The sequence below is a fragment of the Gasterosteus aculeatus genome, chromosome 17, assembly GCF_964276395.1.
Source record: "Gasterosteus aculeatus chromosome 17, fGasAcu3.hap1.1, whole genome shotgun sequence".
In the NCBI taxonomy this organism is placed as follows: domain Eukaryota; kingdom Metazoa; phylum Chordata; class Actinopteri; order Perciformes; family Gasterosteidae; genus Gasterosteus; species Gasterosteus aculeatus.
This window is the reverse complement of record NC_135705.1, coordinates 15,927,305-16,045,321: the sequence shown is the minus strand read 5'-3', so window position 1 is coordinate 16,045,321 and position 118,017 is coordinate 15,927,305. Positions and strand designations below refer to the sequence as shown.

Genomic DNA, 118,017 nt, shown 5'->3' with positions numbered 1-118,017 from the left:
TAGATATATTCAGTACGCATGTTATTTACTGTATAGCCTGAAAAGGGAATTTGAAACAAATAAATGTATAAAAATAAATTGTCCATAAAGTTTGATGGAGTGAAAACAACCTGAATCAAACATATGAAGCTATGGTCGCAGCATAGTCAGATCATCATAGAGACATATTTCTTATAATATCAATACTTACATTTTCATTTTAACACAAATATGATATTAACTATTGTAATGGCAAATTAACCCTAATTACTCATTTCAGTAATAAAAAAATAGCATTAAACATTGTTTTTAGATATGTGACCGAGGTTAACACTCACTTGTGTTGCCATCCTATAACCGAGAGCCCTGATATTCTTGGGTTTCGCCTCTCCCTCGTGATCCCGTTGAGTGAGTGTGCTCAGGTGAGTGTGTTCTTTTCCAGTGACACCACTAGGTTATTAATGGGCTCCTGTCAGCCAGGCTGCACCTCCTATTAGGGCAGAGCAGGCGAGGGGCCACCACCTCTTTATTCAGCCCAAACCCAATGATGTCTGGGCTGAGTGCGCCCAGTTTGAGGCTCGGTGCCCTTCATCCATCTTGTTGAAGAGAGTCTCTCAGGGATCCCATTGGATGTGAGCCACAGCTGGATCTGGACTGGGCTGCTGCCTCTTCTTTCTTAATCTGTATTGGGCCCAAGGAAGGCAGTAGCATCACTTACGCACAGCTTCACGCACTGTTATTGTCTTGATAAAATTCACGAGATAGACAAGATTTCCTTGTTGCGCTTCTTCTGTTTAATAGATGTCATTCAGTCGTGTGTTAATCCATGGAGCATATACAATGGTCGTTGAACATGACGCTGTCTCTGTGCTGGTGCTTTTAAATTACAGCCCATCCCTAAGGAAGTGCCTCAGTCCATTCAATATAACGCATTAATTCTATGCCATACCTGAGATTGATTTTTCTGTTGTTGTCCAGAAGTTTGCAGCGTCCAGAGTCCTGTCTGTTCCATCATGCAAAGCCATTCATCACCTTGTCACACTACGTCCTTGGTTGATTTTTGTCAGCCGTGCTCCAAATGCTCTATTTATGTAAGTCGAAGGCTTGTTCGCAAACCTTAAGGTGGCAATAACAATTTAACAACAGTTTCTTAACAACAGTTTCTTAACCAGACTGGACCATCATCAACTTTTCAACGAGCGTCTTACTTCTGAGAGACTTTTGTCGGCTTGAATGAAAGTTGGGTAAACCACGTAAATGATGTCTTCTGCACTGATGAAACTCTTTTACCTTTTAACTCCGTCAAGAAGCTTGCCAGCATGTGTTCCTATACTTGAACCAATTACATGTCAAGGAGTGAAGCTTTCAATTTGAGGCCAAGAAGAAAATAAATAGTCCACACCAACGCAGTCTGGGCCTTTTTCATGAAAGCCCACAGAGCCGTAGGTGAAGTTGTTGCAAAAGCTGCGGCTGTGTGAGAGTCAGTTACCCCTGTTTAAGGTTAATGAGAAGCACCCGGAGTCTGGGCAGATTTGCAGGGAGCACCATTGATCTTGACCCACTCCAGGTATGATATCAGACATAAAAGGGAGGAGACGAGAGGGGAACTTATTCACTGTCAGCCATAAGTCAGCAAAGGACAATTCTAGCCCGCGGGCTGTCTTTGAAAAACTGAAGGGCAAAAGCGCGGCGGATTAAGCGGCGATGTGGGGAGGGGAGGGAAATGTAAGCCGCCAAAAGGGTTATTGTAATAACACAGAAGCCGGCATCTATCGGCTCCCCTCTCTGTCAGAGGCATGTGTGTTAGATGACAGCCAGAATGAACTCGGGGGCAAAAGGTTACGGGACTTGAAACAGGTGAAAGGGTATTCAGAGTTGCACCTGAAGTTTTTAGACACCTTTTTTCTGCTTGTGTCTGTGTGTGTGTGTGTGTGTGTGTGTGTGTGTGTGTGTGTGTGTGTTAAGGTAGACGGAGCAGATTGCTTACATTTGAATTGTTTAAAGTGAATTTTTATTATCCTCCTTTTCAGGGCCCAGTTGCTCCTTTCGGACACCACCACGGACCCCACCTTTTGTCTTTACGGCCCCCCCCCCCCCCCCCCTCCTCCTCAGTAGCAACTTGAGAAAGCACCATCTGTAATGGTCATTAATCGTGAGCTGAGAGGAACACACATCTTGATTCCGACACGGTGATGTTATTCATGAGACAGCGTGGTCGAGCGGCGCGCTTAACTTCAGCCACAACACAACTCCTGCTCATTAGCCGGCCTAACATTTGCATCGTTTGGACACCGTAACAGCAGGGGCAGGAGGGGACGCCACTAAGCGCCTTTCACACGACTCTTTGTTTTTACTCTCAGCACGAGAGGCTACATGAGTCTGTGACAGGGAGGCGAAAGGGAGGGTGGGAGTGAAGCTCCCAAAACGAGAGAAGTAACAGGAGGAGAGGAAGGAGGAGAACGGGACGGAGAGGGGAGGAGAGAGGGGGGGGGGGGTAAAGGAGAAGAGAAAGGTTAGAGAGTAAGAGTAGAATAAAAGAACATTCATTATAAATTCACTGAATCGACAAGCTGTCAGGCCGCAATGGCCGGAGTAACATATAAAAGCCTCCGCTTGCACCATCGACTCCTACGTCACACACCGAACCCGTCTCTCACTTTCTCACCTTTGTGTGTGTCCATATCACCTGTTATTCTTCTCCGCGCTTCCTGCCCTGCGGAATTGACCCCCTTAGAGAAAGCCTTGACATCATCCCCATCTTCCCCGTAGCTCGGCCCCCCCTCTGCCCTCTTTCATCCCCTGCCTGGGCCGACCTGTGAAATATGAGCTGCCTGTAGCATATTGATCCGGCCTAAAGATAGATGGATCACGGACAAGGCAAAGCACTCCCCGTGCCCGCTCCTCTGTAGCAGCACTGTCGATGGCTTCACCGGTACGTATCGATCGCAGCGATCAATTTCAGCACAATGCACCCTGATGGATTCTGTGCCCCGCGTTGCCGTCGTCTCCGCGAGGGCAGGTGAGCTCAGCGAAGGGCTGTCACATGAGATGAACTGCGTCGGCGTCGGATCGGTCAGGACATGTGTAATCACCCCTGTGTTATAGCTGTCCAGAGGCCACAATAGAGGCATCAGCTGACAGAACCTCTTTAGCTGGAGGCGATGCTTTAAATGTTGTATGTTCATAGGTTAAACGTGGATTTCATTTAGACAATTCTGGTCTTATTTATTGCAGAGAATAGTAATAATCAAGTAAGGACCAATATCTTATGCTCATCGGTCGGATTTAGCCTTCCCATAACATTAATTAGTACAGTAAAGTTACATTAACAAGTTAAGCCGCATTGTTTCAACTTAACTGAACATTCTGGTCATCTACAACTCTCTCCATAGCAAACGGTTTTGCTAAATGTGTAGTGCACGTGCATAAGTTCAGCCTCGAAACAACAACACAGAGCAGCCCTGTCAGTGTGACCAGAAGGTCAGTCACTCAGACAAACAAATCCAAAAAGGAGCAGACGGAGAATCCAGCGTCAGAAGCAGAGACAGGGTCAGAACGGGCAGGTCGGATGGGCGTGAAGACCAGGTGGGGCGACAAGGGATTACAGGACCTGAAATGTTCAGGAGAGTAAGAAAAACTGGCAGAGAGGATCAATAATAATGTAAAATGTAGTCACAATCCAACTAGTAAAACTAGAGGCAGGAAAGCAAACTGATCACAAAGAGCGAGAGAGATATCGATTCATCATCAAGGTGTGGCTGACTTCCTCCCCGCACTGGTATCCACTGACTGGCCTTTTGCTACTTTGGTTCTTGGTCACAGATGGCACTTGCATTTGTCACGGCCTGAGTGCTGGGTCTAACAAGGAGAAGGTGAGCGCATCCAAAAAACAATACTCCTCAAAGAGCTGCAAAATGAACCATGGGAGCTTGGTCTGCAGCATCCTGCACCCTCTGATAAATCACTTCGCCACGTACCTTTCATTTGTTTGCACTTTCTATTTCAAAACAAACTGTTCTCGTTTATCCATTACACGCATCCAAAATGTGATGGTCTGACGGGGAAGAATGTCATGAGTGACAATAACACAACGGCCTTTAAAGGACAGAAAAAGCGTGAAAACTAAAAACTTCCTTTGACTTTGTTCAGCATGAAAAACATTTTTGTGTAACCTCACATACACACACACACACACACACACACTCGTCGGTTCGTTGACTCTCCTGGTGTCTGCAGTGACGGATGTCCTGGCCGAGCCTGATTGCCGTCTAGTGGCTGACAAACAGCCCTGTGCAACAGCATTATCAAATGCTTGACTTTGTCTCTTTTAAGACTCTCTGTCTCCCGCACGAACACTTGGCACACACCGTCTTTCCTGTTTTGGCCTGTTGTGACTCCATGATGTCAATTAAAGCAACTTGGAATCAAAATAAGCTCAGTCAGGGTCACGTCACCGACACGCTCTTAGCCTGTTTGGGACTGTCATCTACTGGTAGGAACAGTCCTTGATGTGTCAAACTAGAAGGCAACGCACAGTTTGGACACGTTGTTGGAAGTGGCAACATTAAACATTAAATATGGTCAAAAGCCAAACATCCCTGATCTTTATTCTTATAAAACAGGTGAAAGTCTATTAGTACAGTCGGTCAGAACCGTAGATGTACTTTGGTTTTATCCCATTGAGTATCACCGTGGTACGTTGCAAATAAACTCCAAAATTGTTTTCCCTTTTAAAAAAACACAATTCAGTTTACATTACTATTATTCTGCTCTGCGTTATTGCCACTTCCGCTGCCCTCAACAAGAGTTTGGTTATTACCTCAATTTAGTTTGTATTCTGCAACCTTCCAGATGCAGAAATAGGCAACGCCTGCCTCTCAACCAACCGTCTTGATGATACCCATCTATTTATTTTCAAAGTTCCACTAGCATCCCTCGGAGTGAGCGGCTCAGTCAATATCCACCTGCCGCGTGGGCCTGAGAGCTCACAGTTGATGTGTGGCCTGCCGATCGCCCGGGCTGTGCTAAAGGCCTCTGCTGCATCGGGACCAGATGTGAAACAAGTAGATTTCATCTTTGCTGGCAGTCATTCCCATCAGGCGACTGCAGATGGATCAATAAGAGACAGAATGACACGTCTTGGAGGGGGCTTTTGTGGCAAAAGCATGCGCAGATCTATCATTTTTTTGTGGATCAATTCAGTACATGCACATCAAATGGGAGCGGAGGACGGGACTGGTGTGTGTGTGTGTCTGTGTGTGCCGAGGGGGGGCATCTCTATCACCTCGGCTGTAGGTCAAAGAAGATGGAGGAGCTGCATTACGGTGAAATATGCACAAACATGCTCGGCAATTCAGTCTGCCTGTGGAGCCTAATAGAAATATGGATCTGCTATCGCATGCCCCCCGTCACAGTGACATTTGATTCATCCATTCACGAGCTAGTGCATCGCTGTGGATGAGACACACTGTGTCACACTGTGCGACACTTTGTGCCGCTTTTAGTCACAGGGGAGCTCTGGGAGAGATTGTTCCTGTGAATAAGGGAAAATGTATTTCATGTTAGGAGACCTATTACCTGAGAGCCACAGGGGAGAGGACACTGTGGACATTAGTATGGGGCCTCATCTTCAAGTTACAAAACTTTGTGAGGGTCTGGAAATTAGTGTCATCCAAACTGTGATAGTGATCAACTCCGCAAACTGTCACAGACCACAATTATGATTCAGTAACATAGATGTTACATCAGACTGTCCTCTGCTGGCAAAATGCTGACCTTTCAAACAGCAAAGAGCAAACAAGGGGGGAGAAGCTAACCTTTAGATTTGAATAACATCTGGACAGTTTGAGCTTCATTTAACTGCAGTGTTAGAGTGCCACCTAGTGGCCAAATGAGCCACTGACACTGTGGCGCGTGCTGCACCAGTTTTAATCTCTCGGAAACGCATAGCAGCCCAAATTGTGGGAAGTAATTGAATGATGGACAGGTCACCAATTTATCAGTTGACAAGCACCAAATATTGTTTCTTTCCATCTTCAACCCTCAAGAACGCTTCCTTCCATCAAACCACCAGCAGGAAGAAGGTCTTTTGGGACCAATGTACTTGATTGCGTGAGAGTAACCTATTAACATGCTAATTTTGCAATTCATCTTTTCTATAATTGCCTCCATCAATATAAAACCGAGACAGTGTGGCCTTCGCTTGTAGGACACCGTTTTGGACGTTTTAAATGGCTGCTATATTTTGATTTATAGTGAATGGCAAAAGGTAGGTGGCATGCAAAATAGCACAAAGCAGGCTGTCTTTGTTCTTTGGGGGGGAACGTCAACCTACGCCTCCCTTTTATTTTTTTTAACGATGACTGGCTTTCACCATACGAACCATACTTGACCCGTCCAGGAGTTAACTGGTGACCCACTGGGGATGTCAGTAAGGCAGAGAGGTCTGGCTGTCCCCCGTTTTACCTGAACAGGGACCAGGTGTTTTTTCTATAAGCATCGACTGGTTTCAGTATACTGCATGTGCCACTTTTTTTTAATTCATCCATCAACATTCCTGCGGCACTTGAACAGAGTAAACCTTGTTAAATAGCGACGTATTTTGATTACTGCTTCCTGTTTCCTAGTCGAGTCACTTAAGAGTGAAATAAAGCAGTCGCTTTATTGAGATTTAACTAAGTCATTAATCTCATGTAACTAGTATTATCAAAGCTTAATGCTTTTGCTAAATCATCTTGCAACTTCTCCTGTTCTAATGCAGTCCCAGACAACTTTTTGCAATGTTCTTTATTATATTTTTCTGTGGGGGTTGGAAGACACGGTATAATGGATCAAATAAAGTGGAAAAGCGCCCACCAGACTTTTTATATTTCCTCAGTAGTTATGGATGGCATTTAATTTATTTTTCTGTTCTAAAAAGCAACAGCAATCAAACGGATCATATTTATTATTTCTGGAGCCAGATCTTGGAATCCCTGTTGCTGGAAATCCTAAATATCATTTTTCAAATGATCTTTGAACTCTGCTACAGAAGAAACAAAACAACATGATCAAAATCACTCTCTCCCCGAAGACGAGCGAGCACCAGTACAACCTCTAGGATGTAGAGCATCAGGACCTTCACGGTACCTTCCAACCCAGATTTGCCAGAGGTTGGAAATCTTCAGCGTGCAGAGCATGCGCTTTTTTTTGGGGGGGGGGGGGTGGGGGGGAGGGTATTTCAGTGATTGATTGAGTTCACGTGTGTGTTTCTGTGTGAATTGCTCACAATTTTAAATGCATTACGAGTTGGGGAAACATGCTTCCTGTCACACCTGTATGTCTAGTTGCGTCTTTGTCCTGTCTCCACGTTTGTTTTCGTAACTTCCTGTTTTATTTTGAAGATTAACTCTCCTCTCGTTTCAGGTTCCTTTCCCTTCCTGATGTGTCACCAGTGTGATTGTCCTCCCTGATTGCTGATTGTGTTCCCTCCTCCCCCCATGTGTTCTTATAGCCTGCATCTCCCTTTGTCTCGTGCCAGTGTGTTGTCCTACGTCGTCGTACCAGCCAGTGTCCAAGACCCATGGCCATAGTTACTCTAGTCTCGTGACCATAGTTTACCGTGCCATAGTTAGTCTAGTCTCGTGACCATAGTTTACCGTGCCATAGTTAGTCTAGTCTCGTGACCATAGTTTACCGTGCCATAGTTAGTCTAGTCTCGTGACCATAGTTTACTGTGCCATAGTTAGTCTAGTCTCGTGACCATAGTTTACTGTGCCATAGTTAGTCTAGTCTCGTGACCATAGTTTACTGTGCCATAGTTAGTCTAGTCTCGTGACCATAGTTTACCGTGCCATAGTTACTCTAGTCTCGTGACCATAGTTTACCGTGCCATAGTTAGTCTAGTCTCGTGACCATAGTTTACCGTGCCATAGTTAGTCTAGTCTCGTGACCATAGTTTACCGTGCCATAGTTACTCTAGTCTCGTGACCATAGTTTACCGTGCCATAGTTAGTCTAGTCTCGTGACCATAGTTTACCGTGCCATAGTTACTCTAGTCTCGTAACCATAGTTTACCATGCCATAGTTAGTCTAGTCTCGTGACCATAGTTTACTGTGCCATAGTTAGTCTAGTCTCGTGACCATAGTTTACTGTGCCATAGTTAGTCTAGTCTAGTGACCATAGTTTACCGTGCCATAGTTAGTCTAGTCTCGTGACCATAGTTTACCGTGCCATAGTTAGTCTAGTCTCGTGACCATAGTTTACCGTGCCATAGTTAGTCTAGTCTCGTGACCATAGTTTACTGTGCCATAGTTAGTCTAGTCTCGTGACCATAGTTTACTGTGCCATAGTTAGTCTAGTCTCGTGACCATAGTTTACCGTGCCATAGTTAGTCTAGTCTCGTGACCATAGTTTACCGTGCCATAGTTACTCTAGTCTCGTAACCATAGTTTACCATGCCATAGTTAGTCTAGTCTCGTGACCATAGTTTACTGTGCCATAGTTAGTCTAGTCTCGTGACCATAGTTTACTGTGCCATAGTTAGTCTAGTCTCGTGACCATAGTTTACTGTGCCATAGTTAGTCTAGTCTCGTGACCATAGTTTACTGTGCCATAGTTAGTCTAGTCTCGTGACCATAGTTTACCGTGCCATAGTTACTCTAGTCTCGTGACCATAGTTTACCGTGCCATAGTTAGTCTAGTCTCGTGACCATAGTTTACCGTGCCATAGTTAGTCTAGTCTCGTGACCATAGTTTACCGTGCCATAGTTACTCTAGTCTCGTGACCATAGTTTACCGTGCCATAGTTAGTCTAGTCTCGTGACCATAGTTTACCGTGCCATAGTTACTCTAGTCTCGTAACCATAGTTTACCATGCCATAGTTAGTCTAGTCTCGTGACCATAGTTTACTGTGCCATAGTTAGTCTAGTCTCGTGACCATAGTTTACTGTGCCATAGTTAGTCTAGTCTAGTGACCATAGTTTACCGTGCCATAGTTAGTCTAGTCTAGTGACCATAGTTTACCGTGCCATAGTTAGTCTAGTCTAGTGACCATAGTTTACCGTGCCATAGTTAGTCTAGTCTAGTGACCATAGTTTACTGTGCCATAGTTAGTTTAGTCTTGTGACCATAGTTTACCGTGCCATAGTTAGTCTAGTCTAGTGACCATAGTTTACTGTGCCATAGTTAGTCTAGTCTCGTGACCGTAGTTTACCGTGCCATAGTTAGTTTAGTCTCATGATCATAGTTTTCACCTCGTTCGAGTGATTTTTCGTTGTTGCTCTTTTGTCCGGCGTCAAGTCTCAGTGAGGTTAACTTAAGTAGCCTTGTTCCCTCCCTTGGAGTGACTTTATGTCTTGGACCTATTTGTTCTCTGTGCGAATAAAACGGTCATCGTATACACCTACTCTGCGTCTGAGTCCTACTTCCCGTCCGGTTCTGACACTTCCATCATTTTAGTATCATTAGTATGCGTGTAATGTTAAATAATAGATCTGTTGCGTAATTAAGCATGATGATGGGGCTTCATGCCATACGTTCAAGATCATTTAAGTATTTAATTGTTTGCAATCACCTCCTTTCCTCAATCTTTACCGGCGATCAATTTTAGGAAGCCAGCTAATATCCATTAATTTCTGCTCTACAAGCACAATCCACTGAAAACCCACTGACTACTAAATGATGTTTTAAATCATCAGAGTGGCTCGTTGGGGGATATTTAGTACCAGAGAGTGATCATGCCGACTGTCTCGTTGTAAGTCCACTCCTTCTATTGGTTATGACAGCACTCGGCTGTCTTTTACTTGCACCAATTGTGAAAAAACACAAATTGAGAAGGATTTTGTTCTTTAGTTCTCGCTCTCCCATTACCCATCAGGTGGCCCCTCAGGTTTATCTCATGACCCTTTGGAGAGACCTGGCCTGGAATACTAAACTGTATATACAAAAGCTCCATTACTGGCATACAGGGGAATGCACTTGACATATTGATGCATCAACTCCAAATGTGTTGATGACGCTTTCATTTGTAATGGAGAATAATTCATCTTTTGTATTGTTGTATTTTTTGTAAATGATCCTCTCAACACAGCACAAACCGGCCAAACTGCCGATGATGGAGTGAAAAGATGTGACAGTCTATTCTGTGTTCCTGTCATTGACTCCCAAAGTGAAACCATGGAACCGGGTCAAGAACTTGAATGAAAGCTTCATGTGATTAAATGTCGCTAATATTATGAACTCAACTGAGCAAAGGCGCCTTGTTTCCAAGCATTACAAATTAGAGTTAATAGCTTGGACTGTAAACATTATTACAATCCACCGGCATCTCCAACGTCATGTTTTCCCACTGAGGGAATGTGTCTTTCTATCCTAATTGCTCTGCTCAACTTTTCTCATCTTAGAAAACTGCTGCCCCCTAATTTACCCACTGGCAATGTTCATCGACGCCGCCCGCCTGCTGGAAATGACTCATATGATGTGTTCAATGATTACTGAATTTTGAATCTGAACACAAGGGGCTATAAATATATTACGAAAACTGATGGCAGTGTAATCATGCTTGGCAATAACAAAAAATGACATCACGTCATTTGGTAAAATAACAATGAACGTTTTCTGACGAAAAGGGCTCAAAAACGAAGAAGTGTTTTCAGTATTTCGATGTGCCACATTGCAATAACTCAAATGACCAGCAGAGGAGGCACATGTCATTCTGTTTCAATGTAAAAACAGAGGGATACCTGTTCTTCCTCAGGCCATTGATTTGAATGAAAAGATATTTCTTAACGGCTGCTGCAGGAGCAGAAATAGTAAGGCTGAATCGCTCCTCAGCCGAGCAATTTCTTTATTCCGTGCTCGTAGCTAATGGAGTCAGGTAATGGCTGCTCCATTCTTTTCATCGCAGTTCCACGTTGTTTAATTAGATCAAAAGCCAATAGATGAGTCTTGACTTTCGAATGAGCTTCTGAAAGGGTTAGAGGTGGAGAGATCTCTATCCACACTGATAATAAAGTTGGCGAGAGTCTGCAATTCATCAGGGATTCTGTACAAGACTGAAGGGTTTGCTCTCAGACAGCAAGTGCTTTCTGGCTCATATACAAATGCATACATGACAAAAGCACATATAGTATCACTGCAGACGCATTTTCCTGCAGCAAAAGCGCGTCTTGTTGTGGAATATTTTATTGTAACTGTTTCATTGTTTCAATGTTTGTCTGATAAAAACAGTCTTTATGAATGATCAAAGTTGTAAAAGTCAATTTATTGCTTGCATGCAGGAGGTCAAGTACACGAGCATGTATTATAGCGCTCTGTGGAGATGAGGTTTTCCAAGCAGTAAAAGTACTGAGCTTTTATACACACACACATGAAGGTCAACCCTAGTGGCAGGTGGCCGGCAGCGACTACGAAGACTAACCACTAGACCACCAGTTCAAGATGGGGGGGCAGACTGTTTCCTTTTTCCGAACATACACAGCAGCAAACAGAAACTTCAACACAGACAATTATCATTCTTTTGGCATACGGCTATGTTATGACATATCTTACAGTCTCATTGCGCGTAAGGCCACAAACTTTCCGCTGGAAGTGTTTTCCATTCCTTTAAAATGTATCTAGATATCTACACACAGAGAAACTTTTGCTTGTGGGGACTGAATATCACCACATAACGCTGTAGCTATTTAATGTGTCTCTTTCTCTGTTCACCTCCCATCTCTGCCAAGGGTCTAATCCTCTGTAACTAATAGGCTGGATATAAGGATTATTTTTACCTGCCCAGAGACACAGAACAAGAAAGACAGTAGGGGAGAGATGAATGGATATGTGGGAAGCATTTCCATGACAGAGCGGCCACCATACTGCTCCTGAGCTTGGCAGCCAAACTAAAGCCTGAAAGTCACCATGCTTCTGTGTCGCACTCAATCACATAAATTCACACCTTTTTTCTGCATATAAATGAATACATTTAGGGACATAATTCAGTTTATTCTGGGATTAATAAGATCTTTGAGCCACTTTCCTCACAGGCTTTCTCTTTGGTGGAAAGTATCCTATATATATAGGCTTTATTCCACATCTCATTTCAGCAAAGAAGGTCTTGCAGTTTCATATAGCAGTCATTGTAGGAAATACATTTGAAATAACATCAGGACTTTGTTTCACATTTAACAGTTGACCCAAAAAGGAGCACCTAAGTCAGACTCTAAACACCACTCACTCCCCGGCGGTCCCGGGCCCCCACACTTAAGCCCCCCCCCCACACCGGACTAAACCCCTTCAACCCGCCTTTGAAGAGCACCGCGCCCCAGGTAATATATTTTAAAAAGTCCAGCCGGTTAATGCTATGGAGCTATGGACCGACATTGGGTTATTTTACATGGGCCGAGACTGCGGTGTGCGGGTCGGTAAAACTGGGCCGGCCTGGCAGATCCATTTCCTGCCAGGCACCCTGGATGCACATCCGCAGGCGTTTCGACTGGGCCTCCTCCACAAGCCGGGAGCACAAGCCTTTGCCTGGCTGAGGCCTCATGTCCCACCCCTGCCCTGGCCCAAAGATATTACATTACATTACATTACATTACAGGTCATTTAGCAGACGCTTTTATCCAAAGCGACTTACATTACACTTTAAACCCGTGGCTTTTTCACATTTTTGCCCGGGGAGCAATTAGGGGTTAGGTGTCTTGCTCAGGGACACTTCGACATGGAACATGGGGCAGCCTGGAATCGTACCACCAACCTTGTGCTTCCCAGCACACCTTCTCTAACCCCTGCGCCACGACGACCCGGGATATAAAGGGTTTTAGTACAGTAGAATATATTCCTAACTTTACTTTTACTTTATTAGTCCCAGTTACGTCCCTCCCTCCCTGCCATTGGCGGAGATGTGACAGCTCTCCGTAACCCAGTCATATAATCCAGTGGCGTTTTTGCGCAGTTCATGCTTAATCTTCCAGGGCAACACTGAGCTTTGCAGTGCTGCTTTAGTTAAAAGAAGGATTTTACTCTTTCCCCGCCTCCTTCTCTTTATCTCTCTCTCTCTCCCCCGCTTTCGCACTCTACGCTTTGTAGATATTATGATGAACGAGGCATTATCAGGGAACAGAGGTAAAGTAGATTAAAGTGACATCTAAAGCAGGAAAATGACCCTTCTCATCTACAGAGGCTGCGCTGAGTGATGAGCACAGATGAGTCACGGGTCAGAGAACATGACTCCAGCGAAAATCTTTTGTCATACAATGCTGGAGCCACTCGGGGAGTTAAGCTACGACTTGCCTCAGATGTATTTAAAAAGTAGTTTTTAATGACTTATGAATGATGCACGAGCTGCCTTTCTAATGGACAAAACGGTGCATCAATATGATCTCACGCCTATGACAGCTACAGATTATTTCTCTCTTTCTTACTTCAATGTCTCTCCCACCTTTTTCTATTCCTGCATTTCTACATAAAGCCAATTCTAAAACAATTTAGACGCAAAACAGGCGGCAGTGCACCCCGGTGGTTAGGTCAACAGTGAAGTATAAATAGGAATACAGTATACCGCCAACGCCACCGCTAACATGCAGAGCAGGTTCAATGTGTGTTAAAGTGCTAACATTAGCTAATTAGCACTACGACTGAAGCTCATTTTCAATTTCAATAGTTTTGCGGTATCTTAATTTAATCCACACATTTATATTTTGACTTGATTACAATGATGGACAAAAAGTCAGAGAATCACCAAAATGTTCCACGCCTTTAAAATCATTACAGGAACTTAGAGTGAAAATACATTTACACTCAAGTTGCCTCTTTTGGCAAATACTGCAGATGTGAATAGTGGAACAGGCCCTAATGCTCACATCACAATAAATATTTGGAGGGATGCGGTGATGGATGGGTCATCCGCGGTGTACACCATAAAAGCCACTAATGGTGGAGGACTGCCAGAGTGTAGCACCAAAGTAAAATGAGTGCAGCCGCAGTTATTACTGTTAAGTTCACCGTGTCAACCCTAACTCTACTGTTCAGCGAGGCCACCAGGCGCATCTGCCAGCCGTGAATAGAAATGGTGGCTCATAACAGTTTAGGACAAACAACACATCCTCATCCAGGTCTTCCTCTTTAAATAACAACCGTGTTATAACACAGGGGTCCTGACTTTTCTATCCAACTCCTAAAAATCAATATTGACATGGAGCACATGCGCTGTGGGCACGGATTTAATATGTGGAGTGCAGTAAACTATAATTCACCCTCATCACATTCACACACTCAGACACACACACAAGTCACGATGGTGGTAACTGGCAAATACTCACATTTAGGCCAAATAAATGACTGGCAGATAGTATAGTTCACAGACAGCCAGGCCGTGATGTCCATTTGTTTAAATATAAATATATATATTCAATGTATTTTATTTAAAAGGCATATTATGAAAGTTTTCTTAGTTGTTTTAGTCCATACATTCTACAGTTGGCCATGTATCAGCAAGATGATATTCAAGAAGGACCATGGTATATATATATCCAGAAAAGGTATTTCTATATTGTAAAGTACATGTATTTGTTTTGTTACATTTTCTGGCACCAGTATTTTTGAATGTTACTTTAATACATTTATTTGAGAGGTATTTTTTGTATCAAATTACACTTTGCTTTGTATTTTTTCCCATCTCTGCCTATTGGTCAGGTCAAAGTGGCCACACACCTGAGGTTATGCATGGCGCGTGGACCCGACTATTCCTAGTGCTTGAATGCTCCCCAGGGCGAGTCTTGCCCAGAAGACCAGTGGGCCAAGTTATTGTGTAAATGTTGAGTTAATTCACAGTATATGGGAAAACAGTGACCTGCTGTTAGGCAGTGGGTAGGATTCATCATACTGGGACCATGAATATGTGAAATTGTTCGTGAGCTATTTCCATCGCAAGTTACTTGCTTTACCCCGACCATCCGTTATGTAGTTTTCCTTTTAACGAGAGGTTCCAACAACTCAAGGTTACCTCCCACGGGGTCAGAAGCTCCGTACTATTTAATAGCTTATTTCTGGTTAATGTATTTTTCATAGGATAGTTAGAAATGCAGTGTTAGCGTTGTTTGGTTTAATGGTGCTCCGTAGATGAATGTGAAGATTTTCATAATTTATGACTCTTGAGGGTTATGTTGTGTTTTAAGTACTTTACTATACTGTTATATTAATGTTGATTGTCAAACAATTGGAGGGAACCGCAATGAAGTGAACACAATATTAAACATGCTTGTTCATATAAGCAGCTGATAAAAGGATGAGGATTGTTGTATGTTTTCCTCTTAAAGTGCACTTACTATTTCCTGTCCCATCCAGACAAAAGTACTCTTTGTGGCTTCTACCAAGACACAAAGAGTACTTTCACATTTATTTTCATGTCTGTAGAAGCTCATCTGCTGTTACGTAGGTGAGAGACCCGGCCCATCTGATTGCATCAGGCAGTGTATTCATCCCCGCTTTCTTAGCCCGTCTTTACTGTATTGTCTATATATTTGTTCCATTACAAAAATCATTCAACTTTATAGCCTTTTTTTTTCTTTTTACTATTTTCTAACTCGCCAATCATCTCTTTACCACAGGCAGAAGAAGCAAGAATAGGTGGTATTGCAATGATGATTATACGTTTTGGATATTCAGGGCCAAACAAACAAGCGCGCACACACACACACACACACACACACACACACACACACACACACACACACACACACACACACACACACAGCATCATTAGCAGAATCTTAACCGAGAGAGGAGGTTAACAACATTGCAAACCTCCAGACTAGCCTGAAATGAAGGAATTCTGTCAGGCAACATCACAGGTACCAATCTTGGCGGGCTGACATTATTAAATTATTATTTCAGTCAAAACCATCACTTTGAGTCAAAATAACTCCTTTTGTTTCCCCCAGATTGCTTAACTAAAATATTACATGTTGATACAATACATTATGTTTTTCAGGAGTGGCTTTTAATCAGATCTATATTTCAATAGTTTGAATGAAAACACAAAATTACATCAGCCTTTAATTTTGGAAAACCAAAAGCTCTTACATTTAAAAGGTACAACCAATGTAGCCCCCCCAGCCCTGAGCACTACGCACGCGCCTGGTATTGCTGCATTCGCGTGCTCTTTGTAGACTCCGGATTTCCGGAAATCAAACATTAAAAAGTCAACTCAACTTAAAACTCATTCCCATGCTGATACTGTACATTAAGCGCGATCTAGGTAGTTATTCTAATGTTTAAAGACAAGAGACAATGTAATGCCATGGCTACTGGGCGGAGAGAAATGATTAGGCAATTTAAGACATGCATTAGCAGATTTCAATGACACTTTTACTTCAAATTAGATTGTAATTGATAGAGGTATATATTATGTGTATATACACATAGTAGCTTTAGTTGTATCTGATGAGACATGATGAATAAGTAGGGTATATACCATACTCTCAGTCTTACACTGGACTTATTACACTTGGAATTTAGTCTAGTGATAAAAGGATAATTACTTAACAATTCATCATAAAAACATAATGCAAATGGCTACATTTTTTAAACGCAAGGTACTGACAATGTCCACCTCCACTTGTATATTATACACACGACATTTCAATATTTTTTATATAAAGAGAACCAGTCGTGTGACCCGAGGTGGAACATTCCGACAGCACCTGAATGCAGCACGAACACCAACACATTCCCATTGCCACAGAGGAGCAGACTGGGAATGAGACTCCGCTAAGTGCGCCCTACCTGGTCGAACGAGTCGTGCACGCTGTCAACCACAGAAGAGGAGGAAACACCCTTTAAAGTGAGTTTTTAAACAACCGAGAGGATCTACCGAGTGAGTCTACGGAGCCGACGCGCGCGTTGAAGGACCTCGATTAAAAAATATGGATTAAACTGCAGGGATGTTCAGGAAACGATGAAAACAATATCGACACAGCGAGGAGTGACACCAGGGCCGAAGGGAATGGCTTGATTTGTCACACCGGGAGCGAGCGCGGTGCGACGTTACTGTGCTCATGTTTCTGTGGAAGAGAAAGAAAGTTTGCTGCGCTTCACCCGCACACGGGTCCACTTCCTGAGAAGGCATCGCTGCTGTGACTTATTTCTCATCCCGGTTTGCCGAGCCCGCCAGTTTCGGGAGGTGTTTGGCTCTCTGGCTGTCCAAAATGTCCAACCCCGCGCTGAAGAAGAACCACTGGACCTCCAGAGTGAGCGAGTGCTCCGTCGCCAAAGACGCCCGCGGCGAGCTGAGCGTGCCGCTGCGCGGCGGCGCGGAGAACGGGGAGTTCGCCCACATCGGACCCGTGAACGAGGCGCTCGTGGTTTTCAAAAGTGGGAAAATATATGAAGGAGAGCTGCTGCTGGAAGTCGAGAAGCTCCCCATTTCGGGATTACCGCTGTACGACGTGCAGACCGTGATAAAGAACTGCAAAGGTCCCGTCAGGTTAAAAACCGTCCGGCAAGGTGAGTGAGAGACGTCACGCGCAGAACTCCGCTGGAACTTCTGCTCTTTTAGTGTTGTTTTGGTTTACTTAAAAGTTTAAGGGGGCTGAAATTATTTGTTTAGCCAGGACGGTTATTGGAACTGAAGGGAGCGCTCGTGAATTCGGCTCAACTAAAGTAGTCAATTAAGCGAGAACTTGCATCAAAAGAGGGACAAAAGTTGGCGTTCGGGGGAGGAGTTCTGTGTAATCTTGGATTCAGTAATATGTCAAAATAAGATGTTCCAGACGAAATATTGGCGGGGGGGGGGGGGGGGAAGTCATGTACAACTGACAGCTTTTTGAATGAAGTTTGGCTTTTTCTTCTCTGTATTCTGGAGAAACAACCTCGCTGGTCCAGGGAGATGGAAACCACACGGGCTCCCAAACGCTGTTTATTCATCTTCCCCTTTTTGCAAACCCTTGGAAATGACTCCAATGTTAGGAAACGTCATAACGCGGAGGTAAAAACAAGCAGATGCTCAGCAGGCTGAGCTGGCCTGCTGTCTGTTGTGGTTTTGGCGTCTGTTGATGGAAGCGAATGGACTGGCGACGCTTCTCAATAGAAACTTCCCCCAAAAATGTGGAACATAAGTTAAGTAGGAGCGATGCGATCGTGAGGCTTGTGTAGCTGGTCTGTCTTGCTCATGGGCAGCTTGACTCGGCCGGTTTGACCCTGAGCCTCTCTGACGGGCCGCCGAAAGGCCGCTGGGGGCCACGCGGACCAAAAGAGCAGCAACTCTTCAAGGACAATTTCACACGTTTAGAACCTGTGAATTCAGCTGGCGGCAATAACGTCAGCGTCTGCTCAGAAGCGGCTTATTTTAAGGCTCAGTATGGAAGTGAGCGTCCCGGTACGGCCCTATTAGGGCCCCGCTCACAGGTCAGGTGTTTTCACTTAACCACTAATTACGCCTCTACGAGCGCTGGTGACCATGTGATGTCGCAGGTGAACTTAACGAAAGCGCTTTATTCCAGCGTCCCAGGGAGGCGCCACAGCAGAGGCCGTTTGCATTGTATAAAGTGACGCTCGCGGCCACTTTGTTAGCTTTTAAACGACTTTCTATTGTTTTGATGATAAGGGCCGTGCGGCATCATCGGCCTGACAAGTTTGACAAAACCAACAGGTCCGGTAGGGTTGGTGTCGATCACTCGTGCCGTAACTCCCACACGCAGTCTTGACTCTAGAGACGACGTCATGCAGAAGGAGTGATGATCCCAGCGCTGGACGTGAGCGACTCCGGACGTCCCGGATGCCGGTGATTCGGTTCGGATTCCTGGCGGTTCACTATCGTGGTCGCTCTGCCGTTCAACCTTCTAACAGGCCTCTGGCTGCAGGACAGTAAACCGAACGTGTAGTGGGGAGCAGTTTGGCCAGTTGACATCTGGAGGTGTTTGTAAAATCTCGAGTGAGTTCAGAATATTGAAATTCCCCGTTTTGTAACATCAGCGCCCCCGGTCCGTTCTGTGCTTTGATGACTGTAGACAATAGAAGGAAACTCTCGTTCTCACTTTGGACCAATCAGAAGTCCGTGCTTCCCCCCCTCCTTTTCCAGGACCCATCTGGGGATGTCGTGGGTCACCGCCTTTACACCGTCACATGATCAGAACCCATTTTCAAGTATTTTAATAATTCACGCTGTCTGGGAATTTCCCCTCCCTGATCAGTTTTAATTGAGAAAATATGCTCGGCAACAAGGGCCATCTGTAAAGTCTAAGTGACCTAATTCTACCCGGCGCTTGTGCCATTTTTCTCACTTTAATCGAGTGCGATGTGTGGAGACGTTGCTCCAGCATGTTGGCTCACTTCAGCCAAGTCGCTGCTGCTGACTGCCAACCATATAAAGACTTGTTAAAAAAGCGTTCGGTCGGGACCTTCAGCGCTCCGTTCAGACCTATCAGCGTGCACACACACACACACACAGGGACACTTCCAGTCTGAGTAGATAAAATGCTCCAACCAGTTCTGCTGCAGAGATTGCATTGTTTCCTTTGGGTGTCGGTCTGAAAAAGTGTGTAGGACTCACACACTCATTCACTGCAGGACACACACTGTGTGCACTGCTGCCGAGTCCAAGCCGTGAGAAACTCACTTCAGTGTGTATTGATCGGGCAGAAGCTGTCGGAAAATGTCATTATGTGCATACAAAGACAGGCATGCGCTCTCACTGTGTTGTTACAATGGCAGCTAGAGTCCGATAACGTTTGCAAACAAAGTAACGCAATGATAAAAACTTGTCAATCGGATAAACACCTACGTTAAAGGATAATCCCTTCAGGAAGAGGACCTAGTGTACTCCACATATGCACAACTATTACTGTGTAGTACTATGGATAACGCAACAACACACCTGCTTTTAAAACACACAATCACAACAGTGACTGTTCCTCGTACGTGGCTAACTGAGTTAGCCGGATCATTTTCAGGATGAGATGACGTAGATCACGCTTTTCGGTTCCCCGAAGCAGGTTTGTCTAAATCACCATAGCAACACATTGGAAAAACTTGAACCTGCACCGGAGCAGGTTCATCTGAGCTGCTGGATTAGTTCATCACTCCCCCGGAGAAAAGGGCAGCTCTCTTCCTCATTGATGAAGGAGCGACATCAGTTAGATTAACGTTTTATATTGAGAGACTTCTCCGAGATCACAAAGACCCGTTTAGCTGCGATGACGTCCTGTACGAGCGCTACAGATGCTCAGGACAAGGAATCATTTATTTACAAGATTTCCCCGTTACGTTACGTGATGAACACCACACGCTGCAGCCGAACATCCACTGTCCCACGGACTGTCTGTCTGAATGAGCAACGTAAAATATGTATAATATATTAAATTCATCTGACAGAAATGATTCAAATTAACATATTATCTCCTCATATGTGTTCATAATCATTTCCTGCTCGTCGGCGGAGAAAAAAGTCGCTCTTCCTTAAAGTTTGTTTGCCGTTATACTGTTAAAAAATCCTGGTTTCGGTGATCGACTCTAACGTAAGACTATTATCCTGGTGATTGACATCTGGTTCAAACTAACGAAACTAAGGATCCCTCTTCGAGGAACCGAGATAGCCTCGTGTCAATCATCTCGGTAATTTGAGCTGGATTATTTGATCGACTTAGTCGAACCACGTACGAGGAACGGGGCCCAGGCCTTAGTGCACGTGTTGCTGAAGTGCGGGTCGCTCTGGTAAAATGATTAAAAGAGCTGCATGTCATCAGGGAGATGGTGTGATCGAGGCCTCACTTGCTATAAATTTACAGAAGAAAATATTCTCCCTTCTCATAATTGCGGTGCAAGCTGCTAAACGAAGCTTCTCAAATTTACAACACGTGTCACTGTGTTAACTCTGAGGTGTGTGTGTGTGTGTGTGTGTGTGTGTGAGAGAGTTTGTTTCTGGCAGGCATTTCATTTCATATGGAAGTGTTTGCATTTCCTTTCTATCAACAGGATGTGAGACGCCACTCCTCACCCCGACCGTTCCTCCACCTTTGTGTCTCCTGACAGCGGTGGAGGGACGTCCCTTCCTCCCCAATAGCTTCAGGAAAGGTCTTTGGCTTCAATTTCAGGGTGTGTTCTGTATCCCTACACACGCGTGTGAGAACAAGAGATAAGCATCCTGCCTACTCTGCCCTGACCCTGTGTCGGTGCCCACTGCCCAGGTTCTGCATTTAGATAACGGTGGAGAAACGATCCGTTAACAACTTAATAGACCCTGGAACACGTTTGTGTCTAAAGACGTACACATGCAAACGTGTGTGTGTGTGTGTGTGTGTGTGTGTGCGCGCGCAGTCTTTATTCTTCTTGTTTGCTGAAGAATGGCGTTTCCTTTTTGTAAATGGCTCCAGTGTAGGTTGACGTATTGAGTGTGAATGGCAATCGGTCACACTTGGCGCTTGCAGTTACACACTCTGTCAGAAGAAGAGAGAGGCCAACTAATTTACAATAGTGGGTTTAGTGTGGCGGGGAGGGGGCGTTCAGCGAGGCCGTCTCATTTCCTTTTTGAAGACCGCTCTTATGCGCTGTCCTCAGATTGTGAACGTGCACAGCAGAGGAGTGAGCGTTCCTCAGGAATGCCTCGAGATTCGGACACGGTTGACAAAAAGTTCCCGAAGATGGTCTGGAACACCAGGACGGACCAAAGAGAAACGGTTTGTTCGAGCTTTCAACAGCATCATCATGAATAGCGTCCTTTGCTACGGTCTGCACTGGAAATCAAAGCCACGCTGAGCCTCCTTACGAGTGTCGGCGCACACAGGGAAATGAAAGCTCTGAGCTTAATATCGGCCTGCGTTGGTTCAGCACCTACGGTAACCGTCATCCCACCAATGAGTGGGATGAGTTGACAAGTCCGCTCCAAAGGCCGTTGCTTATTTCCACACTGTCAATCCTGCTGCTTGGTTTGCATAATCCCTCCTCTGATGCTCCGCGTTAGCGAAATTAGTCTCCAATCTCAGAGCAGGTGGACATCAAAGTTTTTCTTTCATGAAGCAGTAAGCATTGAGATTCTGATGACGCGTGTGTCAGGTGCTTAAAAATGGACCTCGCTGTAAATTAATCGTATTGCTTAGAAGATCATTTTGTTCAGGATCCAGCCTGGTAGTGTTCATTAAAAGTTTTTTCTCCATGTTTTCCTTCAATCCAGTATTGCTTTGCCCCGTAAATGTGAAAAATCCAATCTAGCATGACCCTGAATTACGAGCCGGTGGTCCCGCCCACCTTTTTCTGGTCCTTTAGTGGTTTCATGTGTTTGTTCACATCCTCGTTTCCGCTTGTTATGTTGAAGCCTTGTTAATCTGTTCAAATGGCACCAATCCAGCATCTTGGTGTGTCTTGGAGTGACTCCATTTTTATGAATTTGTGAAATGGGCGTTTTCAAGCTGTAACGTTGCCGTTAATGCATAATTACTGCTGTTCAGTCTCTCTGCCAGCCTTTGCTTTGCTTTTAGTCTTTACAGCGTAACCGGCAGTAATATGAGACTAGTAGCAAGTGGATGTGGCCGAGGGAAATGCCTGTAGCCTCTGGAAAGTTGTCTGCGTTTGTATTTTGTAAAACTCGGTAGGGATTTTATTCCTGCACAACAAAAACGTAGGAAAGTGCTTGTTCATTTTTTGACATTCCACTTCACACACATGATCGTGAAAAGACACTTGAAAGCAGAGTTCCTTTGTTGTCGTGAAAGCAAACCGCGTGGTTATCTTTCTAGCCGCGGTCGCAACCAGAAAATCCATCACTTATCTCTCAGACTCCTTGAGATGTGAAGGCCTTTCTTCCCCAGTCTGCTTCCTCCCTTTCTTTACTTTTAATTACGTTCTAGTTGAGGCCTTAGTGTCTGTTTACACTAATCCCATTAATGTAAAGTCTTTGGGAAGCTTACCCACGCGCACACGCAGACCAAACACGGGACTATCTACAGTCCAGCTCTCATTAAGAGGATTTAGACACCAGTTTGTCCACAGCAGTGAGCACACACACTTAAACACACGCACACACTGGCATGTGCACACGCGCACACGGGTCTTCCCACAGTGGCACACAACACTGCTCCATCCATTTCGTCTGCTCCCTTTTACCTCTCAAGTCTTCGTCTATTCTCTCCTCACCCATTGTCGCGTGAGTGAGGTCATTGTGACGGCTCTAATTAAGCCCCCCGCCCCCTCCGACCACCACCCTGTCCTAATGAAAAGAATCATTCCAACCGGTTGTGGATGACTGTGTGTGTGTGTGTGTGTGTGTGTGTGTGTGTGTGTGTGTGTGTGTGTGTGTGTGTGTGTGTGTGTGTGTGTGTGTGTGTGTGTGTGTGTGTGTGTGTGTGTGTGTGTGTGTGTGTGTGTGTGTGTGTGTGTGTGTGTGTGTGTGTGTGTGTGTGGGTGGGTGGCAGTCACTGTGACTGAAGGGAGTGCTGGATTACGGGGAAATCAATTAGCAGTGAAGGACTGTGAGATACCAGATGTCTTCAGGTTTTGCCCAGAAGCGTTTAGTAATTAAAGCATATTTTTGTACGCTGTGATGTCATTAAAAGGTACCATGTACGCATGTGAACCTCCTGCGTGTCATCGGCCTCCCGCCGCTTAGCAGCAAGCGACATGCGTCCTACCGCTACTCGATATTGCTGCGTCGACCTGCGCGGCTCCTCGAGAAAACTTTGCAGTTGCTGCGTCCCATGTGTCCCCCAAAGCTGGGCGCTCACCGCATGACTCCGTCGCCACGCGTCCCCTCGCCACGCGGCCCCTCGCCACGCGGCCCCTCGCCACGCGGCCCCTCGCCACGCGGCCCCTCGCCGCTCACTTCAAAGGCTGTCGTCTCCAGCAGCGTCACGCCGCCTCAATTTAACGGTGCTCAAGCTAAACCATTAGCCGCTCGTTGGGGACCACACACACACACACACACACACACAAAGCCTTCTTAGGGGCTGTATTCAAGGGGTGTATTCATTTTTCATGTTCGTGTACAACGTTCCTCTGAGCGCCTCAGTGTGCAGCGTAAAGGTTAAAATGCACACGTATGGAAAAACTACAACACAGAAACATTTGGCGCCTGGCGTGTGCTCAGCTTCGTTACAGCAGCACGGCGAGGACGGAGTCTAATTAGCAAAAGAGGACTCGGTTTAATGAAGAGGTCACTGGCGTCCACCTTTTCAGCCTCACGGTTGCCATCGTTGCCAAGTGACGTCTTTTTACGGGTCAGCTCGGCCGCCTCGCTGTACGTCCAACACGGCGCATTCTGTGCACCAACTTGAACACAAGGCCAGAAGCTGGTGTAAACACTGCTTCACTGGGTTCATTTCATTCATTGCCCCAAGTTTCTTTTTATCAAAGCTGGAAATGTGCCCGACGATGGATCTGACGTTCTGTTACTGCAGTTTACTTTATATGTAAATTTTCCACATGATTATGATAATCCTCCTGCCTTAAGAAGAAGATATTGTACATCTTCACCTTGACTCTTTGACATTGATTTGATCCCACTTTCCATTTGAACTCACTACAAAAGCACCTGCTGTAAAGTCAGATGAAAGCTGAACCTCCATTGGGAAGAACTACTACTGTAGGTCACGTACCAGAATGACGTATGTCAGACCAAACATTTTACAATCTGCATTCTCTGTCTTGTCAGGATTGTGTTGTACTCAATAACTGCTTTCTCATCTGTTGAGGTTTTGCCGCTGTATCCCTCTGAAATGTATTTGTCTATTTTCTCTCCATCTCTAATCTTGTATACACACTTGTTGACACGCCATGAAATTATGGACTTAAACTGCTTCCCTGCAGTGAACAAATGTGACGAGGCTTGGCTGTATTCACGTTTTAATATTTTAAGCTGGAACGCACATTTCTCATAAAAATGCTGAACAAATTCTCAAGCCACTCTTTGTAGTTGTAATTAAAGTAAAGCAGCCACCTTCCAAATACTGACACCGGAGCAGTTGTGTGGGGTTTCGGTAAACAAGCCTGTGTCAAATTCCTGCATGTTCATGGCGGCGGAGCACTGGCCTGTGGACGAGGTGACAAGCCTCATATTTCCATCCAGGAGGATCTAGTCGTGTCTCTGACGGGCGCTCTGCAGCTCGCTGGCGTGACGGAGGCTTTGATGAGGTTAACCACACACAGGCTCTCATGTGGCACCATGTGATTCACTCGTCTTCTTTCTCCTGTTGTCGAGCTGTGTGTGTTGTCACTTTGTCGTGCCACAGTACTATCATACTGCTTCAGATTGTCTCCCTCTCACACACACACAGTCATTTAGAGTTAAATGCATAATCCACGGCCTTCAGATAAATCAGTAAGCTTAAGTTGCATGCAGGCACGCCGACGCACACACAGCGCTGTTCCCTCTCACTGTGAACTGTTCAGGAACGCTCTGTTTGCGTAGCTGGAGCGGGCCTGGATTAGCATGTTAGTGTCGCAGGTGTCTGCTGTGTTTCACTGACAGTTATATCGACTTATGACTCTGCTGCCACACCTTCCTCTAAACTCTCCTCTGGAGGACAGACCCTCCGGAGAGAACAATTGAAAATTTCCAGAAAACCTTGTGGAAAAGGTGATTAGTACAAAACAATTCCATATACATATTTTTGTGTTTGAAGTAAGCACAAAGCGGTTCTCTACAGAGAGAGTCAACCATTTTCTTAAATTTCGTCTGCGCAAATAGGCAGAAGATTGCTGTCGAACGCAGACGTCCCTCAAAGACCTCGGGCTCCTGCTGGGCTCCAGAGCTCATAAATTAGACAAGAAATCTAATTTCCCTGTGGGGCTCGTATGATCCAAGTGCACACAGACACACAGTTTCTTTTCAGGGCTGCTTGATTTCTATTCTTCATGATGTAAATGGGCTGAAAAGGGACACTGGGAAGTGGACTGTGGCCTAGTTGCCTGCTGAGTCACAGTGGACGAGTAGCACTCTAACGGTTTTATCTCCTCTCAGCTGGAGCTACTGTTGTTTAGTGTAAAGCTGTGTAGGTCCCTACACTTCACACTGTTAAACATTGTTATCACAGAAAGCAGCTGGAGGACTGGAATGGGTACGGCTGTAATAATCCTTCAGCGTTACTGAGCCCGGCGTTTCTTGTCTCCTCTCGTAGGGGCTTTTTTTGGTTACTCTGCTTTTCTCTCGATCCATTTTGACTTCCCTGACTCTCCGTTGCTCCCACTCTAAATCCTGTTGGCGCTTTGTCCACCGAGCTCTTTGTTCTGGTAGATGTGGGGAGGTGCTCCAGATGTTTCCTGCTTTGTAAGGTTGTGTTCAGGACATGACATATTCTGTAAGGGAGGCGAACCAGACAATGTTTTATTTATTTCGTTTTTTTATTATTGGTTTATTTGGTACAAGACAGTGGACATCCATAAAAACATTTCAGTAACGCATTAGTGCCAAAAGGCTATTTTAGTTTATCTGTATTCCCAAGAGGCAGATGTTTAAATCAAATGCGGATTGATAAAACCCGTCAACTGATGACTCCGCCAGTCCCAAAGACTTCCAAGCGTTTCTTTGTCTGGAAATAAAACGACTGAGATGATTCGGTTGCATTAATATTCAAGTCTGACCTCCCCTTCTCTCCCGTTAAGACACCATGAGTTTCATCGGTCGATGGCTGCCTCATCTTCTCAGAGCATTTAAGGTTGTCTTTGTGATTATTTCTCCCTGCGTTGCCACGGTGAAAAGATCAATGTAAGATATAACTTTATTGATATATTTCCTGTAAATTGTGTCCGGCATCATGCAAACTCAAACTGATTTTGAATTTGTGAGGATATTACTGATATTGTTATACGGGAGTTTAAAAAAAATTCAACTGATGATTACTCAGTGATTTAAAGAAACTATTTTGGCAGTGTTTCTCAATCACAGATCTTTCTCTGACATCAGCCATTAAATTATCAAGGATAATTTATAAACATAGCTTGGTATATGATCCTTTTTTATAACCGCTATTTTAAATCAAGGTTGTTCTTTTTTCTCAGTAACTCGCCAGATCAGACATGATACACATGGCTTTAATTTAACTGACTTACACTGTTTGATGTCTTCTTTCCCAATACCCATAAAGTATGAAGGCCCATAAATCTACATAGAAATTCAAGATGAAAGACCCTTAAAGTGATCTAGTTAGTGTTCCTTCCATGGCTATATTCTAAACCAAAACTGCTGAGCTTGTATTGTGCATGCAATTTATGGTGCCAATTTGGCAAGTATGGGCTACAAAATCCAGGGGTTGGGCTGTAGTCAACACCTAACTAACTCTATGGCAAGCTGGTATTTGCTCTTCAAATACATTATACTTGCCCCGTACTGTGAACCACGTTACATTGCAGCATGAAGACCCCACCCATGCTGCCAGTAAGTCTGTGTTTACGAGCTCCACGCGGCCCCGGCCGGGTCATTGTCCTTCCGGTAGGAATGGCTGGAATCCCAGCGAGCTCGTCGGGGCTGTTTGTCCAGCAGTTCTCTGCTGTGCTGTCAGAGAGCGGCGCAGTAACACGGCGGGCGGCGGGGCGAGCATTCTTTGTCGCTCGCGGCTCAGAGACACACCCGCTGATCCAGTCGGACCGGTCGGGGTGAAACTACGGCCTATTGCTGCGCTGCACCTGTCAGCAGGTGCGCTGGGCGGAGCGTCCCGAGGGCGGATGTAGACGAGGGATCAGAGGCTGCGTTACAGGTCCCCCCCCCTCCTCCACACAGGCGAATTCACCCGGAGCCAGTGGAAACCTCTGTGGAGTCCTCATTTGATTTCTTTGATTTCATTTCGATTTCTGAGTCCTCAGTGAAAGAGAATGATTCGCTCTCCTCTGTTCGCTCTCAAGCCTCATCAAGTGTAAACGTGATGTCTGAGGGGATTTGGTGTCAGGTGACCTTTTGGTTGTCACAGCAACGGGGTCCTAAATCCCAAAGCGCCAGTCATCTCCAGAGGCTTGGCTGGTTACAAAATAAAATACACACACACACAGCGGTGAGGAGAGAGGAGCCGCTTTTAGTCTCATGATGTTGCAGCCAGATGACTGTTTATCTGTCCTCAGACGGACGGACCACATTCCTGGTGTCAGACTGAGAGGTACAAAAGCATTGTGCTGCACATCTGTTTGGAGTTGAGCCAGTCATTGAAGGGCAGGACACTTGTATCTCAGTCATGTTCTACAACTTATTTAATTGAATAAAGATATATCTAGGCGATATATTAGAGGTTTAATCCACAGTTTCAGAATGTTACCTTTGATATTATAAAGAATCTATGACTACAATGAATTGTTATTTACTGCCCTTCCATTCAATACAGGGGTCGTAGTAATAGAATACAGCCTTTTTAGTCATTCTGATTGCCCTGATTCTGGTTAGTTGTGAATAGGAAGACGTGGTTTTCGTCAGAGCTCTGCTGCACCTTTGCCCTTACAGATAAGATACAGGCTGGCTGCTCCTCATTCCCAGCTTCTACTAATCCACGGCCCGCAGCACAGACGAGGTCATGGGATTAGCTTGTCAAAGTAACTGATGAAGGCCTGCTTCAGTCATTATACACGTGGGAATATTGCTTAGGTGTAGCACTAAAGTGTAATTGCTACTGACGATATTACACATGTACATTTTGAATGTATGTGCACATTGCAAATTAGCCATGAGTGGACCGTAGAGAGTGGCACAGCAGCAGGGAGGTAAGGGAAAGTGGCATTAATGCTTCACAGGAATATTGCTGTTGGGAAAGTAGTTCCATTTGAATGCAGTTAAAAAAATTATGTCACAGCTTTGCTCCGCATTGTAAAAAGAGAGCAGAGAAAAAAAAAACCTTGCTTTGTTCAGAGTATCCAGACTCTTGACCGCAGGCCGTGTTTGTTTGTGTGTGCTCGTGTGCGTGTGTGTGTGTGTGGTCTAAATACAGCGCTTTACTCTTGCCCAAATCATTGTGTGCCACAAGGCACAAACAAGGTCACAATGTGACTTTATGTTGTTGTTCTAAAGATAGACCGGCTCTACATTGTCACTATTTTCCAAGGGCGATTTGAATCTTTGTTGGATATGAGTAAGCTACGGATTTACATTCCGCCCCTGTCGAGATGCCGAGAACCCGAGGCAATATTCTTTTTATTAGCACATCTGACTTTTTATGAATTTTTATTTTACGTCTGCTGATTTGACCGGTGGAACTATTGAAGATAGTGTTTCTAGACGGTCATGGTCCGTAGAGCTGGTGACCTCTGCAAGATAGAAATGTCACCAACTTGTGATTAGGAGCTTCCATGGCGTGCGCATAAAGGTGGTGCATCAAGCACACGAAGGAGGGTGGGGGGACGACCCCCATCCAAACTGTGAGCCTGGCTTAACTCTTAACTCTTTTTGGCGGCTACAAGGCGAAAGCACACATCAACCCATCTGCCTGACACAACGATGAATTAGAGCAGACACAGGAGCAGCCTGGATCACTGTGTGTGTATTCATCTGGTTCGTTGCTCTCTGCCCTGCTAACCGGCAGCTGTACAGGGAGACAGTTCTGGTGGTAAAGCGAGCGGCACCACAGTGTTCCACGGAACCATCGCTCTGCGCGCAGTGGGATGAAAGGCAGCCAGAGGACGACGTGGGTCCGATGGCGTCGTAGCATGTGGATGTCGGATACCAGAAGTTCTCTGAAGCTTGTTTTATTTTATTTTGAAATGTGATTCCTTCCTAGATATGTGGAGCTTTAACAGATGGAGAAATGTACTCTTGATGTGTTGCATTTGATGAGCTGTGCACCTGGCAAATACATCTTTCTCCAGCTGTTAAAGTAAATTTGACCCTCTTTATTAATATGTATTTTTTTTATGCCATTAAGTGGAAAAAGTTATGGGGTCAGAAGATCTGGGCCGGTGTGGTTGGCTCGACACAGACTCGAAGGTGCACCAGGAATCCAATTCCATCACACGAGTCGACCCGGTCGAATACCAACTGTTGCTCGCCTGCTTCAATCCTGTTCAGCTTAAGAACCCCCCCAGCCCCTATGGGTGCCTGGCTTTCTTTGCCTTCCCACACTTCACAGTGGCTGTGTTGACACTTCTGGGATGCTGCCGTCACGTCTTTCTGACACACAGCAGGTGAATGAGGACAAGGTCAGCGGCCGTGGACGGGTTGATATTGGCACTGGGGAGGTCGGGGAGGAGCTTTGAGGTGGTGATGGGTCTTTACTGTCTCAAATTAATGGAATATTTAACTATGGAAAAAAAACAGAAACCTAAATGATGTCTTGTATGTTTTTGATTGTTTTTAACTGGGGTAAGACAATTATGTATCTTTTGAAAATTTACAGCGGAGTTGTTCAGTGTTTGAGAAATTCAGGGAGGCAGAGCTGTGACTATAAAATCCCTCACAAAATTTGTCATACGGATTATATTTGACAGCAGCAACATAGAGCCGGATGGGGTGGTTTGTGTCTGTGTGTGTGTGTGTGTGTGTGTGTGTGTGTGTGTGTGTGTGTGTGTGTGTGTGTGTGTGTGTGTGTGTGTGTCCAACATTGCGGGGTGAATCATTAAGCTGTCGGGATCCTCCAACAGAAGGCAACAGATATTACCTCCATATTTCATGTCAGGGGGAATGGACGTGCCCCACCACTCCCGCTGCCTAACCGCCCAAAGTGGACCGTGCCAATAATGAGCGGCCACAAATCACTCTCGTTTCCGGTTTCGGGGAGAGGTGTGTTGTTGCATTCTTTCCCTCCCAAATTCCACCATGGCTGTCAATCGGCTGGAGGCTTTGTGGGGGGGTGGCAGTATGCTAATGATGGATAGGAGGAGTGCAAGTGGGTGAGTGATTGTGTGTGTGTGCACTTCTGGTGTTTGTGTAATTCCATCCATGCAGGTGTGCAGAAGTCGTATGAGGTTTGAACTTAGTGAAAGTCTGTTTTTTGTATTTTCTTGCAGTACCTACAACGAATGTTAAAACTGTTGCCCTCAATTGCATTGAAAGCTGTACGCTTAGTTAATGTGAAAGATTTAGCTCTTTGTCTACGGCGCTTTGTTGCCTGTACGGAGGACAGTGAGATTCTGTCTCTCTCGCTCTCTCTCATCCCCCAAATGGTTGTTTTATCTTTATTTACATGTAGATTTGAAAGAACATTCTTTGTCTGCACCCATTGCCATAGAGACCACGCATTTCTTACCCATTGATTCTTTCATACGATGAGGTCTAATTATTTATTTTGAGCCTAACCGTGTGCCCAGATTCCCTCGATCTCTCGCAACTCGTCCTGAAGCTCAACTCTTCTCCCCCAACACTTTGTCACACTGACATCTAGGAGTAAGGAAACATCAAATGGTGATGCCACACTTACTCGATATAGCAGACGGTTAGAAAAAAACAACTCTGCGCGCGCACACACACACACACACACACACTCATGCTTAATTGTTTAACTTTACAGTGAGAGCCTGGCAGACTGAGCACCGTGACTGGCACAGTCCTGCGTAAAGCCCCTCAGGCAGCAGGCTAATGTAAACTCTGTGCTCTGTTGCCCCTGTTTTAATCACAACCATATGCCTCGCATTCCTCCACCGCCCCCAACCCGCCGCCCGGACCCCGGTTCTGCCCGCAGTCAGCCAGTAATACGACAGGGACTCTGTTAGCGGGCCACTCTGCTGGAAACACCAAATATCAGCCGACTGAGTTCATTTGCCACCTGAGGAGGCTGTCGCGCGAATGTCAACATGTGTACCAAGTCGTATTGTTTACTGTTCAGATATTCCTACGGACGGATCGAAATGTTGAATTAAGTCCGTAGGATCCGTAGGAGTGATCATCCATGCAAAATGATCGAGAATCATTGTGTTTATTCAGCAATAATGCTATTCTAGCTGACACAAGGAGCAGCCCAACCGGATATGCTCTGAGGAATATTCAGTAATTGAAACAGCCAGAGCGTGACCAGAAAGGCTGTTCCTTCGGTCATGTCACGTGATTTAAAAACTCTTTGTGGCTAAATACCGAGCCTCATTTTCTGGGATTCCCACTTCTTTCCAAACATGGCTGTGTAATAACACGCCCACTTGGCTGTTATGCACTTGGTGGATTGAGAGCTCCTGAGGCTAAGCCCTGTTGTTGCTCTGTAATGCGCCTCATTCATAGGTGGTGTATTGCTGTGTGACGGATGGGCGGATTAATGGCTGCTCCACCGGGCTCCATCTCACCGCTTAATTAGAGAGGGCGGTTATGGGAGGACACAACACGCCACCAATGCGGCAGGCAGATGGCGGCTTTGTGTGTGTTTGTCTCATCTGACACTTTTCTATGCATAATCTTTCTCTCCTTTATCTACCTCGGTTTGTTCCTATTGGTCCTCTCCTGTTACCAGTTCACTTGAGCTCAATTGTTGTTGCCCGGTTTAAAGTTGTGTTTTCTCAAACAACTTGAATGTTGCCTGACCTAAATGAGGTTGGGCCGTACTATACTGTGTGTTGTAATTTCAAAAGCTTCCAGTTGAGTCCAGATCGGTGAGTGAAACTGAGTAGGTGAAGAAGCGTGTGTGTCTGCGCGCGCAGAGAGACACACTCCCTGAATGCTACGAATGCGGCGGGACCTGCTCCGTTGGCCTGTGGGTGGTCTGATGTCATCATTCTTTCATGCGGCCAGTTTCGGCCTCCGTGCTGCACGGACCCACATCGGTTTCAACCTCCACGTGTACAATTTCCAAATGTGCGTATTCTTTGAGCTTTCATCACATCAAGTCTTGGGGCACATGGAGAGCAACTCAAGGCCTCCTTATTCCCCTCCCTCCGGAAAAATAGCCGTCCAAAAAAATAAAAAATCACTGTCCAAACAACAGATGTGTGCTCAGATCTCAGCCCACCACCATTTTGAAAGGAATGGTATGTTCCCGACCCTCTGACACAACGTAACAAAGCGACGTCTTGAAAGAACGCTGTTGGTGTTCATGTTGTGAAGTATCAGCTCTCCTCTACATGTCGGCGTGCTGAGGGACACTTTTGTCACAAACGCTCACGGCTCCCCGCTGGAGCACCGGGACAGATAAGCACGTGTGTCCTCGTACGCGCAGCAAGTGTCCCGTATCGGTTCAGTCACAATAAACTTGCTGACGAGGCAGACTGATGTTCCCACGGCGCACAGAAACCGTTTGTCTTTCTCCGGACGAGATCGCTTGGAGGTAAGATCCTTCTTTTATCTCTTTTTCCAGGAGAACTGCAGTTTTTAATAGCTGGCTTAAGGTCGAGCATGTTTGTCACTGGCTGCTTATGATGCTTGACGTCGCGCAAGCACAACTCTGCAAAAATAAATCTTTCCACTTAACGATTATTACACAAATCAAGACGTAACGTTTCAGAAATACAGGCCTGCAGTACTGTATCCTTTATGAGGGCTTTATTTCTGAACTTGATGCAATTGTTGAGGTGTGCTATGAGAGTGCTGAAAAGTAGAGAAATGATTGCTTCACGCACCAACGTCTGTGGCAAGAGTGATGATTTATTTTCTAATGTAAGCCGGCTCAGCTCGTCGTTTGAATTTAGTTTGACATAGTGGCCAATCGCTGGGAGCACAAGCTACAGATCCGTCACGTCATACCAAGGGGGGATTTTCCTTGTGGGACATCTGTTTATCAGCAGCTATTTAGATGTGTTGATGTAAATCAAATGCAGTCTGAACTTTAATACATATAATCTAAAACATTAGGTCCTAAAAGTTGTAATTTGCGCTCAATTGAAGTTATTTCCCATGTCCCAGGTTTTTTTCATCATGCTCCACTGAGCAACGTTCATAAGAATATTTCCCTGCTCTCTTTTAGTGCCCGAGTTGTTTAACGCTAAATTGTTACCTAGGAAGTTAGAACAGTTGGAGCGCGCTTCTTTCTGCCTGCGCTTCACTGTGCTGCGGCTGCTTTGTCGCGGTGTGACCAGCACGTGGTCCTCGAGTGTGTAGTCAGTGGAGCAGAGGAGGAGATAAGAGTCATTGTAACATTCCAATTCACAATTTCAGAGATGTCATTCTCCAGTCTTCTGAGCTGCAGTGAATTGGGCCATAAACACTTCTGGGTAAACATAAAAAATCCACGGCGACTTCGTCCTTTTGCCGTGCGGCGGCTTATTATTCCAGCTGTGCTTTAGCTGCAGTGCTGGCAGCAGCTCTGGGCCTTTGGTCAGGCTGAGGTCAGGACGAGGTCACCACCACCATGTACGGAGCCGCCGTACGATGATACAGTAATTGGTCCCACTCTTAGCTTGATGGTGACGTGATTACTTCAGGAGCTCAAATGGGGGCTGATGTAATGCAGAAAGAGATGAGGTCATTACAGACGTTGATTGTTTGCAATGTGGATCAACTTGAAGTTAATGCTTCCCACGGAGGGCAATTGGATGCATCCAATGATGACATGAGGAGCTCTGGATCGCACGCGCACAGCAAACCCTTTAGGAATGGATGTACATTTATATTCAGTGACCAGCCCAAACTTAGTGCACATTTTGTTTATTCAACTCTACGGAGTCAGTGTTGCTGCCGCATGTGGAATACTTCCCATGGGTGTAATTACAAAACCACTAAGAACCACGGTTCAGAATGGGAGTATGTAACTTCCACACATTTTAAGGTGATCATTTTAAGGTCAGTGAGTTTCATGGGTTTGTTTCCAATGTGTGGTATTTGGATTGCTGCTAAATAGGAACGGTAGCAGAATGAACCACTCTTCCAAAATGTAATTAGCGGGGTTGAGAACAGAAATGTCATAGCTATTGATCAGAGAGAGCGAGAGAGAGCCCCCCCCCCGTGTTTAACGGCTAATTAAAGGGCCTCATTAGGAGGGCACGGGGCTGATGTCTGCAGGGCAGAGGCGCTCCGGCCACAGTCGACTCGTTTGTGGAATGCGAGGGATTCGCGTAGAGGCGGATGAGCACGTCAGCAGCTGGCGCCGAGAACTATGAGGTCAGCAGCAGGTTAACTTCTGGGCACACAAACGCACTGCCAGAGAGCTTTTTGAATCTTACAGGTTTCAATGGGAGATCAGCGGTCTCCAGTTTGGACTTCCTTGAGATTGGCAGACAGGGAAGCCGCTTGTCACGAGGACCGTTGCCTGGTTATTTGTTTATAACTCGTTATCTCTATATACCGTTAGGAGTTTAGCTACTTACTTGGAAAATAGTGATGGAAGAATTTGAAGTAAATAGCTTTCGATTCTATGCATCTGTCCACTTTCCATCTTTTATTTATTATCATGCTGTGGTGGCAGAAAACGGACAAAATCACAAGGCTGTGTTTAATGGGTCACCAAAGTAGCACTATGCTGCCATGACGCTTTGACACGTGATTAGTTAACTGCCAGCCGTCTTATGAGCAATTGTGTTTTTCTGTGCTTTCCTCTTTCTTTTCTCTGCCACTCATTCTCCTGTTTGTGCTTCATGAACGCGTCTGGAGTGAGAAATGTTGCAATGTAGCACTCACCCTCCATTGATTTTCCAACTTTGAACTTCACAAATCTGTTTCCTCCCACCATGGAGGGCTGAAATCAAAGATAACGTTGTTACCTGCCCAGCTCTCAGACTTTGTCAGCGGCTCGTTAAAAGCTCTTCAGCTTTTAACCAGTTACCATTTATCTCTTCAGAGTGTTCCAGGAAACGTGAGGTGTTTGGTAACACCGATGCCCTAAAGCTTGCAACAATGGCAGTTTGGTTCTGTGCTCCAGAGATGCAACTTACATTTTTACAGTGGTGTGAACTCAGTCAGTCCATCTGCTCCGTTGCATAATAATGGAGGTTATCAGGAGACCGATTCCTCCGGCACCGACCGTATAGTGGAGAGCTTCATCACCGTCGTCGTCATTATTGTGTCCTTAATTGCAAACGGCGGCCGCGTTCGCCTCTGTAGACCTCTTTGAGCGCTCCAAATATATAGTAGGGTGTAATAACACAGACCGTGAGATAAGAATACTAATAGTAAATTATCTAACGCTTTTTCAAAGTTCTTGAATTGAATAAGTTAACACTGTCCGTAAAATAAAAAGGAGTTTGCTAGGGCACGATAACATATTTGTTGGAGATGTTGTGTAGTTATTTCAATGGAGCAGACCGATGGAGAAAGATGATTCAGCACGTATCGGCCCCTCTGTTCCTTCAGAACATCACAGCCAGCGTCAGTTTAAGCAGGAGCCGAATAAAGTTTGGAATGGCTCCAACTGGCTGTAACCACAGCTCAGAAGGGCCAACGGACGCTTTTCATTGGTCAAGCATTGACGAGGCTCCATAAGGAGATGGATGGAAGTCTTTAGTTTAAATGCCATTAGACACGGTCCACTCGCATGCATTCTCTCAGAGTGAACGACGGGACCCCTCCTTCTCCCAACCCTCTTATTCAATACCCACCTTCAAAGCCCCCCCAGCCTGACATCCTAACCGCTCTCCTCATACATCTTGATTAGTCATTGATTTTTTTTCCACACTGCACATCTGTTGGGTCTAGCATCACTTTACGTTCTCTGATACACTCTTTACCTCACCGAAGCCCCGCAGCTACATTGTTAGCATTGATCTGCTAGCCAAGTATGAGGCTGATAGCCTTGTATGGTTTGCACTGAGTGATGAGGCGCATAAAAACCTGTGGAGTGCCGTTTTCTTTGCAGTAGAGCACTGATGGACAACGCAGAACCCCGGGTTTATATTTCCTTAGATGTCATTTAAAGTACCACATCAGTTGTTCATGCTGGGAGCACTTAAGAAAAATGATGGACTGTATTTAGTTTAGATTGAATTCATGTTTTTCTTAACTTTTGGCCCGTGGTGGATGAAAATGTGATTTCAATTATTAAAGAAACACTATACAAAAAGCCGGCGATTCAAATTATGAACACATGCTCCAACCTTTCAGGATGAAGTAAAAACCCTCCTTAACTCTCTTTTACGTCTCCTATTCAGCTCCATTCATTTGTTGTTAAACCATTCCCCTACATTAGAGCCATTTATCACAGTGACTAAGCTTGTAGTTTAGAGTAAGGGATCAGTGTGCAGTGCTGTATATTAACAGTGGTTCCTTTACCCAGAATCCCTCAAAGTTCCTCAGCATGTGTTCCAAATATAAACGTCAACCGTTGAGCTGTTTTTTGGGGGTTTTTTTTGTCTTTCCCTAAAACCTGGAGCTGTGAATGACATCATCTTGGACCTGCACTCACCTGGGCGAAGCCTTGTGGTGGCAACTAGAACACAATCAAAGCAAACAAACATAACAAACTGAAAGTAATGTATTTACTACTCTCAGGGATTCGCACCAGAACAGGGCTGCGTTGGAGTGAACTTGTTGTTTAAGGTAGAGGTGAGGCAGTGAAATCAGAGTTGGAGTGACTGATCAATGGCGCTCTACCAAACTGCCTCCATTCCAACGAATGAGAGGGCTCCACTCTTCTGACAATAAACCGTATCCCGATGTTTTACTGGACCCTGAATCCGTTTTTTCTACTAACGTGCCAGATCGGCCACAAGTAGGTCGGGCAGACGATTTGACCTTCTGAACAGTTTGTGTTTTGCTCCCTCCTCCCAACAACACAACCATCCTGCCTCCCTTATTTTCAAAAGGGAAAACCAGGAGAGGTTTTGGAGGATGGAAGGAGGCACGAGCAGGGCGCTTCGCTGAGGTCTAATGAATCACTCGCCATGATCCTCTCGCAGTCCCACAAACCAAAGAGTTAGTGAGCTGCTGCTGCTGCCAGACCAAGTAGCTGCCAGTTCAAGAATTAATCTACGTCATTACAGACACGTTACAAGGTTACAGCTCAGTGGTCATCGAATGGCCAAATTGGTTTTTAATGGCGGTTGAGTCAGTGTTTGAGCAATTAAACATGAATTTGCTGGTACCTGTGATGAGTCATCTTTAGCCGTTAATTTGACTGCAGAGGGGCCGACTGGGCATTGACTCATTCCCCTCTTCATCCCGTGTTTGAGTGAAACGAAGTCGAACAAATATTCCTTCCCCTAATCCGCAAATTATGTGCAAGGAATCACCGCCTCATACTCCACACACTTTTCACCACAGATTGTTACCGGTAGGAAGTGTTGAAACACATGTTGCTGAAGTTGCTAAGCAAAGCTACCCGGCGGCCTCGGATGACCGTCTGACCATCGTTGGTAGGGCGCAGACATTCGTTCCATTGTTTGGTGAGCTGTTTCTAGATCAGCAGCATTACGTACAGACTCCCCTGCAGGGTGAGTAGGAATGGTGACGTAGTTTTGGGAGGGGGGGGGGGGTTGAAGTCCACTAATTGTCAGTGCACGGCTCTCACTCGCTTGGTCTCCGCCGGTCTGCGTGAACTTGCCTCTGAGTGCTTCTCTCCTCAGTCGTCTGGAATTCACACTTTATCATGCACGCTGCACAAATGAGCTGCAGAAGGAGTGATCTACACACAAACACACACCCACCCACCCCGGGGGAGTCGAACCCAAAACATTAAGTTTATGCGCTCCCTCTCAGTGTTTGCTTTTCCTGCATTTATGTCATCAGGCACAATTTCCCCTCCAAATCCCCTGCACGCTTCCACCGTTTAGTGCGGCTATTGACTTCTGCTCTGGTTAGCCGTAATGGCGGATTGCATGCTGGGAAATGATGGAGTCTGTGTGTCTCACTAAAAACAACTGGTTCGAACTATTGTGATTGTTAGGGAGGTTGATTATGTTGCCGGCCCCTACAGAAAGGTTCATTCAGTTTTATGTCCACGGTTTGAAATCTAGCGCTTTTTGTTTTTGATAATTATTTGACAAGGGTTTTAAGGAACGGTGGTCTTAAGTATTTAAAACAAAGCTGGAAGCCCAGTATGTGACCATCGTATGGTGTGTTGTTGGTGTTTCTTACCTGCTAACCATCTGTGTCCCGGTCCAGAAACCGGTTGAAACACAGGAAGGCACACTGGTAAATCACTGCTAAGCTCATGGATTCTAAAAATAATAAAAATAAAATCAGTTGGAGTTATTTATTTAAAATCGTATTCGTCAATGCTTACGTTATTGGCCGTATACTTGATGCTTTACGCGTTAAGCTCTTCTTCGTTGGTCATGGGAGCGCGGGAAGAATCCTTCTGTCCTTTCTGCTGCCTGCTGCCTCACCCCTCATGCACTCTGCTTCACCTCCCATCACTCACAAAGCCATCTCCTCCACTAGGGCTCTGGTGGATTCAGGGGTCGGCCACACCTCGCTGCATCCGCCCCTTCCAGCGAGCTGTCACCGAGTTATTTGCATATAAATGGACAACTAATTCTCTCGCTCTTAATTGTACTCGATCGAAAGATTTCTACACCAAAGGAGAAAAAGAAAAATGTCTTTTGCAGGACTCTACATTTGACAAATCATTTGTTTTCAATATGTAAAGTAATTTGTAAAGGGTGAGTGTGCGTCTGCATCTGATAGAGCTTATGATGTGATTGCAGTGATGGAGGGAGTCCAGGCAGGCCGTCCTAGTTTCCAGCACCTCCCACCCCCCAGATCCCAGATGAATCTGTCTTTTCCTTCCCCCACCCTCTCCGGACAGTTTCCACTCTGGTCCTCTTATCTGTGCTCCGTCCATTAAAGGCAGCAGGAGGGGGCAAAGGGCAAATGTAGGCTGGTAAAGGAGAAGAAACCCAACACATGGAACTCTCCTCTCCTCCTTCCCTTTTTTTCCTGACATTCTCCACCCCCCCCCCCCCCTCTCCTCCCTAACTCATATCGTTTCTACATTCCTTCTCCTCTTGTTTGTTCCTCACCCAATATCCTCGAGGTCATCATACAAACTATTTTGGTTTTGTTCCCTGTAAACAGTGTTTTGGTGTACTCCACCATGTTACTACAGTGGCCGTCATACTTTCGGATGACTTTTTCCTTCTGGTCATTGAGGTTAATCCCAAACATTAAATCAAGTAAAGCCCTTTAAACTCATTTATAATTGATGCATAGCTGCAAGCAAAGATCAGCTAGATTCGTATGCAGAAGTTTGGCCATTACTTTCATTTCTAAATTGTTTGGATCAGGAACTTCTTTGTCATAATACTTCATGGAGAAAGTGATATTTTAGCAGTGAAATAAGTTTTATTTTAAAAACAAAAAATAGGCCATATGTATCGTAACAGATTGGGACTGGTGCATACATTTGGGCACCCCAACAGAAACATCACATTAATATCCATCCATCCATCCATTTTCAACCGCTTATCCGGGGTCGGGTCGTGGGGGCAACAGCTCCAGCAGGGGACCCCAAACTTCCCTTTCCCGGGCCACACCTTTCAGCTCTGACTGGGGGATCCCAAGGCGTTCCCAGGCCAGTGCAGAGATATAATCTCTCCACCTAGTCCTGGGTCTGTCCCGGGATCTCTTCCCAGCTGGCCGTGCCTGGAACACCTCCCTAGGTAGGCGCCCAGGGGGCATCCTCACCAGATGCCCAAACCACCTCAACTGGCTCCTTTCGACGCAAAGGAGCAGCGGCGCTACTCTGAGCTCCTCACGAATGGCTGAGCTTCTCACCCTATCGCTAAGGGAGACGCCAGCCACTCTCTTGAGGAAACCCATTTCGGCCACTTGTACCCGTGACCTAGATCTTTCGGTCATGACCCATCTTTCATGACCATAGGTGAGCGTAGGAACGAAGATTGACTGGTAGATCGAGAGCTTTGCCTTCCGGCTCAGCTCTCTTTTCGCCACAACGGTGCGGTAAAGCGAGTGCAATACCGCCCCCGCTGCTCCGATTCTCCGGCCAAACTCACACTCCATCTTCCCCTCACTCGTGAACAAGACCCCGAGGTACTTGAACTCCCTCACTTGGGGTAAGGACACATTCCCTACCTGGAGTAGGCAATCCATCGGTTTCCTGCTGAGAAATAATGATAATAATGTTGCAAAAATAACAGCCTCTAGTCGCTTCAGATAGCCTCTGATGAGTCTAGATCCTGGGTGAAAATATTTTTGACCATTCTTTACATTACATCTCCAGCTCAGTGATGTGTGATGGGCGCCCATCACACGTCCGGCTTCAAGTCATCCCGTAGATGTTCAGCCTCAGGGGACTGGGATGGCCATTCCAGAACATTGTATTCAACTTCGCTGTAACTCCAGCTCTGTTATCATGAAGATTATTGTCAGGAATATGCTTTTACTGAGTTGAAACAATGCAAACCCTGAACTTTAACTAGATTCACAGTTCCTGCACTATCCACGCAGCCCCACTGCATGATGGACCCCCGAACACATTTGACTGTGGGCAGCAAGTGTTTTTCTGGCAGGGCTGTTTTTTTGTGGTTGAGCCGTGCAGGGTGACCCCATCTGCTGTGAGAGACCTTGCAGGTCTCTGGAGTTTGTCTGCGCGTTGTACTTGATCATTCTGACCATTTTTTGCTTTTGCCTCTTTTTTTTTTTGGCCTGCCACTTCTGGCTTTAACGAGAACTGTGCTTGCTGCCTCCCATTTCTTAATAACATTCCTCTCGGTTCTATAGTCTCTGGTAATGTGCAATTCAGTTGCTAGGAAACACCTGTGCCATATAGTGTTAGCAAGACGCTACGTTAGAATCACAAGCAGGACCATAACATGGAAATCTAAACGTGTCAGAGAGGACAATATATGAATCTCTATTAAGTCGGATGTTCTTTTTGGGGGGAATTTGATTAATCTTTCTTACATCTTGTTAAACTGCATTTGAGTCAAGTGTCAGGTTGAATGGCAAATCTCTACATTTTCATTTGGTGATGGGTAGACCCTCAACAGCCGGTGCGCCTGCTTTACCTTGTTGTCACCGAGAGGGAGAACGGGACGCAGGCGCTGCGTAAAAGGCTGACCGCTCACTCCGCCGCGGCCCTGTCAGCCTGCAGCTGGAGCTGACACCGGCGCCGCTGTCTCCCTTTCACACACACACTGTAAACACAGCGTTCCACACAACTTCTCATTACCACATTTTTAGCTGAATTTGCAAGACAGAAAAACTGAGGCAGAAACTGAGTGTGTGTGTGTGTGTGTGTGTGTGTGTGTGTGTGTGTGTGTGTGTGTGTGTGTGTGTGTGTGTGTGTGTGTGTGTGTGTGTGTGTGTGCGTGTGCGTGTTTGAGAGAGGCCGGTGTTTTTCCTGTGATCTGATCGTCGTAGCGCCTTGTGGGTGGAGGGGCAATAACTTCTGACCCGAGTAGGTGGAAGAATGCCATGAAACCTTTTCCTTGGTCTTAGTGCGTCCGTATAATCATGCGGTCCACTTCCACTTAGTGGCTGAAGTTAGTTGGTTCAAAGGTTTCTGTGACCTTCACGCGACCTGATTTTGATGCTGCGTCTTATTGAGGAGCTTCGTGAGCGGGAGGACGGGCCTCGTGTCTGACAGCCGACCGTCTCAAAAATTGACCTCCGAGTTCCCGGTTGTCTTTTCCCGTCTCTCTTCTCCCCCTCGCTGTCTATTTGATTAATCCTCTAGATGAGCCCATCGGTGTCCCCCTCCCTCCCTCCGCCCCCCCCCCCCGCCACACACACACTCCTAAGGTCTACTCCTTTTTCTCGCTCATCCCTCTCGAAGTCAGCATCATTATCTGGGCTTCACCTGCACCCACAGTTGCCAGAGGATTGGTGCTCCGCCTTCCGAGACGAAAAAAAGGCCAGCTTGCCCCAGCTTTTGAAAAATATGAAGCATCAACAAGCATTCACTCACAAACAGTCATTACCGTTGTCATCAACAAGACTGCAACTTTCGCACCAGATGTTTCCGATGTTTCTCCCCCGTTCAGGCTTTTTCTTTCTCGGTGGGTTGGATTTGTGAGAGGTGTCAGCTATCTGTTGTGCAGCTAAGAACAACTCCACCAAAAAGAAGTCTTTGTAACAACTGTCACTTTTTGCGGCGCCGTTTGTCAATCAAGCCACGCCCACGTCCTGTGGGCGGGGAGCCCTTTTGTTGGTTCCTGCTTCCTTTGTGGAATCATCTTTCTGTCGACCTTCTCCAATAGTTACTCCACCATGGTCCGTGGGTGGGGGGGCGGTCAGATACTTAGACACCTCGCTTTTTTTTCTGGATGCTAATAAACGCAACGTAACTATTACTTTAGTTCAGACAAAGGTGCACCACCTCTGCTACAAAACAAAAATCGGAAGTATATCGGAAATTTTAAAATAATTACCATAATACCATCATGTCATGTCAGACTTTTACATTTCAAGTGTGATGCACCAACTCGGTGCAACTTAACACTTCTACGCCGTTTTTTCCACCGTTCCCATGTGACTTTGTCCACACGTGTGCACGTCCCAGTGTGTGCTGCTGTGTTTAATTAGAGCTGGTGGGTATTTCAGTTCAGCACTGCTGTTTTTCCACTTCCCCGTTTGCCCATCTGAGGCAAACACGTGCGTGAGCCTCAGCAGCTTCAGCTCTGTGTAATGTTGGCTCTGCGTCCGCCTCTCGCACATTTCTAACATCAACACTATGCGCCCACAGGTCGTCTCTCGCATGTTAGCGGTCGTAGTTGATGTCTCGTCTGGGAGAGCAATTATCAGATGCCAGGTGTCTGAGTCAGCACATCAGTCTGTAGTGTTGTGGGTGCAGAGGAGATCAATACGCCGCATAACCGATCTTAGTTTTGCGTTTTTTACCTCCGGTTGAAATTGTTTATTTTCTCTGTGAAGCTTTTAACACTACATCACAAGTCCTACCATGAGGTTTAATGGGTGGCTTTAGAAAATGTACCTGGCAATAAGTCAACATTTGTCCATCAAACAATGCCGCTCCGATCATTCTCCGCTGTGCTTTGTTTTCATTTGTAACCAGCCGATGTGAAGATGCCGACATGCTAACCTAAGATGGTGAACAAGGGTGAAGATTACATCTCTGAAGCGTCTGCATATCAACTTTTAAATCATGTTTTCATTTAGCTTAAAGCGCTGTTAAAGCTCACATGTCCCACAGCCATAATTCTAAACATCTTTCCCTCTTTCTTTGCCTCTCTTCCTTGGTCCTGTTTTATCTGATGTTGCTTGATGATGACTCTTCCTCCATCACCCCATCAGGTAAGACAAATACTGCCTTTCGCTTGGTTTTTTGGCACACATAATATGAATATGATGACGCACACATTGTTAAGCGTGTTGTTTTACAGCAAAGCACACTTCCTCTCACCCGCCTGCCATGACGGGAATAAAAATGTGGGATTTCCATCATCCCACAAACTTTAGACAAAAGAGGAGAGCGGGTCATGTAGATGAGGAATGAGGCAGATATTTCCGCACTGCTGTCTGTTCAGTGGGGGTTTAGAATAATATTTAAAGAGTGGGAGACTGTGTGTGCGTAGCAGACGCCTGATGATGATGATGATAGCAGTAGTCATTCAGTGAGGTCGACAGGTGGAGAGACTCCTGCATAACGCCCATATAAAGTCACAAAGGCTCAAGTCGGATGGAATTTTTTTCTTTTGAAAAGGTAAAAGTGACGCAAAAAGGGAAAAAATCTATTTCCCAATACCCCCCAACTACGTTCAGTGTAAATTAATCTGAATCAAGTGAAGGCTGAGAAACCATGTGACTGATATCCACCGTCTATAAATATGTTGTTGTTTCGGGTGACTGGAGGTTCTGCGTGTGTGTATGTATGTGTCTATGCATGAACACTGCCTGGCAGAAGGATTCACCCCCTTGGACTTTTCTACATTGTGTCCTGGTATAGATTCAAAATCACTTCATTGGTATTTTATGTAATGTACCAAAACAAAATAGTCCAGTTGGGTTTCAAAACCTGTAAAACGGAAAGAGCAACCAATTGCCTTCACAAAGTCACATAATTAGTAAATAAGGCCCAAAGGTCTGCAATTTTATCTCAGTATAAATACATCTGTTCTGTGAATGTGTTGGAGAACATTACTGAACAAGGAGCCTTGGGAAGATCGGGGAGTCCGAGAAGTCTATATGAATTCCAGTTTATAACCGAACGTAATGGGGGAAAGTCCAAGAGGAGGGAGGGGGGTCAATACCTATGCAAAGCACTGTATGTATGAATATCAGTGTGGGGGTGCGTGTGTGTGAGGAGGCCGTTTCCGTCCGCTCAGCACATTTACATCCCTGACCCGAAACCCTCTCGCACCCCCCCCACCCCTCCTCTCCTCCTCTTTCCCCTTCCGCCGCTTTTGCTCGTCGCTCCTCTCTTGGCGTTGTCCTCCCTGTTTCCCCTCGGCCCTCTTTGTGCCCTCATCTTCCCAAATCCATTTGTGCCCTGAGACAGTTAGATAGATTTAAAAAAGGAAAGAAAGGAAACGGCAGGCTGAGATATCATTACTCCAACTCCAAAAATGATGGCACCTGTGTAATGTAGGCTTTCTCTTACAATCCAAAATACCCCCGGATGACCTCATCAGGGAGTGTTTCCACAGGCTAAGTAGCAACATCCCGTGATGAGTAACAAAAAGCTAGACTTGTATAGAGCAGTCAACATCCCAATCTTAGCTGGAGATCTTTTTTTTTTTTTTTTTTTTACAAAGAACAACCATAATTTGTCCGCTCCAACTGAGCTCTCCTGCCTTTGAAACATCCACCAGCTTTTCCTCTCGCAAGGCACAAAGTAATATAAATAATAATAATAACTAACCCGGGCTGGCGCTTGTGAAAGCTGCAGCTGAAACCTGCAGCTGAAACCTTGAACTCCATTTTCCTTCCGGCGCTTGACGTTCATCAAATGAGCAAAATTCTTCAGCGTTCTTCTTGCGGTCGAATTGTGGAGGCTGCAGACGCGTCGTCTGTGTTCCCGCCTCTCACTCACGCAAACTGAACTGGCCGTGTGACGTGACTCAGGAGCTGAGAGGTCGGTGGAGGGAGAGACGGACGCAGACGCACCGCAGACTTGACCTCCATTATCGCCTGCTAGCGCTCCACACACACACGCACATGCACAGCCGTGTGGTCGGCGGCATTTATTCACCTTGTGTTTATCCCTTTGTGGTGTCAGTGTGTGGTTATTTTTCCACAACTATAGGCCCAAGACCCGAGGGCAAGATGCATGCTGGTTTGAGGGGGAAATAAAAAGGGTCGATTCAACTTACAAAAGTGTTCTGTTCATGACTACATAAACATCATCCATCATTTGCTTCAGTTACCAACAGTGACACACTTTGCTGCTAAAAGGGCATGGATGTATAATATGAAAACCCTAAAGGACCAAAGTAGGAAATGCTTTCACTATTTTTACTTTGTTGTTTTTAGAATCTGTAATATTGACGGATAAAAAGGAAACTCACCCTCACCAAAATTAAGTGAATAAATAAATAAAAATAGATCAACCATTTATTTACATGCTGTGCAATTTAAAAACAAATGTCATTTTCTACACATTGTCACTATCAAAACCAAAACATTTCGTTCATTGTGTGTAGCTCCTCCACATCTGTTATGAAGACCAGTATGAAATTAACTTTTAACATTTTCTCATGCACGATGGCAGATGGCGTGTGAACAACTTAAGTCATGCCTGTAGGTTGTTACATCAATGATGATCTTGCTAAGCTAATGTAGCATTTACCTCGGTCTTCCACACAAAATGACTCGCACACAAAGCTGTTCTCATGGTTCACTGGACGCCATCGTGTTAGGACGCCACAACTCATGTTTGAACATCCGTGTGCTTCAGTTCACAAGCTAGAAACACACACACACACACACACACACAGCACTCGGCACAATGCAGCCTCTTGGTCATGTGCACTCGCAAGGCATGGATGCAAAGACAGCAGATGCATGTCCTCTGTATACTGACACTGAAGCTGTTCCCAAGCTCGTCGTGTGTGTGTTTCTGGGTGATTTGGGTCCATGCAGCATGTTAATAGGCCAAAAGCATCTTATAGTGCATTATAGAGCATTTGTTATGTTATTGATGAAGAAGTAAATCTCTCCTTTACAAGAAGTACACCATTCCCTGCTGGTTGCAAGGTAGCACTACAGCTGTAGCCATAGTGTGTGCGTGTGCGTGCGTGTGTGTGTGTGTGTTTAGGCCTGCCTCTGTGTCTGGCCTGGAGTCAGCTGTTAGGGGATGCAGCGCTGGATGAGTGCTGCCTGATGCTGACCCAGAAACAACTGTAGACGTAACCAGCAGTGACTGCTGCCCCATTAGCCCACAACCCTGAAACACACAGCTTTGAATGGAGGTGTGTGTGTACACTCATACGCATGTTTTTGCTTTGTATTTTCTCAATTTTTCACTAGTTTCTTCTCTGTGTCAACGGCAGAAAATGTTGTTTGTGAAAGATGCTGCTCCTGATTGGGGATTGAAAGTGTCATCTTACTTCCCTTACCTTCCGATGACGATTATGGACGAAGCCGGAAATGATGCGTGCATTTTTCATTTTGTTTTCATGTCCTGTCAGACATGATGGATAGAGTTTCCTCTACTTCTGTTCGTGCTCCATTGTACTGTGCTCCCATCCTGCATCTAAAATTAGATCACCGAGCAGATGTGGTGCGTTTGAGTGTCCCTTTTGTAAGCGCGCGTTGTCGAACGTATTCATCCGCATCAACGCGGATGCATGGCTGTAGTGGTGCATCCACACAGCATGTTGAACGCGTCTTGAGTCAGCAGTGGAACGGGGTGACGGGGGCAGGAAAGTGGGTCGGTTATGCCCTCACTCTGCAGGACGGAGACGCACAGACGGAAGGATGGACTGAAGAAGATGACAGCAGCTCAAGGGGTGTGGATGAGAGAAGGAAATACGTGTTTTGAGAATGCAAGGGGTGTGTGTGTGTATGTGTGTGTGTGTGTGTGTGTGTGGAGGGGGGGGGGTTACTATGAAATTACATAAGACAGGTAGAGGCAATGAAAATGAGGACGGCATAAAATAGTCTGCTTCTGGCTGAGATCAGTGCTGATTAGTTACCAATATCTGTAAGAAAATAAATAAGTAACAATAGTATTGATAATGCAATCTTTAGATGAACCGATAAGTTGAGAAAAACATTTTGGGATGGTGACTAATTGAATATTGGTGGGATTTGCACTGCTGCTCCGACAAATGCAGGACATAATAAAACAATATTTTGAGCTCTGAATAATTCTTAAAAATTGACAAATTCATTGAGCAGGCTTGTAGTGCTGGGAAGTTTCTTTTCCTCCGTGTAGCCATTTTGTTTCTTTGCTGCATGATCTGTGCTCCGATCACAGCACTGCTAATCAGCTTTAGCATACAGGAACACGTTTCCACACCCACAGGACAACAACCGCTCTCCCACTCCGGCCTCCGCTGAACCCTCCAGTATTCACTGAAACGTAAACACACGTAGGGGGAGAGCATGCTGTCCCTCACTCTTAATGAGTGACATCTGCCCTCTAGTGGCAGAATTAACGAGCTCACCCCCCACACACACACACACTTCCATGAAGCCTCCCATCTCGTCCTCCCACCTCTCCCTTTAATTGGTCACTCCCTACCTCTTTGGTCTCTATTTGTCATCCTCACCTCTGTCCCCCTGACAGGCCGTCTTCATCTCCCCTGCCCTTAGTTTCTGTGTCTTTTCCTCCCGTTGTGTCTGTGCCTCCATCGCAGCGCTCCGTCTCCCGGCTGTGACCAGCGGTCGGTCTGTCAGCACAGCGTTCCCCCACAGTGGGAGTGGGGGTGACGTAGCAGGCGGCCTCTGATTACACCCCAGCAGTTGCCGATTTATCTTGACAAGAAGGAGAAGGGGTTGGGGGGGGTAGGGGGGCCAGGAGGTATTATGATGTGGCATCTCTCAGCTCTCTTGAGGTGTTTACTTTAGTCACACGCTGCTGTAGTAACCCGTAGCTGCTGTCCTTTATTTATTTATGTTAGTGTGGCGTCTTCTCTCGAGATTGCTTTTAATCTGAATACATTTGAGCTTTTAAATGTGATGTTTGATCCTTGAGTGCCTGTAGTTGTCTGCATTTTGGCATTGAGGATATGGAACTTGAATAGTTTGTCTTTAGCACACGCTTTTATCCAAAGTAACTTAAAATAAGTGCATTCGACCAAGAGGGTAGAGACCCCAGAACAACAAGAATCAAGAGAGAACAGACTATTCAAGAAAGCCAAATGACACAAACGTTTTAGTTTGCGTTGGAAGCGTTATAGTCTTAAATGTATCATAAGGTTTACCAACTTCACACATGCATGTCAGCTATAATTGTTATCAAGATATGTCCCTTATGTCGACTTTGTTGTTTTTTTTAGTGCGGGCCTAAGTTACCCTTAGTGGTGTTTAAATGATACCGTACATAAATACATTTCATTTCAAGTAGATAAATACCCTATTTTCCTATTGGATTCGATGCTTTAATTAAATTCAGAGGAGCCCTGCTTGTATTGATGGTATATTTCCGATGCTTGATCCTTTTGCTGACGCGTGCCTCTTGGGTTGTGTTTGAAGAGCACTTTGCTAAACGACTGTTGAAGTGTGTGAAGGTTTAATCTCGGGGCGTCTCCTAATCACTGTCTAAATGTCTTCCCTTTGAACACACACACACACACACACACTGAGGCCTTTGCTGTCACATTTGTCACTCACTGCAAACCTATTAGTTTCTGATCATATCAACCTTCTCTCCCTCCCTCAAAATCTGTTCCCTCTCAGTTGTACCTTTTCTTGTCATCCTCTGCTGTTTTTATTTGCCCCGCCTCCCGTCTGTGTAGAAGTGCTGATGCCCCCTACGCATATGTCACGTGAGACTTACGCTCCCATTGGTCTCAAAAATGGCACCCGTCAATGAGGAGAAATACTTATCAGTGGTGTAATACTTATTTAAAGACCGTAATATTCTCACATATTACATTCATTTGCAATGCCTTTTAGTTTGTTTTATTAGATATACACAAACATGTACCGTATAGGCTGATACGAGAAGTGAATGTAGAGTAATCTACAGTTGTAATGTGTGGATTTTCTGAGTGTCATTTGAAGAGGTTTGCACGTTCCACATTTGAGCAAAAAAGCATATTTGTCCTGTTACCTGTGGTTTTATTTATCAGTCCAGATGGATTTTGGTGTCCACCGTAGGGACATCAGTTGTATCTCCAGTATAACGGGACTAGATGAGATATGATGCATACGATAAGGTTTGTGGATGATTTTGAGTTACAGGCACATTTTCATAACTATGCCGCTCACACAAAAACAATCTAGATTGATAAATAGCACCAAAGGAGGAGAACTGTCCCTTAAGTGTGTTATGCAGTGATGGGCTCCCACTGGTCTGCTCTTTGTATAGATTTACTGTTGAAATCCTGTGTTAGTGGATGATGGATCCTCTCGTTCACAAGTTTATCATCAGAAGAATATTAAATAGCGCGGAGATCTTCTAGTATTCTGTTCAGCAGCCGCAAATCATAATGCGGCTGATGTGTTGTGGTTATTTATAGTGGCGGAGTCCTTAGTTAGCGGATGCTGATGTTTGCCAAATTAGATAGGCGCTCGAGTTGTGCGAATAATGGATAAATATCTGCACACATATGGATATACACACACACACACACGCGTATGGTCGGACCATAAAAAGTCCCACGTCGGCTCCTCTCAGTCCTCTGTCTGCTCGCAGCGGGAATACTGCCGCCTCTACTGTGGCTGTTGGTGCTGCAATTAATCCTCTGGTGTGGAGGACTACGATCAATGAAAGCAATCTGTAACTTAGTCAACAGGCGAGCCGCACTAGGACACACAACCGTATACACACTCTGACGCAGCACCGGTAATTTAACCGTGACCGTCTTGGATCGAGTCTCAACAAGGAACAGCTAACAAAGGATGGACATGAGTGTTTGATTCAAGAGTCAAAGTGATTATATCCATTGGTCACGTGCCTAATTCACAATTAACACTCAGCAGCAGCTCGTAGATTAAAACCCCCCACTATCGAACACCTAAGACACTGGATTCTTCATGTCTTCTGTCGATTCCATTATGAATTTTGAAGCATTTTCTGTCAAGAAACCCCAACTAGTACACGTCACGGTTGCGGAGGATCGGGTTCTGTTCATTATGCCATTTGAGTTTGTTTTGGCTGTTTCAAGGGAAATCACATCCCTGTTTGCAACTGATTTCCCTTTGTGGGAATAGACAATTTGGGTCCTGCATACATGTAGATCCACGTGGTTGTTTTTGTAATGCTTGTCTGCTAAAGTCACACTGCTCTGATTCATACTGAGGATATCAGTGTGGCTCACTATCTCTTTCTATTTGGAAGATCTCTCCTTTGTTTTTGTAACACTGTCTTTGTCCAGATGAGGGCAGCAGTCCATGACTGGCTGCCACCGTCACCGACTGTACTCATCGGCAGCTGTTGCTATGGCTACAGAGCCCAGCCATTGCTGCGCGATGCAAACTACATTCAATAGAGGAACATAGGGGGTAGTGTTGAGCTCAGAAACAGGGATGTACACACACACACACACACACACACACACACACCGGTGTGTGGAGTGGATATAAAAGATTGGTCTCCACATCTCTGCAGAATGTTTTTTGGAGCTGCTGATGATAATAATATGGTTTAAGATGGTTTAGTCACTGGTACCCACCTGGAAATGCCCTTTAATACCCTGGATGGGAAATATAATCTCTGATCACCTGACAAGGGTCCGATCGAGCTCTCTGACTTCTCCACATGTCCATATGTGGCATATGGTTAAGATGAGGAAAATGTTAACTGTAGGTCGCTGCTGCTGTTTGAATCAATTAACTGGCGATTAGCCCTGATTATCTGATTAACTAGAGCTGTGGTTGGACTGCTCACTTAGTTGATTACTTAGGACATGCCTTCGGACAGCCTGTGTTTGTCCCATAGCTAAGTTAAATTTGTACAGTAGCTGGTCAGGTTTGAAAGGCACTAATCCAGTTCCTATGTTTCAATCCCAATCCCATGTACAAGAATCTAAATTTAGCCATAAAGCTGACTCAAAGAAGACTTTATTCTAATCATAGCCTCTGCTTGGCAACATTTCCCTTGATGTTAAAAAGACAATTGAAGAGAGAAGGGGGGGTGTATGTTACCTTGCATGCCAGACTGTTTACAACGCCGTGCCCAACGAAACATGTTCACGCTGCCAGATCTGACTTGGCTAAATGTAAAAACTGACTGGCAGCCTGGCATATGGCGGCCTTTTCTGCTTTGTCACTGTGCATTTTGTTAAAAGAGAGAGTGTCTCTACCGTTGCCCAGTGGGCCGATGGAAGGGAGAATATTTCTTAGATAACTCTGCATAAAGACCTTTTCAAATTGCATTGTAATTATCAACAGTACATGTAATGATAATCCTGTGCACACAACATTCCCCTGTGTAACCTACAGCACTAAATATGCAGACTCCTGGACTGAAAGGTTCAAGGTTCATCAAAGCTTTTACAAATTATCCCGAGGCAGTCTAGCCAATGCAAAGTCCACCCTACTCCAAAAAACCACAAGCCCTCAGCCGGGGGGAAAATCTGATCGGGAGAAAGGTAAACGTACGACCTGTTGGTGGTGCACGAGAAAATGTTCAGGAGCCATTAAGACCACCAGACAATCTACTGGATGGCGAGATGCCTCGCTAAGAGGAAAGGTCGATCAGTGTCCTCCTCTGGGCACAAATTGACTTTTGCTCCACATATCAACGGCAATCGGTCCAGTAATCTAATAATAAATGCTGGACTAATACTGCGAATGAGCTATTAATAGTCCTTCAGGAGAAGGCGGATCCTTTTGGACCTGCACATACCACCTCCGTTCTTCCAATGAAAACAATGAAGCGTAGGTAAGTTTGGATTTGGGCCTGAGCCCAGGTCTCAAATCGTCAACCTCAGCTAATTTTCTACAGTCCTCGCAAAAAAAGATGGATTTCAGGAACAGCACATACAATAACGTCTCTGTAGTATTACTAAATTACTATTACTATTACTACATTATACTATTATTAGTATAGCTGTAGGTCACCGCGGCGGTCCCGCCATGTAATTACACCGCTCGTCCTGCCATTTCCGAATCGTCAGAAATCGGTCGACCCTTTCCTTTCCCACTAAGAGCGGGAGGATCCAGTTTCAGGGAAGTTCTTTCCATGCCATGAATACAGATGTCAGCTGCGAGTGGAGGGTCTGCCTGGTGCCACGTCTGGCCCCGCACGTCTGAGCTGGGCCTCGGCTGGCTGATCTAAGCTGAAGGGTGCGGGCCGGGCCCAATGGGAGATGCCCGGAAAGCAGTGGAGCCGCTCACGTTTCCGCTCTGTCTGAGATTCTTGGGATGTGTTGCGTGGCTCAGAGTGCCGCACTCTTCCTGTGTGACACACTCTGCCTCTCTCCCTCGCCTAAAGCCCTTTCTCCCCCCACTTCCCTTCTGCCATGGATTGCCTGTCTCCTTCTCAACGTCTTGCTTCTTTTTAGGGGGCTTATGGAAAATCTATAACAGGTGGGCCGTGTTTGAGGGATATGTCATTTTTAATTATCTGTTTGCAGAGGCTTTTGGGGGGGCGGCGTTTTGCTGGGCCGACTGTTCTCCCTCCCCCCTTGCTGCGTGCGTGCATGCCCTTAGTCGCCTATGAGTTGTATTGAATTCAGATAATCAATGAATGGTTCGTTGCACTATCCACGCAGTCAGGAACCCAGAGTCGCTCATCTGCACGTCAACAAAAGAGTTCTATACGTTATTTGAATAATGCAAGAAGCGAGTAATTGCGGTCTTGGTGAACCCTCAGGAACTAAACAACTGCAAACAACAAAAGGATGTAGGATGTGTTTAAACATCTCAGGTCTTCAGTGCTTTTCGGGGATGGGGGGGGAGGAGTAATCAATCAGTCCACATCTGTTTTGGGTCAGCGCGGTGTGTCCTTTGTTTCAGGGGCAGCAGGCTCTAGAAGCGAGCGACACGACACATATATGATTTCTTCAGGCAGGTTTGTGATCAATAACGTTATCCGTATTCTTATTCATATCCATCAAGACTTTTCACTAGACTTTTTTTTTTTTTAAATAAACCTCTCTTTTTACCACACGTATGGATACCTAAATATAGAGACGGCGAGTTTATTGCACATGGGGAAGCTTTACACAGCTGAGTTGTCTAATGGTTTAGCATCGACTCTGCACAGCTGTATGCCGGGGAAACCCTGCAGCCATAGATTGGCAACTGATCGATATCTGTAAAGCCCGATCATTGAGACGGTTTGGTCATCTATGCAATCTAATATTGTTACATGGAACACCTCTGCTCTGCATATACCCGGTGCCAGAGCAGAGCGCGGCAGCAGTTAATGGGCTTATGGTGTTAACCTGCTTGCTGTTGCTTTGAAGAGACGGACGAGCTGTCTTATAGGCTTAAGGTGAGTGGTGATCTTCTTAATCTTCTGGCACATATAGATGGATGACCGATTGCTGGTGATGCATCCAGAGGACACTGATCTCTTGGACAAGTCGACTCTATTTGTTCCACAGTTGGACCAAATCCTGACCTAACTTCAACCACAAGACCCAATGTCCACATTGAAAGGAAGTCGTTTTAAAGTAGTCTTCTGCAATTAAAACCGGTGGACGGGAAAGAGAAGGAAACGTGGTGGACCTCAGACAAGAAGAAACATTATGTTACGTAGGCTGCCGTTAAACGAGTTAGTTTAGGCTCCCAGAACTCATGGCATACTTTGGTCCCAGCTAACACCTCAGCGCAGGCCAATGAAAAGCTAGGGGGCATTGGGGACGCTGTTGGACGTGTTTTTGATAAACAAATGACAATATAAGTGCAATGAGAGACCAGGGCAGATCTACTGAATCGAGTCGTCGTTGAGTGATTACCTTGCCCTCATTCATCAATGTGCTGATCTGCTCATTTTCATTACAACAATGGTGCTTTCTTTAAGATGGGCTCGCATAGAGATGTGCTGAGCGGAGGACAGAATCCACACCTGGGTAAGAGTTTATTTATTGGCTCCTTAAAGAGCTGTTGGATAAACGCCGATGATCAAGCAACCGAACGTGAGGCCGCGCTTAGCTTTCACCTAGCCGCTCAGTCAATTGTTTAGCTTTTTGTAAATTTGGTCAGTTTAGCCGTCTCTATTGTGAACTATGTGGCCCACTCATCTAAATGAAAGCGCATACTATTGTAAGCCTGTCTACCATTTGCCATAAGCAAATATATTCTTTAACAATTATATTAAATTAAATATACAATCACTCAGCCTGGAAATAATTATCTCTACCAAAAATGTAAATTCCTTTGAGAGCTTTGCTTTTAAAAATACCTTTCATCCTTTTTTTCTTATGCATTTTAAGACGATATATGAATACTATATCATTCAAACAAATCTCAGACTGGAATTATTATTTACATATATAGTACATGTATTGTTTATGCAATGATGATTCGAGAATCATCACTTTATTTTGCATCCCTCACGTTATTGTAACTAATATTCACATGAAAAAACATAAAAAGAAAAAAAGCATTCATGTCACATCTGTGGAATCTACAGATGGAATGTACAAATACACACACATAATTGTATTTAATACCTCTTCAATCGTTATGCTAACCTGTGCAGAATGCTCTTCTTTACTATACTGTTTTTATTAAACACACACAGTTTACATGCAGCAAGACCACTAAAAATGTCTCCGCAGCCATGCAGAGAGATCAATAACTTAATATCTTCTATAATATAGAAGGAGAAAAAGCTGATCAACTTCTAAATATACAAGGTGATAAGATGTTTATTGTGGCCTCACTCTGTATTGTTATTGAATTTTTATCAAATCATTGTCATATTCATCGGGTAAATTCTGTCGTTCTCTTTATTTGCGTGACATCACACTTGTTTTATTGCCACACTGTTTGTGCTGCGCTTGCACACGTGCAGCAGTGCCGGTAATGTGTGGACACGCACTCAAACCAAGCGCGCACACAAGTCACTTTCCAGCCACGCTGCCCTTCAGTAGCCTAATGTGTGTCTGAGGTCCAGATGGCGCAGCGGCAGGAGGGCTGATTCCCTGTGCTCGCCGTCTCAGCTTTTGGCCAGCGGCTGGCTGCTTGGTGGGTCTGCGGCCAGCTTCCCCTCCGAGTGACAATGGCAAGTGGAGAATTCACAGCCTTGTACTCGGCACGCAGCTTTGCCCTAGCTGCACTGTAAACGTCAGTATTTTCTTTAAAAATTGTGGGTACCAGACTGTGTGGCCGTTTGACACTACACTGCGAATGACAACAGCGCCATTTCTACTGCCGGGTTGTTCATGTGTGCCTTACTGTTGCCCCGACGCAGTTACCACATGCTCCTGTGTTTGTGTCCGCAATTACAGGAAGCAAGCTGAACAAGGACCTGAAGCATTACCTGAGCCAGCGCTTCCAGAAATCCTCGCCTGACCACGAACTGCAGCAGACCATCCGAGACAACCTCTATCGCCACGCCGTGCCTTGTGAGTCCACGACTGTCCAACACGCCGCTCTGTCATTCCTTACTTTCATGTCTTCCATCCGCTGCCATCTACTGTCGTCTCCATTTCCTGGCATTGATGTGAGCGACTCTTCTCAGTTTCCCACTCTCTTGTTTGCGTGAGATTTCACATTTTTATTTATATATATATATTTATATATATATTTTCTCTTTTACTTCCACATGAAAGACAAAGGTGAGGTCAATTTGAGCCACAGTCCCGACTCCAAGCGAGCCCAGTTTTAGATCCAAGCAGTGATTGTGTTTATTGCTGCCTCACACAAACCTTTTGGAATGTTATCTAATTAAGCCTGATTATTTCAGCCTAATCCCAGCACAGCAACACTTGCTTTTTGGCCGATATTGGCCGCGCAGTTATCCCCGCTGATTCCTTGGTGCTCTCCTCTGAGCCTACCTCCTCGTGATTGGTTTCAGTTTGTCCACCTGCCTCTGAAGCTGCTAACAAGCGGTGAGTTAATACAAACTCATTCAGCACCGCCTGTCTTTACCTGTATTGAGGTGACTCCACACAAGAGGTTGGGCGTATCTCGGTGACAATAGGTGGCTTCATCCAAGTCCCTCACCTCCAATCACTAACCAGAGCCTCCTTTTCTACCAGAGCTGTCTGTGTGATCCAGGAATAGAAGCGCGTGGCTGTGACTGTTCTTCCTCCTCACTGTCAATACAGCAACAATCTAAAGGCCCATTTATGTTTTGATGCTGCATATTTCTGTTGTCTCTGCTGCTCAAAAGCTGAACTAGATGCGTAAAGTTCTTTATTTTTCCCTGCTATGAAAAACAAGCCTTAAAGATACCGCTGGTGCTAAGAATGTGGCATTAGCATCATAATGGCAGAGGGATAAATGCCACAGCTCTCCCTGTGTGGGGGGAGGGGAGGGCAGATAAAACACAGAGATGGTCAGACTGGTGAGCAATGCTGCATGATGCCAATCTTGTGTTATCCTTGATTTGCATGTACCACCAAGGACGATTATATTTAGACGTATAACATGATACTTTCTACAATAAACACATGTTTGGAGTTTGACCCTCATCTATTTTCTAAAGTACGACCATATTGGCTTCTTTGTTGTGGACTTACTTTCAGACTTCAGAAAGAAAGCCCCTATTATTTCCCCCAAACCACGTTTTTGCCCCGTAATAGTTTTCCTCCGTTAGTTTATTTGTGGCTCTCTCACGCAAATTACCGTCTGCATTCAGGAGGATTGTTTAAGGGACTTTATCTGTATTACCTCCAGGGCCATATGTCAGCCAGACACTGGTGGAGGGTGGGGGTCTGGCCACAATGGCCATTTTAATCACTGAGTGCTCTATGGCACACCAGTAAAAGGTCCTGGTGGTGTCAGCAGTAAACAAAGCATGAAGGTGTTCGCTGGGCGTTTTTATAGCTTTATAGCACCGTTTAGTTATTTTTGTCATCCACTTGTAGAGGAATGTGAGACTCGCTGGAATATTGCATTACAGATCATTTGTCGCAGTTTATTCTTTTTTCTTTGTTACGGGAGGACATGTTACATTCGGATCACTCTGCGAATAGTCACGCGTGCAGAATAATACAAGACCGGCTACGTATAGGATGCATATATTTATGTTTTCATTATGGCTGTCAATAGATTAACTAATTAATCACATTTTGAAATTCAATAATCTAGATTACTCACGATTAAAAGTTTGTTTTTCTTCCAAAGAATACATCTTAAATAAATTAACCAGTAATCACTTTAGAAAGCGTGTCTGTTTTTTTACACGTTCAACTACCGTCTCTGTCTCTCGTTAACTGACTGCAGGCACGTGGTGGTTTCTTGTCAGAGGTCGACGCACGCCGGAAGTAAAACAAAGTAGCGTAAACTGCGGTAAAATATTTCAACCACAATAATGTCATAGATAAACACGTTAACTTTGACAGCCGTAGTTATTACCGTTAATGCATGAGTCAGACGGGGCCCGTGCTGGCCTGTGATTGTGAATCAGTCACGTGTGCCCACGTGGACGTACGTCCAAAAGGCTTGTTCGAAACGATGTCAACGTGCACGTGTAGGTGTCGCTTTGATCAGTGCCCAGCGAGCAGGTGGAGAAACAGATGGAGAAGTGAGTGGATGTTGGGGCTTTCTCCTGTCTCTAAATCAACTAACCTTTGTGCACGCTTGTGTAACCCCTTTCTGCAGCCTATTGTCCCAATCGATAAACTATAGCAGATATGTATCTGTCAACTGGGCGTAATTGCATTGACTTTGCAGCAGCAGGTTGAATATATTGTGCAAAAACAGTAAATAAATGAACATCCCAGACTGTGTACAAGTTTAAAGCAGTTATCCTGGCACCAGATCCATTTCTCCGTTTCATTTGATGTAGACTGCCATGCCGTATGCACCACAGCCAGAACAGAATACAGTTCCCTTGTTGTGGCGAGTGAGTGTGGTCCGTTCCATTCCACTATTCCATCATCTCAGCAAACCGAAAAACACTGGAACTAGCGGGGCCAGCATCATGGCATCATGTCAGCAAGTACACGGCAGTGAAGCTCACCAGACCCGGACGTCCAGATGTACAGGTTTTGTGAACAAGAACTGGTCACTTCATCTGCATCTCCCAAAAGTCAGTCGTTCCCTTAACTGTGTTCAAACTTCAAGCACAAAACTCTCACCCTCCCCCGTTTGTCAAGGCGTCCATCGGCTTCCCTTGTGGTCGGCACAACCTCACATTCTCCCATTATCCCCACCCGTCCTCCTCCTCCCCCCACTCATGACACCGCTGCCTCCTGTCCTCTCGCTGCCACTGCTGCTCCCTCTCTCCCTCTGTGTGGCTCTTTCTCTCCCTCGTTTGTTTCTGCCAGTTGATGGGAGCAGTGGCAAGAAGACGAAGAGACTTGTACCCGATATTAACGCTCCGCTCTGTGAGTCTGCGGCTCTTGAAAGGGGGGAGCTCTGGTCCACCCTGCATCTAGGCAAGTAGCAGTATTCTCTGCTGTGGTTGTTGTCATGCTGATGGTTTGCCGTTTTTGCTTCTCTTAACGCACAAAGGTCTGCCGAGCGGTCGCGTTCACGTGCACGCTTGAGGTATTGCGCGGCTAGCAGCACCGACGATTTGATGACCCCCGTATATAGGCTAAGAGGAGGGCTCGGAGGGAGGAGGGGGCTGGAGCGTGGGGATACTGATGGGGGTAGGGTGGAGTTTGGCCGTGAGAGATGGGGAGGGAGGGGGAGGGAGCACACACTCTAATCAGTGCTGGCGCTAGCTAGCTAGGCAGCCAAGCTAACACAAACATATGCACGCGTGTATGTTTGAGATCTGCCGTCTGATCGGGGCATATTTCTGTGTGTGTCCCTGCAGTTTATGCAGAAGCAGCATTGCTGGTAGAGGCCTGGTTGCATCCAATCACATTGTGTCCCCTGAACAAAAGAACCGCTGTCAGTCCTCGTGTCATTCCTGAACAGCAGAAGGTGGTGAATCAAGATGGGGGAGTGAAAACTAAAGAAAGATTTAGAAGGGAACTCCAGACTGTTTTTGATTGCTGACTCCTACGAGGCAGAAAGCATGTCAGTCTGATGGTGTTTGTGTCTTCTGTTTGACGTGCATCACGCAAGGTGAGGATGTTGATTCTGTGAAGGTTGGGAAAACACGTGTTGCCAGTTACTTATTCTTCCAGTCATACCAGTTCCCCGTTGAATTACACCAGCACGAAACAATGGTTTGCCTGAACATTGGACTACGCCCTACGGCTGACAGCGGTTGAATAATACTGTTCTCCTAGACCAGTACTAAGACTAGTTGAACAATCCATGGACCGACTGTGTTGACCTGAGTGGACATTCTACAAGTAAGGTGCTCTGATAGTGAGGTAATGTTGTTGCCATCTCTTATTAGGCTACTGATAAACAATGCAATCATGGGCTTGTATACCCCCTTAAATACGCAGGCATACATTATTACCTGGTTATTTGCTGGTAGAAACAAATTATTTGTGTACAGTTTGTTTAATGTAAAGGAATCTTTTGATATTTTGAGAAATGGATGAAACGATTGACACCTGTCTCATATCTGCCGGTTAGTGAAGTGAGAGCTAGGATATTTGGGGGAATAAGTGCATTTTAAAGAACTATTCCTTCCAAGGCTCCTGTACATGTTTTGTTCATGTGTGATGGGGAAAGTTTACTTTGGCGTTGACATTTTCCCTCGCCCATAAATGTCTTTGGAATGTTTCGACTTGGGTTCTCATACATGACCATTGGGAGGGACTAGGGTGGTTACATTTGCACCAGGGGATCCCAGCATGCTGCATAGCAGCTGAAATGGTGCTGGTGGGGGAGCTAACGGCATTAGGAGACGTCAAAGGAATGCTGTGAAACGGAGAGTGAATGATGGGTGGAGTCCCCCAGCTTTGCCCCTATTGTATGCACACCGGTGGACACAAATGCATGACGGCAGTTTGAGAAACAAACACAACCAACAGCCGTCAAGTTTATTTGTTCAATCTGAAACTACTGAAATTCAGATTTAACTTTATAACCATCCTTTATTCAGTCAATTGTCTGTTGTGTGCACTGCATTGGCTACACAGCTACTCTAGCAGCTGTGTGTTTGGGTGCTGACTTCACTATAAAACCATGTTAGCTGGGGGTCACTGCAAAGATTGACAAGAGATGTGTCTCCAATCCAAAGTATATTGTTTGCTATAAACTATTTCGCAGTGACAAATGTGTTCCTTTTTTTTAGTGGCAGTTGATGATAAAAAAAAGTGCTTTGTGGTACATCAATGATATTGGCTGTGCAGCTTCATCGTCACAATCTAGAATTTGGAAAAATCACAGGAAAAAAACATTTTGTTCAAAGATTTGACTCTTTGTTTTTGTGTATTGTGATACGGCCCCTCCCACATTTAGTTACCCCTCTATGTCATATGCATGTTGCATTGTGGACCAAAAGCTACACCATCATTTTTGGTCTTTCCTGTTTCCTGTTGATCGTCATCATTCCAGTTTTACTGTGGATTCCTTGTGAGATTTAGTATCGTGTGTGGATTTGAGACACGTTTAAAGGGTAATTAACAGAGAATGGCTGATCGCATGACCTTTGGCCTTGCTGCGTTTTACATTTTCCCAACCCCCACCTCTGTCCGTAGAGCATAACAAAAGAATCCTACACATGCTTTCTTTCTTTAACATTTGCATGCAAATGGGTACCAGTTGGTCAGTGTTGACTTTTTTAGGATGGAGGTTCTGTTGATACTGAACGAATAGACCTCCTTCTTCAAAATCCTCCATACATTTGTAGGCTACAGACTCATTCCCTCTAACATCGTGGCGGCTTTGTGTCCCTATTCCGTATTTACCCTTTGTCTACCAGGGTTATGACACCTGTAGTAACTGCTGATGTGGTTTGGATCCCGAATAACTATCAATGTGAACGGTTTGGGCCGTAAGTCTGAGATCCTCCCCATGACTCTTGTTGGTGATCAGTGTCTGTGGAAGGTCTCAAAGAATAAGTGTTGTGTGCACATGAGAAAAGATAAACGGATGGGATCTCTGACAACAGGAAAGAACAGAATGGGGTGACCAGCCGAGAGAAGGGGAGGGAGCAGGAGAGAGAGAAGGGGTGGGTGAGGTGGGCGGGTGCATGTGGGTGCCTGTGAGACGGGAGACAGCGGGGCTCAGTCTGAGCCTAACGTTGGCGTGTGCGGGTATGAGACGGAGCGCGTTATAAGCCCGTGTGTGTGAATGCTGCTTAGCTTAGCTCCCATTAGCTTAGCATCACAAAGCCAGAGCTGGACAGAGGACGGACGCATGGGAGGAGGAAGGGGCGAATATGTAAATCTGCTCTGGCATTCCCTCTCTCACCCACACCTGATTGGATCTCTTTTCCCCCTTTTGGTCGCTCCCTCTGTCTCCTGTCGACGACGTGTTGTTCTGTGGACTGTGAGGCGCAGGAGAAGAAGCCCCCAAACGGGCTCCCTAACTGAGGTATTTGGCTCTGTGTTTCATTCGGAGAGGGGAAGCTGATGGCTGCTGTGATTTAAGTGTTGGGGGATGGAGAGCGATGGAGAGGCAGGCGAGTGCGGATGGCTGTGCATCGGGCGGAAGGCATCGGGCACATTGCTGGCAGTAATGGAGGCTGATGTGTTGTGGTCAAACGGAAGCTGTGTGTGTCTGTCTGCGTCTGTCTCTCTCAGGTACGCCTGCGTCTGTGCGTGTGTGTTTGTCTGCAAACTGTCACTTCCCGTGTGTGTGTGTGTGTGTGTTTGAGCTCTGCTATGTGTGTATGAAGGTTATGGGCATCTGTTGACATGCTTGATCCCATCGGAAGTCATCGGCTCCAGCGGCAAACTGCTGCCTGTCTGTTTGTCTGTCTGAAGCTTCCAGGATGCTAAGATTAGCTTCTGCCTCTCCTTCATCCTCCCTCTTTCTTTCGCTGCCTCTCGATCCATCTTGTGTCTGGAACACCGCCCCCCCCCCCCTCATCCCTTCATCTCCGTCCCTCCATCCCCGCTCGCCCCTCTAAATGTATCGTTTTAAAGCCTCTCTCTTCCATTTCCAAGTTGCTGTAGGTAGAAGCATAGCAGCATGCCCATGGTGCTTTTTATTTCTGGGTGGAATAAAAAGACAAAGGCCGGCTATGTGTGTGTGTGTGTGTGTGTGTGTGTGTGTGCGCATGGGGCATTTTCAGGCAGTTTCTGTCTGATTTAGCTTCCCACTGCACTACTGCCCTGCAGGTCTTTTTGTTTCTTATTCTAATCTTCTCCTTTTTATTCCCTCCCCCCGGCCCTCAGACCCCTGAATGGGAGTCATTTAGAGCTGAAAGCATTGCTTATGAAGGGGAAAAAGATTGAAGCACGTCACCGGTCCAGAGAAAGGCTTGTTTTGATCTCATTGTGGTGTGTGTGTGTGTGAGCAGTGAAGGCCCCCCCCGACCCCACCACAAAACACTCCATCACATATGAAAGGCATCCGTTCCAATTATTGGAATACCAACTCTAAAACGGTCCCCCTTCCCTATTTAATTCCATGCCACCAACCCACATGGGGAGATTTGCCGTGTTTGGAGAATCAGGTGGGATAATTGGGGTGTCCTTAAAGCTGGACGACGGACCGTAACCCCCCTCCCTCCCCCCACACACACTCACACACACTCCCACACAAAACTGAAACGGCACAAGAAAAGGGAAAATAACATTGCCAGCACGTAGCTACAGATTTGCAGACTATGAAATGCTTGTAGCTGCGGCCTGTGCTTCTGGTTGGATTAACCCTTCACTGGGACAGATGGCTTCGTCCCCCTGCCGTGCGGACAAACCCCAGTCATCTTGTCTCCCCTGCTGCATTTGTGTGCATGTGTTTCACCCTCAAAAAGAAGAAGAAAAAAAAAAGCAGCACTGGCAAGGCGAGCTGTGGCAAAGATGGTGGGTGGATGTGTTTTGGTTTGTGAATAGACGGCAGTCTGTTAGCCCTCCCCTCATCCGTGAAGACATGCCTCGGTATTTTCTTGGATGATGTGGACTAGCCGGCTAGCTTGACATCAGAGCATGTTTATTGTGGAGAATAGCTTCTGCAATAACTTCTGCCCGAGAGTCGGGGTAACGAACGTTGCCAGATTTCCGGGGCCGGGCCATAAGCCATGTTGTGTCTCTATTACCAGCCCCCAGCTACACACAATGTCCTTTATGTGGTTTACTTTTGTCAGTAAGGCGAACAGTAAACCCAACACAAGCAGCCAAATACTGTCAGTTTGTAAAACCCTGTCGTGGGGATTACGCCCCCCCCCCCCAAAAAAAAAGATGGGTGTGACTGTATGCTGTGCGCTTGCTTAATGTGTGTTGGCTCCATTGACGTCCTCACGCGGACCATCAGAAGCCAAAAAAATCGGGAAAGTGTTTACGTATGATTTACTGGTACGTTTTTCTTTGGCACCGTCCCATAATGCGCTTCTAACATGCAGGATAATAATAATAATGAGATGAGCCTGCATGCGATGAGCTTTACTTGGAAGTGAAGTGACTGGACTCTCTGAAAGACATTTGGATGGCTAATTCAATCCTCCACTGGACCCGCCTTTAACGCAACTCTGTCGCATTCCATTTCAAAGAAGCAGGATTCAGTGCGCAGGGCAGTTTGGGTTTCCACTGAATACAAGGAGGACTAATGGAAAGCATTTGCTTGCTGCATGTTGAGGCCACAGTCTTTATTAGAAAGGGAGCCAGAGCTGTTAGCGTGCATATCACATTGGCCCACTGCTTCACCCCTCTGCTCCACTTTCTCACGTGAGACGTGCCCGGACTACACGCGGCAGAGAAATGAGGCGAGGTATTCCAAAGATAAAAGAAGAATAAGAAAACATGTAAACTTCTTTAACCGATTGAATATATTACTGATGTGGGTTTGTTTAAACTATGCTGCAAACACTTCCATTTTTACGTAGATTTTCCAGGTAAAGTGGGTAAAACAAAGAGTCCGTACAGGAGTGATGGTGTTAGAAAGTGGTCTGACCTGCCCTCAGCAGTCTGGGTCTCATCCATTTTTGAATATACCAGCTTGATGCTAATTTAGCCGTCTCTGGTGCAACACACTCAAACTGTCTGCAGTTATGTTGCATTATGGGTAATATAGGCTGAATTTTTGACAAAGAATAGTAATGCATCAAACAGATAAGATGTTTCTTGTTCAGCTGTGTAGATTTTGTGCATAAATCCATAGGTGAGGTGCATTAATATGACATTTAATTGTTTGTACTGGTGAGCAATGGTGGCTAGGACACAACAGATTAATTAATAGTCCCTGAGGTCGATTGTATATTCAGTGTGCATTTGCCACAACCAGAGAAATTTTGACACATTTTGATTTTGATACTGCTGGTCATTTTAATTGAAAGTGTTGCAGCCAATAGCAATGCAGAGGCAGTTATTGGTGCGTGTCTTTGGTTTCCATGACATCACCAACACTAGAGCGGCCAAAGCAAGTCTGCTTTTGGCAGGACTCTGTCGGCAGTTCAAGAAAAGCCCGGCGGTGTCTTCCAGTCAAACCCAAGCACGAACCGTTCTGCGCGGCCACACAGGCAGTCTTCGCATCTGCCAAACATTCTAGAGCCCAAGGAAACCCAAAGGAGCCAACCAGAGGCTGGCAGGAGGAGTCTGTGCTATTACCGTTCTTTGTTTAAACCAAGGGACACACGAGTAGTGGTTTGAAGATTAACAACCGATAAATCCCAGTTGATTTTGGTGTTGCAGATGTGAGTGACTGGTAAACAATATGAGGTCCGATATAAGAGGGAATACATGTAACAGGAGCAGAGAGGAAAGACTGAAGTATTGGCGGAGGCAGGGAGCCCCCCCCCCCCCCCCCCCATTGTGTCCACTTCAGTTGCAAACTGCTTAACATGCAATCTTTCAAATAACTCCTGTCCTGAATGACCCACGTAGATCAGGACGCAGGACGCAAATGAATTGCCGTGACTATTAATAGAACAATTCTCCTAATGAATCATTATAAGACACATTTATGACGGCCTACTTTTCACTCATGGCACTGATCAGTTCATCCTGGTAAATATGTTGACGCAAATGACCCTTTCCCCCATTATGTGTTGTTGTATTAAGTAATGAACCCACAGTGCTCTGAATTAGAGGTGTTTTCCACCTTCGCATGTCGTTTTCTTAACCTTCTGACTTGTGAAGACAGTTTGTATGTAGGTCACACAGAAGCTTGTGTATCTGTCGGTGGAGGGAGTGTAAACTCATCAAACGTCAAGATGGATTGATGGAAAAGACTGTGGGTTATTTGGTGTTTTAGGTACTGTAAAGGTGTTCAGACCTGAGTCAAATGATTGGTCTTTTGAGTTTTCAAAATATTCAGACTCGTATCGTACGCAAACGTCCTCCTCGTCTTTGTCTTCTTAGCCTTTTTAAAAAACAACACACTGCATTAGCAAGTTCTGTCTGTCAGTGTTTAGGCAAGTGCTTCTTCTTAAGAGCCTGACTGAGTTTTTGGCCCCTCCTCTTTTAATAGTGAATTATTCCAGCCTCAACTGGCGGAACAGAGAACACGTATTCTGTAGTGGTTCCTCATGAGGAATAAAGTAGGTGTAGTTAGCGATCCACTCCATTCCTACCTAGACTCCTTGTGCCCGTCATCGACGTTATCATACAGGATACGCGCTCCAAAAATCTGCTCATTTCAAGTACAGAGATAGCAGCAGGGTGCACGACAATGTAAGAAATAACCACGCAGTGTGACGCCCGGGGTTCGTGTGCATTGACCCAAGAGGTGTTGCTTTTCGGACGGATGATGCTGTTGTGTCGGCATCATCATCGGTGAAACACCGCCATGTGTGAGGCGGTCAGTGATTGGTGCAATGTGAACATTGGTCACCATCGATTCCAGGCAAAGAGGTTTACTAGATAAATACAAGTTGAAAGTTGCTTCTAAACTCCTTAACCATTTTGTCTTCTTGTTGCCTTTTGTGGTGTTGTTGTTTTTAACAATTACCTCAACATTTGTGTTTGAAAAAAATATGTTCCTCTTGTACCTGGAAGTGGATCTTCTTTTCCACTCAGCTGCATTTGTCTATCGGCCTTTCTTTGCTCGTGGATATTGACAAAAACTAAAATACTCTCCTCAAAGCTGCCGGAGCCCCGGGGTCAGATCGAGGTCCTCCTCCCAGTTTGTGGGGCAAATGGAAAGTCGGCGACTCCTTTTTGTGTATTGTGTATAATGTCACAGAGTTTGTTTGTTTTTGCTTTTTCATGGAAGACCTTCAATTTCAGCCGTGTTTGTCAGTACAGGAATACGGTTATCTCGCTGCTAGTTTTTACCTTCTGACCAGCCACATTCTCGGATATTAGGTCACACTTACCCGGATTCCTCTTTAGTGACCACAATTTCAGCATAAAGTCATGTTTGGTCTTTTTTATCTAAATGTTTTGGAGTCTGCAAGAAGCGAAAGGAAAGCCGCTACGAACATGAAAGAAGTTTATCAGTCCGGTTCGCTCGCGTCCTTCAAGCTCAAAAAAGGCGGTGCACTTTAAAGAAGATGAAGACACACTTGAGAAAAATGCCAAACAACAGCACCAAACTGGATCCAAAGAAGATGTCAAGCAAGATGACTCCCGGCTCCCAGCTATAAACCCAAAGTCGCACAAAGAGTCGAGTCCAACGTTGTCCTTGTGGAGGGACGTAAATGTAGGTCACAGCTAAAAGGCAAGGCCAGGCCTGGGGGATACGCTGGCCCAGGGTGCTCCACCGCTCGGGGGGGAAAGCAAGCATAGGAAATAAAACATTTTTTTTAACCCACCAGAGCACATCCTGAAAGATATAGCAGTCGATACTTACATTTCAGTCTTTTATTTTATTGTGGAAGGTGTGTCAGTGATGCCCACTTGAATGATACATTCATTTTGGTCTTTCATGTAACATTTTTGTCCTGACAAACCTAATATCGGCATCGTCAAATGTCAGCAACCTTATCGGAGTCTGTCATGCCACCAGAGGGGCAGATGTTCCCTAAAATAGTCTGACATCAGTTCAATATAGATGAGTTTCTGACCAGAGTGCTATTTGTGCTTGTAGAGGAACTGGTGAAGATCCATTTTGTTTTACAGTATTTTAATCATGAAGCCTATTTCGGGATGTGCATGTGGGTGGTTTGTTCAGTGCAAGACATACAAACAACTGTGTCGTTAATTTATTCCTATAAAAGTAGTGTGAGCAGCTCATTATTGTTCAACACCAGCTAGAGGGGTGACCTGTGGATCCAGCAGAGAGTGTGAGAAGGACAGGAGTGTCTGTGCTTTCATGCTAAGCAGGGAGAGCTAGTTATACATAGACATTTGTCAAAATGTGTCATCTTAACAAATAACTGGATGAACGATCCATTTTATTGTTGATCCTCTCATGTGCCATTCAACATGGCCCCACAAGCAAAAATACATCCTTCGGCCTCAATGTCGTCTTTGCAGTCCGGTATAAACACCTCGGCTGAGTCAATTCCGTTGAGATGACAGGAAGGGGACGGAAAGGAGACGATTTGCTATTGATCCCCTGTAAGCTTTGTGACAGTGTGGGGCAACTGGGAAGAACAAGGTCACAGCGAGGGTTGTGACCGCGCGTTGTCGTGTATCGATTGTGGTTTGAAAGATCTCATGGTGGAACCGGTATCTCAGTATGTAGTTGAAAGACGTAACATTTGAATCGGGCAGGTTTGCAGCATGTTTTATCTTTCAACAGAAGCCCTGCATATGTAATTCTGACCTGTCAAGGATCAAATGAATGTTTGACTCTGCCTTCACGTTGGTACACGTTTGACAACCAAGTGTCAGAAAAATCAACAAACTCTCACCGTTTGGGTTATGCACATTGCAACTACCTGTCTGATGCTGTCGCTTTAAGAAAAACAATATACAAATCTAGACACGATAAATATCTGTGGACTGGAGACACACATGTTGTAATGTCCATCACACTCGCAGCCTGAGATCATAAACTCGTATCAATCGATTGTTAGAAACTGCACTCGTACGGATTTGCCACAGTTCACCGTCAACTTTGCTTTTAGTCTCCTTTGCGAAAATCCTGGTGGTTGATTGCTCGCTGTGATGAGTGTTCTGGTCCAGCTTCTTATTGTGAATGGAGTCAGTATCGCACTGGCGATAGTCTCACAGTATCGTATTCTGTTGGATGGAGAGCTAGGATGTTTTTTTTGTTCAGTTTAAAACAAAGCATTCTAAAGATGTGCATTTGCAATACTTGTTGTTAGCAAGAGTTAAGACTACAGAGGTAATAATTACTGTTGTACTAAATAGTTGAAGGCTTAATTTATAACACTTCAACAATCTCAATATCCAAAACTGACTGAACTGGGTTTTTACCTCCAAAAATATTCTGCTTTAATTGATATTGATTTTTTGCCATGCGGCTTTGAAAGCTACATTTTTACTGTGGTGATTGTGTTTTCTCTCCTGCTCGTAACAATATTTATGGAGCTGTCCAGCAGCAATCTAACAGAACCACAGATTACATTTTTATAACCACAATGACACTAAATCAGACGATCGCTAGAATGTTGCTTTTTTTCATACGCACCACCAATGCCTTGAAGCATTGAGAAAGCAAAAAGAAAGGGATGGACTTGTGCTTAATTCAGTCTCTCTAAATTCAGGCCTTGCATAATTGACTTGCGATCTGTTGGAGTGGAAATGTGAGATCGGTTTGTGGTTATGGTTACAAACGCCCATGTAAACATCCTTAAGATACGGCCACATTAGCATCCTCATTTCAACCAGCTCAGCTATGGATGTAAATCCCATGTTTACTCCACGTTTAGCTATGATTCAGTCCAGCTACTTCGGATCTAAATACATATCTAACTTTATTCATCTTTCATGATACTTGACAAGCTTAAATAATAATATAGATTTATTGGTCTTCCTGCTTACGTTGACTCTCAACTGTCTGCTTAATCTCGTCTCCCTGGAAGTCTCAGTGACACTTGACTGGAGTCTAAGCAGTCCACTTCAGCTCAGTTAGTTACACATTAGAACAACATGGTACCTGCTACTTTATTGGTACCTCAACCTGGATTCCAGGGAAGCTGAGCCGATGATATACCTGACGGGTGGTGGCGGCGCTGACGGGGGGAGAGGGCGCCAAAGTTGGTACCCCCTGGGTACCGAGTTTGAGGCCCCTGAGTTAGAGGATTCAGCGAGTGTCCCTTTTTTGAAGATAATTTGGAGGCAGGTTCATACGGCTATGCCGCGGCGGTGAGGCAGCTGGAGGGATCTCATGAGATGGACCGACTGAATCTGGTGTCTTCTGTAACGGCTCCAAACCGTTTTAATGACTATTGTGAGAGGCACGAGTCTAATCTTGTTGGCTTCTTCATCAGAGGAATTGGAGCAGCAGCTCTGGCACATTCGGGAAGGAAAATCTGGGTGAGACCAGATTTGTAGGCATGTAGTATTTTGCTACATTTTCCTCGCAAGCTTTGACACAGGGGAGGAGATATTTCCATGACAACCTTTCTAAGCTCCCCGTCGCAACACCCACAATCACACGACAATGCTGGTGTTATTTTGCCATAGTGCTGCGGTCACCCTGCGCCCCCGGGTTCCCTATGGTGGTGGGGCTGCGATGTGGTTAGCCTGAAGTACAACACGTTTATTTAGCATTAGCAATCAGTAACACCAGATACGGTTTAGAGGTGAAGAGCTCTAAGTCGCTCTCGTTGAGGCGTGTGTGTGTGTGTGTGTGTGTGTGTGTGTGTGTGTGTGTGTGTGTGTGTGTGTGTGTGTGTGTGTGTGTGTGTGTGTGTGTGTGTGTGTTTTGGTGTGTGTGCGCTGGCTGGATGGCAGTCTAGTGTGACTGCTGGTATCTGAGCCGACCCTCTGCTGGCTGGCCTGTGGGAGGACGTGGCTGAGCGTCGGGCCCCCGTCCGCGGGAAGGTACCGGCCAGAGGATCGACAGACCGGGAGAAGGCTGCAGAAACCGTTAATTAAGTAGAGCTCCACATGTTTAAACATGAATTGCCAAAATCGTACTGTAGTCGCCCCCCCATGAATATAGATTTCACAAAAAGCACTCATGTTCAAATGCAGCTTTTCTGGTGTTTTGAACCCGACAGCATGTCACAAAGTGCTCTATATTTTGGGCTGCTGCTTCACTGCTATTTTAAATCCTACGTGTTTCAGATCTTCCAAACTAGTATTCCACATACATGACAGCTTCACAAACTGCTCACTTTTGTTCAGCAGTGGAGTTTTGCCCTTTGGCTCCCAAACAACTGCCGTCCCTCTATCGAGAATAAACATTTAAATAAAACATGACTCGTCACAATGGGGACGTGCCCTTGTTGAGGTTTTGCTGTTTTTAGTTCGTATTGGTTTCATGGATGTATTGGAGACACTGAGTAGGACACAGGCTTTAGGTTTGGTCCGTTTTAATAGGAACACAGACTTTTTTAGACTGGGCTCGTTGCCCCATTGATTGAAGACGTGTCATTGAAATAGTTTTTCTCCCTCTTTTACTTCTTTCTCGGTTAGCAATCGGTCCAGCTCTCAATGCATTTGCATATGCATAAATTATGCTTTCTCATACGAACCAGGCGTTTGAGTCACACCTCTGTGCTACTCGGTAGAGCGGAGACATTCAGCGTGGTTACATGGATTCGAATAACTGGCTTAGTCGGACTGAAATCGAATTATCCGTTTCATGTAAACACCTTTGTCTGACTATGTGCGGTCCGACTACGATCCGGTTAACACCCCTGGATAAATCGATCCGATCCGGTTGATAGTTCGACTATTGCGGCATGTAACGGTGAATCGGATGAGGAACTGGACTTTGCGTCTTTGCGCATGCTTGAGATCCCGACGGCGTCTTCTCTCCGTTATCAAATCAGCCAATAGCGCCATTCGCATTCGCTATACTCCTATTAACATCATGCAAAAATAGTAGAGGGATGTAGCTTCACCTTGCTCTCAGTTCGCCATCTTTCTCGTGATGTTGTTGGTAGTGGTGAAGCGGTCAAGCGGAAATGGCTGTATCACAACTAGTTGTAATGAAAACAGCGCCACCTATCGTATCGGCCAATGATTCGATTTATTCACTGCCATGTATATTGGGATAATAGCACCTCCCCCCGAAAGATAGCATAGTCCGACTAAGCAAAGATTTGAATTATACCATCATGTAAACACACTGACTGTAGAGGACTGCCTCATCACTGGAGGACAAACTTGCCCTCGCAGCTTCCCCACATCTCTCTCTCTCTTCCTCTCCCGTCCTTTCCAGGTTGTCCCTAGCAACAGCAAAGATCGCCTGATGCATGAAGACACTAACATTTCTTTCATTTTTTCTGGTTGTTTAAAAAAAAAAGCATTGTATTGACGTGCATTATACAGTTACAGGCTACTCAATGTTTGTATTTTTTGAGGGGGGCGGGGGGCATGTTTGTTTGTGTTGGTTTGCAACGGCAGTGTCATCGGCTCCCTGTGTTACAGTTCAACGGACAATATCTCAACACTTGTTTTCTTGATCACTTTCATAAACTGGTAATGATGAGATTTCTATTTTTGGGGCTTTTTCTAACGCCCACCCAGCCATCGCAGCCAATCTACAAGGCCTCATTATGATTATGCTAACTCGTAGCCTTGGCAGTCCCACTCCTTGACTTTTCCTTGAGTTTCCTCTTCCTTTTGGCTGTCTGTTAGCTCCCCCAGTCCCAACCTTAGGCAGAAGGGTCTTTGCACTTCGGAACCTGTCTTTCCTTCTCAATCAGTTTCACAGCTTGGTCAATGAAGCTATTGGTGTGTGTTTGTGTGTGTTGGAGGGGGTAATCGGGCCTATAGCGATCATAGTGTCTCCCCTCTGGGTCTGACCCAAGGCTCTGCTTTTCTTTCCTTTTTGAAACACTGGTCACAATTCCGCTTCCTACTTGGTTTTCTGAGAGCAGCAGTGTGTAAACGGAGTCCCATCAATGGCCGCTTTTGTGTGGGAAGTGAACCGACAGTCCGCTGAAGGCTCTCCAAAGTTGACCTTCTTTAAAAGACTGAGTGAGCGGACAGACTTATTTGTTTGATGGACTCGAGATGGGATTTGTTTGACTCTTCTCTCAAGTGTCTGTTTGTGTTTGTGGGCACCAAAATGATTTTTACTAACGATGAGCAGAATCCGTTTATAACTGAGATAACATACGGGAGCGGAGGGGTTGTGGTAGCTGTGATAAGTTCCTTTTTGTGTGAGATTTTCTGGCTCCAGATAGCCGGCATGCCTTTACAGGTGACATATGCTCGCGGGAGTGTAATCTACATGTGTGCTTGTTTGAGCACGGATCTGCACAGCCCTGATTTATCACCAGTGTCACTGAACACGGAAGCAGTGGGAACCTCTCCCCTATATCCCCTCACATCTATTTTTACCAGCCCGCTTGAGACCGAGTGATTGGGAAGACAGGACTGGATGGATCAAGAGGGGGGAGCAAGGGAAGGTAGCAAAGAGGGGAACGCCCCTTAAACATTTGTCTGCCAGAACAAAAGGAGAAAGATTGTTCCTCCGCATGCTACCGTTTACTCCATTCTCAGCGCTGACAGATTTATTTCCGTTTGTAGTCCGAAACAATAAATGCAGTAGAGCGGGACACCCAGCAAGAAATGAGCAGGGGGGAGGCAAAGGCGGTGTGATCAAATGGAGTAATAGTGAACGTTTGGAACAAAAGATTTAAATTCACAGTGACGTCATCTCACTGTTGTCTCAGCTGTGAAGCTGTTTACCATCGACGCCACGCTGGCCGACTGTCAACAGTCAATAAAGACGAGTGCTGGAATCTCACAGGCTGCATGCCGCACCACGCACATACATATTCACATCCTCCCCACCCCCCACATATGGCAGGCTCCCACTGAGGTGTTACTACGATGCCTCACACACTACCCCAGTTTGAAGGAAGAGCGCAGCAAACAATGGAGACTGCTGCTGTGACTGTTTATATACCCGTATTATAATTGCTCATGTTATATTGCATTGAAACTCTCCCAGACGCTGTGGGCCCCGGTCCCATTTACCTTAAATCCAAGTGCAGGATGACTGTTTAACGTCTTAAAGAAAAGAGTTAATAGCAAGATAAAAACAACGCTTCCTTTCACTTATCTTCACCCGGACTCCTTGTAACTTCCTCTCTTTGATTTGCTGTCCAGGTACAACGCGTGGCCCACGTGACGGAGAAGTTTCTGGCGTGGACTACAACTTTCTCTCGGTGGAGGACTTCCTGAAGTTGGAGAAGAGCGGGACCCTGTTGGAGATCGGAACGTTTGACGGTAAACAAATTGCACATTTGCTTGGATGTATTGTATATAAAGTTGGGTTTCAGACATAACTGGTTTTTGAAACGTGGCCTGCTGGCACAGTGGGACACACATCTATTCAAACAAAGTGTATTTTAGCTTAGCAGAAAATAACCAAGTGCCTCTACACCAGCAAGCAACCACCCATGGTACATCCCCAGCAAGCCGGCGTATTTTGTCCCCTTCCGGGCCAATCAGCCTGCCAGGTCCACCAGCTGGCACAGCGGAAGGGAACCATGTCTCCTCCAGTTGTTCACCCTGGTTTCTGGTTTCATTCACAATCATCAATCACGTCAAAGTAAATCCACTAATACGGATAAACTAACTGAGCGGAGAGTCTTCTTGCTGCATCACAGCGGGAAGACCTATTGTATTTTTCTCAAGAGGAAAAATAACAATACATTTGTTTGTTGTGTTTTCACCGCTATCGATATCTCTCTGCCCGACACAAATGTTGCCTCTACGGTCCTCAGTCCAACATGTTTCCTCCTTTCTCTGGGGGTGTTTGGAAGCAGCTCTCTGACACACTGGAAAGCTCTGGTTATAGTAAAAGCAGACTAGATAAAGTTGACAGGGAAAGTTTGCTGTCAAAATCTTGATATGCTTTGTCTTTTGTATAATGGGTAGATTCATGAAAAATTGATGTGTTGGATTATATAGAACACAGGTGTCAAACTCATCCGGCCGCCGGGGGTCCAGTGTGGGGACCAGGCAGGCAACAAGCTGAATTCATAGTTTGCCTGTTACCAATCTCTCAACATCAGACGATAACATAAAGACAAATTGACAATTTTGTAACAGAATAGTTTCCATCATCGAAAATGCATTTATTCAGATGTAGCACACAACCGTTGGTGATAAACCAGAGCCACTGCTTACACACTGTAAACAACAACAATACCACCGCGTATCATCTCCATCCAGCCAGATAATGTTTAATTAAGTGTCTGCTGTGTCCACTTAGCTTGTTCGCTGTTGCATAACAATGGATTTCCCTTTGACTTCACGCCAGGAGAAGCCAACGAGGCCAATGGGCTTCTTACTTGCTTACTCTTCTCCACTGGTGACCGTATGGAGGAAACCACAGGCTTTCAGATATCAGCGTTGGCTTCCGACTGTGAGCCTGATTAGCTTTTAATATTCAATAAATAACATGGGTTGCATTCTATGTAATGCACTTCACGAGACGACTCTGCGATTGCTGAAAACAAAATGAGCTGAAAAAATACGAGCGTCCGACCAAAATGATCGAATCAAACAAACTGTTTCCACCAGCTTTGAGTTTAAGTCTGTGTGTAGTGAAAAGTGTGGGGTTGTGCGTTTGCAACCACCTATCTGAATACTTCCATCATCACGCCTCACAATGAGTTTTACCAATTTATACAAGCCTCTTCCGGTCTTCAAATGTACACTCTTCTGTTTTGGCTCAGGAATACAATAATATCTTATGGGCAGGTTCTCATTGTCATTAAAAAGCTCTTGAGAACTGATTGCAGAGATTGCAGTCGGTGTTCATTAATATTGGTATCCATTACCTGTGTGCATTTCCTGCTATGACCTGCCAAGATGTCTGCTCTGAAAGAAAGTTTTTTGTTTTTTTTTAAAGTTTATTTTACTTTTAGTTTGCCAATTTATCTCATGAATGTAACTTTGCCACTTGGACGAAAAGATGTATTTTTCTACGGCCTTCACACATTGGGAGCTTTTTGGATGGTGGCTTTATATTCAGGTTGTCAGATGGTACAGCCTCCATAAGTCTTCCTGCTCTGACTAAAAATGAATCCGTTTTTCTTTGGATGTTTGATCCTCTCGTCTGTTTAGCTGAAATGTTGTGATGCCACTGGAAGACAATTTGGCTGCAAATTGCTCCACTAAATGTCATTTGTTTGAACTATTTGGAAGAAAACTACCACACTACTTGTGTATCCAATGGTAAAAGATTTCTTGCTATCAACTATGATTCAAAAGAGTATTCAGACAATATTATAGAGAAGCAATTATGTCATTTTTTCAAAAACACCATTTAAGTCAATTTCGTTAAGTAAAACAAAAAAAAAGGTGGTCTCAACTTTATTGAGATTCACATTCTCCCAATTTGCTTACAAAGGCTTTAACTAAACCTTTGACCCGCCCTACTGAAATACCCTCCTTTTCTCCGCCTTTTTTAAATTTAATCCCCCCCCATCTCTGCCTTCCGTTGCCTAGGAAACTATTATGGGACGCCCAAGCCACCGGTGCAGCCCCCCAGTGGGAAAGTAATTAACAGCGGCGGTATCGGCGGTGATGCCCCTCTGCCAGACGGGCTCAGCGGTAGCCTGCCGGGCTCGCAGCACTCCACTCCCCGACGACGCTCCAAGTCCTACAATGACATGCACAATGCTGGAATAGGGCCCGGAGAGCGGCAGGAGGACGACGACGAGGACCTCCCTGACATGACCAGTAGCTTCACAGGTAGGCGCAGCGTGTTTGCGTTTTCTCTTGATGAAGAGTTTGACGAGGCCTTTTCAAATATTTATTTCATATCTCCTGCGACTCTCGAAGGCGCTTTGTCGAGTCTGGGAAAATAAATAAAACCCTGGTGATGTTATCGGGATTTATTTCATTTCTGCTTGGATGTGGGGACTTGACATCTCGAACAGAACGTTTGTGTTTACAACCTTGAAAGTTAACTAGTCAGGTTGGGGGTAATAAAGTATGTATCATCCAGTTGCAAAATGGGAAATGTAGGATCCAGTGTATTGGGCTTTTGATCAATGACGCAGGTCGGGATATCTCTGCTTTAGCTCCCCCAAATCTATACAGATGAAACACTAAATAGCTGCAATGACCCTTTACTTAAGCACCATTTAGTTTTTGTATGGTTGGGAGGATGAAATAAGGAGTTTGAGGCCATCACTCAATGCGTTCAAGACTGACTGAACACATGATTTAATCACACAATATGTGGTAAGTGAATTGATAATGAAAGCAACCCACCAAACCCAAAACTAGTACGACCGACTACCAACGGTGGAATGCAAGTGAATGCTGAACCTCACATATACAGTCGATGTCTGTTATTCAACTGGGCCACTGAACAGCCTGCAGAGTCCTTTTTTTCCCTTCTGGCTGCTTAGCTGGGCACAGATGTGCATTTCTTATCCTGTTGAGCAGCTTCACTCTGAGAGTTCGGAGGTGAAATCCAATAAGTAGTCACTTGTCGTATCACTCAAGAACATTTGAAACATATTCTGAAGCCAGGTGCAAACAACCGCCTGTCTCCAATGAATTTAGGCACAATTTTCTTTCATTTGGATAAAAAAAATACCAGGCTGCAACTGGCTGGTACTACAGTCCGCATTAACATTTGCCAGCTTCGCACAGGCAACTGCCAATAATGTGCCACATTTATCATCTTCGCACACGGAGCACAGGCTAGTTAGTTTCACTTGTCTATTTTTTCACACCGATTTTTACGCCTTTTCTCAATTTTGCCTGCAACTAACTGTCAGGTGACTGGCCGCTGGCCACTTATTGTAGGTTTATTCTCATTATCTTTTACTACAGGACTTGCATGCTTCTTCAGCCGAAGTGCACACCTTTAAAGGCGAGCAAACCTGAGTGCATAGCGGTCTTTAACAGCAGCCTGAGAACACGCCACGTTCTGTTTATTCTGCTGTATAACACTGGAACGTGATCCTGCGCTCTGCAGCGCCGTTTGGAAGGAGAGAAAACCGAATATTTAGCTGTGATTGATGAAGTGGGAGGGGATGCAAGTGGAGACGAGGGAGCAGGAAATTAAATAGAAAAGAGGGAGTGGCCGGAGAAAAGGAAAGTGGGAAAGTCTGAAAAGGATTGGTTGGAGAAAGAAGGAGAGGCAAGGAGGGATTGTATCTAGTGAAGGAGGGTAAGCGCATAAAAATGAAGATGTAGGAGAAAGCACAGAAAGGAGGTCGAGACAACACTTTGGTGTGGTGAGGGAAGCGGAACACAAGAGCGTCTTTGATTGGTGAGTAAGTGGTCGCTGGGTTTGACTACATCTGCCTGTATCTATGCGTCAAAAAAATGTAAAATAGTGCCATCTGGCTGCAAGCGGCAGAGAGTGGATGACTGAGCAACCTCATTGTAGTAACCACTCTAAATCAGCATCGGAATCCATTTATTGGCACATGTGTTACACATAGTGGAATTTGTCTCAGTACTCGGGTTATCTGTTAAATAGAGGGAGAATTTACAAGATTGAACTGCAAATTCTGGGAAGCATGATGCATCACTGTTGTTTTTTAAAGGGCACTGAAATTTGTTTCATACCATCCTCCCGTTTTCTGATATTTCCTCTTGTGTGTTAGTACGTCTGCAGACGCTGTCTTAAGGTTGACTAAAGCAGCTTCTGCCATGTGTTTCGAGAAGGTGGCATCAAAAGTTGTTTATTTGCCACCTTTGATTGCGCAAGCTGTGAGGGTGCCAGATGGGTGGGAGTGTGAAGATGAGATAGCAGGAAATTAGGTGCTAGCACTTTAGACGTCACGGTTGTAGGTGCGAACTGCCCACTCAGCGATCTTTAACTCAATTGAATGTCTCAATAGCTGTGAGCGTGACTCAGAGATTTTAGTTAAAAACAATGCGAATGCTTCCGAGTGTCCTTGGACAGCCGAGGCAAGCTGGTGGCAAGATGAAGCTTTCTAAAGACTCTAGGACTACTTCCACCATGGAGGAATGTAGACTGGACATGTAAGTGAGATGTTTCATTGGATCCAGCTTAGAGATGCAATGGCATCAAAAGTGTAGTTCTTTACCCCTTTTCCGTTTGATTCTCAAAAACGTTTGTCTCTGCACGTTTTTAGTCGGTCATGTAAACAATTTGGCTGAAACCGGCATTTCTTGAGAAAATAAACTCCTCCCCGCCAGTGGAAGCAACTGTTGTGGGTTCAGACCTGTGCAATATTTCCACATCCAACCAAAATGTGACGTTTGCCTTGAATTCTGTAGGAGATTCCAGTGAATTAGACGAGATTCCTCACTCAGCGCGCCCCTACGCCCCCCGCAAGAGTGACCCGCCCTACGTTGGGAGAACCCCCTCACCATCGGCCACCACGGAGAGCACTCAGCAGTCAAACTCTCACCTGAGCCATCCTCCCCCGGAGGATCCTCTGGGAATTCTGCCCGACAACTGGGAGATGGCCTACACCGAGAGCGGAGAGGTCTACTTCATAGAGTGAGTTAACTGCAGGCAAAGTACCCAAGTTCCACTTTGTGTTCTGACATCACGGGCTGGAGCGAGAGTCATTTCCTCACACTCTCCTACGCTCCATGTTTCTGCCTAATTGCATGTATGTTATTGTGGGCGTTCATTGAAAGCTTCAGAAAGTGTGGACTTTTGAGGGACATTAACATGTATACAATGGGAAATGCACCTAGAACACTGTTAATTTTATCCGCATGTCATTTACACGTAGCCACCGTACTCTAAGGCCCATAGGTACATTTGAATAAGAAACTGGGAAATAGAGTCTGCATGATGGAGCGGTGGGAGTAAAAACATCCTAAATGCAGAGTACAAAGAAGTCTGTTATAAGTACTTTGACCTTGTGAGACTCTGTTCCTTTAATGAATGAATACTCAAGCAGAGTTTTATATGTGTGTGTTTTCTGTTTAGCCACAATACAAAGACCACCTCCTGGATAGACCCTCGGTGCATGGACAAGCCTCAGAAACCCTTGGAAGAATGTGAGGACGATGGTACGTTCAGGGGCACGACTACTTTTTGAGACTTTGTGTGTTTATGTAATATCCTCTACTTGTGTGTTGCACTCCTTTTTAAATATGGCACAGACTGTTGAGCAGGGCTTCGGCCATTAACTTACAGATTCTTCTATTTTCTTTTTTGTCGAGTGCAGAAATACACGTTTATCACATTCTGCCTCACTATTAGAAAGCAATACCTGTTCATTAAGTACATCTTAGATCCTATTCATATATTCCCAATCAACCAACACTGCATTCAAATGGTAGTTTTAAGCCTGGGTGAGAAAACACTTCAGTTTAGTTATTTTAGTCACTTTAGTTACTGAAAATCACAGTGGTTCCCCGAGCAGCCTTTGGGTGTCAGTGTTGAGTCACGGAAAGTCGTCGTGCAACAAGGCTCTTCTATATTTTCTCCCTCAGCGGTTTGTCAGAGCAAGATGCCGCACGGCACCGTGGAATATCGGCATCAGTGGCGTCATGTAGCTCAGACGAGGCGTCGCGCCCGCTGTTTAAAACACAGAGAGAGAGAGAGACATTTAATATGGTTCCTCATAAAATTGTGTGATTTATTGGGGGGAGGGGTTTAAATGTCATTTATGTCCAGTTTTGGGGGGGGTTATAAATGTACACCAGCTCTGCTGGATCAAACTACACACAGGGATCCCGTCGTTTGGGGGAAAACATGCCCCTGGGATTTTGCTCACATGAGGCTGCGATTCTCAGATGTTGTTGACTGACTTGTAGATTTTTGTCTCCCCATCCCTCCTGTCCACTTTCTCTTTCCATTTCACAACGATCCTGTGCTGCTGTGCTGAGTAGAAGGGGTACACACAGAGGAGCTGGATAATGACCTCGGTAGGATATTTTCTTCTTTTACACTTTGTCAGTGTCAGCTTGGCTCAGAGACACATCTGATTCACTATTGCATTTCAAAGCCTTCCAGCCAAATTCATGCATTTGGGAGTCACAACAAGTTAATAATCAGCATAATGACATAAAGTAATTTGCAGTGGATGAGAGATGACCATGACCACCAAAGACTCTAATCGTCTAGAAATGACCCATTATGTCAGACTGGCAGAGATCCGTTCTCAGTATGTGGCTCAGAGTTTTATCAAACGCACACCGGGGGTGATCAGAAAGCCGGCCTCAGACACACCCGTCAACGTGCCCACAAGCCACCAGCAAATCAGACACGTTCACACGTCATTTCATACATACAAGACGAGGGCCGATCCGGGGACGAATCCGACAATGATGATTTCCTAATGGGTGTCTGTGTGAGCCAGACGAAGACAGGCTTCCATCAGCACCCTAACTAGTCTATCAGACGCAGAAGCGTGGCCACTTGTGCAGGATAAATGGTGTCTGGAGACCGTGCCCTGCATCGTTATATACAGATAACAAATGATGTCATTCCATTTGAGGAGAGATCTGAATAATAATTGTAGAATATTGTAATAAAGGAACAAGAACGATAGATGCACACATTTCACTTCGTCCTGGTTCTGTTTTTGTTGAGTTTGGAATAACGCGTTGCTACAGACAAGCGAAACAAACCTCTTCTCTTAGTTTGATTTTTAAACACCTTCAGTTTTGTGAAATGGGATTGGAAAGGTTTTCGTCTGCCCCAGGGACTTGGATGGGAGCCCTGAAATCAATTCTCTGCTGCCACAGCTACATAGATCAATATTTTTTGAATTAATATTTAGTCAGATGACTAATGCCATGTGAAAGGTGGTGGGCCACAGAGAAACATCACACAATTCATAGCTTTAGCTCAGTTCTCCTGCAGCAGCAGGAGGACACAAACATCTTTACAGACCCTTTGTCTTTTTAGCTGCTCTCATTGGTTATTGTGTTAAACAGCTGCCGTGTTATAGGCACATCAAGCGGCCCTCTACTGGATGAATATATTCAATAATTATTGATCAAAACTGTTTCAATGCCAAGTGGGCGAAGGAACGCAATTAACTCCAGTGCTGTGAGGAGGAGCCGACCCAAGCATTTATGAATGCACACACTCGCACACTCTCTCTCGCTCTCGCACACACACACACACACACAAAGTGCCCTTGTAGTACATGCTCACTCAGGAGAAATCAATTGCAGCACCGTATCAAAAGAATGAGATGCAAATAGTTAAATGTAATTAAACATGCTTGGCTTCCCCTCAAATTGCCGATATACTCCTGAAGTTGGGATCATGGAAACCGTGGGGACAAAGTGGGCGGAAGACACTGCTTGACAATAGACGGCCTCCTTTCTCTTTATCTCTCTCTTTAGTGTGTACATTCACAGAAATGTATACAATGCTGTAAAGAAGGCTGCAGCACAAAATGTCCTGTCCCACACACACACACACACACACACACACACACACACACACACACACACACAGTCACAGGTGTTCCTCCAGGAGCGGAACCAGCGCGGTGTGAAATCAAGTGGGTGATTAGAATTTTGCCGCAGGCCATGCAGGAACGCATTCCATTTAATGTTCCAGTTCAGAAATCTGAATGATAATTCACCGTGGCCGCTGCGTGCCTTCACCCCGCCCAGCAGCACCGACGCTGTGACCTTGCAATCCATTTTTGGCCGCGTGTGCTTTTTTTTGTGTTAGGTGCCGAAGATCTGCAATTGCAGCAACACGACCGACCCGCTTGCAAGCGTTGATGACTCTAAATGCAGATTTGTCTGCCGTTGCTCTAAAACACTTTTTAGCCCACTAGCCGGTGTAACAGACAACAGATCCGTAGTGGTGTGTGTCACGCCCACACAATTTAAACATCCCCAGCTGGCCTTTTTTTTTACTTCTTTATCTGCTGCTTACTCCACTCTAACCGAGGGCCCTCCTCATTAGTTAGAAGAGGGAGGCTCTTCAAGTTTTATGATGTAATTACCAATTACGATTCTACTTGCACACAGGGCGAGGCTTAATTGGTGGGGGTTAATGATATGTAAAACTCATGCATCAGAGCAGAGGATCAGTTTGTAGCCAATAAGAAGCCTATGAAGTTATCCATGTGGAGGGCAGCCAATAAGCAATGCTGCTGTCACATCACTTTCCATTGCGAACCCAATCCAAGGCAAATTTGGCAATTACATGCTGTGGGACCCCACTATATTGCTACTTTTTCTTTACTTTCTCTAAAAGTCTGTAAAAGTGTCTGGCACTGTGAGAGAGCAGCCACTTTCAATGGCACATGCTCATATGAAGCAGGTTTTCCTTTGAGGCCATCATACTGCCATCGTGTTGAGCCAAGGACAGGAATGTTTTTACCAATGTAGGAATCCGAATGATGCAAAATGTGCTTCTAATGCACAGTGTTCATTAATACGAGGAAAAGATGTGTCATTATGCAAACATGCACGCATTTTGTGCGTTATGCAAATGTTTTTCTCCGCATATTTTAAGAGTGAAGCAGTTCACCCTCCTTACTTTAACCTGTCTTTCTTTCCTTGCTTCTATTCTTCCTATTCTCTCTCTGACCTCATCGCCACTCCTTTCTCTCACCGTCTTTCCACCTGAAATCCTTCCCTTCATCTCTGCCCAGAGGGGGTCTTGCTACGCTCTCATCTGATGTGTAGAAATGTCAGCAGTGTGTGGGGGAGCCATGGGGGGGTTGTGGATCTGTGGCGTCGCTCGTACCCTGGAGACTGACTCACAGGCAGTCACAACGTAGAGGCGAAAAGTCTCTGCCGGCTCTGCTTCTAATGGCCTGATACACGGCCCCCGGCAACTCTACAGCCTTGAGTTTTCACCGTTTCCTCTGTCTCGCTCATAATTTGTCCTTTTCCATTTTTTTTTTTCTTCAGAACTTCCACCAGGATGGGAGAAAATCGATGATCCAGTGTACGGGGTCTACTATGTTGAGTAAGTGTTCAGTATGTAAAGCCATCCAACTCTCCTATAGAAATGTACAGGCAGGAAGAAGAAGAAATGTACTTCTTGCAATTAAAAATAGATAATTCCCCTCTTCCTCACTCCTGACCTTACTGTAAATAAGAGCCTAATCTATGCACTGTCCTACAGCGATAGTTTTGCTGCAGCTATTTTGGTCTTTTGCGTGCTGCAAAATGTAGGCCATTTTGTTTGTGTCGCTATCATTTGGGATAACATGCAACTCACGTGTGTGCGTCCCTGTGTGTGCGTGTGCATCTCATCTTGTGCCCAGGGCCTCAGCATTAATACGAAAATGTTTCAAGCATTTTTGTTCAAAGCAGCCTCCGGGGGCTCGAGACTGTGGCATTTCACTGTTTCCCCCCTCTTTGTGTCTGTAATGTCCTCCTGTTCGTCTCTTCCATGGTGGAAGGTTAGATTAAAATGTATCTATTTGACGGGATTGTGTAACGCACTCTGAAAGAGAGTGGTTTGTGTGTGTGTGTGTGTGTGTGTGTGTGTGTGTGTGTGTGTGTGTGTGTGTGTGTGTGTGTGTGTGTGTGTGTGTGTGTGTGTGTGTGTGTGTGTGTGTGTGTGTGTGTGTGTGTGTGTGTGTGTGTGTGAAGTGTAGATGGATGCGTGTGTAGTGCTCCACTGTGTATTAATCAAGGCTTATCGCTATGTCCATCCCTCTCCTGACCCGATCTCTCTCCACCCTTTTCCTCCCCACTGTGCCTTTTCTTTCCCTCCCTGCCGATATTTACTTCTCCTCCTACACCCTGTTTTCTATCCTTATTGTTCCTTATTGCCTATTATAATTCCTCCCGTCCTCCATTTCTTTATTCCTCGACCTCCATCTGCTTGCCCCTCCTCCCGCCGTCCCAACAGTCACATCAACAGAAAGACCCAGTATGAGAATCCGATGTTGGAGGCCAAGAGGCGCAGGCAGCTGGAACAGCAGCAGCCTCAGCAGCCTCAGCCCCAAAGCCAGCAGCCACCCGAAGGTGAGCGCTACATCCGAGGTTTGTTCACGAGCCCCCACCATGGGCGTCATTTCCTTTCTTTCTATTCATGTCTTTGACTGAGTTGGTTGCGTCTGTCTGTGTGTGAGATTGTGTCTTTTTAACAGCTACTGCTACTGTATTTTCTTGATGTTGCCTGCTACTGCCATATAATTTGCTAAGTGCCATTCCATAAAGGCATAACTATTATTTGCGGCTGTAACTCGCAGCCCTTTTCAAGTTAATTTGTGCTTTCACTTTCGGACACTTGTTACTTGATAATAACTTGAAAGCTTGTTCCCTTGTGGAATGAAAAGGTAAGTTGTTTTTTTTCTGCTTAAAATGATCTGCTTGCTGAAGAGAGCCTCCTTCCTGATTAGCTCTAAGTGCTACCAGTATTACAGTCATGATTTAGCTCGCAAACCTGCCAAAACACGGCTAATTGATAACCTTGGGTTGCTGCTGCCTCCCGTCCTAAGCATTCTGCATTCACAGGACACCCCGCAGGTGGAGATTAATTGTAAATGCAGCCCGGCCCACACGGGAAGTCTCCTATCGCACTCCACCTTCTGCTCAGTCAGCATAAATCATTCGATTCCACTTGATTACCTGCAGATTTTTCTCCCCGTCTGAAAGCTCAATCTCTCTTTGAGAAAAACTCAATACTATCAAGCAGGGTTTTCCCCCCAATTCTTTGCAACTCTGCATTGATTCCATCGCACTGTTGGGAATATTAATGAAGGTTGTAGTCTGATTGGTGCCGTGATGCTGTAACAAAGCGGTTAATCAAAGACAAGGGCCACTATGGGGAAATGGGTCGCTCAATTCTCCACGCACCTCCATTTGTATTCAATAGAGAGGTTGGGGTCACATGTAATTTACAGGTAAAATGTGATACCGTCATAGTCAGTTTACCACCTTCACAGGGAGGTTTTGTTACCGAATATCAGGCAGACACCACACCAGCAACGGTTTCATTCTTACAGAGAAGTTTTCGTGTTCCTGTAGTGTCCTCTAATCGCACAGTGAGACAGTAGGCCTTGTTGTCCCGGAGCCCTCAGCCCCAGTTTCTTTTACAAGTAGGGCAACTGTGCACCTGTCCAGACCCCGTCTAGAGAACATGTGCCTCTTGCTCTTACAGAATGGATGGAGGACTCTGCGTTGGCAGGGGCCCCCCTGGCCAGCTATGCTGCCAACCACCAGGAGACCTACCGGGACCCCCAGAAAGGACCTCCAATGCCCAACGCAATGGGACAGAAACGTAAGTTCCCATCGGTATAAACGTACACCGTGAGACTTCCTCAAACCACGACTGCTTGTTACCGTTTAGCTTCCAGGCCGGGGAAGCTGAACGGTACCTGCTTCAATTTATCATAACAAAATAACTAATTCAGATCATGCGGCTTGTTTTTCCTCTGCCGCCGCTTCAGGTTGTTTGACATTCCTTGACGGAGGAGCAGTTATTTATTGACTGCTCTCTGCATCCATTCGGTCATATAGTCTTAATGCTCCTACTCATCTGGTATGTACATCGGACTACAGAAAGCGGTGTTTGCATTTTCTTAACGGACAAACTCTGCGATGGTTCTAATATTTCTACGTTTTCACAGCGGCCCCCATGTTGATCCACACAGAGCCTGTGCTATGATGCTCTGTCTTCTGCGTTAAATAATGGCCCGACTGTTTAGCGACCCAAACACCTACAGACACAGTGTCTAGCCGTTACTGCCAGCTTCCTTTTATACCAGCCTCCCACGAGCAGCGTGTCTAATTAGCACAGCCAGGGCAGAGAATTAAACCGCCTCGCCACGTCTCTCCCTCCGACTCTCCCTCCGACTCCCCCATTCTGCTCTGCGGGACGTCTTTGCCTTTCCCTCATTGATCTCTTTATGTTCTAGCTCACATGCCATCGGCTCTCTCATTCTCTGCTGCGTCGGTTCCACCCTCAGTCTCTGCCTGCACAGCGCTGTCCTTGGCATTCCTCTGAGAAAGGCGTCATTTGAAATCTCCGTTTCCATCTCCCTGCTGCTCACATTTCTCCTGCTTCCTCGTTTTGCTTTTGTATCACTGGACCGCGTGTGGATAAAGCCGCCGTCTATGTTCACAGTTTTGTCAGATCTCTCCTGTTCTGAAAAATGCTCGTCATGAAGAGTCTTTGTAGCGGTTATAGCACACACCGTATAACCAAAGCCATCCATGGAACCTTTGTTGCATTCCTCCACTCTCATTTCTGTGCTGTCAAATAAAGGCAAAAATATGGATATGTTTGAAACTAAGCATTGCACAACCTGCAAAAACACAAACACCGGGACACTCGCTGTCTCCAAAGGTAATGCATTTTTCATTGAATGCATTAACTGTTGCACTACAATGACCTAACGTGGTGCCGCCGGCCACAAAGCACAAATTCCTCCGTGATCCCTTCTCTGAAATGCACCAGGTTTCAATCTTTCCTTCACCTTTGCCATCATCTCCCTATACATTTTTGTGAAGGGTGCGTATCGTCTTCTGTGGCATGTGGCTTACGTGTCTAATAAACCGTTAGATCTCCTTGTATTCGGCTGCTGTTATTACCTCTACACGTTCTCGACAGCTAAGCCGGTGGATAAATACCTCTCTCAAGCCTCTGAGATAGACTGATCCCATCTCTTCAATGGTTCCTTAATCCCAGATAATGAGGCAGAAGAACGAAGAATGAGTAATTGGGTTAAGATTGTTCTCATGCAAAAAGACTACTGTGAAATGTGTATAGTGGATATCTGAATGTTCATTAAACCCACAAACCAGTATTAAACGATGATGATGTTGTGTGATCTTCATCCGTATTGTATGTATATATATATATAATTTTTTTTTTGGAATAACATTTGGAACTACACCCATTTTATACCACATGACATCTCACCTGTCTTTTCTATATCATTTTAGATGATCTATTTATTCTAATCATTTTTTTGTTGTTATGCCATTGGAGCAAAACACACAGACGGTAGTCGTTGCACACTTTTCACCAGATATCACTAGATCGAAAGCAGCTTCATTCAGTTTGGGTTGTTACACCAGTGTATCACAAAGACATAAATAAAATGATCTGCGTTTGTGTGTTCAGGAGGGAAGCCTTTCTTCACCCGGAACCGCTCCGAGCTGAAGGGGACATTCATCAACACCAAGCTGAAAAAGAGTCGCCGGGGGTTTGGTTTCACTGTTGTGGGAGGCGACGAGCCAGACGAGTTCCTGCAGATCAAGAGCCTGGTCCTGGATGGACCGGCCGCCCTCGATGGCAAAATGGAGACAGGTTAGTGAAGCAAATATGGTTATGAGTAAGGAACCTAAAAAGCTTTGACAAGTCAATTCCAGACATACGGAATCAAACTTCTCCACCTTTTTAGGCGACGTGATCGTCAGCGTCAACGACATATGTGTGCTGGGCTACACCCACGCCCAAGTTGTAAAGATCTTCCAGTCCATCCCGATTGGCTCCATGGTGAACTTGGAGCTGTGCCGCGGCTACCCGCTGCCCTTTGACCCCGATGACCCCAATACCAGCCTGGTCACCTCGGTGGCCATTATCGACAACAAAGACCCAATCATTGTCAACGGCCAGGACGGTTCCCACAACTACGACCTGCCGCCCAGCCACGGCAGTCAGAACAACAACATCGGCTCCACCAACGGCGGGGCCCCCCTCAACGGCCTCCCGCGGCCGCACAGCCCCTCTGCGGACGTGGCCTCCGATACGTCCTCCCAGCACGGCTACCCCAGCGACGTGGTCACCCTGGCCTCGTCCATCGCCACGCAGCCAGAGCTCATCACCGTACACATGGAGAAAGGGGACAAGGGCTTCGGCTTCACCATCGCCGACAGCCCCGGGGGCGGAGGGCAGAGAGTGAAGCAGATCGTGGACTACCCGCGCTGCCGCGGCCTCAAGGAGGGGGACATCATCGTGGAGGTGAACAAGAGAAACGTGCAGAGCATGTCGCACAACCAGGTGGTGGACCTGCTCAGCAAATGTCCCAAAGGCAGCGAGGTCACCATGCTGGTGCAAAGAGGTGAGCGGACATCCACCCCTCCGTATGCATGCTTACTGTCGCAGTGAATTTGTCACGGTAATGGATGAGACCAGATGGAGATGGAGGGAACGGGTGTCAACTTATAGGACGGTTTCTGATTTAAAGGCCCATACGATGAAGTATCGCAAAACCAAACAAACCGTTCCTATGAATCTGTGCAATGGTGAAAACAATGATTAGGCTGTCCCGCCCTGCGGAGAGCTCTGTTATTGACACACATAATTATTTATTCATGTAAATAGAGGTTGGAACGAAAGGAGAGATTGCGAGATCGAGGGCTTATTATGATATGGGGGAAGGAAAGGAGGGAATAACGTTTGTGGACGTTGATGAAAGTGGGAGCGAGGGAGGTGTTCACACTAAATAGTATTGACAGTCAGAGCGCCGTAGCGGTCTTGAAATGGACAAGAGGAAGTGAGTAAGAACTGGAAACTATGAAAAGAAGGAAAAGCATCACAGGATGTTTTTTGGTCAAAGTGTGAATATTCTCTCCTTTTCCCACTTGGCCCAATAACTTATTCACTCGACTCTTTTCTTTCTTTCTTTCTTTTTCTTTCTGCTGTGTATGTTCGTTGAAAAACACATTTAGTTTATTTCAGGCTGTTGGTCTATTCCCAAGTTAAATTCAGTGGCTTTAAAGATACCACAGATCGTGCGGGACTGTCTTACGTCCGCCAACCTTACTTTCTGCCGCTAACGTGCGTTTCCATTGTTAATAGTTGAAGCTGCGCAAACTGGCGCCTGCACGTGAATGCTACCGTGCAACTGGCAATGGAAGATAAAACTGCAATGATTGAATCTTTGGTATTTCCCTTCCAATCCCCATCAGACTCTCAGTCCTGCAGCGCTCTAAACGCACCGTGTGATACAGGTAATTGACTATTTCATCTGTCAGACTGACCATAGCTTGCTTTGGAGCTCATTAATCCAAGTAACTAAAATGATTGTTTATGTGTGTGTGCGTGCGTGCACGCGCTCACGTGCAGTTTATCTCCTCGTTCGGGCTACATGCCCTGAACTGTCGAGGGAAATCGGTCAGATGAACGGCGGCCAAGTCGCATGGTCGTCTCGCATGGCGTCCCCGTCTCCCTTTCTCTGTCTTTCTCTCTCCATACGTGACGGTCTCAATTTGTGTCTCTGTCTCTTTCTCCATGCTCACACACACCCAAACGCACACACAGAGCAAACTGCACTCCTCCTCACTGGCCTTTGCTAATGGTTAGTATTCCTTCATCGCATTAGTGTACACGGGCCCACAATGTGATTTAGCCTCATCATGGGCAGGGGCTTAATAGGCTTTCAATAATGTAGAGGGCAGTTTAGCAGAGCTTGTGTAAACACTGTGACTAGCTTTCATAGCCACGAACAGACACATTGACTCCCATAGAAGGAATGGCACTGAGCTAATATACATGGTATGGTAAGCTAATAATGTATATACAGCATTTTAATTGAACTAAATTTACCAAATGTTTTTATCCTGCTTAGGGTTTAGGTACACGGCACGCACACAAACAAACACAGGAAACAAATGAATGAAAGTCGATTGAATGTACATCGTCTTCTGTAGGACCTGCCCTACTACTACTTCATGCAGATTAATAATAGAACAAAAGTCTGCTCATTACACTCCTCCCGCTTGTACATTTCCTACAGTAGTAGTGGCTACTGAAATCCTACTGGCTCCAACACCACAGAGCAGCCGGGAATCATTGAGCTGGCTCAGTGTTGCTAATTGCTAACTAATGATGATTAATTTGATTGATTACTTAATTTAGCGATCTATTCATTCATTCACTTCAATATGATGTCAGGAAGAAGAAACGTCAGAGAATATGTTCAGAAATGTATAATCAATAATCAATTTCAAATTGTAGGAAACCGAAAATTAGCCCATTTACCACATGGGGAGAGCCGAGACCAGAGATTGATCAAAGTCAATGCACCACCCACACTGCGTCATTCCCATCATACATGTCATACATGACATAGTGTACATACACACACACACACACACACAGACTCTGCTGCGGTCGTGAGAGCATTAACCACGGTTCCAGATATGGAGCCTTAATTACTCCTCTGCTTTCTCACTGCGGCTCGCTCCACCAGACGCAGCAAGACGCCGCGGCCCCTAATTGGGGCCTTGATGTCGGCTTTGCTTTTCTTACGCTCTCATCCGCTTCTCCCTTTACTCTCGCTCCCTTCCTTCATCTATCTATCATCAAGGATGTCTTCTTCCATAACCGTGCGCATGTACATCAATGCGCGTGCACGCTCGGAGCCGGTTTCGAACGTGAACAGCCACGTATCCAATTAGGGGTTTGAGAAGGATCGAGTCTGCTAGAGTGTTAATTGGTTGAGATCCACTTCTGCTCCTCCATCCCCGTTTTCTGTTTCGAATTCCCCCGCTGTCTGCATGTCGGTTCACACCCGCTCGCCCACATGAAGATGAGAGCCAATCCCTGAAGACCAGCGCACCAAGGACACACACACACACTCTCACTCGTTAAGGCAGCCGCTGCGCGACAACGTGCCCCCTCAACCTCTCTCCCACTGTCTTTCTCACCATATAGTTGCTGCAGTTACACATATTGATAGATACAGAGGGAGAACCACCCGCTGATCGGACTGTTACGTTAAAATGAGACCGGGTCTCACAGGTTATGAACTCGAGGCACAGAAGTCTCTTGATTTATTACTTCAATTAGGCCCGAGTTTTGGGATGCAGTGACAGATGGAAGAATGTCTAATTACACCGCTCTGATGTGCTCATCTTACCCGGCCAGTCTCTCTGATGAGCTGACTTAATTTCATTTTGGCCCCTGATGTCCTGCCGTAGCACAAATGCTAATTTCCTTTTAAACCGGTGCAAATGTTAACAGGGCCTCTAGGGAAACGTAGACCTGCTGTACAGCCTTTTCTCACAGAAGAGCCCATGTTTAGGTGTTGAACCTGACCTGCAGCCCTCTTCACATCCCAACGGCTCACGTCACTAGTCAGCGGTATAAAGGGACTGGCCATTTGTTTCAGCCCGGACGCAGACTTGTTCCGCTGCTTTTTTATTGTTTCTCCACCCGTTTGTAAGGCGTGGCCGGTGCTGCAATGGCTGCAAAGGTGCATTGTGTGTTCGTTGCAGCAACCGCTCGTAGCCGTGAAGAGAAAATGGAAGTAGAGGCAGCTGCAGACTGAAGAAATAGAGGGGGGTCGGGGGTGTCAGAGGATCAGAGAGATGATGAAAGAGCGGCAACAAAACCCCAATGATGTGCGCGCGCTCTCTCTCTCTCTCTCTCTCTCTCTCTCTCTCTCTCTCTCTCTCTCTCTCTCTCTCTCTCTCTCTCTCTCTCTCTCTCTCTCTCTCTCTCTCTCTCTCTCTCTCTCTCTCTCTCTCTCTCTCTCTCTCTCTCTCTCTCTCTCTCTCTCTCTCTCTCTCTCTCTCTCTCTCTCTCTCTCTCTCTCAAGCGCACACACACAAACAGCTCCTGACTCATCAGTCAATGGTGACACGTTCCCTGTCCCCGCTGGGCACTCAGGCCTCGCACTCTCCTCTCTGAATGAGAGATGGACCTTTTCTGCCCTCCCACGTGTCCAGCGCACTTCAAATGGCAGGTTGAGGAACCAACACAGGCAAGAGGTGTTGGACTATTTCCCAAATGTCAGTGTGTTTGATGAACCTCTCCACTGCAAAGGCACTTTCTTTATCTCCTCTGAATAAATAAGAATTTAAATACCCAAACAAATGTCAGAGACGTCAGGTTCGCTGCTTGGAAAACTCTTCCGAGAACAGAAAGGTGCATTTCCACTTGTTTGCGTTTGTTGGCCTTTCCTCTCACTGGCTGCAGTTTGAAAGAGATGAATTATTCCCTTTAAGACAGACGCTGTGTTGAAATGCGTTTTCTCCGTCCTTTCCATCGAAGTGCAGTTTAAAGAGGGTAACGAGACAAAGTGGATCATTGCTGCATTAGATTCTGATATGCCTAATATTTGGCACTTGAGCAATTTGAACACAATGTCAGCAGACATTCTGCGAACTTACATGACCCTCATCAACTCAGTTACCGGCACGGGAACTGTATAATGTGGACATTCTTGCACACACCCATTAGGAGGAGAGAAACGTTGATGATGGGTCCCTGCGCAGACCCGAGCAGGGAATCAATCCCCTGTATGGCCAGGAAGTGTTGTATTTTTGCCCACTTTGCATTAAAAATTCTGCTGACTGCATCTGCCAGTGGCACCGTAACGAACAGCATTGCAGTCCTCAGAAGCAATAATGGGGGGAGGCTAAGGGGGGACGAGGTCTGCCCGGCAGGTGCCCACAATTCCCCTCCGCTCATTTTTGCCTCGCCGCAGGCTCGTGCCTGTGGAGCACTGCTTGTTGCACGGGGGGGAGATGAGGTGGGCTCTCCCTCTATCTTCACCCATCTCCCGTGTCCTCAAGCCTACATTGCTATTGGGCGAATTGTAAATCCCCACCATTGCACCGCCCTGTGTTACTATGACAATGCTCTGCAGATAATCTGCGCTGGGGGTTTCCTCTGGATGGATGCGTGCGTTTGTGGGAGGTTACGCTCCGTGCAGCTGAACATTCCTCTGCATCCTTTTTCTTTAGGATAAAACATCGTGGCCTCCTTTGCAACGTTATGTTCCATATGTGGTTGTTTTTGTTTAATTACCTTTTGCATTGAAACTCTCCCATGTCATCTTTGCCTATTGTCATCTATTTAGTCACATTGGTATGCTCCTGTTTATACACACGCATCATACAGCTGTTCTCTGCCTGGCTGTCACCTTCGGGCTGATGTGAGCCTTTCACTTCTCGGATACAGTCTGTCAGTTCCCCCACTGTCACCATGCACTGTCGCCACGGTGACGGATGGACCTGTCTGCTGGGAGACATCACTCGTAGCTCAGATATACCAACATACACACACACACACACACTAAAGACAGACAACATAATCTCCTTAATAATAGCTTCCGTTAAGTGACTGCTCTGTTTGCCAGGTTGTTGCGACATCTCGTCTCTGTTTGACTGTACATTCAGTACCTGAACATATTTCGGCTTGTCACGATTAATCCAAAGCTGAGCTCCTCTGCAACGCCATGCTGGAGGAGTTGGACAATCTGTGAAACTTCTGTAGGGTAAGAAATGACCTCATGTTCCCAGTAGTTATAATGACAAAAGCAAACACCAGTCAAAGAGATCAAGAGGCAAAAACATTCAGTCCTGTTTTGGGGGTCGTCTCGTTGTTTTTTGGAGCAGTGTAAAAAGGGGCGGGGCGGACCCAACCATGTTCCCGGCCCGTTGTTTGAAAGCTAGAGACGCTGAGGTCTTGGTCACCGCTCCCTTACTCAGGCTGTCAGGGCCGAGGTCAGCCAAGGTTTCCCACCTGTCTCTAAAACAGCTCTCTCCTCCCTCTTATATGCAATTAGCTCTGGACAAACGTTTTACTGGTACTGTGTATACACACATACACAACTTCACGTGGCATCAAGGCCTCACAGTTTAGTTGAACTATCCTTGAATTAATATTTAATTCAGTGATTAGCTTTTACGGTAAAACCTATAGATTAAATTTCAATGGTGGGGAAGTGCACTGCGAAGACCTGAATCGACTTGTGTCTGAGTCCGTTTCTGACTTTCGCGGGTGTGTCCGGTTTGTGTATCCGATCGAAGAGCTCGCAGGCGGAGCCCGTTGAGGGACGGCAGCAGCAGATCAGCTGCGGTGGACAGATGAAGGACGATCAAACGGGCGCCTGACACTTTGACTGACAGAGAATACCTCGGGAATGACGTCGTGCATCTGCGTGCGCGGCCTATTTAGGGGAGTGATGTGAGCTCCTGAACGAATGATTCCTATTGATCGAAGGAAAGGAGGGAGGGAGGCAGAGATGAGAGTAGGAAAGATGGGTGAGGAAGGCGAGCAGGAAAGAGAAGCTGCAGATGCAACACAGTTGTGAATGAACCCAGATGCCTGAGAGATAAAGGGGTGTGTGTGTGTTTGTGTGTGTGTGTGTGTGTGTGTGTGTGTGTGTGTGTGTGTGTGTGTGTGTGTGTGTGTGTGTGTGTGTGTGTGTGTGTGTGTGTGTGTGTGTGTGTGTGTGTGTGTGTGTGTGTGTGTGTGTGTGTGTCTCTTTTTCCCCAAAGGTTTGACACACAAAAGTGGCCCATTTTCTTTGATCAGACACACACTCATGCTGTACATGTGTTGCGTACCTCTATTGAGGTGTGCGTGGTTCTTACTCCACTCATTGTGGAATTTTGAATATTTCAGAGGTAAATACACAGTGCGAGTTTAGCATTTTCCCTTTCTTTGATGCATTCCTTCTCCTGTTCTCATTTCCATAACTTCATACAACTGTTTATTTCATGCAGAGTCGAGGGTGGGAGTGGGGGAGAGGGGCAGTGATGTGTTTAAGGAGCTAATTTCCCCGGCTAGATCCAGGCTGTGCGATCATTTCAGGCGTCCCTCAGATCGTCTCTGTGCGCTACTTCTCCGCTATAATGATATTTCTGGTCACTGCTCACTCAAGCTGAGACCTGTCACTCAAACATTAAGCACACATAGATTTGTGTCGGGAGTGCAGCTTGAAGCCCCCTGATCCTCGTGTGTGTGTGTGGAGGTTTACCAGCATGTAGGGGTGGGAGGGAGATGTAGCGGAGGGAGGGAGGGAGGGTTGGTGATGATGCTGAGGAAAGAAAAGGGAGGGACGATAGTGTGCAGTGAGGTGAGAGAGAGAAAAAGAGTAGGAGGACGGGGGGGGTGGGGGGAGGAAAAGGCAGCAGGAGAGGGAGAACCGGGGAAGAAGCTGCTACTGCCTATAGATGCTGGAGCCTTCGACGGCGGAGCGCGGCGCTCAGTGGACACAGGAAGATGGTCTCAGTAAGAGGGGAACTGACGGTTGCCTATAATTTAATGTTCAGTATCTTGGACTCCTTCTCCATGGGTAATGCTACGGCCGGGAAACTCCAGAGCACAGCTTGCTCCTCTCCCTTTTTTTTCTCCTTTCTTTTCTCTGCCTTAGTTGCTCTCCAGGATTCGGCCCTTTTTTTTTTTTCTTGACTGCCACTTTTCTCGCTCGCTCACTTGCCCGCCCACTCACTCGCTCACTCACTGTCATGCTCCGCCGCCGTCGGGTAGCCGGGCTCTCCCAGGCTTTTAACACCCGAGGGCTGGCCCCACTCTTCCGCCGCACCACCCGAGCCGAGCGCCGGCCACGGCAGTGATGCAGATAGGTCGCGCTGCCCCCCCCCCCCCTTCCCACATCTCCTCGCACACACCTCCCCTCCTTTCCTCCTCAAACGTCAGGAACAGCGAGCAAAGAATCCGAGCAGGGAGAGAGAGAGATAGAGAGGGAGAGGGAAGGAGGGAGAAAGGAAAGGGGGGGAAGGAGACAAGGGCTAAATGAGCATTGTTTTGGAGTCTGCGTGACCTGTATCTTTTCCTCCTTTCTTCTTGTATTTTATTTTTTTGCATCCACAGTTGTTTTTTGTGAACGGTACACTGTAACTACATCGGTAACCTTCTCCCTTTTTTTTGTTCTCCCTTTTCCCCATTTCTGTCTGGCTTCACAGGGGTGGCACCAGCAAAGAAGAGCCCAAAACTGGTAAGTAGTTTGTTTTTGTGTCCCCCCCTCCCCCTTACGTCTCATCCTTTCACATCCTTCCTCCACGCTCTTCTGTCCTCTACATGGTGTGCCTCTCAAGACTGATTCTCTCCTCTCGCCTCCCACCCCCCCCCGTAAGGTGTAACCTGTTCTGATGGTTTGTGTCTGTTGGGAGACACGGGGTGCTGCGCTTTGCGAGGGTGGTTTAGCATCTCCCCCCCCCCCCCCCCCTCTCCTCTGCAACAAGGGGCTTTAGTGCACAGCGTGAGCAGGGTTGCTAACACACTGGTGATGATGGCGTAGGGGGGGGGGGGCTAAGCTTGCAGGTGTGAGAGGGTTGGATGTGGGATCCCAGCTGAGAGCGGGTCTCATCCTGTGGTATCTGCTGATTAACGGACGGACCCTGTTGACTCAATCTGACCAAACGTGTGTTTGTCCATATTGTGTTTGTTTTTTTGCAGGATGATTTTGAGCAGGCTCCACCATACAGAGATTACTTCAGGGGGGTATGTGATGTCGTTCAGCCGGGGGGTGAAAGTTATTGGTTATTATTACTGGTGCTGGGTATGAAATGTGTCTGAGGGGGATAATGGTGACGGTGTGGGCTTTTTAAAGCCGGCGATTAAAGAGGTGATGATAAGTGAAAGGCGATGAAGATGACGCCTCATGGCGTGGCGCATCGAGGTACTGAACCAGAGTGGGTCCTGCTGGTGGCAAAAACGGGACTGAGGAGCTGCAAGGGTTTGTAGTGATTGCCCCAGCAGCCCCAGCCCGCCCTCCCTCCCTCCCAGCCTTTGTCTCCTTAACAAGTTATTGGAGCAGCATAAACCATCGTAGTAGACCAGTCCCGGAGCAAAGAAGGAGAACACAGCCGCCTGCAGAGGGTCAAATCTAATGAACCCTTCAAAAACAACACTATTGTTTTCATATGACAAGTGGAGTAGATTTGGACTTTGTGTACACCAGTCAAAACATAGATGCTGCTCCATTGGCTAATGGAGGCACTATTTTGTTTGATAAAAATGAATGTGGCCTCTCAGGAGGAAAGTTTAACTTCAGCACTAAATTTGACTCCACATCACAGCCCAGTGGGGTTACACTCATAATACTAGCGCGGTAAGCATTCCTGCTGGATTCACGGCTCTGACTTAATGTTTGCCAAAGCGTCAAGCTTCTTTTATGACTAACAGGCGTGATGAATATAAACATGAATTGCAGAGGTGTAGGCGGCTGATTCCGGGAGTAATGAGTCTGAATTTATTGAAAACATGGCTGCGCTTTGAAGGCCAAACGCTTTGATATTTGCGAGCAGATGAGGCGTTTGCCCCCGCCTCTTCCTGCTGTATTTTTGTCCACTGTATCCAAAGTGCTGGGAGGCCACATGATGCGAAGAGACAGAACTGCTGTCCTTTTCTCCCATTGTCTTAAAATACCTTTTTTGTTGTTGTATGTAACCCTTTGCCTTCGCCGGTTTCTTTCTTCTGAATATCGGCTTAGTGTTGAGGACGGGACCGCAAAGAAAGACACTGTGACAAGTGGCATGGAAAGGATTGTATTGTATGCACTTTACCAAGCTCAAGCACCGCTTCCTTCAAATCCTCAAGCAGCTGCTTAAGTGCCCATGTTATTGAGGGGGCCACTGGCAAATTATGAGGAGTTTTACGTTACTGGCTTAACTAGTAAAATCTTCCCTCTGTTTCAAAGCCCAGCAGTGCTTTATTCACTAGTTCCTTGTTAATACATTCCGCTCTGTTAAACAAAAGGAATGGGAGATGCACCCCTTGTAAGTTGAGCTACATTTGTGTCTTTGTTTCAGCAGAATGACTTAATCATGAGAAACCAATGCAGGTTAGGCAAAAGTGACTTGATGCAGTAAGTTTATTATTTGTCACGTTGAATCTTCCAGCAACACAATGGTCGACGACCCCCTTCCGTATTCTAATGTTTCCCGCTGATCCTTCTTCCGCCAACCATAACTTCCTGCCCTTCCACTGCTGATAATGCAATAACTTATAGCTTATGTTTGTCGCAACAGCTCAGCCTCCACGTTCACAGGTGTTCTCACACAGCCCAATTTCAACTTTCAAATGACATCGATCTGCTTCTCCAACAGCAATTGTCGCGAAAGGACAGTCAGAACAGCTCCCAGCATAGCGTGTCCAGTCACCGGAGCATCCACACCGACTCGCCCTTGCACTCGTCCCTGCCGCTCAGCGAGAGCATCGCTCCCCCGCCGCCGTCTCAGCCCCTGCCAGGCCTCCCCCCCCAAGACCCTCCGGCAGACGGCACCATCCAAAGAAAACCGGACCCCTTTAAGATCTGGGCCCAGTCCAGGAGCATGTATGAAAGTAGGCGTAAGTATATATTTTTGGTGGCGGATGGATAAGGGCTGCATGGGGCTGTCGACTCGGTGGAGGACCCTGGTGTCGTTAAATGGTACTGATCTTTTTGGAGCAGGATTTGGGATGAGAGATCAGTCTTGTGCATGTAAGTAACTTGTTTACATTCAAACACATCCACCTAAACTCACATATAAACGTGGATGAAAATAGCAAGGTAGAATATACCATTCATATTTAATTTTAAAATATGATAAAATGTCTTCAAAGTTAAAAACAGTAGTGTAAATGTGCACAGTCACTCACAAATCTGTGTGCTATATGTAAAGCTTGAGTCAGCAACCAAATAGCTCCGCCGAGCTCGCACCAAAAGCAGAGAGAATCAGCAAACTTTTACGTGGATGTCCAGTGTCAGTGTTGATGGTAAATGCAGTCCATTAAGGCAATAAAGTGTCTGCTATATAGAGTTTGGCTCCTTCTGTCAGTGATATCCTCTTGCTACTGCAGCTGCTTTTCTCCGACTGCTCTCCAAAATAAATGAATATCAGAGTCAGCCAAAACACTCATGTCAAATAACAGTGCTGGGTGCAAGAAGCGCTACGTACTTTGCGGATGCGGACTCATCCTTCTCAGTACATGTAGCACGGCCTGAGGAATGTGATGCTTCAGTCTGCTACATTCACCATCAACACTGACGAGACATCTACGTGAAATGTATCAGATATTTAGCTTTAAAATGTAACATGTAGGCATGAGAGTGATATCTTTTCATCTAACTCACAGCAGGGGGCAAGTAAAAATGCCCCAAAATATTGAGTTGATCCTCTTCAAAGCCAAAAAAGTCAGCATTGATTTGTGAGCTGCATCAGAAGGTGTTGTCATTTGTGCAGTCGTTTTCAGGTCACTACTAGGTGCCACTGTGTTCTAACAGTGGACTCTATTGATCCACTTGTACCCTAGACTTCCCGTATCATTAGCAGCAATAGTGGAGTGAATGTCGTTGGCTTGCATACCCTCCTCCTCTTTGTCTAACCTCGCCAAAGCAAAGGGAGACTTTTAATTAAAACAGCCCTTGAATCCATTGTAAATGGATAAACTGAATAAAATAGGAGGAGGAGGAAAAAGAATGGGAGTCCGTAAGGGCTGCGAACATTCCATCGCTTTCTCAGGCACCACTGGGGAGAAAAAAAAAGGATTTTCATTATTTAGATGCCTGTAAAGGAGAATAATGTGGAGTGAAGGGCCCGGCGTGGGTCGCTGGTGCTGAGGCTTGTTGGCAAGATGAGAGGACAACGGTGCCGGAATGCAAAACAATATATATGAACATGTTCCCAGTTTAATTTCCTCGCTGTTTGATCCGGCCGTGCGTGTCACTTGCCGCTTTCGCGTACTTATCACAGGCCTTTCCATCGTTTTATCAAAAATTTATGGATTCCCGCCCAGTTGCCTCCCTCAATGATCAATTGACAGGAGCTAGGTGCAATTGTGCAGTTGGCTCTACCGCAGCGCCCTCCTCCCCCGGGTCCTCCGCCCTCGCACCGTGATACGGATTCGAAGAAATTGCGGGCGTTCCGCGAGGATTTTATCTGTTGACTAAAGGAACAGATTGGGAGCAGCCTGTCGGTGCCTCCTGCCACCCTGCCACCTCTTTGTGGATTCAGGGGCCTGTGTTGGAGCGAGAGGGAAACCTCCCAGGGAGTTTGCTCAGAGGTGCGTGCGTGTTTGTCAGCCAGTACGGCACAGCTGCGGCCGCACGAAATGCACATACATGAATACGTATGCACGCGCCTGCAGCAAGGAAGTGTACACAAGTGTATGAGTTGAGGCTTCGTGCACACCCACTGCTACATGAACCATGAGCTGTCAGGCGCGGCCGCGAAATGGCTCTTTTATAGCACAGCACCTTACTAGTGGCCGGCACTAACCAACACACACAGAATCCTTCTCTTGTTGCTGGGAGTGGACTGTGAACAAGCCACACTCAATAATATATAGTGTATTCCAGCATGTGTTAGGACCTGTGTGTTAGTGCTCCCCTACACTTTCAGGAGTAGAAATGAGCTTGCATGTCACACGTCACTTCATGAAAGAGAAAGAGTGTAGTTCAGTGGAATAGTAATGTAAATCAAAATAAAACCATTGCTATTTCTGACTTCAGAGTGAAATTTCAGCCTTATCATTTCTAATTATGGGACCAGTGAATGAAGGTGCTCTGAATCGTTCTGGCAGTCTGTCTGGCTTCTTTATTTAAGCCGGATACCTATGGTCTTTACCCAAAATAGATTTCATCTTTCATCTTTTGACAGATTAGTTGTTTGTTCTTTCCCCAAAGCCTCCAGACAGACTGTTTGTGCAAAGCGCTTTCTTGGTGACAGAGCTCACAAAATCATTGGGAGGATGAATACTTGCATGTTGACATAAGCAGACTGGGAGGGGGGGTTGATTCCCTAAAAAGCATTGGGTGCATCCGTTGGGGCCATACCGTTGGCTGCAGGTATAAATGTGCATGCTGGGACTGAACTCTTCTCGTACAGCATTCGGTCTTGATGCAGATATTTTAACGCTATTTATTCATTTTACAGTTCCAGACTTCCAAGAGCAGGACATTTTCCTGTGGAGGAAGGACACCGGGTTCGGCTTCAGGATCCTTGGAGGCAATGAGCCGGGAGAGCCGGTGAGTTTCTCTTTATGTGTCAACTACAGCTGGCAAGATTCAGCAACCTGAATGATGGAATGGACGTTCACAGCACTGTAGGATCCCACTTCTGTGTGGGTTTTTCAATTTATCAGCCTCCAATTTCATATCTGTGAGAGCACAGCTTCCATGAAAAGAAAACCACCCGTGTTGCACACACCCATTCACACCATGGCAACGTTTTTTTTCTCATTCACCATCCTGCACTCCTGCATTTCGAAAAAATAAGTAATTTACCTTTGCTTATCTATAGTGTGGTTTGTATTATAAATGTACTGCATGCTGATGTAATACCTGCTGAAAAAGTTTAGACATTGAACGAATGTCTGTGTAGTTTATCTCCATTTAAGCCAAATGTATTTCCCTTTTTGCTCATCTTCTCCTTCACCATCTGGATGTTTGCTCACAGTCTCACACGTCTCACACATCGACTTGTTTGCCCTTCAGATCTACATTGGCCACATAGTGAAGTACGGCGCGGCAGACGAGGACGGACGCCTGCGTTCCGGCGATGAGCTGATATGCGTGGACGGCACGCCGGTGGTGGGCAAGTCGCACCAACTGGTGGTGCAGCTGATGCAGCAGGCGGCCAAGCAGGGCCACGTCAACCTCACCGTGAGGCGCAAAACCAACTACGCCGGTAAGAAGGGAGCCTCTCCCGGTAGACCTGCTGGCAGGTTCAGTGTGCCTCTCGCCGTATATCTATATGTGAGATATAGGTCAGTAGATCCGACAGATACACACTCACCGGGTTTCCTCGTTGTCCCTGTTAACATATTTGAGCTTTCATCGCCAAGGGCCCTATTTAATTTTGTCTTAAATCCATCAGGGGCCCGTGGGGCCTCCCACTGTAATAGCCGGGGTGCAGAAACGCTTGGAAGTACTGAGTCACTACCTTGAGCAAACGCTACCCCCACCCCCGCCCCTCGGCCCATTACTGTCATTCTCTGCTCTGCTCAGCTCCACCCAGCTCCTGAGCAGGCGATAAAGAAAGGCCCATAAATATGATGGAGAGGGTGGTCAACCTTCGGCCCGATGACAGCGGACAGACATTAGTGCCTGGCTGCTCCCCGTGTGCCTCGGAGCGGAGACGATATGAGGCGCCTTCCGCGAGCAGCTGTACCGGAAATGAAATGTCCACATTCTACAGTCGGGCCGCGTCTTTAGTTAATCTTTTGTTCAAAACAGATCACAGGAGTGATCGTTGGCTACCCTCTTTCCCCCAAGACGTCCTTTATCATATGAGCACAAGCTAGCGGTCCGTGTTTATTTACAATCTTTCTCAGTTTTCGGTTTGTACAGCTGGTGATACATATTGTAATGTTGTTATATTTAGTATTATTATGCACAGGTGTCCTTCTCTGCTTTCACCCATCCTATTTTCCCATGAGCTCCTTATGTAACACTGTCAGGCCGTCTTTCGTGTCTCACCTCCCGCTTTACACGATTTGTTTTTCATTATCTTGTTCTTCAGACCATCTCCTCTCTTGACCTTAACGGCACGATCTTCATCTTTCTCTCCGTGTCCTCCTCTGCCTCGTCTAGTCAAAGCGGAGGGAGATGTGCCTCCGTCGCCGGCGTCCTCCCACCACAGCAGCAACCAGGCGCCCAGCCTGACCGAGGAGATGGGGAAGCGCACCCCACAGGGCAGCCAGAACTCCCTCAACACCGTGAGCTCCGGCAGCGGCTCCACCTCCGGCATCGGCAGCGGGGGAGGGGGCGGCGGGGCGGGCGGCAGCGGGAACGCCGTGGTCTCCTCGGCAGTCGCCACCACCTCCTCTCAGCCCCCCAACGTGGCCTCCAACGCCCCCTCCGCCCTTCAGCCATATGACGTGGAGATCCGCCGCGGCGAAAGCGAGGGATTCGGCTTCGTCATCGTCTCTTCGGTGTCGCGGCCCGAAACTGGCACCACCTTCGGTAAGAGATGTCACACTTTTCGCTGATTGGACGAATACAAATACTGCGGAAATTAGTTCCACTCAGTAAAACATGAAACGCACTTCTCATCACTGGGACCTTTTATCTTCCTGTCTTCTTTACGGGCTGCCGTTGTATCTTCCATAAAAACCACTGAACACTAAAAAGCCCGACAACCAGCACGGATTCCGGCTATTTACAGTCCCACCAGATCAATACCAACTCTCTTCAAAAAAGTTGTTGTTCTCTCTCATTTGTATCTGAGCTTGTCAAGCAAAGACATTGAAACCCTTTCCCTGCCTGCAGCTGCTGCTACACTTACACACACAAGGCTTTTATAATTGATCACAAGCAAAGTGGGCCTTACGTAAGGCATTTGTATTATTCAGCTGAACTAGCTTCCGCCAAGGTACGCACTAAAAGCCTAATGACAACGTAACGAGAATGAGTAGTGTAAGCAGGATATGAAAGGCAAATGCTAGGCGGGAATAACTACGTATTACGACTCAGATCAGGAACTCAAAGCCACATTACATTTTTGAGGTTGTTTTGCAGCATTTAGCTGATAGAGGTCTATCGCAACGTATTGTTGCTGTTACTGTGTGATCTCTCACATCCACAGAAAGCCCTTGACTCTACTTTGCTATTCACAAACTCGCAGTCTCCTTTCCGAGCAGTGCACTCTTTCCCCTGCTGCCGTGGCTTCCTTCCCACTATGGCATCCCACTTCTCTCAGTGCTCTTATCTCTGTCAGCGTGGGATGACTGAAAAAGCATGCAAATGCTCAACTTTCCGGGTTGGCTTACAAAATGGCAAAGCTTCATTTTCGCAGGCCAGAATGGAGAGCATGGGCCCGCAGATAAGCTCCATTTAACTTGACCCGACATGTTAAATCGAAAGGAAACCAATTGGCTACATGAAACTAGTCCATGCATACTGTTAGTATTTGGAGGAGCACTCCAAAGAATTTTGTTGAGAATTGCTACAGTAACCATTTTTTTCTCCGTCTCTCCATCATCTACTTTCCTTTCGATATTTTGCGGGCAGATAAAATGAAAAAGACAGGAGCGAGGTCAGGGTTATAGATGAATAAAAGAGCGGAACGCGGTCGGAAGGGAAGGATGAAACACAATGAAAAAGCAGATTGGTTAAAGGCAGGAGTGGTTGCACGCTCCTTTCCTCTGCAGTGACTGTCAGACTGCAGACAGACGCAGGAAGGGTGAGGAAGGGAATCAGAGACCTCCGGGTAGTTGGTGAGGTGTCAGCTCTGATGTATGTTTGTCGCCTCCGACTTTCATGCGGGTGCAGGTGTTTGGGATGCAGACGACGGAACATAGTTCTTTCATTATTAGCTTTCTGCTGCCGGAGAGACTCGTTCAAATGTAATGACACCCATTTTAGAAATTGGGTGGCGTAGCAGCCGGACGTATTATGAGACAGGTTGGAGGAGGACAGATGCAGAGCACACATTTCTCCTTCTTCGGCGACGTTGTGGTTTCCGTTTTCGCTTTTCTGGTACTGGGGCTTGGCTGGCTCTCTGCTGTCTATGAATTAACCCTTAACCTTCTGGTCCTCTTTTTCTACTCCCTTTCCCATTCCTTTCCCTTCTCTCTCCAAACACACACACACACACGCACATGCGCTGAATCGCACTTCACAACGTGTCAATGGTGACCATAGCTGGCAATGCATGTGTGGCCATGCCCCACAAAATAGGGCGCATCATCGAGGGCAGCCCAGCGGACCGCTGCGGGAAGCTGAAGGTCGGCGACCGCATCCTGGCGGTGAACGGGTGCTCCATCACCAACAAGTCCCACTCTGACATCGTCAACCTCATCAAGGAGGCCGGGAACACTGTCACGCTACGCATCATCCCCGGAGACGGTGAGTAAGACAGTTACTGTTTACAAGACAGTCAGTGTTAATAGACAGTTAGGCACCTTGCGAGTGTGCCCGTGTGTTTGTGTGAGTGTGTCATCATCATGGCCAAACGTGGTCCTGGCTACAGGGACTGTACCGGCGTCTCAGGTGTTGTTATTTACAAGCGCTTGTTCTTTAAGCTTGTCCATGTTGCTTTGCTAAAGGGCACAGTCATAGCAGTCAAATAATACATGAAGAATTATTAGCTTATTACATAGTCTGAGTCTGATGAGTAGGACACTACTTTCCTGAGTGGCATAGCACTCAGGAAAGTAGTGTAGCTGAAGTGTTATATAAAGTTGCACCCTTTTCACTTGCTTTCAAAGCCCAACAGAAATGGGTGTGTTGACAGAATTGCTACTTTAAATGAAAGATTGGGTGTGCGTGCGTTTGGGTGACGGCTACAGAATTTCTTCGGTATATGTTGATGTGTGATTTCAAGGAAAAGTTTGTGCGTTTTTGATGTTGTACTGTGCAGCTGAGAGCTCTCTACTTTGTGCTGAGACATCACCGTGGCATTCTTCACAAATGCTCTTTAATTAGGTGTGTGTGTGTGTGTGTGTGCGCACGGGGAAGGCGATACTCGCTGTCAACGCGCTCGCTGGTAGAAATTGGAGCTATTTGTCCGCCGCTCGTTGCTCTCCGGCTCACTTCTCGTGGATGAAGAGGTGTTTTTTTTTTCTTCCGTGGAGCGCTTGATGAGAACAGTGAGCCAAAATTGCTCTGCCAAGAAGACGCAGAGAGCAAGCGAGGAGGCGTCGGCGAGAAATGACATGATATGCTCCATCGGAAAGTTGTGCTTTGTGTTTATGTGCATGTGTCAGACAAACAGACGCCGTCTGACACGGAAACAGGGAGAGTGACGGGTGGAGGAGAGGGAGGGGGGGGAGCGTGGCTTCCGTATCCAAGTTGCGTCCCTCTGTTCACACATGAGTGCGTCTTCTCCGGCGTGGATCGATGCCGTCTGAACCCTCTGATATAAATGTGCCACTGTGAGACGCTCTGCTTCTCTTTCCACTGCGCCCCCCCCCCCCCCCCCCTGTGTGGAAACACAGACTGCGTTTTGTTTGCGGCTGATGCTCGATACTGCCATGACAAGGAAAACAGGAACTCTTCCTGCTGTTGCGCGGTAATGCGTGCACGTACCGCTAATGCTTTCATCAAAGCTGAAGTCGCTGCAGCGTAGAGCCGAGGCGCCGAGCCGAGCCAGCACACCTCGATGCTTCGCACTGTGTACGACAAGGGAGACGGGCAGCCCGGGGTGATGCGATGTGCCACTTTTTGTTTTCTTCTTCTGTTCCTGTGCCTCTTTCGCTTCTCATTGTGATTGCATCTTCTCTTCTGTCTAACTCTAATAATAACTAATAACCAGTCATGGCCGTAGACACATTACAAGAAACGGTTCGGGTCTTTTTCTTTGCGCCGCGAGAAGCAGTGGGCCGCGTGTGGAACGGACAGACTTTGTAGAGAATTTGTAGTCTTATTCGATTCATTACCAGACAGACGACAGTTGGAGGAGAGATGCATGGAGACGCAGCAGAATGGAAATGAGCAGATGGAGGGGGGGGGGGGGGGGGGAGTGTTTACAGGGACATATTTCAGGCGGTGAAAGTGAAAAATGAGCAGCAAAAAACTGCAACACAGCAACACAGTATCCCGTCAATGACAGAAGTCACATCGGATGTATTGCTGCCGTGATAACAATAAACATGATTACAGCTTTGTACAAAAAACGGCCTGGGTCTCTGCAGCTATTGACAACTGGCTAATTGGTGGTGGATTTTTATAGAATGTCACCTGTTTTGAATTATGCCGAGGCTTAAAGTCCTGTTTAATTAACTAGGTGGCCGCTTTGAGTGACAGGTGGGTGCCTTACGAGGTTGCTGGTAGCCCACCTCAACTCCACCAGAGATCCCTTTCAGCTCCTACAACTTTTCTCCCCAATCGAGTCCAAAAAGACGCAGCCTCACCCACGGTGCGGCTTGATTGCCTGTTACCCAAACGGTTCCAAGTAAACCAATCGAATGGTTAAGCCATGAGGCTCTAAGGGGACTGATGGAGGTAGAGGACATGAATAGATTATAGGGGAGATGACCGTGAGAATAATAACAATTAGGGGACTTAGAAAAGCGAGTGGAGAGCTTTAATCAAATAAAAGACACCTCCAGATGCGAAAGACGCAGTTGTTGTGCGAGGACGGTTTCTTTATGCACCGAGAGGGAGGTAACGATTGTGTGTCATTAGAGTTCAGCGTAATTCAGTGATGCCACAAAACGCTGGACCAGCGTTAAAACATAAAAGGCAGAATAACCTGGAGCTTTCATCTTTCAAGAGTCTGCATGTTTCATGTCTCACCGCTCACAGGCATAAAAGCAATAACTGGCCTTCTCTCGTCCTCCCCAGAGTCATCAAATGCATCTTTGTTGACCAATGCCGAGAAGATCGCCACTATAACCACCACCCACACATCTCAGCAACAGGCCGCACCTGAGGCCAGGTAAGGGGCATGCTGGGAAATTGAGTGTTAAGAGCAGACAAGTAAAGATCTGCCAGGTAGAAAGTGTCCGAAAGACGCAAGTACCCAGTGACTGCCTGCATGATATTCAGTCCGGGATTGTATTTGACACTGACTGCTTCATCTTTCTGCCCCAGGAACACCAAACCAAAACAGGAATCATTTGAATTCAAAGCTCCCCCCGGCCCTCCTCCTCAACCCCCGCAACAAGTCTCAGCTCAGGTGAGGGAGGACGCTCTAGTCATCCTTCATTCACTCACGCATCCATTTTTCCTGTCCCCCATCAAACACCCGGCGATCTGCGCTCCCGACCCACATTTTTGTCTTTTGTCTTTTCCCACATCTATCCAGCTGTTCTAGCACCCATTTGTCCCTTCACGCATCATCCGATATACTGTGGCCACCCACCTTCCCAAGGACAAGCAAAGTGCATTGTTATTTATTTATTATTGCTTTTTCGCCTACCTGCCGGCGTTATCGGACTTTCTGCATTAAGGAAAGCCTGTTTGCTTTCAAAGTAGCCTCTCAGCCCGCCGTGTTCACCGCTGAATTAATCTGGCGGTGTGGAGATGGCTCGCGCAGATAGCATTGATCCCGCAGCAGAGGAGATTAGGAGAGCGTGAAGACGGGAGATGCTGCGGCTGCCTGCCTGTCCTTGTGGTGCCCGGTCCTCCTCTCTACCTCTCTATCGCTCGGTCCGGCCCAAAGCATCAATAATTCAGCATCCCTCCACCACCTGAGCATATGCATTCACACACACTCTTGCGCGCACACACACAGCCTGGCACAGCTCTTAGATGGTGTGACTTTCCTGAAGGTGGCATTTGTCCCATGCTCTTGAAATAGAACCAGACTTCACAGGACACACACACACACACTTCAATCTAAATGACGAAACTTGATTCAACATCTCCCTCTCTTTCCGTGTGTGTGTTGGTGTGTTTGTGTGTGTGTTCTCTCTCTATCAGGATGCCGAGTTCTACTCAGTGGACTTGGAGCGAGACAACAAAGGCTTTGGCTTCAGCCTGCGGGGAGGCAGAGAATACAACATGGACCTGTATGTGCTGAGGCTGGCTGAGGAAGGAGCGGCCGTCCGCAACGGAAAGATGAGGGTACGGACGATGTGACCTCACAGCATCGCCAAAACATCAGTTTTGTGTGCAGACAGTAGACATTTTTCTCAATATTTGAGAAAAGGAACCCTGACCATGTCACCAGGGTTGTTTTCCAGAGGTGTTGCGTTTAGAAAGTCCAATGTTGACAGTGTTGAATTGAATTGGGCGAGTTGTACAGGCTTGAAATCCAGCAAATCGAGAGTTAAAGCGAGGATATCTCAGCCTCTGCCGCACTTCTTTTTGTATGTGCCTCTCGCCGGTGAAATACAAATTAGCTGCTCACATATTGTATTGAATTCTAAAACATTTCAAATTATTTGACCTCTTCTTGTGTTCCTTGAAAATGAGACCTTTAAGTAAAGGTTTGAAAGTAATTGAAGGAGTCATACTTTGGGTTGTAAACAATAAAACAAACGTAATTCATTGGATCCACCCAAAAAAGGTCCACTTGGGTCCATTTGGGATTTGTTGGCTTATTATGGCACATACAGGTTCCCTCAAATGGTTTTGGTTGGTAGAATTTGGAAGTAGAAGTATTATTAAAATGTGTAATGCTGTTGTGGGAGGGAATGACAAACATTGTGAGATTTATTGATGGGGTTCACTATTCTCTCTTCTGTAGAATTTTTCCAGCTTTCTAACGGTGCATTACAGACAGTCCAGTGGATTTTTAAAAGGTTTATTTAACTCGAGAGGTTGGAGAATTTTTCCCAGCATTTAAAGGAACACTTAATCCGTCGGCCTGTCAGAAAAAACACCAAAGCTGGAGTTATGGGGTTTGGACAGCGCAAGAATTATTACAGTTATCGCATCAGAATGGGTCTCCAAAGGGATCCATTCAGGTCGGATCATTCGTTGCTCTCAGGTGCCGTCTGAGCCAGTAGACGTTGTTGATTAACACGGGTGGGCTGATGATACCGTCTCGTGGTCTTTGCAGCCATCAGAACGTTATCTATCAATATATGTTTTTCATTTAGCATAATCTACCCCCCAATTACTGCAAGCTACGCTTCGCTGAATACAAATACGGCCGTCTCCAGACCGCAGCACACAAGAGATTCATTGAATTTACTGCAATTTCAAAAACACAAGGCAAGCGTTGCAGAGCCGAGGAGCAAACCCGCCAACGGATACGGACATTAGAATTGATTCATGTTTCTCTATTAGCTCATGGAGTGGCATTCACGCACGCTGCAGAATTCGTCGTGAAAATGTTATAGTTAACCTTCACTTTGATTAACTTATGAACTTCAGCACTTCCGCTGGGATGCTTGATGGAATATACAACGGGGGGTAATTGATGTGTTTGTATGTGATGTATGACAGCCTGTCGGCAGTTACTGTCTGCACGTCAGCTGCAAAGGCAGCGTTTATACATACATTGCTGCTTGTGTACTTTATTAGCAGAGATATTAATAGTTAGCAGCGCTGTGAAGGGTGGGGGGGGGGGGTAGGTGTCAGCGATGGATTTGTATTGATGAGGCATAGAGGGAAGAACCGGAGAGCAAGAAGTCTTTCTTCTGGCTCCTGCTGTCCCCTCCGACCCCCCATCTGCTCCCTCCCTCCCTCCCTCCCTGGTTTTCCTCACTCCGGGTCACAGTTGCTGTTTTTTCGATGCAATTTGCCCTCTCTGGAAACTGTTGATTTGGAGAGAAAAAAATGTGTTGTTGCTTTTCTTCGATTTGCTTTTCAGAAGATTCAATGTGTAACTTCTTCTCATTCTGTCCTCCCCTCCCTTCTCTTCTGCCTCCATCGTGTCCCTTTGAACCTTCATGTCTGTCATCTTTCCTCCTGGGTACTTTATCCCTCACTGTCACCGGTTTTCTGCCTTGTCTCCTCTCTCTCATCCCCCCCCTCTCATTTACTTCCTCTCCCCTCCATCTTCACCTATCATTTCTCCTGACACTCTGCCTCCCACCTTTTTCTTCCTCCCTCTCCCCCTGCTCCCCTTCCCCGTCCTCTTGCCTTTCCGTAGGTCGGCGACGAAATCCTGGAGATCAACGGCGAGAGCACCAAGGGCATGAAGCACGCGCGGGCTATCGAGCTCATCAAGAGTGGGGGCCGGCGCGCCCACCTGGTGCTCAAGAGGGGTGATGGCTCTGTGCCGGAATATGGTGGGTCAATCTACGAAAACATTCCCTTCTCCCCCATCTTCACACCCTGAGCCCGGGGACACCCTGTGAACGGTGGTGGGTCGAAAGGGGAAAGAACTATATTGCCCTCCGAGGACCCCTTCACCCGTCCCTGGGACAAACCCACCAGGGAGGGCGAAGCGGTCAGTGTGTCCCGGGTCTCTTTCTGGTGGAGGTCACGACTGGGCTTTTTTATTTTTTTGTGGTGGTGGTGTGGAGGGGGGGGGGCGGGGTCTGTCGCCCGTCCTGCGTTCGCCTGCTCTGTGTTTCCATGTCATCCCGCTGTCACTTTTCACCTTCTGGCCACTGAGCAAAAGCACCCTGGCGGGACTTTACAGAGAGGTGGTGGGTCTGATTTCAGACACCGTTTACAGGGTTTGAACGACCGGAGAAGTGACACATCTGTGTTTGTTGTGAGTAAGAGGTTATATGGAGTCCTCATCAAACGCGTATTTAGTGTGGAAAAGGAAAACTTGATCCGTTGCACCCTATGATGAAATGGGACATCTTACAGCTTTGGTTATGACGTTACACAGACGTATTTATGATATTTATTTAAGGTGAATGTAAGCTACTGAACTCTCAAAGGTTTTAAGGGAGAACTGTATTGAAATGAAAAGGCGTTCAGATGCTTTTCCTTTCTGCTAAGAGGAAAATCTCACAATACTGTGGTTGACGTTACTCACTAATCCATGGATTTTATTTGCACCCACACTGTTAATGTCGTTATAAAGCTGTGATAGGAACGCCACGCATCTCCATTCAAAAACGGAAAGAGTCGCTCCAGTTGTAGACTTTTTGTACAGTGATGAAGAGAATAGAGGCATTTTTACAAGTATTTTTGTTCCGTGTACAGAGCCATGATCAAAGCCACGTATTAATGGATAAAAGTTTATTGCTGCATGAACTTGTCAAAAATGTAAATTTGATTCTTTTTCTTTCCTTCTATTGTCTATTTTCCATAATATTTATGGAGCCATTTTTTTATCGTATTGACCCGTTCTGATTGATAGTCACGAGTCATCTTAAATGTTTTTCTTTTTGTTACTTTTGATTTTCAGTGGAGTCTTGAAAAATTCCTCAATGTCATTTTATTTGCGCCAAAAATGTGCCGTCTTAACCTGCACTAATATGACATCATGTGAACTTGTATTTTTTGGATCATTGTTTGTACTTTTCAGTTGGCGCAGTCTTGCCAGTATTTCTCTTTAATTTCTGCCAGCAATGTGAAACTGCTTCATATGCTGTTGTTGTGAGTCTCACTGTCTTTATTGTTTTGGTTTTGGGTTTCTGCTGCTTCTTTGTCCACATGTCTAGTTGTGTGTGTGGGTTAGTGTGTCGGAGAGTGTGCGCACGCTTGGTTCCAGGACTTTTCTCTGTAATTGATGGGTTCCACTGAAGGGTTTGGGCAATTTCCTGGACTGTCTCTTTATTCTGAATGACTCAATGATTAAATAAACACTTTTTTTTCATTGAAAATCAACTCAATAATTCTCCTTTTCTTCCTTCAAGTTGGTTCCAAGCGATCTAAACCCTGTGCTCTTCTCTTTTCTTCCTCCCGTTTTGCACTGGGCTCTTGTCTTCCTTCAGGGACGGTCGTTCCCCATCTCACTGCATGTATGAGAAATGACAAGAATGGGGAGGCCTCTGTCCTCCAAAATCAGACCACGGTTTGTAACTGTCCTCCCATGTTGTCCGGCTCTCCCTCCCAACCTCCTGTCTTCTCGGTCTCGCTCTCTCGCCATCCCGATCCTCTGTGTGGTGTGGCCTCACATACACCCATGTGCTACTCCATTCAAATCCATCCGCACTAAATACATTGCCAGTACCGCAGCTGCTGTTATGGATATCTTATGCAAATCTCAGCAGTAGTTGTATTCAACCTCTGGCCGACACGTCCGAGGGTGAAATGAAGCATGTTCATTTGTTCTTGGTTTTTTTTTGCCCTTCTTTAGAGCATCAAAGCCCATCCTTTTTATTACCATTGATTTAGCTTTATTACTTACATGTAAAAATGTAAATGTCCATTCGTCTTCGTAAAATTACACCTGAGTTGCACACGCTGTTACCGTAACGGATCCCACGTCGTGGCTGGATCTGATCTTGAGCGTTTTATTTGCTCTAAACATTTGCAAAGTGTCTAAGGCATCACGGCAGCGCATGAAAGAGCATGGCTAACCAGTACGATCAAGCAGCATCACCAACGGCACATTGACAGCGACTGTAACCGGCCTCCGTTCCAGCCGCCCGACCAGAGAGGTGACCCCGGTTTGACCGGGGAACAGGTTTGTTGCGGGTAACGAGTCTCTTCAAGCACTGGCTGCCTCTCCGTCACTGCCTTTTATCCTCATGTGCAAAGCATTGTTTTATACCATTGGCTGTTGCTGTGCCGTCTAACAACTAGCCATCTCTGCTGGCATTAACATCCGAGTGGCTCCCATTGGAAATGTTCTGAGCTTCATGTCTTGAGTGATTCGGCATGGTCAATGTGAGAGCGGATGGGTTCTAAGAGTCTCGATGCGTGTTTGATCCCCGTGCCCTCGTCTGTATGTCACACTATTACAGACGGCAGCCCCGTCGACGGCGGCCCCGCAGACCCAACCGCAGGGCTACAAAACGCTGCGGAAGTGAGCGCCCGGCCCCCAACCAACGCGCCATCGGAGTCGAGCTACCCACCAGAACCCAAAATATCATCCCGCAGCAAGAAGGAGGCGACCGGCTCCGGCGCCGGCAAACACCACCATTCCAACCACCGTTCCCCCAACAAGAAAACCAGCAAGGGAAACCCCAAAGGGAGGAAGTCCACGGAGAAGAACAAGCTGTCGAAGAAGAAGGACGACAAGGGGGGTGAAGGCCACCACCAACATTCCAGTGGGAACCACCGCAGCCGCCGCCGCTCACCTAGCAAGGGGCACGGCCGGTCGCGCAGCGCCGAGAACACACTGGACAGCCGCGATGGCGGACGACGACGACAGGGCCGCTCCCCCGACAGACGCCGCGGTCAGCACTCTTCTCCTCAACGCCGCCGCTCCCCCCGCCGCTACAGGTCGCCCCACCGCTCGCGGCAACACTCCCCCACCAGACGCCAAGCCCGCTCCTCGGACCCCTACCGCCGATACGCCTCCCCAGAGAGACCGCGCCGCAGCAACGAGAAGCCCACCGGGGGCAGGGCCGCATTGATGGAGCCGGCCAGGAGTCCCGAACCGAGCTTCAGTCTGGAGGACAGCGTCCTCCGGGAGCCGCCGCTCGTGGGCCGCCTGAACAGGGAGGCGGCGCTGCGCAGGGACGAGCAACTGTACGGGGAGGACAGTCTGCTGATGAGAGCGTCCTCCATGGAGAGAGCCTACAAGGGGGACAGCCTGCTGAGGGACGTGGCCTCCCGTGGCCAGAGAGACGCCTTCAGAGACACCCTCCTGCCCAGGGTGCGCACCCCCGACTCTGATTCAGCCTTCCAGAAGTACAGCTCGCTGCTGAGGGGGCGCTCGCCCGAGAGGACGGTGAGGGAGGGGCGCTACGCCAGCCGAGACGCCTCTCCCGCGCCGCTGTACCGAGCCCGCAGCCTGGGACGAGACATCTCCCCGATCAGGGGCTCTAGACGGGACGACTCGGAGGACGAAGAGGACGACGACGATTTTGTAGCGGCCAAGGTGAGGGAGTACTACAGCACGGTGAAGACCAACAGCAGCCGTTCATCCGCCCTGCCTGAGCCCAAGAAGACCTACAAGGACAACCCCAAAGACCTGAGTATCTGAATGGACGGCTGCCAGCCAATCACAGCCACCACCCGCAAACACCTCCAGTACTCACTCACATCACCACTCACGCACAGACACACACCATGCGCACACACTACCACACACTATGTACAAATGTCGAGTTACTAACAAGACACTGAATCCAAAATAACTTTTGAAAAGTTTTTTCCTTTTTTTTTTATTGTATGTTTTACCCCTGTTTTTTCTTGTTTTTTGGTCAAGCCAAGCATTCTACATTTACAGTTAATCTGACTTTTCCAGAAAATGTAAAACCATAAAAAACAATGATGTGCCTAACAGTTCCATTAACGAGCAACATTTTGCTTTTGGATTTGATATGTGACGGGCGTTTTGTGCCGCCCTGTCGGATGATAAAAGGTATGTACTTTTCCACGAGGATCCCATGGAAGTACCACGCACCTGGATCGTGTTATCGGTGCTCACAATGATTCTGTGCATGTCTTTACCGGTTCCAATGTCACTCTCTCGCCTTCATTTTCTCTTTCTCTCTCGCTCTCTCTCTATCCCCCAGTGCCACTGTTTTTTAGACATTTGACCAGACTATAGCACAAGCCTGCATTTGTTTGTATATTTTTGACAGTTTGCAGTATGTGTACGTTCAGAGGTGATCATTTTAAATGAACGAAGGGAAAATCAAAACTTAAACTACAATGATGATGTTAAAATAAAATAATATATTCAACAAATGAACAAGTTTTGGTTTTTTTGTTGCCTCACTGCCATGTAAACCATTTCCATAAGAACCATAAGAATCTGTAGAGTACTGAACTCTCATTTGGGCAAATAAAAGATCGTTATCTCAGGCCTCCCAAAAGGGTGTGGAAAATAAAGACTTTGAAGAAAAGTAAAGCAAGAAGACAGCCTCCTTTCACAACATCAAAGCCTGGATAGACCAGTCTTGAAAAATGTACCTCGTCTCACCGCTTATTTGATTTGTGCCTTTTCTGTGCCCTCTATCTGCCGTTGTCCTCAGCACAAGCTTCTTCTTCTTCTTCCTGTATCCTCTCTCTTTGCTCAAAGGTTCTTCATCTGATGGAGAACAGCCAGCGTTGTCCATCAAAGGACGCTCTTGATTATGTTTTTTTTTTTTTTTCTCTTTTCCTTCCGGATGCAACAATGGGTTGATGAGAGGAACGGCAGAGAACAGACTGGTCACTCGTGGTGACCTGTGAACGCCAGCATGGCTTCCCTGCTGCAGAGAAATGGAATGTGTCATCTCGACGCATTTGATGCTGAGACGGAGAGACACGGGAGGCACAGCGTGTGTTTGCAGCTGCTGCATTCAATCTCTGATGGATTCGGTTTTTGAGATACTTTGACAACTTGCACATTTAAAAGGCAGTAACATTTTTGCCTTCCTCCCACATTGCGTTGCCCATTTCTCCCTTAACATGTAGAGAACTGTCAACAACTTCTGACCTTTCATATGAAGTTGCTACAAGACACGCCAAGGTATTTAATACCGTATGTTCAAAAGAATGCATTGAAGATTACCCCATGGACACAATCTGTGCAGCTCATAAGAGAAAAACGAGAGGCAGAGATGAAGCATCACGATCTAACATCAAACATTTTTGGCCCAGTTTCTCTTCAATTGAACTGGGCCTCAATGCATTTCACTCCGTTTGATGCAATGATCTCAAAGGGTCGTTCCACAACTGTATTTATGGTTCAGGCTCCCTGCATTCAAGCAGCATGCGTGTATTGCTACTTGTTTCATAATGGATAACAAAATGCAGGTTGCGCTGAAGTTATTTTATTTTAAATAAAGGCATATACATCTCTGCTACAAATAGCTCATTGATTTACTCGTGTAACAATAGGGGGGCTAAAAGGAGATGTCAGTTCCCTCCAAATGCTTTTCCTTTTTTTCCCCCTCCTCACAGTGGAGAGGACGCAGCTCTTAAATAATGGATGTAATCCACTTTTCAGCAGCGCCACTCTCTCCTCGCCTCTCTTTAAATCTCTCACTTCATCTTCATCAGGAGAGACCCCCTCTCCTTCTCATCATCAAATACGCGAACAGAGCTCGGTGCTTTACTGCCTGCGTGACCCCCGGGATGATTAACTGCACATATCTGGTGACAATTCATCATGTCAGTGGCAGGCAGGAGGAGGAGGAGACACTAATGAAAAGTCCAATAACAACATGCCTGCAGCCCAAGGCAGCGACAAGCCCCCGTTCTCCCATCAGCCCCGGCTCCAGGTGCTCTCTCTCCGACCTTGGAGACCCTCTGCTCCCACCGTTGCCATGGAAACACCGATGCGGGCTCTCCTCCAGCTGGCTGAAGCAGACAAGAGTTGTGGATGTGTAAACTAGGCGGAGGGATAAAAGTAAATGAAAGGGTTATTTTTGGCTCTGTGCGCAGGGTTTTGAGATTCTTTTACTCAAGAGAAGTTGTTTCTGAGGGTGTTTCTGCATTTTGACATTACTTCTCTCTCGCATGAAGCTCAGCATCCTGTGTAAAAAGAATGTGGTTGTTCCCATTGCCCTCAACGTATGAACATCCACGCCGCTGAGGTGAAGTAGCTGTTCTTTGTCCTGATGGAGTATCTGTCTCATGCTTGGCTGCTAACAGAAATCAGCCTTCTACGGGAGACAAGTGAGGTGGATAAATGTGTTCTTGCTGCTCAAAGGGGCATTTCATGCGGTTTGTGTAATCTTGGTCATGTTTGGAGCACTGGCACACAATAGGATATGAGTGTGCATGTGACGCTTAAGACTTGCTCGCTGGATGGTTTTATTACGTATCAGTCAGCAGCTGGTCGGCTCATAAGGTCAGAGTTGGTCCTTTATTATTAAATTGTGGTCGTATATTTATATCTGTTGGAGGCATCCAGGATTCATGTGTTAGAAATATAGAAATATGTTTGACAAACTGAAGATCCCAAGATAACTTTATAGTTGATCGATGTTTTAAAAGCTGGTGGATTTTGGAATTGATTCAAACGACCATCAAATAATCTAAACTATGAATCATTTAAAAGCATTTATTTGTGTCTATTTTCACACATCAGAGTACTAGAGGCTATAACAAGGAAATGTCTTTAAAAAGATGTACTCTGTGGATGAGCCCATCACATTTGTTCCGACTGAAATATCTCAACTATGGATTTCTTATGGATGCTGCGTAAATGTTTCAGGATCTAGAGGATAATCAAAATATCTTCATGATCCTCATGACAATTCCTTGACTTTGCCAACCGGTTAGTGCCTTTATATTAG

General features: G+C 46.1%; 2 protein-coding genes across 22 annotated transcripts; both read left to right on the top strand.

The window, feature by feature from the left end:
- Window positions 1-16,614: 16,614 nt before the first annotated feature.
- Window positions 16,615-112,849, top strand: magi1b (membrane associated guanylate kinase, WW and PDZ domain containing 1b). Of its 21 annotated transcripts, none has more exons than XM_078091576.1 (23): window positions 16,615-17,450; window positions 56,121-56,237; window positions 73,947-74,066; window positions 76,299-76,544; window positions 79,062-79,287; window positions 79,729-79,811; window positions 80,637-80,672; window positions 83,637-83,694; window positions 84,589-84,704; window positions 85,843-85,962; window positions 87,811-87,996; window positions 88,091-88,750; window positions 96,351-96,382; window positions 98,496-98,736; window positions 101,304-101,395; window positions 101,864-102,056; window positions 102,962-103,333; window positions 105,050-105,217; window positions 107,657-107,750; window positions 107,906-107,990; window positions 108,737-108,880; window positions 110,859-110,997; window positions 112,606-112,849. In XM_078091576.1, the coding sequence occupies exons 1-23, from the start codon at window positions 17,153-17,155 to the stop codon at window positions 112,827-112,829; spliced, it is 4,050 nt and encodes a 1,349-aa protein (XP_077947702.1). In that variant the 5' UTR covers window positions 16,615-17,152; the 3' UTR covers window positions 112,830-112,849. The 21 variants fall into 21 exon arrangements, with proteins under 21 accessions (XP_077947702.1, XP_077947705.1, XP_040058857.1 ...); XM_078091568.1 differs by lacking the exons at window positions 16,615-17,450; window positions 56,121-56,237 and adding exons at window positions 56,292-59,219; window positions 96,844-96,888 and having other exon boundaries at window positions 84,589-84,722; XM_040202921.2 differs by lacking the exons at window positions 16,615-17,450; window positions 56,121-56,237 and adding exons at window positions 56,292-59,219; window positions 96,844-96,888 and having other exon boundaries at window positions 84,589-84,722; window positions 105,014-105,217.
- Window positions 112,850-113,366: 517 nt separating this feature from the next.
- LOC144383048 (uncharacterized) lies at window positions 113,367-115,481 on the top strand. The gene has a single exon (XM_078091584.1). It carries the CDS (start codon window positions 113,514-113,516, stop codon window positions 114,765-114,767), a length of 1,254 nt encoding a protein of 417 aa, XP_077947710.1. The 5' UTR covers window positions 113,367-113,513; the 3' UTR covers window positions 114,768-115,481.
- The last annotated feature ends 2,536 nt before the right edge of the window (window positions 115,482-118,017 follow it).

Bases quoted from the DNA above. Each gene is read 5' to 3' on its own strand.
- LOC144383048 (XM_078091584.1), top strand. From the start codon at position 113,514: ATGGGTTCTAAGAGTCTCGATGCGTGTTTGATCCCCGTGCCCTCGTCT.
- magi1b (XM_040202921.2), top strand. From the start codon at position 58,634: ATGCCGTATGCACCACAGCCAGAACAGAATACAGTTCCCTTGTTGTGG. The intron at 96,889-98,495 runs GTATGTGATGTC...CTTCTCCAACAG, and splicing joins ACAGAGATTACTTCAGGGGG to CAATTGTCGCGAAAGGACAG. The intron at 101,396-101,863 runs GTGAGTTTCTCT...TTTGCCCTTCAG, and splicing joins GCAATGAGCCGGGAGAGCCG to ATCTACATTGGCCACATAGT.